This window comes from Lonchura striata, chromosome 5 (assembly GCF_050655825.1).
Source record: "Lonchura striata isolate lonStrDom1 chromosome 5, ASM5065582v1, whole genome shotgun sequence".
In the NCBI taxonomy this organism is placed as follows: Eukaryota; Metazoa; Chordata; class Aves; order Passeriformes; family Estrildidae; genus Lonchura; species Lonchura striata.
This window is the reverse complement of record NC_140707.1, coordinates 60,948,167-61,070,062: the sequence shown is the minus strand read 5'-3', so window position 1 is coordinate 61,070,062 and position 121,896 is coordinate 60,948,167. Positions and strand designations below refer to the sequence as shown.

Below are 121,896 nucleotides of genomic sequence, written 5' to 3'. Positions count from 1 at the left end.
CTTCTATTTGCATCTGTAATAGCAAAGAATTGCTACAATGAGCACATACTCAAGATACAGAAGATCCTCAGCAGAAGAGTGTATGTGTTACTTGATTTGGAATTCAAAACCATGTCTCCAATACACAAGGTGAAATATTCAATTTCTACATTTTTGTAGAACAGGTTTCACAGTTTCATTTTTGATCCTGAAAAGTTTTTTGTTTGTTTTTTTTTTTTTTGCTTTTTTTTTTTTTTTTTTTTTTTTTTTTTTTGGTGAAATGTCCATTAAACTTAACAAACTACTAGAAGATCAGAGTTTTGTTAATTGGCATTTTCCAGTAATTTGGCCAAAAGAAAAATACAATCTAAAAGTCTATAGGTTAGCTGGACATTCCCATTTTTCTATTTTAATTTATTCCTTTCCCACAGGAACTGATAGTATGCTAAAGAGTAATGGAGTTGGATCATATTTTCATATCTGTCATATTTCATCCAGATTGCTCCTATCTCCAAACAAGGATGGTGTTATTTTCAGAAATATTGATTTTAACCTTAGAAATAATTTGATTCTTTAATAGCTGGTTTAACTGTTGTTTTTGAGGAAATCTCACCAGAAATTGCTTTTGAGTATGTAAATACATTCTGCTTGGTGCTTCAGCTGGCCTATCTGACCACAAACCATGATGATAAGGCTTTAGCCAGGCCTATCATAGAGTCCCTTTCAAAACCAGCCACAAATGATGGGGATAAGTATGGTTTTATGGCCACAGGATAAGAGCTCTTAACCATGATTAACCTTTCTATGTAACTCTGACTCATTTTCAAGGCTTTTAGAATTGTGATGCCTTGGTTTCTCATATAGCCAGTCAGGAACACATATTTATTTGTTTTCTGTTATGTGTACTAACATGGAATAGAACTTTTCTGCTTGTAGCAGGAGATGGTATATTGAGCAAGGCTGGTCTAGGAGTGATAGTTCTCTGAGAGTTTGTCAGGACTGGGAGTTCGGGTGAACAGACCTAGTACCTTGCTAAGGTAAGGGTGAATAAAATGGTAATTTTACTACTCACCTGCTTAAGGAACCAAACTTGTTGCAGTTATATAATTACACACATTTTAATTTTAAACAGCATATTTTTCATTCTCAGTATAAAAAGTATATTGCATATTAATAGAAATATAATATTTTCATTCATTGAAGGTAAGTATCAGATGTAACTTCAAGAAGTTTTCCTGTATCTTCTTGTCATATTTTCCTTTTAAAACAGTGTAAAAATTTATATTTTGAATGGAAGACAAAAATAAACAGGGAAAGTTTAATAAAAACTTACTGCATGAAATTTTACCTTTAAAAAGAGTATTCAACAATTTGTATGTGTCTTAGTCTTTGTTATGGCTCTTTTGGCATTGTCATGTTGTTCCTTAGCCTCATGGTCTTTTATTAATGTTTTCTGTGTGTCAAAACTGGATAATTATTAGTAAAGATTGTCTGCCCCACAGGCACCTTACAATTTATCAGCAGACTATTATATAATTTGACCTCGTCCATAAAAGAGCATATTAAACACTATAAAAGGAAGAAAGTGTCCTGAGAGAGTAAAATTATCAGTCAGTAAATCTACTTAGTGTCTACTCTTGTATCATTTATTCTGCTGATATGTTTGTGTGTGCACAAATGTTTTCAGTGGTGCCCAGAGACAGGATGAGGAACAATGGCCATAAACTGAAACACAAGGAATTTCATATTAACAAGAGGAAGAATTTTTATACATTGAGGGTGGCTGAGCACTGGAACAAGTGCCCAGGGAGGTTGTGGAGTCTCCTTGTCCAGAGACATTCAGAACCCACCTTGGATGAGTTCCTGTGTGACCTGCTCTACTTGACCCTGCCTTGGCAAAGGGGTTGGGCTAGATATCTCTAGAGTTCCCTTCCAACTCCAAAGATTCTGTGGTTATATGTTTGTGTGTATTTCTAAACAGAAATACAGACCTTATCCATGTTATTGTAACATATTTCAATGCTCATCTAAATACTCTGAACAGTTCTGTAACAGAGTACATCATACTGCAGTGAAGAGTGACTGTAAATATGCACCAAAGATCACTGGAGAACCAAACATGAATTTAATTAAAAGGAGTTAATACTAAGGCTTTTCATCTGATAAGAAGCAGTATCAGTTGGGGACTTAGTAAGGTATATTTTGTAGTCACTGGGGCTTTGGCTTATCTTGCTTCTTCCTGTTTTTCTCAAACCACTGTGTGTGGGATATGTGTGCTGAAGATTGGAGCAGCTAAAAGCTACAGGCAACATTTCACTTTCTGTTACCCCAGCACAACTTTCTCATTTCCAAGAGGGTGCAGCCAGGTAAGTAAGCACAAAAATGCAAACAGCTGTTGAATCCTATCCCAGATGTGGGGCAACTTTCTTGGTGGTCAGAGTGATTTCTGCCTATGGAAAAGTTTTGAGATAAAATATTAAAAGAAAGAATGTTTGAGGCTCAGATTTATCATTCTCCATATGTACAAACTCTAGCTGTAAGAACTGATAGAAGTATTCCAGGGCAGAATTTATCCCTTCATCTTCTGTATGTCAGAGTTATTATTTTTGTAAACATGCTGAGTCTGCCTCTGATAAAAGGATGAAAGCTACTTCTTTCAAGATGGTAAGACTGGACCTTAACTGTTGTGATGACTGATGAAAATCCAGACCCAAATCAAAGGACAGGCATAATTAATACAGATGTTGCACTTTGCCTGGACTTGAACATGTTCACAAAGACATTGTCAGCCAATGGTGAGAATGTTCTCAGCTCCTCACTATTTGCTAATGACAAAACTACTATCTAAATTGAATGTTTGTTTCTATTTAAAGGTCAACATGACTACTAATTCTAAATTATGTAATTATGCTATGAAAGCAGAGTTAAGAAGCTGCTAACCTGCATCATATGGAGCCAACTGTGAACAAGCAATGCTGTTGTTTTGAAAGATTTCTGTTAAATGAGCATCAAGTGACTGTTACCATTGTGGTAATGTGATTGTGCTATTAACAGGATGTGGCACAGACAAAATCTATAAGAAAGACCCTGCACTTTTGAGGGATGTTAAATAACAAAATGACTGCTTGAAAATTACTTTGTGTCACTCATTTTTAGGAGCTCTCTTCTGCTCAGTCCAAAAGATGCAACTACATACATGAACAGCCTTTTGTCCCCTCTTCCCTATAGTCCTTGGAAAAGTGCTTCCTCCTTAAACTGGTGGCACTGGCTTCTGATGCAGATAAATTACTTCCAGAGCAGGCCCAAACATGCAGGCAACCATAAAATTACAGTTATTTTTTCACTACATTTTTCCAGACTAGATCATTGTGATTCATTTTTACCTCAGCTATTCTGAAAAGAGTGTTTCATGGATTAAAATTGTGTTGGTGTTGTTAGATACTGGGAACACATGAAGCAACAACACAGGCCTTGCCTTCCCTGGAAAAGGCTGGGTCAAATTGCCATCTTCCTGACATTTTGCTGTCATCTTTCCCTTGATCTGTGTGATGTAAAGCTAATCCTTCATGTTCCTGAACCGGTGATCCTGCTTCCCCCAGATTTAGTGAATTTAAGCTGTTGTGAGAAAAGCCCAGTTCAGTTTGACTCTGACGAGCCTTTGTCAACCGATTCCTCCCACTGCTGCTGCGCCGAGCAGCCTTACCACAGCTCTGTGTTTGAGGGGCTGTGTTCTGTGTTCTTCGTTTATAAATTCTGTTGGTGGAAACATCTCTGTAGCTGGACCCAGTAGGAGCCTGACACTCTCATTGTGACTAGCTGTTTATTGTGCAAGCTGCTGACTAACTTGCAGTAACTAAAATATAATTTTCCAAAATAGACACAGATGACAAACAGATAATCACTGCAGAGAGCCAATATAACTAAGAAGTACACTCAAGGCTCTTTTAGGTGTACTTCACAGGATCATTATAATCAGCAAACGGATCTTAAGTCAGGCTGTCACCTACTCAAAGCTATTCCTTATTTTCAAGGCTGTGTCTCATTGTACCACTTCAGATAAAGCAAAGGGGCTCCAGTCATGTGCTTTGGTACCACTCAGCTCTCAGATGGCATCCAATGACTGTTCTTTTCTCCAGACCCCAAACCCCTGTGACTTCTCCATCCTTTCTTCCCAGCTTCCACTCCAGTTGAGGAGCTGGATTACTTAGATGAGGGAGAGTGGACTTGCTTGACTGCTTCAGTCTGGGGTGAGGAACTACTACTTCCCCATTCTCAGATTTTCCTGCAGCCAGCTTGGCTTTTACATTGGTGTCCAACACTTACCAGTCTCTCAAATTGGCTACCCCACATGGCCTCATAGCCATTATTTCCTAACAGAGACAGCAGGAGGGCTTCAGGAAGACTGGGACAAAAATACCTAAGGATTTAAAAGCATTCAACTGATACACAATCAAGAAAAAGAAAGCAAACATCTTGACTTAACTGAAGAGGCAAAGATATCATGAAAGTATTCAGTTATCCTTGATGAGAATAAATAAGTAAATCCTTTGAGAATGGGACCCTGGGCGCTTAAGCAACAGTAAAATAAATTAAAACTGTGTCTGATAATCAAATACAATGCAGCTTCAGTGTAAGATTTCTTGACACCCTGAGAAGAATGTTTCTACTGAGGCCTCTGGTGTTCATCTAGCTCATTAAATAACTCACAATAGAAACATCTGCACACACCTTAAAATATATGTGTACATTTTCAAATGTATCTATGTTGAATTTGGATTTAAGAGTCTAGGGCAGATGTCTAAATTCTGGGTGCAGAGGTGTCACAGCTGAACAATGACCCAAACTTGACAGCACTCATGTAAGAGCTGCAGAGGCACCAGCCTGGACTGTGGGAGTCCTGAGTGCATAGCTGGCTCTGTGTCCCCATATCCAGCCTGGAATGTGACCATGGCGCTCTCAGTAAAGCCACTGAAAACCCCAGAGTGGACTTATAACCATGAGAAGATTTTCATGGTAGGCTTTTGAAGGGAACGGAGTTTTTTTGCCAATTATGGAATTAAAATAAATCCTAATAACTAGGGAAGAGAGATTATCTATAATCTATCTATTTATGCAAACATCAAGAACTGTTATGTCTCGTATAAAATGAAATGGTGCTTTTTGGCCAGCCATAATTGGAAGATGTGGTAAATTCTGTCACACAAATCATAGCACTAATATTAATCATTTAAAAACAAAGCAATAGCAGAAATCCTGACAACAATGTTGCTTGCAGATTTTCACATTTTGTAGGTTGGGTTTTTTTTTGCTTCAGTTTCATAGAGACTCCAATTATGAACTGCTTTCCACATGCAGTCTAAAAAAACTTTTGACATTAGGGCTGTCAGGGCAGCTGAAGGTGGTGTCAGAGCACTGGGCAACGAGTGCAGCAACGTGAGAGGCCGTGTGACACATCTTTTCAGAAAGGCACAGTATCTTCTTCACTACAACGTTTCCCTCTCAAATTAGACTGACTTGTTAACTCATCCTCCCTGGTATCTTTTCATTAATGCCTCAGCTTTTTAAGCTGTTTCTCTATTTCTCTCTCTGATCAGTCTGGAATTACATTTGTGCTTGGTACTTGTAAAGGAGAGAAAAGACTGAGGAAATATTCAGGTACAGGAGTATTTAGATATTTTATGTTGACCCAGAGCATGGAACATTCTCGATGGAAGGAAGGAAGGAAGGAAGGAAGGAAGGAAGGAAGGAAGGAAGGAAAGAAGGAAGGAAGGAACAGGGGGAGAGAGGGAGAGAAGGAAACAGATAGCGAGGGAAGAAGAAGGTCAAAAAGAGGAAAAAGAAAGAAGAGAAGAAAAAAGGAAGAGCACTCACCTTTTCTGTTGAATACAAGTTACATAGTAGAAAATAAAAACATTTTTGAAGATAATCTTTTTCATAAAATACTACAAAAAGCTAATTTTGAATCTCTTTAATCAGAAAGAGATGCTGCTACACAGACTGACCTTAGCAGAATTTCTCAAATTTAGCAATGAAACTGATAGATTTACATGATGCATATGCAGCAAGGCTCTTCATCTTCATGTCCTTGTGCTCATTATAAAGGCATGGAAGCAGAGCATGGTTTATAGAGTGATGATAAAATATACCATGGCACCTGGGCTCCCTGCAGAGCTCTGAGGATTTATCTATCTTTAGATGAGGCACTGTACAGGCATGGCTCACTCCCATCACTGCACCAGTGAACTTAAACCTAGACTTAAAAGGATCACTCATCTGGCAAGAAGAATAATTTAGTCTTTACCCATTCCAGAGTCCTCCCATGTCTGTATTTTAATAAAGGGCATCAGTTTACACAGTTATGCTGAACTGTGTTTTTTGGTTGTGTGATTTAAACTAGGTGCATTAGGATGTCTGATGGTCACTTTATCTCTGCAGAAGCCTTGCTGGAGTTGAGCAGAGCATGTCTGCTCTTTGTACTAATGCTCATGGAAGAAGACCTTGAGGGAAGGTACATGACTGAAGCGAAACTGTAAGCAGAGCAGTAAATCCATGACACTATTTAGTATTTTCTAAGCTTTATACTGATTTTCTAAGCTTTATACTTACAGCTTTATTTATATTTATGAGAAAACTAGAAATATAGAATTCTTTTCTGTTCTGTATTTACAATTGGACAAAAATGTATTTTAAATGGAAAATACTTTTTCAAGCCTGTGATTTAAAAATTACTTTATTAATGCAATGAAACTCATTCTTGTGATCATCCAGAAACTAACATGTCAGTTTTCTTTAAATAGGTGTAAAACTGATAAGAAGTGAACCTATTCTCTTTTATACAATGTGACTTTCAAAAGCCAATGGACAGATTATAGAAGGCCAGTTTTAATATATATACTAACTTTTGCAAACAGTTAATGGGATGGTCTGAAAGTATTAGTCAGTAGTAGTGTTTCAAGTGTGAACACAATGAAATTTTGTTTAGTCAGAAATTTATCTTCATCTGGCAAGATGTTTGAAACTCAGTAATCTTTAAGGTCCCTTCAAACTGAAACCATTTGATAATTCTCTGATCTGCTCATCAGATGGTAATGAAGGATTTTTTTTCAAATGGATTGAAACAAACTTTCTTGTTACAGCTTTTGAGAAACATATAACAGAAGAAAAATCTGGCTTTGAAAGTCTATGGATTGAAAGAGATGACAAAACACACACTTTGCTACCAGGATCCATAGTACATCATGCATAGTTAATATTAACATATCAAATATATCAAACCTTCCAGCATGACAGTACTTGTGCAACCAGAAAAGTTTTAGTAAAATTTTTAGGGAGTGAACAAAAACATGTGTTGGAACCTCCTGGGGTCAGACCCTCCCAAGTCATGGGCTGTAGAAATATCTATAACATGGTGCAGGGTTTAAATTAGATCTCCTGAGATCTTCAAGGACCCTAAAACAGTAAAGAATGTATCTATACTTGTAACTTTAGGTTAAAAAGAAGAAAAACAATTGGAGAAATCTTTCTTTAGGGGCCTGTCAAGATACATGTTATTTATAGTTCTAAAACAAGTTTCAGATCTATTTTGAAATATTTCCATAGGAACTCTTTTCTAATTGCAAGGCTAAAAATTGTAGTGATGGCTTCTGTGTGTTAAAGTGCACCTGTATCCTTTCTGGGTGGCTGGGAGTGCCATTCTCCCTCTGTGCTGTCACATCACATTCCACAGCACTACAATATCCAGGAATATTTCTCCCTTGGACAGTCCTTCCTGGTAGTACAAGGGAGCTGCCATTTCCACCTGAACAACATTGTGGGAGTCTTAGAGCCACTTCCTCACAGTTGGACTTCCATACCTATAAAACACATTTCTTTGTGGTCTCTTGCTCATGAAACAGAATGAAAGGAGAGTAAGTCAGGGTACTTTTTATTGTACAGAGCCTGACATCTGGCAGGCATCTGTATGGGGATTCTTATCAGGAAGGGTGGTGGTTAGCACATTTTAAAGGTATAGGACCTTTAATCTGCAAGAGACCTGGGGTCAGAGGGTATTAGGCATTATAAAATGGGTTGGTTTTTACCAGGAAACTAGAGGCCTTAGCAAGCAGAGGACAGCAAGAAGTCTGCTTACTTTTCTCCTGAAAATCTTATAGTTTTACATTAGGATGTCCCAATACTCTATTGCCACAGTCACAGTGGCTCAGGAGAACAGTGAAATTTTCCAGTTTAGTGTAATATTTCTGCATAACAGAAACACTGAATGAGAGAGCTGGTTTGCATTCTGGATTCCAAATTTGCATTCTGGATTCCAAATTTGAAAGAAAGCTGCTTTGCAGGTTATATTTGCTTGAGGACACTGGTTTCCCTTTGTGGGGAAACAGGGAAGATTATGTTTGAAGAGAGATGGCAGGGTCAGAAAAGTGAGCCACACATGCACATGATGGGTCTTGCACAGCCATTCTGTTGATTTTGCTACTGTACAACTACATAAGAGCAGAATATTAGTGCAAATGGGAGCTTCTGCTTCTGCTTATCGGGTGATGGCAGCTTCAGAGAAGTGAAAAATAAACCATACTCTACAATGATTAATAACCTTTAGGGGAAAATTGTGTCCTGTTCCTAATCCTGCTCATGGCTGGAGCAAAACTGCAATGCTATTTTGCATCATCTTGGGGAATTCTGGTATATGCTAAAAGCTTAAGGGATTGAAGACCAAAATGTTTACACCTGAAGCAAAAATGTTCTTGCATATACATGTCTCTGGCAGGTACAGTCAGGAGCGGTCATAAAAAGGATACCTGATGATGGCAAAATAAATATATGCTGTCTAAAAATTTAGGAACTGCTTCCTATAACTAGTATCACACTCCACTAACAAGCTCATTTTGACTGGGAGAAGCCAGTAGCAACATTAGCTATGACCTACTCCTTGCCCTTAAAGTCTACTAGTTAGATTAATTTAGCTTCAGGAAGATAAGTAGGTGCTTCTGCTTCTTTTTGTTTTCTTGCTGTGATGGACCCATGCTTCGCCAAGCAGCATTTATTCCAAATAATGGAATATCTCAGAGGTTAGGATGAGAGGGAAACATTTTGTCTGGAAGGGGTAACTAATCAACTCAAGACCTTTTCAGAGGAGACCAGGTATGTAGGCAACAAACACATTAATTCCAGTTTTTATTTTCCTCCTGAAGGTGAATTTCCAGAAGCAATAGCAGATGGCTGAGTTTTTTTCATTTTATGACCTGGGGTTGTCATTACTTGAAAAAACCCCATTGAATGCATTATAAGGTGGACACACCTTTGGGGTTTTATGTCTCAGCCAACCAGTGTTTGTAAGATGGTTATACCTTTTGTTCATGAAGACAGGAAATTAAATTTCAGTAGCAGCAGTTCACCTACAAAGCATCAAGTTCCTAGTCCATTGCAATACTCTTCTGCTACTGCTAGGATGGAAGCTGAGAAAATGAGTGGGGGAAATAAATTGGTGATCATATATTGGGCAGAAGCAAGTAGAGGTAAAGCTTTTAGATGAACAACCATGTATCTTTTGTAAGGAATGGAGCTGAAATGAATGTAAAAATATTACTGTAGACAGCTTGAAAAAATGGCAGTGTTAAATTCAGGACATACATTATTCCTGAGCTTGTTGATAAAGTGATGCTAAACCTTTAGTGTTTTACTGCAGGAATTTAGGGGTTCTGACTGTCAGGCAGTTATGTTAATTTTGGTGCAGGTCAGAATCTGGTGCCTCAGTCATAATCTTTGGGTGAAATGACTCAATAGTCACTAGAGTTTTAAAACCATGCTTTATGGCCTGAATTGTCTAGCTATATAGATCAGCCTTTAGAAAATTTTATATCTTTTGAATTCCTTTTCTAGATTAATTTTCTATTATTTTTTTCCCATTGTAAGGGGATGACTGGTTGTGAACAAATGGCCCTTTACCCCTTTATAAATGGAACAGATTGAGCTTCTGGAACCTTTTACTGTAAGACCTATTCTTTAAATACTTTAACCATTACTTCAGTTTTCACAGAATGCCTCCAACTTATCTAACTAAAATGAACCTAATTAGTCACCTAGCCCTGTCAATGGCTATTTCAAGAAACTATGTAAGATAACTAAATATAAGACCATCAAGCTGCAAAGGTTAAGAGAGGTTACAAGTTTCTACTGTACTTTGTGGGATTTTTGTGAGCTCCAAAAAAGAGTTGCAAAAGGAAAGTATTTTCTGAAAATGTGGTTATAAAAGTGGATTTTGTTTTCCTCATCCAGATGTCCACAATGAAAAATGATTTGTAAGACACAGCACTTATTAATTTGGCTTTGCAATTTCCTTGTAAATGCTACTCAGCCATCACAATCAAAGTCAAGAAAAAGACAAGTCCCAGAAAGGACTTGGGGTTGCAAGTTTGCAAATTTGCCTTGTCCTCAGAGAAGCCCAAATGAAAACCTAAGTGCAGGGGTAAAAGAAAATCCAATTCCTATCAACACAGAAGAATGTTCAGGTGCACTGCTGAGAATACAGAAGACTGACTTTGTGAGCAGCTGAACTACTGAAGCCTATTTTTCCATGAATTCATGTCGTCTGCACTCAGAAATTTTTTTCTAGCACTAGCTTCAATAAATCCAGTATACCATTGTAACTATGAAATAAATGGAATAGCATGAGCATGCATGCCCCCATAGACTCACTGGTTTTTGCCTTTTCCTTGACTGTCTGACTATTGCTCACAAAAGGTGTGGTCACTGGGTTGTGTCCATCTCTTCTTCAGTGGAAGCACTTATTTTTGTAGGTGTTTCCCCTAGCTATTAATCAACTTTCACAAAAATGGAAAGTTAAATATCCTTCAAATTTTATCTTTTCTATCACATTGGTTTGAATTTTTTATGAACTAAAGAAAGGTTACTGTGCAGGAAATGATAGAGAGGTTGGTCATCCTGGTCACATCTACATGAGAAAGCAGGCCTAAAAGGATTAATAAAGAAAGAATAATGCAAAGAAACCTAAAGCAAATGCCTTTAGCTTATTTCTTTCACTTTCTTTCATTTGATATTTCACCTTTACTTGAGTTTGAGGCTCAATCTTTTAAGATAATTGCAATTTTCAAGATGAACATGAAATTAAAATTTTTGTGTATGTTGACTGACAACTAGCGCTTTGTATAATTTTCATTAGAAACCACACTATTTCTTTGATTTTTTTAATAAAGAAATAAATCTAAGACTGTGAAATCCTTCTCTTACTTTCTTTTCTCATCAGTATTTTACCAGACAACAGTATTCACATCTATTAAAAGTGAAATAGTTTGTATTTTTAAATACTCTATAGAATGGAATTTCTAAAATTAACTACCAAAACATAGTATCTAAGCACTGAAGAAGATTAAGGAAGTGCTGTTCACAGTGGATTGAGAAAAGAAAAATAAGATCATTTGACCATTAGTACAGACTCTTTTGAGGAAGATAGGCCTTATATAATGTATTTTCATTGTTGCATTCATCAGAATTATCAAGCTTTCAACAAACAACTAGCAAAATTGGATCTGACTGTCTTGTTTTTTAGAGCACGTTTAACTTACAGCTTTAAAAAACAAATGAATAATGAAAATCATGATTGTGGGCAGATTCTTCCAAATTGTTTTAGCTACTCTTTATTACATCTCATTGCTCAGCTGCCTGAATCTGGATAGAAAGATCAAATACCCAGAGAATGGCACAGAAAAAGCCATCACAGGGAGAAGAGGACATCCAGTTGGACTGATGTAATCACCCAAATGCCTCTCCAGCTCAACTCTAATTGAGGTTGTCATGACTTGGCAGAGCAAAAGCAAATTTTGTTGATGAAATTTTCATCACTATTAAATGAGAAGATCAGTGTTATGTAAGATCACCAAGTGGGTAGCAGAAATGAGGAGGTTATGCTGTTATCTAAGCTCCTTATCTTGCATCTATAGAATTTAAAAATTCAGGCCCAGCTCCCTTCCTGGGGTCTTCTTTTACAGATCTCTTTCAAGACTGCACAGGAAACTGACTGGTTGAAACAGATGTTCGGTTTAACTCACAAAACGGCAGCAGATCCTGCTCAGCAGCTCCTGCCTTTTTGGAGGAGGATGGGGACACACTGGGGAGTCCAAAAGACTCTACCCCTCACTGAGTAGCAGGGTTTCTGGTATCATTTACTGCATAGATCAGCTGCAACTGAGGGCTGCAAAAAGGCAGCTTTGCTTTGTGGAAATGAAGAGATTTTTCATTTGTGTTGCTTTAAAGGCTGAATGGAAATGCTGAAATAGTCAGTTTAGGGGGGGGTCAAAGCACAGGTCTGGATCTTTAGCAAACTTAGGGTTCTTGAACAACTCTCTTTTTGTCCCTTGACATTTTTTAAAAATTTCCTTCTTTTCTCTTTGGTTTGGATGCAATTCTAATAAACAAGAATTAACTGCTAATTAGGAGCAATGGAATAGTATTTTTTTTTCCTTCTCCTTCACTCATGGATCTCCTGTAGAGTGTGACACCCTGACAAAAACTTCCTCCACAGCAGCATTAAGGAATTGTTTTCACTTCTGGAGTCTGTGAGTTTGGTAAAAGTCTCTTCCTTACCCTGAGGTCAGTGATGTCTGTAGTTTAATTTAAGGCATTAGAGAGAAACAATTAGTTTGCCTGGTGCCTAAACTGCTGCTGAATAAACAACCGCATAAGCTGAATCTTTAATAAACTACTCATAACTTTACTTATCTGGACTCTCAGTTGCCATCCAGATGCAAGAAATTACTTTACTTCATTTTAATTCTTGCCATTTTCTCAGTATTGTGCTACTTTAGGAGGCAAATAAATGCAGCAGGAAGATACCTATAGATGTGTTCAGCAGCTGGAGGGTTTATGATCTAACCTAAAAAATGCAAGTTGGTTTTCTTGTAGTAATTAATACCAGCAACATTTCCACTAAATGCTTCTGTGTGCTTCTTAGAGCTCTTCATGTCTCAGCAGTGGGTTGAAGCTCTGAGGGGCACAGTTTCACTCACCAGCCATGGGTTTTACTGAATGGGTTTGTAAACCTCAGAAAACACTCATAAAACTAAGTCCCAGGCTTCACAGCAACTCCTAATTTAAATTTTAAAGGAATCAACCTAACCCACATTCTTTACCAGATATAAAATTAATTTTACAGAAGCAGGAAGACCACAAGCCTTTTTGGTAGAAGGATTTTAAGCCTTGAACAATAGCTTAACACTCTTTTGTCCCAAATGCAAAGATTCCTGCCCTGTTGTAAACAGTATCATATGTATCTTTAGCTTAGTCTTAAGAAAAAATCAGCCCATGGCTGAAAAAATAATGGCCATTTTGGAGAAAATAAATACCTGATATTTTGGAGCAGACACTTGAGGCTTACATCAATAAATATTTTCTACTATGGACCACAAGGAGTTATCTGTTAAACTTAGAACTAATGAAAAAAATAGCAGAGGGAGAGATAATCCATATTGCCTTTCAACCAACACCAGGGATGTACTTGAGAATGTAGATGTTCCTGTAACTGTAAAAACACTGCATTCTGGTAAACAATCCAAATTCATTTCAACCACCTGAGGCCCAGGGGAAAAGTGATACAGTCTCTGTCAAGCCCACACTTGGTGTTATGTTTTGCAGTATTTCAGGAAGAGACGCAGTTCTTACTGTTATGCAGAAAAGAACATTTATTTTCACATAAGGTGAACTTTACACCATTACTCAACTTCGTAAAGTAGCAAAACCTACAGTACATGTCTTTTTCCTGAGCCACTATCCCAACTGCTGATGATAGATAATAACATTGTGATTTGTTTGGATTAAGACCAGTTTTAAAAAAAATAAAGGCACAGAATTGTCTGTATCATCTGCCATACAGATGCGGCTAACATTTTCCCACAAAAGCATACATAGGGTCTGAATAATCTGAGGATGAAGTTGAGAGAGATAATGGGAAAAAAAGATTAACAATGTGTATTCCAGAGGCTTCCAGCTGGACATGAAATGAAAATAATGACTGTTAGGATGTCAATCTGCTCTTTGATAAATCTCATAATTATTATCAGACCCATATCTGACAACAGCTGGCTATCAGAGAGGAATCAAGCTACTTTTAGCAGCTTACTTTGTCCTTTGTCTTCTTCACCTCAGGCTGATGGAAAAGTTTAATGCTATTTAGTTTGACCTTTCTTTTTCACAGGTCTTTTCTTTCATGAGTGTACTTGATGCAATAAGGAGACTGTTGGTTAAATTTTAAAATTGATATGGCTGGTTTCAAAGCCTTGAACATTACACATATACGACTAGAAAGTAGATTGGCTGTTTATTTCAGTCTAACCAAAAATTCAAAGTTCTAATAGGAAAAAAAAGTTAATTTCTTTTTGCTAATCCTGTTTTTCTGGAATATCTTCTTCAACTGAAAGAACTAAACTGGTCGTCACTGTCAAGTTAAGGAGTGTCAAAATTAAGTCCTTTCACAGGTTTTCCTGTTTTAAGTAAGCCATGTTAGCCAAACTGGTGATAATACGATAGCACACTGCTTGTCCCAGCTAGTTTCAGGCAGAGAATTTGAGCAAATGCAAGGGAATCTCAGTCTTAATTTCAGTGTAATGCAGTTTTTACCATTGTTCAGATTTTCTGAGTAAAAAAATCAATCACGGTGATCATTTGAATTTTAAAGCCATTTATATGTTCCTAGTCTCCAGGTCCCCTTGATTTTCAATTCACACATGCTGTATTGAAAAATATCTATGTAAGCTACTTTGGAATTTAGACAATTATAATCCCTTGAATGTAGAAACTCCCAACTCATGAAATTTTTCTTTCCCTCAAACTTGTACCAACATCTCTGCTTTCCACTAGACACAACTCAAATAGTTAAGATCCCTTATCAAGGAACTGTTCTTACACTTATGAGATTTAATAAACTACATAGAAAGTTCTGGTAAAAATATTTTAGGCTAAAAATCTTCTTCATTTCTAAAATTGCTATTGGATATGTTTTTGCAAAATCACATTTGATTCAATGAACATAAGCATAGAAGTTTGTTTGCCAGCTATTCATCCAAATAGGCATACCTTTTTGAGCATAAAACCAATTACACAGAACTGCAAGAAATTACAATGTAATTTACTGTTCATTAGGCTTTTTCTTTTTTAATTACCAGTGTTTTTATATGAGTAAACTGAGTCTTTGCTTGGCTGTTTCATTCACATGATCTCTCCCTTATTCTTTTTATCCTTCTGCTATGAGTCGATGGAAAACAGGAATCTCAAATTACTATCATTTTTTTTTCACTTAGTCGCAATCCATGTGGACTTCTATAATTATTTGATTGTCTTGTTCAAAACTTCACTTCCTCCTCTCTCAGTGAATACAGTCTTATAAAACTGGGTTCTGAAACTACTGCTGCATCTATCATTGCATCAGAGAAACCTGTATCTCAAAAGCCATTGGTGAGATGTTGTGAAGTTAGATGGGAATATAAAAAATTTAGGTGGAATATTATTCCTGCACAGAAAGTCAGAATATATACTTGAGGACTGCAGATTGTTCACTTACAGTGTCATCTAGCAGTTAATTTTCTTCCTGAGCTCTTTCTTGTCAATAGGTAATGTTTTGCTTCTGTGAGTGCTCCAGGTATAGGCTCAGAAAGAAGGTACTTCTTTCTGAAATGTAGCAAGCTGTTCCCAGGCTGCTCACAATCCAGGCTAAACTGGGCTCTATTGTACCAAAAACCATGACAAAAGAGCACATGTTTTCTTCCTGTTGAGATCTTGTAATTAATTCTATTATGATACCTGAGTAAGGACATAGAAAAGGTTGAAATGGGCCAACAGACTGTAAAGGGCTGTTGAAGTTTTGGAGGTGTGTTTGTGCCAGCAGAGGTCTTTTTCCTTCTTTCTCTTCATCTCCTTCAGATTCACCTTCCTTAGCACCCTTCCCATCTTTTCATGGAATCCTGATTGGTCTCTTTTCCCTTCCCCTTCTCACCCGTCACAGCTATGTACCTTTATGACTCTGCAAGCCTCCTCCCCAACATCCTTCACTGCTTACAGTTAATTGCTTTCCATCTCCTCCAGCATGAAAGTCCACCCTGCTCACCTCTTTGTCTCCATCCTTCAGCAACCTCTGACCACAGAGATGTAGAGATGGGACATTGTCGCTCCAGCAAAACCAACCTCCGGCTTAGAAGATGTGGAAAGTGAAAAAGAAACTGCTTCATGTTTAAAGCTTACACTGATAATGTGTTGTTTTGGTGCCTGTGCTTATTGCATCACAAAATGCTCAGTTTTATCCTGTTCAAAGTCTTTCTGGGCTCTAAATTCCATTGCATTCGGTGTTCCACACTTACACAGTAGTCACCTCTGAGAAAATCTGTGCATATACAAAGAAGAGGATATTCTGACAAAGATGTTCACTGGGTGAATGGTCTGCAGCAAAATGTTATTCACTGAGTTCAGAAAAAAATATGACAAGTGATAACTACAGGATGTTTCTTTTTTGACTTGAAAGATGTTAGTGGCTCAGCTAAGATTTGCCCAAATGCTTCATAGTTCTGGATTTAAAGTAAGGACCTTACACTTCTGGATAAACATTGAAAATCATGTTTTCTGAGGCATGTACTGTTACTAAAAAAATAGCTAAATACTAAAAAATACTATGTCAAAAAGATGGTTATTCCAAGACCTATTTAAAAAAATATTTTAAATATTCATATGTACAGAATAGTGGCAGAGAATCAAAAGCTAACAAAATTCAACTCAATCTGTAATGCAAACTAACACAAAAGGTGACTGAAATTTTCCAAAATTTGAAAATGTTCTGAGAGTGCAATTGGAATGACAAAGTATGAGATTAATTTTTGGAAAAATGACAACAAAAATTTGCTATTTTCAACTCAGCCACTCTGCAACTATACTTGTCTATTTAAAATTCCATTTAAAATACAAAAATACTTTAAAATTCAAACTTCTGTGATATTTTTAAGACCTCCTTACATCATTAAAAAAACCCAGCAAACATGCCAAACTGCTGTTTCTACCTATAAAACAAGAAATAAAGAAAAATACTAAACATTGCTAAATTATTCAACTAGTTATTAAACTAGTATTAAATTATTAAACTAGTATTAAATTCTTCCTTAAAATAAAACGCCACACAACTTATAATGAAACAAAACTGTAATTAAATTAAATTAAATTAATCAATAAGGAAGCTAATAAAGTTACCACGGTAAAGTTAAAAGTTGCCACTGTAAATAAAACTGCACTTTGCACTTTGTTTCATGTTTGTCATTATTTATCCAGGGATTTAGTAGTTTTGGGAGAAGTCTTAACTGGGATATAGAAGAGGGTGAATTATTAGAGGAAGATTACATTTCTAGAATGAATGAAAATTCCAAGAAGTAAGATTCACTTGAAGCATGGACAAGAAAAACATACAAACATATTGTCTGCAAAGACCACAGAATTTCAAGCCAGCCTGTAAATCTGAAATAAGAATTATTTCAAATGAATGCTGGAAAAATTGAATCAAGGAATTGGTTGTTGTCTGCATAATTCAAGCTTAAGAATCTTCTCAACTTTTTTCTTTATTCTCTTGCTTTCACACAAAGATATGCATATTCATCCTAGTTACAGAAAGGAGATTTTTAAACATCTTTGATGAGACAAAATCTAATAGGAAAAAAAAGTAATAAAATGACAAATGCCAAAATTGTCATGTAAGGACAGTTTTCCCTCTAAACCTTTGTGAATATAAATGTTAGAGCTGCAAGAAGACATACAGACCCATTTGTTATTAAAATTTAACTTCAGACTATTGTTATCAAACTTCTGGAGGTAAAGAAGACTCAAAAATTAGAATAAAAAGTGAAAGAAAATGGGTTAGAATCCAATGAAATATAAAATGAGCATTTCCTACAGAACTAGAAAATGCTGTAACACGTTTAAAACGAATTAATGAAGATCAGTAAAACAGGGATCCCTAATTTAGTGTATCAAAACAGAGAGCTTATACTTGTTTGTCTTTAAAGCTTTCTAAATATTGTGATGATGCAGTGAATTATTGCAGTTGTCCTCTTCAGTCCAAATGTGCATTAGAAGATCCTTTTTCCAGGAATATAACTGACAATGAATGTGGTCAAGACAGCATGACATAAGGAAGCTTTGAGTCAGTTTTTTATTAATAGGAAGAAAAGTTTCTTAGTGAGGGATGTTAACTATTTTGCTGGTGACTAGTGGCAAGCAGAGATGTTTGGCATTTCAGAACAGATAGTTGTGAGAGGAAGCAAAATTTCTCTAATACCTCAGAGCTTGGGAGTTTGTATATTCAAGCAGTTGTGATCTCATGAATTCTGAAGTAGCTGACACATAAAATTTTAAAGGTTCTTTGGTGTTAAAATGCACAGAAGGTGTTTAGTAGGACTTAAAAAGTAGAAAAGTAATTAAAGATCCTAAAGCTCACACTAACAATTTTGATAGGCATCTACCTGCATTTAGGTACCTAAGTGTCTCAGTTTCTCAAAAAATAGGTGCACATTGCAAAAATGTTTCAATCATTATATGCACACAGCCCTGGAATGAAAGAGCACCTGAACTAAACTTTAGGACCCTCTTTTTCCCAATCAGCTTGTGTCATGACAGGGACATGTTTGTATAAGGCAAGTTTGTGTGCTATAATTATCCTGAGAAAAGTGTGTACTTATTGACCCCTGAAGGCTATTCAGGAAACTTGGATAAGCATTGGAAATTTCTGTATCCATCTCCACTCCTAGACAGACAACTTCAGGGTCATTTACTAATAATTAATCAGGTCTTGTTGCCTTGTAAATGGTCGCTTGCTGGTCTTCTCCAAGGCTCTTTGACTCCAAATCCATACTGCAAAAGAATGGGCACTCCTTCAGAAGCAAAGAACACGGGCTGGAAAGCTTCAAACCTGATTTAAAACAGATGAACAAAAGAACCTGAGGTGGGTATTGCCACATTTGCCCGAGTGACAGACTTCCTGATTAACTGGTGTCATAATTTGCTTTCTTTTCACAAATATATCTGCACCTGAGGTGATGCACCATATCTTTTCCTCTATCTCTATTTTGAACCTTGTTGTTGAGCTCTGCTCTAACAGGAACGCCCTGCCCTGCATGTTGGCTGTGGTGGTGTGAGCAAACCATTTCCTGTTTGGATTAAAGATGATTCTTTTCAGCTGATGTAAGCAGTGTGAAGGGAAACATCCAGCAGCAAGTCTAGCACGGCTCCTTGCGGTATGGCTGCAATGGGCTGCTCTCTGCTTGCCAGTGCACACCAGGATGTCTTGAAACATGAGGAGCCATGCGTGCCTTGGCCCCCAGTGCAGCTAGAGGAGGTGGGACTGATGGCAGAGCAGATGACAATAGTGCATTCCAGTGTCCCACCTTCCATTAGCTTACTGCACAATATAGTCATGAACCTGTACCCTCTTCTGTGTGTGTGTCTCCATCTGGTCGTGCAGCTGATCTGTTGGAGCACTATTTAACTGTCCAGTTTTTACATGCAGATTTTACTTGGACAGCATAGATTTGCTTTGGCTAGTTTACATTCAAAAGAGCAGAAAACTGAGATTAAAAAACCAAGCCTTCCCCACCCCCCCAAAAAAAACCCACCAAAAAAAAAAAAAAACCCAAAAAAAAAAAAAAACAAAAACCTAACCCCAAACCTAATGAAAAGGAGAAGGAGAAATAATTGTCCTATCTATTCACTCAATCTTTGAGCCTCATGCATTTTTTTTCTGAACACAGATACCTCCTCCAGCACACCAGAATAACAGCTCTTGGGCCTAATGTTGCACAAGATAAATCAGTTTTGTTGAAACTCAAATGTTTGAACAGAAGGGATGTCTGAGATTACAGGCAGAAGCTGCTCTTCTGTCTCTTTAACAGTGTCTGAGAAACTAGACATAGGTGCAATAAGTATTTGTTAAATGAAATTGTGGCTTTTGAGGTTTCACAATGGGGACAGAATTCCACCAGAAAACAGATTGAACACCCAAGATATTCTTTCCTTAACTTGATTCTATTTTCATTGTCTACTCCACCGAGCTGATGCCACTTCTGTGAGGCTAAGGTTGGTCCATATAGTTTTACTTATGAAAACACATTATTAATTTTTAAGGTTTTCTGGCTTAGAGTTGATCAGCCACTGCTTAGTTTGTGCTAGAGCTGACTTCCTGTGCAAACATGTTTATGTACCTTACACAGCATATTTGTAGTTTCTCATATATCTTAGAATAAGAAGTTTCTGCAAAAATCTGTTGTAATTAAACAGTGGACAACACACTGTCAGGTAGAGACCCAGGTATATGAATAACACAAAAAAAGAAACCATGTTTCTTGAAGCATGACAGTAAGGGGGATGATTTGGGTGCTTTTCCCTTCTTTTTTCCCATCTGTTCTCAATTATAAGAAACTCCTCCCACTAGTTTAAAGCAAAAAAGTACACCCTGCAAAGCCTCTCAGCTCTGTACAATATGTGACATCTGTATGTAACAGATGGGCTTTCAGGTCTCTTCATCACTAGCTTTATTTCCCAGGATCTATGACTGCAGCACCTAAGAACCTATTCTTGATGTGAAAGCAAACTCAAAATAAAAGGGCCTCACACTTGCTGTGCCTTTCCCTGAGTGCACATGGTGGACAGTACAATGTCATCCACCATTAAAGTCTTTGTTTCCATCTTGCTATCAGGGAGAGAAAATTAATTTTCTTTTCAGCTACTGGAAGGAAATTGTTAGTGAAGGCTGATTTTTCTTCTCTGAATTTTTTTCTTTCTATCAATAAGGTCTGGAGAAATGTTTTTGTAGCCAAAGTAGTTGGGCCATACTTAGGGTCTGCTGCCTCAAATTGAAAAAGCACCATTATTCATTTCACACTGGGACTTGTGCAGATGAGAAGAAGATCCAACACCCTCACTCATGACAACGATTATCCTGTTATGAGTCAGAGTGACGAATTCTGTGCATTCTCCACACACGGGGACACCATAGTTGCCTACTCTCCCACAGGTCTTGCCTCTGTGTTGAGCCTGATGGAAAACAGAAATTACTTGACTGGACATAGTTTTCAAAGTAGTGAGTGCCTCAGAGCATCTTATGTAATTCTTGCATAGACAACTTTATCTGCCTTCAAGGGGGTTCATTCTCTAATGCATGTCTGTTCTGAATTTAGAAGCCAAGCAGCCCACCCTGAGCTTTGTTTTGACCTAAAAATGTAACCCAATAAACATTTTGGTCATCTCTTTGTCCATTTCTTTAAGTGACTAAAATATCTGATGGCTGTGATTTCCCTTTTCTCCTTCGTCTCATCTCTTCCACCCTTCTGCATTCTGGTTACTTCTTTTTCTGTGCCTAACTTGGGCCCTTCTCATTCCATGGCTTCTCAATTTCTAGTTGCTGTTCATATTTGGCTTTCTGCATTTACCATGCAAGAGCTTTTCCTGCAAGTGTCTATCCCATCAATGCATTTCCCTGCATTCTCACTGCCTTTTTCTCCACAGCAGCTAACATTAACCCATCCCTGAGTGACCAACAGATGTGTTGCTGCTGAGAGGAATATGCAGATGTGTTGCTTCTGCTGCTTCTTCTTGTCACACAGTCCCACAACACTGGCAGCCACTCAGTGGAAGGTGGGAAAGCTCAGGACTGTCCTACAAGCAGCTATGAATCATATCTGTGCAAGCAGGCAATTTATGCAGTAAGATGTGAAGAAAATTAAAATGAGGATGGGATGGGACCTTTCTTTTGAAACTTATGAAAAACAAGTATTTATCTAAATGTTATGTTTGTCTTGCTTGTTTTGTTTGTATTTGTAAGGTTTTGGTTTGGTTTTTTATTTTGTTTTGTTTTAACCTGCAAGCCACAGAAACTGGAGGAGACTTAAACTAGGGAGAGGAAGAAAAATGACAAACAGTGGCTGTGTAGCAGCCAATCAGAGAATGGGCCATTCAAATAATTTTAAAATTACATAGGCACAACTATTTAGCTCACAAGTTTACATAGTACATACAAGATGCTAACCTCAAACCTAGACAAAGGGCCTCTTTTCAGATCCTGGACTGATCTGGAGGTTTGGGCAGTGCTGTAGGAGTCCCACCTATAACACACATCTCTAATTCTTACGTGAGGAAAAGCACAGTGAATGCTGGCTTCACTATTATTCCTTGTGGTTTCTATATGCCATTCTACTCAACACTGATGGAACTATCAATAAATGGCTTCTTCCCACATTTGAATGAAAGCTAACATCTGGGATGGCTATTCTTTACTACTAGAAAAGTAAAAAAAAATAAATATTTGTCATCAGCAGTAGAGCTGACCTGGAGTTTTATCTCACACATAGCATTCATCAGAAAAACAGTCTTTCTAGAAAAAAAATTCAGGCCTACATTAACTATCATAAGATCTGTTATCGTCAATTGATTTGGCTTCTTTTCTCCTGACTCTACTTCTCATTTTACTTTTGAGTATTTTCAATTACGTTGTAATATCATATCCATGCTATAAATAAAATTTATATTATAAAAATTTCGTTTTTATCTATCCAAAATAACATAAAATAATTTTCTTTTATTTAACTCCAAAGACAATATTTTATTCAAAGTCTGAAATAATGTAATTTCCCATTTAATTCAGAGGCTAAAGTGTACTTAAAGTAATATGATAGCTGAGAAGAATTATAGCTTGTACAGCATCATTCTTCTTACCTGGACATTGCATCATAGCATGATGATACAGATTGTGAATATCAGTTTTTCTCTGAGATAAATGTTCCTTGTCCATGGAGTCACTGACTCATCATAGACTAAGTGAATTCTAAATCCCTGAGCTCTGGCTGGTTTCACAATCAAAGAATTTCTATTGTACAGCAATTGAAGCCTTACAGCTTTGCTCTGTCAATGAGCAGGGGAAAAAAGCTGGTGAGAGTTATGGAGCAGATGAGTAGCTGAAGTAATGGTTGCACAGAAGTATCATTCTTATTATGCATGATTGTTCTCCTACTTCTGGATATTTATAGGACAAGAAACTGGCCGTTTCATGTAAGACACCATAATAATGATGAACATAACTTCCCTAATAGAATATCTGCTTATCTGACCTTATTTCAGTAAATCTAGGGATTTTGTCAAATACATTATAATTAGCTTATTCCTTTCTTCTGTGAAATATGTGAATTGAGAGAATATTTTATACTTTTTTTAGGTTGTTACCCTAGACCATCATGTTGCCAATGGTACCAGTACTACAGATCTCAATTGGTCATGCTGAAGACTCAGTTATTCAGTTATCGTCCTTTAAGGTCTGTTCTAAAAAATCTTCAGTTTAGTAAAAAAAACAGTGAAGTGTTAATCGGAACTTCTAGTATTTTCCAAGCAGTGAGTGCAACTGGAGTCCAGGAAAATCAAAGGTAATGTGTTTGCCTACACTTTCTCTGTACTCATATTAGTGTCTTACTGGATTTCTTGTTTATTTGAGAATTCATGTTGGCAATTGTTTATTGAGGATCCAACTTCTTTCATTGTGACCTTACATTTGCACTTCAACCCTGAACATGCCTGGGAAAAGCACAGTGTGCACTGCCTTCCCTGAGCTTTTCAGTCAGATGTGCAAGTGGTATTATTTATGCTTCAACTTAACACGTATATACCACATTTAAAGTGAGAGAGTGTGGCAAGACTACAAGATTACGAATGGCTTTCATAGCTGACTCTTTCCCAGAGGGTTTGCTTGCACCTGTTTTTTACCACGAAGAGGACGTTAAACTTTTTGATATGTGACCAAGTTGCAAATGAAAGATCTTTATGATAAAAAGAGATATGATTGACTTAAAAAGGTCAAAATCTAATATTTTAGTCTGTCAGTTTATGGTGTGATAATTTCACAGAAACATCAAAGATACTGTGTGACCTCCCAGAACATATTTCTCACCTTGAGTGACTTGTGCCTCTCCTCAGATTTCATGGTCCATCAGCACACATTTCAGCTGTGTTCCTTTAATAATGGCAGAGCAGGTTGACAGAGCATTTATCTTCCTTGATACTTGACTTGCTGGGGTGCAGCTTTTACAGCCAGTGTTAGGGAATGGTGTGATACTCTGCCCATTGCCCTCAGGAAAGAGCCAGGAGAGCTTTAAAACAACACAGGATTCATTTTGAAACTTTTCCAAGAGATCAGTCAGCTGATGAATTGCTATACATTTGTGTAAACCAGCAGGCGGAACTTTTGAATTTCAGGAACCTGTTTTGAGACTGAAACCCAGCATGCTTTATTTCCAAGGGGCTTTATGTAGGACCTTATTTCATATCTATAAGGGGATCAGTGTCATTGACATCTCACCCAAGAAATCCTCCCTCATATACAAAAATAAATACTTTGGGAACTAGATAAAAAAATCTGTTATGAAGTGATGGGACTTGTGTAACCTAGGAAATTGAATGATTCCTCAATCAACCATGCTGCATTATGGTCTTCATATGATGGTTTCTTAAGCAGGTAGAGGGTGAGATGATTCTGTTGCTTATTTGATCTCCAGTAATTTAAGAGAAGAGCAGAAACATGTCTTCAAGCATCTCTGTGATAGAATGTTTCTCTTATGGAACCAGGCTTCTTTTCTCATCTTGTGGTTCTCAGTTTGTAAAACACTGTCTCCAAAACATGGGGACATGTCTTCAAACACATATTTGTAGGGTTACTAGGAGAGGCCCAAAAAGAGGATTTCAGTATTTGGGGAGTGTAGTTAGGAAAGGCACATGACAAGAGTATTCCTGGAGTTAGGCATGAAGAGCTTCACATACAACCATGAACGTGGCAGGTGATACGGGAGCATGTACCATGAAATCCAGAGCTCCCAGGAATTAGTGAGAGGACCAGGGAAAGAAGATAGCACAAAGTTTTTCTTAATCTCTTCACCAGCTCTTGGACCACACAAACCTCCACACACATTCTGCCTGGCTGTTCTCTTCTGGATATACCTGTGGTCTTACTGACACCTCTGGTGCAGTTCTGTTACTCCGCATTCTCTCTCACCCCCACTCATGAATATAGGAGCACAAAACAGATTCAAACTGAAATATACTGTAGGACAATGCACTCATCATTCCCCACCCCCACCAATTTCCTTTATTTTAAAATATATTAGAACACTAACAATAATTATGATGGATTTGCTCTCTGGTACTGTGTAAGGATCCTGATCCTGGAACAATCTGCACTTGGGGTGATTTATCAGTTTTTGGTCTAGGGAGGAAAAAAATAAATTTAAGATGAGATTTTGCAGCCATGTAATGCAATAATAGAAATTTGTCCAGTGATTATTCCAAGGTATGATACAACTTAGTTCTGGTATGCTAGGGAGCAGAAGAGAGGCCCAGCACAGAAAGAACTGAAGCATTTAAGCATGTGCAGTTGTATAGGATTTTTATAATGCTTTTACACAATGGGCAGAAATTTCTCCTAAAATAGTCATTCTAGTCTATTGGGTAATTAATATGCATATTGAAAAATTCTAAATATATATTTAATCAACTAGCTACATAAAATGCCTGGAGCTCTGAATACATATGAACCCAATAGACCAGAACAGCTGAAAAAAGCTTGCTCCAGGCTCTTGGGGTACATTCCATGGAGTTTGCTTTTAAAATAGTCTAGAATGGACTTGAAGAAGCTGGAAGACCTTTAAAGAAGGGTCCTTTATTCTCATGTCACAGATGTAATCTGAATTAATGTAGCAGAAGGAAATGTGAAGCTTTGCCTGTAAGGGCACTCTAATAATTAAGATAGCAGCCGAGGACCTGAATCCCTTAGGTGCTCTTCCAAGAAAGTACAGCTGTGAACCTTACATAGCCTGTTATCTGGAATTGTGCCTCATTTTCCCTTTTGGTAAAATGGAACAAACTACACTTAGCCTCTTCATGTACTTGTGGGGTGTGTTAAAGAGAAATATCCAAAGATACAACAGTGCAAGATAGGTTCTCAGGTCTCCCTGAAAACCAGGAAGAGGAGTCATTCTACATGCCCTTCATGCCCTTGAAAATCTCACCTTTATTGATGGCTATAATGCACTTTGAGACCTTTGGAGGAAAGGTATTATAGATGTGCTCAACTTCTGGGGAAGACAGAGTAAAAATTGACTAAAAGGTCAACTTCAGAAGCAAAGAAATATAATATAAGGATAACCTATGGCAAATACCCTGAAGGCTACACCTGGGAATGTGGGAGTATGAAGTCAAATCATGCCTTTAGATAATTCCGAGTTAAAGATGGCATTACATAAAGATAACAGCAGAGGAATTGTGACCTGTGGCATCTCGGGGCTCCAGAAACTGATCATTCATTCTTTAGTTAACCATCCATATGTAAAAAGCTTCTCTGACCATTCTAATGTGGATCGTCTCAATGAACAGCTACTCAGTGGTCATCTTTTCTTTTCTGTAAAAGGACACATTTCTATCCAATAGCCCCTACTGAGGGAAGAATGAAGACTTCTACAGTTTCAGCTATATGCTTATTTGCTCAGTACTCTCAGATTTCATTTCATGGACAAAATCCATCATCATTTCCCCAAACAATTCAGCTTATAAGCATTGCCTCTTAGATCTGCTCTTATGCATGCTGCAGTAAAGCTGTAGTAACACACTGGATCCTGTGGGAACTGTTTGGGACCTGAAGAGGCCCAAATTTACATTAGTACATTTATCTTTCTGTCACTCAACTTTGTTACTTACTTTCCATCACTCTTCAGTTGAATGATCTCAAGAAGTAGGTCTGAAAGCAGACTCTAAATTTTGGGCTAAAATAGAGTCTTATCCACAAGGAACAAAACAACAATTGCTAAAGGCACTTGAACTTGGATGTTGTAAAGAATATTAGTAATAATTCCAGGTGTTTTAAGGTATTAAGTTGAAATTAGCAAACCACATTATATTTATGACTCTTAAAAAGCTAAGCTTAACTGGAAAATAAAAATTGGGAAAGAGAAATTAATTTTTATTTTTTGTTTAGAAGAGAGTTCTTAAGTAAAAAGTATGAGATATAAAGAAAAAAACCCCAAAAGCCTCATTGTGATGTTCAGATTAAAAGAATTTTTGGGTTGCTGAAAACAAGAACTGAGTTTAGGGCAATTCTCCTTTTATTAACAAGATGAACTATGATAATTAAGTTTTGTAAAGTATGATTTACAGCCTTCTGGATATATTCTCACCACAAGATCCTTGTCTCATAGAAGCAGCAGTCTAAGTAACTAAAGAGGTCTAGAGGAGTTCATCATATAGCCATAATGTTCAGGATAATTAATATACTTGTTGAATTTTAAATTTTTTAACACAGTTGGTTTGTTAATCTATTTTCATATAGGATGATTGCCACATAAGCAATTACCACCTAGCACTTGCAGGTAGCAAAAAGAAATGGGTTCTCACATGGATTTGAATATACACAGTAGAAGTTATGTCACAGATTGAGTCAAGAAAATGATTACTTTCATTGGGGAAAGTGGAGCAGAAAAATAAGGTGAAGAATTTGATCTTCTCAGGGCAACATTTGTAATGGTGCATCAGGGTTCCTTCACAGAGAGCTTATGAAAAACTCATGTGTTTATGGAGGGATTTGTGGGAGGTAATCAGGAGTCAACTGATCAATCTACATTTATCTGGGTCTACGTGTTATCTGCAGTCTACGTGTTATCTGGGAAATTCTACAAAGAACCAGTCCAGAGTTATGTAACTGAACATGACTTCAAAGTTGGAAACAAGGTGCTTGACAATTTTCCTTTGTCATTGTGCAGAAACATCTGTATAAAGTATCAGTATAAAAATAACCTTAAAAGGCTGATGAAAAAAGGAGAGCAGCTTGGTTAGGTGAAACCTTATAGACAAGGACATGATGTTTACATCTAAAGTGATGTTGAGGAGAAAAGATAATTTGGTTTAAAGGATGGAGTTGACCTAGGTAGACCTCTAGGTGAGAGAGACAGTGTGAGCATGGTATTAACTCACATGTCAAAAGCTGGTACAAGGAGCTACCACTGAAGGAATGTTGGCTCCCTGGATAGAGAAAATTCTGAGTTTGGCATGGGACCTAGAGCAGTGTGTTACAGATAGGTTCTGAACAGGTTTCAGTTGTCAGGGGAACCACAGTCTACATACCTCAGTTTCCCTAGGCCTAGGGCAAAATAACTAATGCATACAATCAGAGACACTTTCTCTTCATATTGTTTGTTCAGCTGTGATAGAATGTGAAAGTTGGTAGAAGTTATTTTACATCACTGTGAAATCATATTCATTCAGCAAATTTGTTCAGTGAGGTTACAACTAATTCTGTAATTTCTGCAGTAAAATAATACTGGAAATATTTTTATTTTGTTTCATCTTGAATCAAGAGTGCTGATATTTATTTAAAAAATCAGTTAGTGAGAGATATAGATAATCTGAGGGTTTATAAAAAATATTGAGGGAAAATGAAAGCATGTTTTTATTGAGTTCAGGTGACCATATCAATTCAGATTGAAATCATTATCAGTCAATGGGAAAAAAACCCCAATAACAATACAAGATCAACCAAACAAAAGAAGCACACTTTTAAAGTCTAAGCCAAAACCAAATCTCAATCCCAACAATGAATTTAAGTAATTGAGCAAAGTCCAGGAAATGGGATTTTAGGATCCCTTCATCTTCAGCTGACATTGGTGAAGTAGGTGGAAAAATGAAATGGATGTCTGTAGAAAGTTTGGATTCTCAATTCAAGAGCTGAATTGAGAATGTTATGCATTTCTCTTGACTAGACACTATGAGGGAGGGTGAAGTGCTAGGGCAGAAAAGGGATTGAGAAGACAACCATTAACCTCGGCCTCATAAACCTGTCACTTTCTCCCTTATTCTCATTTGTTTATATTCCTGGAGTTTAAAAGTGGTCAAACGTTTTCATCTGATTGGAGGAAAAGGAAATTCACTCTTTGAACAAAACAGACAGCAGCAGTAAGTCCTGAGTATATTTCTGTGGCCACACTAAAAATGACTCCCTGAAAATGGGGGGTTGTAATGGGAGTGCTGACACAATCTGATTCCTAGCTATCACTTTGCAAGCTGTGCTGTTATATTAAGAAGAAAAGGTTGTGTCTTCAGTGGAAAACTGATGGAAGTTAGTAATGCTGGGTGAAAATATGCAGCTCATTTAAAGGAGGAGAAACTGTAACAAAGTAAATGAATCATGTTAAAAAGAAAGGAAAAAAAAAAAAAAAAAAAAAAAGGACACAGCCAGGCCAGAAATGAAAGACATATAAAATATAAAGGAAAGAGAATTTTTTTCTCCATTCAGCATATCCTGAGAACCTGATTGTCACCCAATTAGAGGCTGACTTAAGGTCTGATTAATCTGTCACAAGCAAAAGGGCCTGGCTCCAGTCACTAATCGGGGAGGTGTGAAAAGTGTGTGTGGGTCCCTTGAGGTTTCTTCAGCTTCTGTGTTTGCATGATCAGGTGTTCCTGCAGAGTCAGTTCCAGGACAACTGTCTTTTTGCAATTATTAGAGCTAATTGTAGATACAATACGAGCCAAGGACATTGGATCCTGCTTGCTGAATATGAGCTTGCCCTACAGTAAGAGCATAGCCTCTTCTGAATCCCTACTTCTTTCCTTTATAAAATTAGACATTGGAATAGGGGCAGCCAGCCCCATATGTTATGCAGTTGATTGCTTTTAAACAGGACCCCTGAGCCACTTTGAACAGCCTGGGTGATAAGTGTTTCTACAGCAGGCTATAAGGGAAAAAAGGAAAATTTTCCCCTTGAGCAGTGCATTGACTGCAAAGACACTCAGAAAAGGCTACTGCAACATGAGGCCTGCAGCAGCAGTCTGAGGGCTCAACACAGTGATGGCAGACCCAGGCAGCTTGTCTTCATCTGCTTCTCACCCACTTCCCCCATCTGTGGGGATGGAAGCCCTGGCAGCACAGACTCAGCAGGATCCAGCCATGTCTGCCTCACCTCTCTAGGGGCAAATTTTTGGATTTGGCTGCCTGAGGTACCTGCCTAGGGTAGCAAGACTTGTTATTGCAGCATTTCTCTAGGAGGATTTGATTTGGTTCCCTATGCATTGTCATCAAGCATTGCCTGATGCACCCTAAGGCATCCACATACGGCTGTCAGATGCAATGCCGCACCTACAGCAAACCTGTGTCTTTCTGAAGTGGCAGCTGAGGCTGGGCAGGAATGTTTTAGGGCATCTCAGATGACACCAAGTGCCTTTGCAATGCTCAGTGCCTCTAGAAGTGAGCCCTACACATCTATCTGTCTTTGTTGCTATGAGAAAAGCAGAGAGAAAATAGCAAAGCACAATCTGAATATACAGGAGATATAATATGATTTGGTGTCTTGAGATACATCACCTAACATTGATGGGTGCTGGGAGATAGAATTCGGAGCACCTGGAGAACTGCTGCTCTGCTAGGTGGTGTGATACTGACATGCTGAATATATTTTAAAATCATCATCTAATCATTTTGCATTTGCAACTTCCAGTTTTACTCTCCTGTGGCTACAGAGGTGGTTAAAAAATCCACATGGAGTGCAGTGTCTACTCTTGGAAGTCTTCCAGTTTAGATAGCATTGGCCTTATGTACCTACATCTCAGCATGCTTTCAAGGCTCTTCTGGGAGGATGAAATCCTCTAAATGCTGTTGCAGGCCTTCTGTTTATACCAGGTACTGTTATACCAAAGTCTAGCTACCTGCCATTGGGAAAGACAGGGATTCCTCCAGTCACCATTATCACTATGAGTAAATAGCTTACTGTCTGACATTTGAGGTGGGCTGCCTTTGTTTGTCTGTTTTTGCTTCTTTGTTTCATATGATCACAACATTTTCTTTCCAGACCAGGATGATCACATAGCTCTTAAATAAGGCCCAGTTGGATCTTCACCCACTCTCTCTCTGAAATATATGTATTGAAATATGTGAAGTACCAAGACTCTTTTGTATAGACTTATATTCAGATATGCATACATATATATGTGCATTTTTATACTCTCATATAAATACATATACATACATCTACCTATCCATATTTTTATACATGTATATAAATACATACAAATAGACAAGAAATCTACATTGTAGTACATACAGCTTTGATAGATAGTTGTATTATTATCATTATTATCTCATAATTATGGTTTTACTATTCCCAATAGAAGTATCATTCAGAATTCAAAAAAAAAGTTAAAATTGATTTTTTTTTACAAAGTATGATGAAAAAGATGGTATATGTTCAGTCAGCACCACATTACAGACTCCAGAATAAATTAATATGTGAGGCAAGTGGTTTCCATTTTAAGCATATGTGACCACAGGATTCTGTGATTCTATTCTGTGATTCTGTGATTGCCTGCATATAAATTAAAATCAAATGGATATTTCCTCAGATATTTCTGGCAACACTTTTTGGCCATTTATTTGAAAAAAAATAAAGCAAACTTGATGCTACAAATATGCAAGTGATTCCCACTTACAATGAAAATGTTGTAAAGAGCTAAATCAGAAATATTCAATTCTGAGAAAGAAATCTCAGGATTTACTGCTTCAAAACCACAGACTTCTAGCATGTAAACTAAAGAAGAATTTCCATGAACATGTACTAGCATTTATAAAAGTAGAAATATACTTCAAGAGGTGTAATTATATGAGACATTTTATCTTCTTGGGTGGCTGGCTTTTGAGCTGATTTTTTTTACCATTTTATGAGGTATAGGCATAATTGGCCTAACTATACTGTTTTTCAATCTACAGCCCTGTAAAAAAGGATGCTAGTCTAATTCCTTAATTAGGCCCACACCGTGGACCAAAACTCCATGGCCATGCTAGGACATGAGGAGCAGTGATCTCTCTGCCAGTTCCCTTATCTCTCCATCTCTAACCTGTAGGTATGGGAGGAGTACTCTATACATTTCTCTTCATCCTAGAGTGTGACAATAAAGGTGGTCTAGCAATAAGGAAACACCACTCCATTCCCCTCAGAGTCAGGAAAACAATCTGCTATTGGCAAAGGTGCATACCTGGATGGTGTTTTCCATTGGGGAAGAACAGTGCAATGCTTGGAATTAATTGCCTGGGGGTTTTATTCATTGCCTTCACAGGATCTGAGAAGTCAGTTAGACCCAGATACTTAGAGGAATTTGGAAACCTTATTTGCATTCAAATTGATAAGAATTAACTTCCTAATGCTCAGAATTAGCTTCCTAAAGAACAATATGAACATTCAGATCTTGAGGGTACAGATTCAGTCTTATTATGCCTTAATTGACCACTCTGTACATAATGAAGAAAAAGATTTCTCACTCCTTCAGTTTGGTGCAAAAAATGGATACAAGAAACAGCATTTTGAGATATTCCAGGTACACTGGCAGTATGAAACAATACTGACTATATTACTTCTAAAGATAGATGAGGCTAGGTTTTAAGGCACAAACTGTTCCTTTTGGTTCATTATCAGTCCATGGAAATCCATAGGAATATTTTTTTCTACTAGCAAGACAAAAGACATTATGATATGTTTTAATCAGTAGACTGCTAAATGTTTTCTTTACTGAACAGTGAATAATGAATTTATCATTGTTCCTGGCTGTTAAATATGGTGTCTCTTTTTCAAAATATCAGTGATCATAATGTAGTAGGGCTCCTGGGCCTGTTGACAATTTTACACTAACTTTGCATTATTTCCAAGCCTTTATCTCAAATTGGCATCATTTTATTGCATTGATAACTAGAAGTAGCAAATCAGAAATTAGAAAGAAAGAAAACTGACACTGATTGATGTCCAAGTCTTTCTCCTGATTCGCTGATTAAACTCATCAATCTACATGCAGAAGAGATGTCCAATGCAAATGGAACCAACCAGCCTTAACGAAGTTGTGTTGTCAGCATACTAACAGGAAAATGGGATCCTCATGGCAGATAGGGAAAACAAAACTAAACCAGAGACTGTCTGCTACAAATAACATTTATTTAAGAGATGGCAAATCACTATTTAAAACACGTTCTAAACATGACAGTAAATCTTGTTGCCTGTACGAGATTAGATTGTGGTATATAGATTGTGCAGGGGAAAAAAAAAAACAGGGTAGTTTGTGGGGGCCCCTGGGCTGTGAGAAAATGGTGCTCCTTTGAAACTCAGTAATCCTCCAGCTTGTTTGGAAAATGAACATTGGTGTCACTATCATAAGTATCCCAGTCTCTAGACACTGTAGTTTTCTGAGATTGCCCCTTTCTCTTCCTTGTCTACTTACACAGTAGTGCTGAAGTCTGTTTCTTTCAGAGATCATCAAATTGGAGCTGCCTCCTAATTTTTATTAAATAAAATATTTTTACAGGGATTTACATTGTTTCCATATACATCAAAATAATTTAGAGTACAAAGTAACTGAAGAAAATGTCTGCAAAGCATAAGTGTTAATCTGGAAAAAAAATTAAACTTTTGCAAACTTTTTGATAAATGGTGCAAACATATAAGTGCATGGAATACTTTTGCATCTAGGCATGGCTGAGCTGAAATAAGATCGAAACAAACAAATATGTAAGAATTTTATAAGAATCTACTGAAAATATTTGGCCAAGGGGTCAACTTGTTCCAGAGACAATAGGTAAAAGAACTGCCTCAAAATTATTTGACAAGAGATGGTTGGACAAAGATGGTTTTTTCTTATGAATTATTTGACTATTTTTGCCTTAATAGAAGACAGAAAGATTTGCCAGAAATATGTTATCTTTATACATTTTTATTTTCTGTAGTTACTGTTGCTAGTACAGTCACATTCTGTATAATTTCTTGCTAACTATGTGACTTCTGAAGCTCCCTGACCTAATTTTTCTTACGATCAATGAATTGTCAAGAATGAGATGAAGACTTAAACTGGTGATATAGTCTAGAAAAAAAGGAAAAGGAAAATAAAATGTGTTTAGGCTACTTCAGAATCTCCTTATTTAGAATGACTATTTTCAAAACCACCATGTTGGATCAATCAAGATTTCCAATCAAGCCACTGCTCAGAAACTATGTGTTACCTGAAAGGCTTTGTGATGTAATCACAGCCACAGGAACCTAAAAATTCAAGTATGAGATTAAAACAGGTACACTTTAAGTTGATGCTGGCAGTGAAGTGTCACCCTTCCTCAGAGTGCTCTTGGTGACTGCCAGTGGGCACTGATTTCTATTGGATGGAGACATGGATACAAATCTCAGTACCCAACAATGTCCCCTTCCTTGATTCTTTTATATGAAAAGCATATCTTTATAATTCCCCTCTTAATTTACATAAACTATGTTCCTTCAACTCATTTATTTAAATGAATGTAAAGGAAAAAAGAAATAGTGCTATAAATCAGTCCTTTTTTCATCTTAAGGCTCCCGACTCCAAACAATTTCTTAAAATAACTGTAAAGCCACAAAATATTTTAAGGGAATTTTCTGTCCTGCTGACATGAAATTAACACCACATATCAAATTTATTCTTTAAAATTTCCTGAAGAAGAAAGATTGTAAAAATACATGGAAATTAATAGATCTCTGACCAGACTAAGATGCAATAGGTTTAACTGGAACAAAGAGTAGTCAATAAAAATCTTATGAAATGTCTTCTAAACGAAAGCTTAAGGAAGTACTTAGAAAGATGGTGTGGTAGCTGTGGAATCTCCATCATTAGAGGACTTTAAGACCAGGATTAGACAAGCAAATATCAGTTGGTTTTGCCTTAGGGCCGAGGGATGGACTAAATGACCTCTTGAGGTCATTCTGGGCCTTGAGACTCTGTGAATGCAAACATGCATCCCCTCCTAACCACAACAGAATCCATCATCCCTCAACACCATTTCCTTTCAGTGTAATGCATTCCACCTTAACTTTGTCCTTTGTTTTCCTCTACTAAGAAAGTATGCTTTCAGATGACTGGTGTAATGCAATATCTTGTTGTAACACAATATTCATTAAGTGCTTTGTTAGGAATGAAGAAAATATGTAAAATGTTGAAGTTCATTAGGACATTACAAATTTCTATACATTTTTATTGCATGGTGGAGAAAATAGCTACAATTAACAAAGAAAAATGGAGTAATAGGTCTTCTTAATTATATTTACTTCCTTAGTAAATATGAAATCTATTCTTAGCTCTTGAAAGGTGTCTTTATCATGTAGTGTATGTATGTGTATGCACATGCATATGTATTTACATATATATTTTTATGTGTATCATTTTAAGGTTATATTACAAATAAGAAATGAATGTAGGAAATGGAATTTGTACCATACAACTGTGTCATTTTGATATTGATTGGGGTTTTTTTTCATGTTAGAGGATAGGACAAGAATCAGTAGAATTGAATGAAACCCTAATATGTGGAGCCTTACAAGAAATGTAGTCACTTTTCCAGGTTCTTGCTGGTTCTCCAGTCAAGACATAGGCCTAATCCAAGCTGAGCTTTCTCTTACATTGTTATATCTTTCTGTCACTACTTCCTATTTTTTCTCTCTTAGTTTACAAATATAGCTTTGTTTTTCTTACCTTAGGAAGTCCATTTATGATCTTGTTTTCTATTAATACCCTAGGTGTTACTTTTTCTTTTCTTTCTTTCTTTCTTTCTTTCTTTCTTTCTTTCTTTCTTTCTTTCTTTCTTTCTTTCTTTCTTTCTTTCTTTCTTTCTTTCTTTCTTTCTTTCTTTCTTTCTTTCTTTCTTTTTCCTTTGTTTCTCCTCTAAGATTTTTAAATAAATACTGCATATGTCTGGGATTTTCCTGTTCTCATTCTGACATTTGCTTTCACAGGAAAATCTTCCTCTCAGCAAAGATGTTAAGGATTCTTATTCAAAGTTAGATTTAAAAATCGTTTATATCATCAGCATAATCAATCCCACACTTAAAATCTTGTCTTCCTCCTCCTTTGTCAACTATTTTCTCACCTGTTTTTCTCTTTCCTCTAATCTTCCCTTTCATCTGTTCTCTGGTCCATTATTTCAGTTACTTTCATTTTATTATGGTGGTATCCTTATCTTTCTCTTCAACATCCTTCTTTTCCTCTAGACCACAGGTCTTGGTCACTTCATTCAATTAGACTGATGTACAAGGGGATGTAGCTATCACCTTGTGTTTATTTTTCTTGATAAACCTAAAGGAAATAAATTCTTTATTCTTTCTTCTTTTTGATCAAATTCATCACCATCTTGCATGTCACTCAGGGTAGTAACCTGGCTCCTCTCTGACAGATTCTTGGTCCTTGTATCCAAATACTGTCTACATAATTTGTCAGAGACACACCCTTTTTTAACCATTCACAGTTGAAACTAGTCTCAGCTTTCATGATATCTTATCCCAATTTCTACAGTAGGAGAAATTTCTATCCAAATTTCTAAAGTAAGAGTCTACAATTTGTTAAAATGTGGGTTTTTGTACCCAGAACTTAAACCATGATAACTTTACCTGCAAACTGTTTCTACATATTTAGCATCTCTCACTTGCTTTTAGTGGCATTTACCAATGTTTAGAAAGACTCCTTTTCAAATATTAATCATATGAAGTTAAACAACTTGAGGAAACAGCATGAAGGTGAGTCAGGGGAGGCTTATGATAGATATTAGGAAAAGGTGTTTTACCCAGAGGGTGCCTGAGCACTGGAACAGGCTCCCCACAGCACCAAGCCTGACAGAGTTTGGACAATGCTCTCAGCCATGTGGTGTGACTCTTGGGGCATCCTGCACAGGGTCAGGACATGGACTCAATGATCCTGGTGGGTCCCTTCCAATCCAGTTTAGTCTATGATTCTGTGACTGAAGCATACCACTACTCATGGTTCTTTGTTTTCTTGTATTCCCCTTACTTACAGAACAAATATCCTTATCTTTAACTTGTAAGTCTGCACAACATTTTACTCTTGTCTGTACAGTGCCTAGTACAACAGCAGCTTATGTTCATGATAAGAATCTTAAAGCTTGCTAGAGCTAATTCCCTTAAATTTTACTAGTTACCCAACTTTAAGAAAAATCAGAATTAGTCCTGCTGCATCTGTTTATATTTGTCTGGTTCAGAAATGTGGTTCATGGAGGTGAGAATGGACAGGCTTTCAATTGCTCAATTGTACCTTTAATCTTAAGGCACAGGTAGGAAAAATATCACTAACCCGTAATTTCCTAGAGTGAATCAGAAGAGCTACAGAATATTAAAATATTTGTAAAGAGAAATGTTTCTTTCTTCGAGTGTAACGTTCACCATTATAAAATGATTTTGAAGTATTCATTTTCAATGTAAAAACACTCAATAACCTTGAAAAAAAAAAATGCCCCCAACTCCAATGCTTTTGGAGAGGCTGAGAAGGTTAGTAAGTGATGACAAACTATTGAAAGCTGTTTGCCGTATTGCCGTACTTATAAATTCCTGCTTTGGCTTATCCCTCAAACATTTCATCAAAAAGTAGAATATTATAAGACTGTGACATCCATCAACTGTGGCTAAGCCAAGTTACAGCATTTTTGCTGTCTATTTAAGCCCACTGAAATAGGAATGGACAGTGCCTAGTAAGTGTCTGCCCGCTTTGCCCAAGGGCAAGCAACAAAGTTCATCAGGCTTGGGGGCCAGAAGGTTTGTCTGCCTGAGTCGCTCTGGTCTGACCTAACCCCTCACCTTGTGAAGTGGCCATGGAAGCCAAGGACTCCATTTTAGACATGGCTGAGCCATTAAATTTATGCTTTTCACAACCATAAGGCCTGTTTCTGGCACTGCACCTTCACTCAATGCAGCAGGGCTGTGATGCAAATACTCCTGTGTTTATATTGTAGGAAAAGTTATACTAATGAAACAGTACATTTAAATCCCATATTGTTCTCCACTCTACACCTGTGCCCAGAATCCCCATGCAGTTGTAAATAATATTTGTACAGGTTCCTCAACTACTAAATTTGTGTCTTTGCTAAACCCCAAATATTTGTCCAGTTCATGATCTCTGAAGGCTAAATATGTTTAAGAAGGAATCCAAATATTTACAGCATTGCTACCTTTTTTCTTCTAAATGGATAAAATACGCTGACATGTCTGTTCATTTCATCTGGAAAGAAATTAACTCCATTTCTAAAAACCATATCTTAATTAGAAAATTGGTCACCAGTTGGTTACCAAAATGAGTAGTGTGCCATGGGGCAGATGAGGTATTGCCCCTCTGCTCATTGATGTACAAAAAAAATAATACCTTTTTTCCTTTTTTTTCCCCTTAAGTGTTCTATTCCTGACTTATATATGGCTTTTCAGCTTTTTTAATTAACTGTACCATGTATGGATAATCTGAAATACCACCCTGTTTCAGACTTCCATGTATCCTTTGAACAAAATCTTACTTTACACTTTCTCTCCACTTTTATTCTTTAGGCTTTTCTCTTAATATTGATAATAATTTTTCAGAAAAAAATTTTTCTGACAGTGTATTGTTTCAACAGTCAGAATTAGATGAATACAAATGAAATCTATCAAGAAACAAAAATCAGAAATTCTTTTTCTTCTAATAGTCAATTTTGTTCCTTCAAGTTAGACCCCCACAAAAATTACAAAGGTACTGGTAATAAAAAAATACTTAAAAATCAAGTTTTAGAAATAATTTATGGAATACAAATTTTAGCTGGTCAAAACTTGAAGCCTAACATTGATGTGTGTGACAGATGTGTGAACAGTGATTCTGAGTTCTGAACTTTTGACAATGACTTGATTTTTTCTTCTGCATTTTCCCTCTTTGTATAATAAAAATGTCAATTACTATTATCAATTCTGCTTTAAGTATGAGAAGGACCATATAATATTTCTACAGGAGTTTTGGTAAGATAAAGTCACTGTATCAAGGTAATACATATAATGTATAATATTTACAAGAGAAAACATTAAAATATTTTGAACCTACATCTGAACTGCTGTAAACCAGGTGTTGTTATTACTAAGTTTTGTGAAACCAATCTAAGGAGAAAAATGCTTTATATGAATTCATTCAGAGGTGTGAAAGATAGATAGATGGTTTTGCTAGTGGTACATATGTAAATGTTTCTTCTTTCTTTTAAATTATTTATTTTTCCAGAAGCTTCTGAAAAAAGACAAGCTTTCAAAAAAAGTGCATTAAAAAAGTGAGACTCTGCTAATAATGTCTAAAGAAATAAAAATCTACTTCAGAGAAATTCAGTAGGCAGTCTGCATATTCTAATGATAGCAGTGTGAAATACAGATAGCACACAAGCGATGTAGCAAGGCCACACAGCACCTTGCAATTTAGAATTTGTCAACATTTTGCAGTTTCCCTTGTGACTCACCACTTGGTTGATGTTTCCCATTTATTGTTTACATAGGCTTAAGCTTTGGAACATCCATGAAAAACAGCCCATGTGAGCTTTAAATCAGTCACACATAATGAGAAATTTCAAATAATTCCAAGCAGTTAATTTAATATTTTATAAGAAAAATGCAACTTGAGTGGTGCAGTTACATTTGCAAGAAGATCAGGAAGGACAGCAATAGCAGGAACCCATACATTACTGCTGATATAGAGATAAACTGAAAAAATGTGAGATTGCGTATCTGAAGTCTGTAACTGCTGTGCTCATACTTAACGTGTAGGTTTCATTCATTAAATATATGTATAACATAAATATGCTAATCCTATGCCTCTGTCAGTCTGCAAAGAGGATAAGAGGGGTAGAAAACATAATTAAAAATTGTGTAGGTGTTTCTGTTAAAATAAACTTGCCAATAGTGTGAAATCTGAATTTCTAGCTTGCCTTATTTTAATTTTGTGCTGCCTGGACCCTAAGTATCAAAAGAAGGGATTTCCTTTACTTCCTCAAGCCAGTCAGAGTCCCATATTACGGTGAACACTGAAACTTTTCAGATAGAAGCCAAGATGCCACTGGACAAGAAATAGAAAGAACGTCAAGAAATTCCTATCTCTTTACATAATCTGATTTCTTTTTCCTTTTTGTGTGTGTGAAGCTGTGCAATTTCCAGTGACACATTAAACATGGCTCCACAATTGGTTGCTAAAGAGCAGTAACTTCTCTATTTACACTGTCAGAACATTAATCAAGAAATTGGAGTAGCCTGGGGTTTGGGTTCTTTCTTTTTTCTTCTTTTTTTTTTTTTTTTTTTTTTAATCATTGCTAAATATATCCAGAGTGCTCTAATAAAAATCTGGAAAAGGAAATTAAAATCTTAAGTAAGTCTGTCCACAGTGATTTTAGGACTTGATTGTGGATTTCATCCTGATGGTGTTGATTTTAGGGACTACTACATCAAAGCATGAATGGTTTAGCTGCAAGCTCATGTTTACTACTTCACACAACACACTTGTTTCCCCGAAAGCCAATTCTGATTCAAATCAATTTAATTAAGTAACAAAGCTGGTTGTCATGGTAACAACACTACTAATTTGTCATGGCAAATACTCTGTGAGATTGACCAGTTGCTAAGCAACAGCCAATGGTCTTGAGGACAGAAGATGACAAATTCTATCTGGTGCAGATGTTGTGATCCAGTCCTGAATTAGGTCTCTGTTCAGAGTGGATTCTCAAGAGAGCATCACCTGGATAGCTTAATAGCAACACAGGGAGTTGCATGCCACAACAAATTATATTGCTTTGTATTTTAAAAATGTGTTTGAGGGAAAAGATAGTAAAATAAAGTAATTTGATGCTCTGTGTCATCTTTTTTATTTTCCTGTTACAGAATATATGGTGATGATTCAATCTTACTGTACTTGGCTTTGCATATGCATATTTATATCTCTGAAACAGTCTTTTATTCATCTTTGTACAAATGATACATAAAATTTAGGCATGCAAGCAAGTGGAATGCAAAACAAGTGGATTATAGCTAAATCACCTCAACAAAATCTGTTTGGAGTAACGTGCATAATTCACTCACAACAATGGAAAACAATTTATTTTTAGTTTATTATTCTTTCTCTCCAGATAGCCTCCAACTTCACAGTTTAAATTTGATTTACTTTTATTCATGAGAGAAAATTCATTATTTCTCTCATAGGAAGTACTACAAATATTTCAGGCTGTTGGTATCTTCCTACCTGTACCTGCCTTTGACCTGAAATCAGACTAAGTGTAATGCAACATCATTTTGTAAATGCATGACTTCAATTTATCCTACTAGCTAGCATCTCTCAAATCCTTGTTTAACTGTCTCCTAATTTAAGAACCCATTTGAATTTAGGAATAATTTAAATATTGTGTGCAGTTCTATCATTAGGCCTAAATCTAAAACATATCTGTAAACTTAGTGATTTGTCTGCAAAATGAACCAAACTGACAAATGACAAGGAAAAATAGAGAAATTTGTAAGACTAAGAGGCTCCAAGACAAAAGTTGATTGATTTACAATTCATTGGAAAATATTGCATCAGAAATGCTTTGTGAAATGGGATTGGTTTTTCTAGGATTTTGCTTGCAAATCTAAAAAAAATTCTGACAGTTTTGAAATGCTTGGGTTTTAGGTTATTTTAGAAATTTTGTTTCTTTATGGAAGCTGACTTTTCAATTAGAAATAATTTGCCAAATTATAATCATAACAGAATGACAAGTGCTCTAATAGAACAAAGACTCAAGCATTGAAATCAAAACAAATCCTTCTAATTTTCTGAAGCAAGATAACTGAATGACCCAAAGTTCCCCTCCTTTACTCTATCATAATTTTCTTTTCTGTGAAATCACTCCTGCTGGCAGAAAGATTTTAAAATTCCTGAAAAACCTAATGGGGCAGATATTCCAGACTCCACACATTTCTAATATGGACAGTACAATAGTTTCTTAGTAGATTTATTACAATTGATTGTCCACAGGAAGATCAAACAAAAACTTTATATTATGCTCTATGATATTTAATTGTATTTATACAGCAACAACTTTGCAGTTTAAATAAAATAGTATCAGAACCAAAACAAATGTTTGTTTTATTAGTTTTACTGCAAATGCAATACTTGTGATAAAAATGAAATAAAAATGTGATTTTTCATTGAATTTGAAGTGGGTTAAAATTAACCAAATTAACAATTCACACAAATTTTGATTTTAAAAAAGTAAAATCAGCCTTTTAAAATTAAGTTTGTAAAGTTACTATATAAATAGAGAGAGAATCATACTCAACAATTTTGATTAAAAATGCATTCTTCTGCAGAAAATTAGCTACAATACTTCCTGCAGTATTGACAGAAAATATGAAAGCAGTATCCACATGCAACTTAAATGTCATCCAGTCATTATTTCAAACCACTTTTTAATGTAATTTTGTTTGGAGTGTCTGTGGCAAGGCTTTGGCAGTAGGGATTCTGCAGGGCACTGCCTCTGTGGGCAGAACTGGGGAAGGAAAAGTGGTGTTTTAATATTTGTCTTGTTTCTCACTAACAAAATCTATTTTAATTAAAAAAATTATATTAATTGTTCTCAAATTTAATCTGTTTTGCCAGTGACAGTAACTGGTAACAAGTCGTACTGTCTCAATCTCAACACATGAAGTTTCTTATCCTATTTTCTCCCCCACTCCTGCTAAGCAGAGGAAAGGAAGGAGTCACAGGTGTAAATGTGGCTGTTTGCCAGGTCTAACCCACCAGGTAAAGACAATCTAGCCAATGAAAAAAATTGCATATAGTGAGTGCACTGGCTATTGGAGCCAAGATTTAATGCTCAACAGCAGTACCTTCCAGTTTTCAAAGTCTGAAAATTATTTTAACATTTAAAAAATAGTAGACAACATGGTTTTTTTTTCTCTCCTCTTAAAGCTGCAGATAAAATCCTAATATTGTACAAGGAGAAAAAATAAACAGCTAAAGTCCTTTGAAATACAACTGTAAAGTGACAATATTACATACAAGAATATTCAGAAGACCTTACATGCATTTGCCTTTGAAACTCACAAGCAGTTACATATTTTTACTATTATTTTGATGAAGATGACAATTCAGAGATAATTTAAACTCTGCAGTGGAAGGAACAGAATGACCCTATCTCTTGCATAAGGCATGCTGGTAAGACAGAATGTTACCTTTTCAAAGCTTTTCATTTTTAAAACACCAAAAATTGGAGGAACCCTGAGATCCTTAAATAAATTAATTACCAACTTACTCCTTCTGGCCAGACATCTGAGAACTGATATTTGCTTTCTTTACTTCCTGATCATATGCTTTTCCATATCATATGAATCCTGGTAATTTCTAACTCCTTATGATGTTCCTTTTCAAAATTAGTTTCTTTTTCAGAAGGAAATTGTGATTTGCAGTTTTGACTGCTATATATGTAATATTGTGGTTTGAAAAGTTAAAATAAATCTTATTCTAGCAAGTCCAGATAGTTTTAATATCCAGGTTGTTCATCAGAACTGTCTTTCTCATTATTTACCATACAGGTTTTTTTTGTGTAAATCTTAACAAGACTAACTGTGTGTCATTTTGCACAGTGCTGCTCAGGTCATGACTTGACTCGGGACAGAAAAATGGAATCCAATAGGAAAAACCAAACAGAATATTTTTCATTAGAATTCTTTTTCAAAAGCTATCAAGTTAGAAAACTTTTAGTGAATTCTCTACCTGCAGTATTTTTTAAATCCCAAAGAAAGCAAATACCTTTTAGAAATCTTTGTCAATGAAACCATTAACTCAATCAAAAAGAGAAAGTTTATTTGATAATTTTTTCATTAAGCTATGTTGATTGACAGTGTGCCATTATTTTAATTCTTCATTGATTTAATCTCCCATAACCTTGACTTACTTGCTCTATGTCCATATTTGTCCTTAAGCAGTGGCACAAGAACCATTTTTTCCAGAACCTCAGATTTTTTCAGTCTTCCAAGATTAGTTCATCAGTCTGATATTCCTTTGAATCTTATATGGGTGAAGTATTTCATTATAGTTAAACTTTTTTTTTTTTTCTAAACTGTTATACTGCTCCTTTCCTTTTCTCTCATCGCTACTGTAAGAAAACCTGTTCTGTTGTTCTTGTGTTAAACAAGATCCTTCTTTCTAAGAACAGATGCAAAGTATACACTGGAGAATTCTTCCTTTCCTACAGTGTTACTGACATTTATATTGTCCCCATTTGGTAAACTTGGCCCAGAACTTACCCCCAGGACAAAATTGTTGGGAGTGGAGAGAAATGGAAAGTCTTGGGGGAGGAATTAAGAAGACTGCAACCATTTCATCACTTCTCACTCAGTACAAGGCACATATTGGGGGTTATACATCAGACTAAGACTTCCTGTTGTTACCTCTTCCTTTCTTTCACACATGGCAACTGTCCCTACACCAGTCTATCACCAGAAATCAATTTTACTTCTATTCAATAGTAACAGCAAGGCTAAATAATTTTTTCTGTTTAATGCTGACTTCCCTGATCTCAAAAATCACAAAACGTCTGAAAGTGACACACAGTTCAGAAAACTCTTCTATGTTTTTTTTCTTAATTGATCTGGCAGATAACAGCATTTGTTTCAAAAGGTTAAAATCTGTTCCTATAACTAATCTTTTCTCTAAAACCCCTTTTCTCTATCAAATGGCTGGTCCGGCCTCTGGCTGGCATTCTGTCTTCACAAATTTCTCTAAAAATCACCATCCTCCCACCTTTTGTTTCTCCGAGGATCCCTGGGAAGACTCCTATGAATCCATCACTGAAAATGGCAACCAGGGAAAGCAGCCATTTCCTCCAGTAGAAAACAGTTCTGCCACATTCTCTGAAAGTATATTCTCCTCCCAAGGCAAGCACAGAGCTCCCATAAGCACTAATGCACACACAGAGGTGAATATTCCCATTTGTGAGAGACCGTAATTGAATCACCATTAGCTTCAGCTTCTGGCATTGTTCAGAATGAGCCAAGTCCTATTGCTTCTCATTGCTAGAATGCAATAAACAAGAGTTAAACTCTTTAAAGGCAGCTTTGTTCTTCTGTCAGACACCTGCTGAACATTTGTTTAAAATATAACAACTACAAAGAGGTATTAGAATCTGGCAAAGACAAAGGCCCAAATTAACCTTAACTATAGAGTGTCTATCAATGCCTCTGTCTCAACTACTTCAAAATCTTTTTTTCAGGTGTCTATAGAAGCAGAATTGTTACTTCACTTTCAACTTTTTTCACAGATAGCAATCTTTCAAGAATATGCCATAGAGTAAGTGGTTGCTGCTTGTTTTTTGTTCTTTCTTTTTTATTCTATACAGAAAATAGAACCTTCCTAAGAAAACTTTACAGGCTTACACACACACACACATACACACACACACACACACACACACACACACAAATAAAGTACCTAAAAAAAAAAAAAAGCACTTTTATGAAAGCTATCCATCAAATGTCAAGGATAATAATCAATTTTTTGTCACAATGAACTGATAAAAGCTTTCAGTAATAATGTCATGGGGAAAAAAATTTGTGTTGGAACTCGTAACGCTCAGCCCTGATATCAAACGAATTCATAAAAGCTCAATACCACTGTAACCCTCGGAGGCATGACAAAACACAATTTCTCATCCACAGGATATGGAATAATTCCTTCTTTTTATTTTTTTTTTTCACAGAGGGAGAAGCAAAAGGAAAAAATCTGAATTTCAAAAAAAATATTACACGATCCTGCTTATGCAGGTGAACATTACCGATCATTTTGGTCGCCGATATCACAAACCGTTATGGTGATTTCTCTCACATCATGCAAATAGCTGCATAATGTCTACTCCTCTTGGAATGTAAAATCAAATCAGCATTCTAATGATACAAGCTCGTGATGAGCTTGGAAATAAATATGCAGAAGCGCATAAAAAAAAAAATCAAGGCAATCAAGGAGAGCCAGCGTCCTAGCTTGGACTATAAATCTTTGTCTGTTTCAATCGTAAAGCTGGCCGAATCAGTGTAAAATTCGAGCAGGGATGTCATCAATTTCTGTTAACCTCTCTATTCTTCTTTGTGTTGGTGGTGCAGTGATGGATTGGTTTTGTCACTTGTGCTCAGTTCACAGTATGTTAACATGGAAGGGTGCAGTCAGGTTATGAAGAAGGGTTATTACTGTCCCAGCTCTGACCTGGACTTACTATCTTTTCTAGTATCACAAAGCCTTACTGTCTTTGGGAGTGAGAAGCAGCATCCTTTGAGCTGCCTAATGCTAAACAGAGCAGCCACATTTTTTTCCTCCAGTTGCTGTGCTATAGTTCTTTCCAGATGCTTTACTTCAGCTTATAGGCCTATTGTCTTCTACCATTTTTTAATTAATAAACTAATGTAGGAGATGCTTATTAATCCAGCTAACAGTGCAGGCAGAAAAGTAATGAATTACTGGATTACATTAAGAGGAATCTATGATTTGCAAACAAAAAAGATTCATAATTTTACAATCTCTAAATAACAAAGCACTAGCAATAAAACAGAGGAAATAATATAAAGTTATTAGCATGTCTGAATGCAAAAATATCTCAAGGAGTGGACTAACAATTCTTCTTTCATGTTGGCTGGATCATGTGCTTGGTAAGGATATTTAAATTGCGCTACCTAATTTCAGCAGTGACTTTAACGAGTTAGGGTGTTCTTCAGATCTTGGTTTCTGCTTCTCTGCTGTATCAGTGCACCCACTGCAATCTCTACCGCACAGCACTCAGACACCTGGATCTACTTCAAAAACTCACAAGCTCAACTTTAAGAAACCTCAGGCTCTGTTAATGTCAATGGAACTGCTCAAGTGCTTAAGTTAAGCATGTTCCTAAATGCTTTGTTGGAAGATTGTAATAAATTCTAATTCAGAACCCAATGAAATCTTTAGGAGTCTTTATATTGACTTCAGTGGACATTGTATCAGGCTAATAGAGCTCAACACCTCACAGAACTGAGCTTTTAAATAGTTGGTTCATTTCACCACATAAGTGGTTGTTTTAGTGGTGGGTGAAGTGATCCCTATGTGTAGTATTTAATATAGTGTGTTTCAGCTTGTTAAGTTAGTAAAGTGCTTTGGGATCACTTGAGATGAAAGGTACAATACAAATGCAAGTTATTATTACACTGCCAGAAATACAATTTTTATTTTTTTTTTGTGAGTGAAAAATCACATTAAAATAAGTGCTTTAAAACAAAGGAAGCAGAACATTATTAAAAATCTGTATCTATTTGCTTCTATAAGGAAAAGCCAAATGGAACAAAATAATTCCTGCAATAGGTAATCTGGGTCCTGCAGAAAATCTGAACAATTGAGGGTCAATGGCATTTTGTAAGTGATGCTTTTGCTCTTGACAAATTGGACACAGGATATAGGAGTAAATCTGGTCACAAATGTCTGCCTCTTCTCAGAGCTGTGTTGGCTGCTCAAAAGCAATTAAGTGAAGTGGGTGCTCAAGTCCCATTGAATGTCCCAATTAACAATTAGCAAGACTTGTGCTCTTAAGGGTTTTTGGAGATCTTACACAATGGAGCAATGACAAAGTCACATGGAGGAGAATTTCTATATCCTTTCTATGAGAGCTATTTTTAATGTCATATAAAAAATCCTGAATTAAATATAGTAGAGAACCAATAAGAATCAATTGTTTTGTCATAGCTTATTTTACTATTCATCAAGTGCAGGAATGTAAAAGGAGCCTAACCAGACATCAGACTCAGCAATTTATCCAAAACCGAACTGATAGAAGTTTCCCAAGCATTTTTTCCATTAAAAATGTATTCCTACTGTCAACATTCTTAAGAGATCTTGGGGTAGCAAACCAGTGTATATAAACAACAAAACCAGAGGTAAATTTGCCATGATAAAGTTTCTCTGTGTGGTCAGTGTGGCTTGTTTTCCTCACAAGTTTGTTTATTCTTTTCTTCTCATGAATTTGAACAAAATGTTCAGTGGCAGCTACAGAGGCTCCAAAAAAAAAGGGGTCAAGAAAGAATCCCAAAGAAGTCATATTGACCTTACTAATAAATTCCACCTTGGAAAGACCTTCAAGAACCTCTGAAGCCAAGAGGGACTGTATATTTGCTCATGCTGTCCCTGTCCCATGAAAGGGAATTTTCTCTCCAGAAGGGAATGCATCTGCCCATCTACCAGCCCACATGTACCCTCACCCACTGAGTGCTGCCCTGTACACATGTAAAGAGAGCAAATGCAATCTGCCACAAAAAGGCCTTGTACTAGTCTCCAGAGACATGACTCCCATTAAATTAATTATTGTATTGCAAATATTTTTAGCAGGATGCCCATTTACTACTATATTTGCCTTAAAGGTTCAAGTTCTCTATTACATAATGATATACAAATTAAATGCAATTTCAAATTTAAACCTGTACAAGTGTCAGTTACCAAGTTACCCTGTTAATCCCATGAGGCTGCCCAGAGCACAGCTGGAAAGTGTGCTATTGTGCAGACATAGCATTCCTTACTCCAAGAAACTCTTATTGAAGGCATTATGGCTAATGCGTCTTATTTATTGTTGGTATTGCAGAGTCCAGTGAATTCAGGCATAAGACTTGGCCTGATACAATAGATACTGTGCAGAAATAAACAGGGTTGCATGGCTCTGCCAAATTTCAAGGAGAGATGAAACAATTTTTGTCTTCTAAACTGATCTTCAAATCAAAGAATCCTAGGCTGCTGCAACAGTATTCAGCATCTGGGAGCTCTCCTTCTGCAGGAGGAGCTAGCTTAGGTTTTCCTGGCTTCCATGAAATTTTGATTATTGTAACTGGCACTTTGTGTAATCAGTATAGATCAACCTCAGTCAAGTAGAAATATGTTCTATGCATGTTGCTAATAAGAAAATATAATTTAATCTAATTGTGAAAAATTAATTAGGAACATGGTCAAAATAATTTAAGGTCCGTAAGAATCTTTCTGAAAAATTTTCTGTATTTTTCTAAGGCTTTATTTAATTTCTAATGATGTTTGCACTGTTTTGGATGAAATCCTTGACATGTTGACAAGGAATTTTGCAATACCTAAACCAAGGGAGGTTTGTTGTTTCCAAAGGTATGATCCTGAGAAGTCTGCAGAGGGTCTGGATGTTTGTCTCAATAATTTATGAGCTTATCAGTAGACTATGGGACTTTGAGTTTTGGTCCCACATTCAGCTTAAAGAAGAAGTAATTTCAAAAGCAGGCTAATTAGCAAATTATGACTTTGCTATCTTGCTCAACAGTTATTTAAACCAACACTCCCCAAAAGAAGAAACAAAATGGAGTCACAAATATTAACATGCAAATTCAAACACAGATACACAGGATGTATAATGAGACAGAAAAAGTTTTTCCTAATAACACAGAGTGACTTTAAAATAGAGATTAATGCATGTTGAATGCATGTCCCTCACCCTTCAGTTTTCCTTTTTGGTTTAAAATTATTTTGACCTTGAGCCTATTCTGTAATCAAGGTGTTTGATAAGTCAAATCTTTCAGAAGTGTAAGGAAAAAGCACTTTTTAGAATGCTAAACTGGAAACACACAGGGTGCAGTTATTGCTTTAGAGAAATGTCATAGATGTCCTCTAACCTTTTTTTTTAGGAATGTATTTCTTGGATGATTTTTTTCAAGGACTCAGGTCAGGAAGAATCTACCCCAAGGGTAGTTGGAGGGAAGAAAAAAATAACAAGGCATGGTGGCACCTGGGGACCACAACATTGTTCACATCCTCTGTAATCATCAGTGCACTGCTCAGCTGCTTTGGTAATTTACATAATACCATCCTGACACGTTCACTTCAGCTATCCATCACCACTGGGATGGTGCTGCTGTTTTCTTGCTTTATTTTCTTTCTCCCTATCTGTCTTTCTCTGTGCCTTTCTTTCTCTCATTGTGTCTTATGTTTATCTGGCCAAGCAAAAAAGATTGATTTCACATTGTTTCTGCCCTCCTTGTTCAAGAAATATGATTTTGGCAAATGATGAGGCAGCCAGCACAGCTAATAAGAAAAATGCACATATAGAGATTTTATTCTCTACATTTTAATGAATAGCATCTTTAGGGGAACTGAGGAGGAGGAGGAGAAGAAGAACAATAATTTAATGGATATTGAAATGGGGGAGAGAGTCAGTTTAATAAAGCTAAATTTAAATTATATGATCGACTTTATTCACATGTAATCATGGCAAAATATGCAACATAGGACTGGACACTGAGCTTAAAATAAAAGCCTAAAGCTTTGTTTCTTGAGTTGCATTTTCTCAACAATTAACAAAGAAGTAATATTTCAATTTTCTAAATGTAATTTTTATTGTCATGTGACAGATTAATTTGCTGTCTGAAAACATAATTAATTCCTGCAGTCCTACCTACTGAGCTCCAACTACAGGCTTGTTCTCCCCAGCATTTTAGCTCTGCACCCCTTTGACTTTAATGGTGTTGTTCCTGATCACTGTAACGGATATTGACAGCTATGCCCCTGTGTGCATCCTTGTCTATCACCCCTGTGTATGCCACAGTCACCTTCCCACAGGAAAGGAAAGCTCTAAGACACAGGGAAGGACCACTGAAATGGGCATGTGGACAACCTGTTTATTGTTACTTTCTATAGCTTATTGGGGTGAAGTTTTCATTCCCTCAACCACTCATTCCTGGCAGTGAAAACCCAAAGTAACTTGGCTACCAGGACTTCCCACTACATGAAGCTAAAAACCAACTTTTAAGGCAACTGGTACTTGGTACAGGAAAGGATAAAAGGCACTTGTATTGGTGTCCCTCAATGAGCATCAGAAATGATTCCTTGTCTCTGTATACTGATGTTCCTAATGAATAGTTACAGGGCAAAAAAACCTTTGTGGAAATAAAAGTATGATGGTATTTAAAACCCATGCCACCAGCCCCCAAAAAGACAGTTTCATTCACTTAGAATTTCTGAACCCATCCCATATAATAATAATAATAATAATAATAATAATAATAATAATAATAATAATAATATCTATCTGTACAAAGGCATGAATAGCCCTGTTCTCATACTGTGTTTTCATTATTAATGTAGGTATTTCTCAGCTTAGTACCTCAAGTTAAGTGGGAAGAACCTGAGATGCAGACTTTTATATATGGAAACTTTGGATTCAATCCCTGTTGTGTTGAAATACTGGGACAATTAAGACAGCTGCATATATATTGAAGGAGAGGTGGGGACTTAGAGAGAAAGCTGACAACCTCAGGCAGATCTCCATAGTTTGCATTCATATACACTACATTATTTAAGCAACTGTATTAATTTGGTAATAACACTCTGGAAGAGTTGATCCTCTGTAAGGTCAGGGTCTTCTGCAGCTAGAGACTTTGCATAAACTTATGGATTGTCTTCATCAAATCCATGGTATGAATGGATTTCTAAAATCCAGTATGCAAAGTAAAAGAAAAATATTTTTAATGAGCAAATCCTTTCACCTCTGAAAACTTCACATTCAAAATAAAAGAAGCCCTTATTATAGACTGCAATCACATTTATTAAGACTGTAGTTTCATTTCATACCAGAATCTCTCCTAAAGGTTCTTTATACTCTTTGATTCTTATTTCATAATTTTTTTTTCTGATAAAATTACAGGATATTTTGAAGACTTCTCAGAGTTCAGGTTTCAATTAAATCCTGTCTCCTTATATATCAACTTTGTATGATAGAAACAAATTCAAGGTACTGTCCTGCAAACACTGATACAATGAGATAACTCAAGAGAGCACTTGAATATTCTCAAGTATAGGCTCCACTAGAAAAATTTAGCCTTGGCAAAATCAATTTATTTCATGTGTATTAACACTGCTTTATGCTAGGGCTGAGTTTTTGTTTTGTTCTGAGGGTGTTTTTTTTTCTTTTTTTAGTGGAAGAAGGACTTCATTTTGACACCAAAAAAATGTCATCCAAACTACCTTGTTTAGAAAAACCAGTCTTTGTCCGTGCAGAGCAAATGCATAGAACATCGAAGTACCTCAGTACGTTGGCAAAATGGAAGAATATAGGAAGATTCTTCTGAGATCTCACAGAAAGACTGGAGAGCACTGATCTTATTAACCTCTAAGGACCTTGGAACAAGATTTTACAGCAACTAGCCCACACTCTGAGACAACAACAGAGAGCATGATCCTTTAACCTCTGCAATATTAATATTCTGTTGTTATCTGATGAGCTCTAGCATTTCTTTAACAAAGTGGACAAAGACGGCATAATGAGATATGATCTTAGATTTGGTATTCTGATCTGTTCATGATAATGCTAAAGTTACAGAATTATAGGTGAAACTTTAGGAAACTTAGATATTTCTTTTTATTCATGCTACAACTTACTCTTTCATGCACATGAGACTCAGGCACCTCTTTAACAAAACTAAAAATCTTTCAGTCTTTTAATGTGATAATTTTTAAACTAGACCTGTTTTACAGGATTTTTAATGGGAATAAATAGGTATGAAACAGGAGAATGCCATGTTCTTACTTGGCTTTCCTGACACCGGGCTGGAGATGTTTCTTTCCAGTACAGTTCACATTAATGTGGCTGTCATCATTGCTCCTGGAATAGCTTATGAGGGGCTCAGTTCAGGCAACAATTTATGTTGTTGCAGAGACTACAGCCAGCACAGTTAAAGGAGACCTCGTGAGATCTGGGGCCCTAAATCTTCAGCCACTTGACACTAGTGAACAGCATCAACTCTGTTTCCATTTTCCACAAGAAGAAAAAAAAAACATAGATTGCTTTTAATTTCCTTTTTTTTTTTTTAAAGGTTGGGGGAAAGCTATGTTGGCAACTGATACCAGAGTGACCTCTCTGTGACTGACAGAAGGTTCATCACTGCGTGCTATATCTGTCACCTCAGTAATGTATGTAGGCTCAGCTGCCCAGTGATCTCAAAGTGAATTCCCATCCCTGACTTGTACGTTGTAACCTGTGGGTGGATTGCATGTAAAGCAGCTTCACTGGTGAGCTATGCAGATGTTGACAAGGTGTGGGAAATGAATATGAAAGAGGATTAAGTTTTTCCAAATTCTATATTTAACAATAGTGCTTGACTGACCATTCTGTGAAAGCTACACAGATATGATGAAGAAGTCCTTTGTTCCAGATGAGGTTATGCAAAGAACACATTTCTAGTGGGAACCTTTTCTGGGTCTGGATACCAAGGTTTCAGGTGCCTTCAGTGTCTTAAATATAATACAACAGCTAAAATTATATGAAAATGCCTGTAATTCCCAGATGATTTCACAGACCCAATAAATTACTTTACTAGCTCTTTTAACTTTCATGGTCTAATTTTGTATAGACTATATTATTTTTTAATAAATTTACAAAACCCAGAAAAATCCATGTGGAATTTTTATCTGTAGAGTTCTCACGAAACAACTAATAATGTGCTTTTGTCAGCTGAAAGTTGGAGTGGTTCCTATGTATTTCCAGTCGATTAAAGCACACAGATAGTGAATTCCCAAAGAAAAACATAAATCACAGGAGAATTTGGTACTCTTTCCTTCTGCATCCACAAAGCTACAGGTAATGAGGCAAATGAGCTGCAGATTTACTGAGACTTCATGCCCATATATTAAAAACAAGCAATAAACAAACAAACAAACAAAAAAATCTCAGCTCAATTCAATTATACAGTTACTTTGTTTGGTCTGGATTTTATGATACAAATTGAATTAAGATGAAGACACAAAGAGTCCATTTTTGTCTTTTAGGGAGGAATCTTTCTAACTTTCTACTGTGAAAAAGAAAACCATTAGATTCTGACAAAGTGAGGAGGAAGAAAACACTTCAAAATGATCATGTTAGACACTGAATCCAAGAGATAAAATATTACATCTCATAAACATGTTACACATGCATTTAGAAATGAGCCCCTGGAATTACAGAACAATAAAAGTTATAGAAAAAAATAATATTAGTTTTGAAAAATAATAACTAAAGTTCCTACTATGTTTAAGAAAAAACTGTTTACATTCTTATTAAAGCACTTAAACAGGATGAAATTATTTGCTCTCCTTGAGTGCCAGGAGCGTTATTTTAGGTCTAGGTCTACCAGCCATACTCCTGCCTGCTCTCTCATTTATCTAAGCACAATTACTTCTGCAAGTGACTGGATCACTTGGTGAGATTGTGATCTTAACTGAGCATATGTAGTCTTCAAAGACAAAAATAGGTAACCATCCAGCTCTCCTGGATAGTCAACATTTCTGCGTTTGAAAATATCTCCCTCACTGTCCATTCAGAGGCAGGTAGCCAATGCATTGCCTGGGACTAAAACCACACCATAGATAGACTCACACCTCATTACAATTTGATGTGGCCAGCATTGCTTAATTAAGTACATAATCAAGCACTCATGTCTGCTCCTCCCACTTGCATCTCTTCTTATCACTTTGTAATTTTCTTATCCCTGCCAACAAAGGGAGAAACAGCAGCACATAAACATCCACCCCCTCTTTCATCAGCCCTGCATTGTGATGGGTGTTTGTGTAATTGTTGTAGAAATTTTGTAAGCGTGTATGGAGGACACCTTGAAATGTTGTTTAAAAAGAAACTTCCTTGGAGGTCAATAGAGTCCTTCCACGACTGATTGAAAGATCACTTCTCCTATTTTTTACCAGGTTGCTTCAATATTTCCAGTAGATCTTTAGAGATGAATGATGAACTTTTGGATGCTGGAGTCAAGCGTCTGGTTTTAGCTGCACTCTGACTTTCTGGTGACCTTAAGGAGGACACAGAGTCTTCCCAAAGATGAGAGAAAAACTAAACCCACATAAAACCCCACAAACTACTCCCCAAACAAATAAACAAACAAACCAAAAAACACCCCCATTTTGTCTGATCAGTCATTCAGGTGTTTGAGCTTGCTGCTCCTGTGCTCACCTGCCCATCCATCCTACACTGCAGGGCTATAGTCCTGTATGGGAAGGACCTGGGGAAACTTGCTGGATCAGCACTGGGAAGGTGTCACAGGACAGCATGACAGAATATGCAAAGGTTGCCTCAGGCCAAAAAAGCCAAGCCAACCTTGTTCCCAGCTGCCCATGCTGCAGGTAGGAATGTAGCTGGGGGAAGGCAAGCTCAAGCTATCTTTCCTACTGTTATCAGCATTCCCATAAAGCCAGTGCGACCCTAAACATGGGCTTCTGTGCAAACTCTTGGGATGCAAGGTGAACTTGGACTCCAACATTGCTCTGCGCCTGTGCTTAGACTATAACAAAAATTTAATTTCCACACCTCAGAGCTCTACGTAGTGATGATAACAATCCTTTATTTCTCCCACTCTTTGCCTGTAATTATCTACTTAGCATTCAAAACTTTTGTCTCTTCCCACGTTTTCCAGAGCCTAGCACAATTTGAAACTGATCACAGGCAGGATCTCTGGACACTACTCTAATGCAAATAATGCTAATGATAAGAGCAATGCCCCAGGGGTGTTGCAAAGCTATCCTAATATCCAAACCTGATTGTAATTTTATTTAGACTTTATATTACTGACTAAGAGCATTTATCTTCTTGCCATGTGCGGGCATGCAGTTAGCTCACATTGCTTATGGGTTTCCAAGATAATGTAATGCAAACAAATCATATATCGTCTGAAAATGAGTCAGGCCCACATTTCAACTTGATTTGATTTACCGTCACCTGTGTTGCAACGACTGCTAGTCTGTTGAAATAATGAAAGAAAGAGAATAAAGGCTTTTCAGGCCAGTGTGGGAAAGTACCTGTTATATAAGCATCTTTGAAACACAGAGGGGATAAAAAGTTAGTTAGAAGTCTTAGAGAAGTGGCAATTAAAAAAGCAATGCCCCTTCTGGAAAGGGACTATACCTGCTTTTGTGGATGCCAGGGTGAATTCATTTGACAAAAATTGCTTGACTTTTGTCTCGTAGTCAGTCTCAAGACTGACTCAGATGTGTAGAAAAAAGTGAAATCCCTCATACTCAGCTCATACCTCATATCAGGTTCAAAGTAGTCTTTACTGATGTATAGTACAAAACTACAGTAACCTCCAAATCCCTACCTGTGTCAGTGTTTCTCAGCAGTTATAAATGAGGGCTAAATTTAAAAGAATTATCCAAATCCTTGTCACCAGCCCTCTCATCTTTCTGGGATGGTCAGGATTTGATCCAGGCTGTAATACTAAGGAAGTTGGATAACTTTCTGTACAGAGGCATTTTGTGACCTCAGGTTAGGAGAGATGGTTTTTCAGGATGGAAAATAAATATCTATTTTCTCAACTAACTGCCTTGGCAAAATGCTGCCTTCCCACCCCTTCACACACACATTCCCCCCCTCCCATCTCAGCTGTGCCACCACTCCCTCCATGTTTCTGTTTTGTGTTTTGCTGACTGGACCTGGAACTGAAAGCTGTGTCTACTGGCACTCTGTTTTGCTGGGTGTTTTTGCTGTGGATACACTCTGAACTGCTGGAATACCTGCTGCTCTTGAGCACAGATAACAAGGTAATGTAAGAAAAGATTTCAAAGGAGACACACAGACATGTTGTCTCATACCTTTTCTGCTCCTCATTATTTAAAGTCTGAGAGAGAGATGTGGGGGGAAAAAAGAGCTCTTCACAGGTCCCACGGGGCTGCAAAGACATCAGCTTGTGAATATTTCACAAGTGTATCTTTGTCCTGTAACACTGCTCTATAGTTACCTGCAGTTCAAAAGTAAGGACAACAAGGAATGCTGTATATTTCATTATTGTGCCAGGCATGGGAGCTTAAAATTTGCTTTTGCAAAATCCAGTGGATTTTTCTGTTGAGGGGTTAACATTTCTGTGACAATGAGATCCATTTTAAACCTAAATATAAAATCAATTTATGCTCTCAGTATGCTGCATCTTGTCCACATCTGGTGAATTTCTAACCTGTCAGCTATGGTGGAAAGTTGAAGACTTTGTTTTCAACTGCTTCTGTATAGCAAACGGCAAGGTTCCTTTGTCTAGCTCTATTTTGTAGTCCCACTTTCAGCATATATGAATTGATTGTGCTCATCATAATGTTAGCTATCAAAAAAATCTCAAATATGCAGATCCATTGCAAATTGTGCTACAGTTGTATATTTAATATTTTTTTAATGGGATGGCCCAAGACACTGTTTAGAATATGATTGCTGTGGTGATCATGGTTGAGTAATCTACAAATTTTTGGGAAGTCTTGCTTATTTCTGTTAACAGGGGTGTATTTTCCATCTCAGTTCCCTTCTCTTTTTCTTTGAACCCCCTGTACATCCCAGAAGGATTAGCCTTCCTCTGTTCATCTGACTCCAAAGTCATCAATTAATTCTGATAGTGAAAAATTCACAAAAATTGGGGTTTTTTATACTTGTCCTCATGAAAGAGAAAGGAACACAGGAAGAAACATACACAGGAAAAACTACGATAATGAGCAGATGCAAAATACAAGCTGCTTTTACCCATCTTGACTAGCAAACAAAGCAAAACAGCATCGGCATGCCTTGGAGTGCTTTGTAAGATAGAAGTTGTTAAAGACCTTGTGTTTTCAGTTAGCTGATTCTGTAATAATAACTGTTGGTACTGGCAGCCTTGCATCATTGTTCTTAGCAAGGAAAAGCAATTTGGCCTGTTGTTTCCAGAAACAGTTTTCTCTTATAAAAACAATATAGTTGTCTAACCTAAATATAAACACATATGATGGCAATAATTTTACATATATTACAGACTGTTACATGGTCTCTACCAATTGTCAGTGCTAACAAATAACTTCTACATGGCTGCTCTGCTCATTTATTACCAGAGTAAAAGACGCCATGCCTTCTGTTGGCTCTCTGTGCTCTCTGCAGCAAAGTATGGCTTTTGAGAGGCACTAACTTGTCTCCATAGGCTTGAATGCATGGTTGCTTTCCTGCAATCTGGCTGCCTGCAGCTCAGTGATTTCAGGGAGAGCATAATGAGTGTGCAAAAGCTTGGAATAAACTATGCACCAAAAAAGGAGAATCTTTCTCATCTGGGCCCTGACAGTAATGTCCCCTTTGGTCTCTATTAAGTTTCTTTATTTTCCGGTCTTGATTCACTGTCTGTGGCATAAGGATGATAATTTTTGATTTTGTCACAAATAAGACATTGATAACAAATTTGGCCCAGTTCTGGGCCCCTCAGTTGAGGAAGGACATTGAGGTACTGGAAGGAGTCCAGAGAAGGGTAGCAAAACTGGTGAATGGTCTAGAGGGTAATTCATATGAGGAGCAACTGAGGGAGCTGGAGGTGTTTACCCAGAGAAGAGAAGTATCAGAGGTGACTTTATCATTCTCTACATCTACCTGAAATGAGATTGTACCCAGTTGGAGGTTGGTCTTTTCTCCCCGGCAACAATTTATAGGGCAAGAGGAAACGGCCTCAAGCTGCCCCAGGGGAGGTCCAGGTTGGACATTAGGAGGAATTTCTTCACTGAAGGGTGGTTAAACATTGGAATGGACTACCCAGGAAAGTGGTGGAGTCACAGTCCCTGGAGGTGTTTAAGAAAACTGTAGACATGATACTTAGTGCCATGGTTTTGTTTACATGGCGGTGTTTGATCAAGGTTTGGACTCAATGATCTCAGAAGTCTTTTCCAGCCTTGATTCTGTGATTCTGTAGTGTGAGAGTTGTATATTTATCCAAGTTAGTTGTCAGATGGAGGCTGGTAACCTCTAGATCAGCAGATTATTTGGACAGTTATATCCTACCATCTTGTTTTGTAAAGACTACTTGTGCACAAGGACCTCCGATTTTCTTCTGATAAAGCAGCAGGGTGGTAAATACTCTGATGACCATTTAGCATACATAGCATCAGTTAGAAGTGACTGAGTTGGAAGGAATATTCTTTCTTCTACTCTTCATTCCTGTCTGCCCTACACCATGCTGCATGGTCACTATGGGCCACAGGTGCTGGCTGTGTCTTGGAAAGAGAAGTAGAAAATGCTTTATAGCCTTTTCCAGTGAAATCTCTGGAATCAGAATGTAGCCCATGAAGAAGAAATCATGGTCTTTAGCTTGCAGCAGATTTATTAGTTTGATTGCCTGAGACAGAGCAGAAATTCATACATTTTTACAGAAGGGAGTTGTATAAATCCTAGTGCAGTAGGATGAAAAAGAGAAGCTGTATTAGGGTTAGAGAATAGATACTATACAAACGCTGTGACTCTTAGCTCCTGGCATCTCCTGGTCCTTTCAAATCTGGTCAGAGCAGAATAGAATTAAACATTATCCCATCTTTGCCCTGCTGAGGTTCTGAATCTGTTTCTGAGTGTGGCTACAGTTGCAGTGTACATTTGTGTGGTCACAGCTTGCTGGCCACTTCAGGAGGCACAACACATCTGGCCCCTTACCAGGTTGATTCTATCTAATAAAATAATGTCAAAAGACTCATTTCTGATGTCACCTCTGCATTTCAGGAGGAAAATGAAGTCCCTGAGATGAACGGGGATCTGATGACATCTGCACTGATCCAGCACTGCAATTTTGTATGGTAGCTGGAGTCATGTCGTTAATGTGACCACAGGAGATGAGCCGTGTGCTGATGATGATCAAAGTGTTCCCAATGCATTGGGCTGCTTTTGTACAAATGCACTGGAGGCCATTAATCATCATAATGGAATATAATGGGATCCTGAACACAGTTACTTAGAGAGGTGAGTGAGTGCTCATGTGCTTAGGCCTCCAAGAAAGAGTAAGAAGACATTGTTCTAGTAAAATTGACAGGAAGGAGTAAGAAATTGCTCCAAAGTATGCTCATGCACCTCAGTCACACTGTTTGATCCTCTCCTCCTCCTTCCCACAGCCAACTTTTCCTCAGGTCTCTTTCATGCATGTTTGTAAAAGCAAATCATAGAATGTCGTACATGTACCAAAAATAACAAAACTTCAACTCAGTTACTGCAATATGAAGAGTGTTGTACTTTCCCTATGGTTTCCACTTAGATTACTAATGTTAAAATTAGCAATTAAAGAAGAATTCCCAAATTGTAACTAAAACAGGGTTACTGCATTCTGGATTAAATCATGAGACTGTGCTGAGGGTGTGAGAGAAATACATTACAAATTCTTTAAGATACCTCATTTACATACCACAGACCAGCAAGGCATGGTAGGAGTTAACATGACATTAATGCTACAGAAGAGATAAGAATTGACTATTTAATAGTTTCTGTTTAATTCTAGGCCACATAGACAAATGCTTCTGTAAATTATCTAGAGAGCTGTTAGGGAAGGAAAGATATTAATTGTTCTGATGCAAAGTGGGAGGGACATGTAAGAAAGGGAAAATGAAAGAGGAGTTCAGAAAGCCACAGTTGTAAGTATCTGGTTGATCTGAGCATTACTTTAAATGCTTCAGAATTGAAAAATCATACTTTATTGGTTAAAACAGGTTTGGGAGTGCTTTCGATTTTTTTTTGGGGGGGAAAGAAGCATTAGTCTTTTATTATTAACTTTTGTATTATTCTACTCTTGGTACATTGGTTCCTTAAAGAGTGTTGAATTGATTGGCCGAGCTCTAAGTTTTGAGGGTTTGTAGTTTGGTTTTTTCTTCCTTTTTTCCCACCTCTTATTCTTCTTTTAACATATTTTTCTTTTTTTTTCTTCCTCTTTTTTTTTTCTCTTTTCTTTTTTTCCTCTTTTTTTTTTCTCTTTTTTTCCTTCTGTCTTATATGATAGATTTGATCAATTAAGGGATTTTGAGAGCACCTATTAAAAAGTATCTTAATATTATTTAGCTTTTGTTTATACCACTTTAAGAAAATAAAGTTTTTTATTTGCAGTCAATACTTTATTTGAGAATTTGAGTCTCTGTCTTCCAAATTATACTGGGCTCAGTCCTTATCGCTGCAAAGAGATAACTCCATGTTTAAAAAAAGTTAGCTCCATGCTTATATGAGATAAATGTGTCTCTGCCTTATAATGGAAAAGATTTGACACAACATCAGTGATTTAGGTCAGAAGAGATCCACAAGATCATACAACTTATACAATTTATCTTGCATTCTTAGAGAACTATTTCTAAATAAATAAATAGATAAATAAAACCTTGATGTTTTCTTCAAACTAATTTTAGATGTTATAGAAACACTAAGGAATTTCCCATCACTGACAAAATATTTGTCATCACCAACATAATCTTATCCTCTTTGATTCTTAACAACTGTTTTAGTGGGGAGAAAGTCTCTTAACCCCTATTAAAAAACTCTCACTTCTGTGCATTTTATAAATATGAGTCATTTTCCATCACATCTTAAAACAGGCAGAGGTCTTTGAGCAAATATGGCCAAAAGTATGATGCTATGTATGTTAGCAGCATTGGTAACTGCTCTGTGTGCTATGCTCCGTTCTATTCAGGGATCACTATGAAGAAGGGCTAGAAATAGGGGAAAACTGAAAGGAGTTCAAATGTTGAATTGTGTCAGAATAAAGATGAAGACTGAATTAGTTTAGTGAAATGCATTGCAGAGAGTACCAGACCATAACTTCCTATGATTTTAGGATTAAAGTGTACAGGCTGTTCTGGAGTTCTGCTGCCCTTTTCATTCCCATTCTTAATCTGGAGGAACTAGGGAAAGGAGGAGGGAGAAGCAGTTTCTCCAACAATACATAAACAAATCATGCAGAATAATAATATAGGCTCTTCTCAGATGCATCAGTCTGCTTCCTTTGATTCTGATAGTCCTATTTGTAATGTTGCCATTGCTGTGTGATTTATTTAGGGGCTTTGTGTTCACAATTGAGCTGTGCAGCATAAGGCTTGTTATGATCTACACTAAGGGATATGGTTCAGTAGCTCTGAATAGTGTAACCCTATGGAATCTGGAGGCAATGTAACTTACATTTCTTCTGAAGAAGTATATTACAACTTGATTTGATTTTTACCTGATATTTCACCTATTAAAATGAGACATTTGAAAGGGGAGAATTTGCAGCTGCTGGCTTCTCGGAAAAGATCAACTGTTTCTGTAATTATTACAGAAGATAACAATTTAAAATAATGAAACACCCATAACATGTTTTAAGGAAGCAGCTTGTTGCTATAATTAGAACTAGAACCAAATTGCTCTGATGACAAACACCATTTATTGAACTCCATCAATAGAGAAGCTTCAGCAAGCAAATAACACAAGTGGGAAAATATCAGCAAGTATATGACATAGAAAAATTAGGCTGATGAGAAAATGTTACAGTTGAGCTTCTTGAGGTTCACCCTCTCCAAACATAGAGAGACAGAGCAGCAGGCTGGTGAGCTGAGACAGGCTGGTCTGTGTGGCAGAGAACACTGACCAAGGAGTCCTGACAGATTTCAGTTTTCAGAACGGGCTTGAGGACAACCCTCAGGAGTTTGTAACATGTCTTTTACACTGTGCTGCCAACACAAAGTGAAAATTCATCTCCCATCTCTCAGTGTCGTTCCTTATTGTTTCAGTTTGTCCCAGAGACTGACGACAACTGGCCAGCCCTCCCTGCTGATATTTCTTCCAACATTTGCTCTTGTGTGCATCTGCAAACATTGGCTGTTTACCATGTGGAAGCCTCATGTGTGGATCTGTGTCTTGGCCCAGATTTGGCCTTTTGTTTCTGATGATTTTGAGCTGTTGATTGATTATTTATCAAATCTTTATTTCAATTATCAGTTTGCAAATGTTTTTTACAGAACCTTCAGGTCTCAGTCTGGTTTGTTTTTCCTTGGGCTTTGCTTTCTGTACTGTGTTTTGTTCTAGGAGACATGAGAGAACTGTGACTTCTCTGCTGTTCTAATCTGCAAAATCTGGCAACTAATCTTCACAGGACAAGACATATATAAACAGAGGTGAAATAAAGTTTAGACATATGACATTGACGGAGCTGTGTCACTGACTAAGAGTTACTGGACTAAAAGAAGTCCTCAGCAATTTCTGGAGGAGAAAAACTATATGAAAAAGTAAAGAACCAAAACATAAACATGTTTATGTTTTCACCTTGAATATTGTGAGCAATTTTGGTCACCGAAATATAAGAAACACATTAAACTACTGGAGAATATCCAAAGGAGGGCAATAAAGAGGGTGAAGGGCCTTGAGGGGAGGCAGTATGAGGAGTGGCTGAGGTCACTTGGTCTGTTCAGCCTACAGGAGATAAAGCTGAGGGACCTCTTTGCGATCTACCACTTCCTTCTGAGGGGAAGAGGAGGGACAAGCACTCATCTCTTTGGGGTGATCAGTGACAGGACCTGAGGGAATGACCTGAAGTTGTGTCAGCAGTGATTTAGGTTGGATGTTAGAAAAAGGTTCTTTACCCAGAGGGTGGTTGGTCTCTAGAACAGGCTCTGCAATCTTCTGTGATTCTGATTCTATGTTCATAGTGTTTCTATGCTTTCTTTTCTGATAATTAGGAACAAACTCCCTGTTTTAGGATGATGATAGAGCTTTAGCATTTTATTCTGGAGTGTATTAGACCATATTGCAATGGGAAGGCTGAGGAACTTCTCCCTTCTCACATGCCATGGAAGACCTAGGCAGTAGTTAGTCAGAGTAGGAGTAGTCAGAGCAGGACCTTGGTCCCTTAGCCTCTCCCTCCTTCTGATAAACCTACTCTGATAGGGTAGATCTAACCTTTAGCTGTGAGAGAATACGTGGAGAGACAGGGAAAATTCATTCATCAGTAATGAAAATGTGCTCCAGTATATTATACTGATGGCTTGGCGGAAAGGAATTGCTTAATTGTAAATTTGAATTACCAGAAGGATTTTATTTATTAATTCCTTTGTGTGATTTAAAAATAGTTTTGAGCCTCATGTCTACTGTAGCCAATACAGAGAGTTCATTATTGGTAAGCATTTGCTTGTATTTACAAGAGCATACGTGCACTACTACTAGTACAGAAGAAAAAGTCTTGATTTGGTTATAACAGATTACTTCTGTCATGCTTTTGCTTTTTTGACCATATTTTCCAGATACAAATAGAGATCTTGAAAACTTAAAAAGTTCTGACATAAAATTTTTAATGAAAGTGTTGCATATTTTTTGTACTTTTTTTGCTGTAAGTTTTAGTTTCTCCTTGGTATCTTTGGCAGCTGGTATATTGGGACCCTGTTCAAAATAAAGTGACATCATTCCTGCTGGGTGACAGTGTTGCTGAATCCAAGGAGACAAGTGAAGACTGAAAACCCATGATCACTGGGAAAAAGCAAGGTGCTTAAACTACAGGACAGAACAAATATATTGCAACACCTTACAAGAAAACAAACTAAGCAAGTGTAAAAGTTATCTCTGAAAGAGTTTTCAAGCTTCCTGGAGTGCAGGATAATAATTGATCATATGATAAAGTTATCAGACTTCCATTGTCTTTCATACTAAACTTTTTTGATGTAAAGTAATAACTGTACCTTAGTTCCTCCTACTCCATCCAAATGTTCACACACTAAATGGCCCTTGTCCTCATGATATCAGAATGCCTCTTACACACTAATGAATTGTATCCATAAGATCTCCAGTGAGGGCACGGGAATATTAGCCCCATTTCTACAAATGGGAAAAAAGGTAAAATGATACACTTCTCTGAGTGTATCTCAAAGGAATAACAAAAACTTCTGAATTAGGCTTCACACCTTGATGGAAGCTCAGAAGAGAGCGCTGTCACAACCATTTCTTTAAAGGACAAATGGCCCTCATTGTGCATAGGGTAGAAATTACTTTCTTGAGGTTATACTGAAAATCTGTGACTGAAGACAGAATTGAACCAAGGTCCCTTGGGTACTGTGTTCAGTGAAGTTTTCTTTCCTTTTATAATTTCTATGTAACGGTTATTTAGTTAATAACATTATTTTCTCTTTTCTTTCCCGTTGTTGTTTCTATTTTTGAATGCATTTCATGCTCCAGGTTCACTGTAGCTCAAGAAAGTCTAACATACATTTATGAAGCCAGGCAATATATAATGATCCTGGAGACAATATTGTTGTCCGTGATGTATGAAGCAGAAAAAAGAGAGTTTGATTTTCATAAGCTCTAATGACCCTCCTGGGCAGTTGGAAATGTACATTGTTTGAGATAATCAGACAAACTGATGCCATTATGAAAAGATGTATTGTTTCTATTTTATGTTTTCACAAGCATTTTGTCTAATTATTGCTGACATTTCCAACCATATTGTGAAGTTTTTCAGGAGGAAAAGAATGAGTTTATCTCCATTAAAAATGAAAACAAACTGATGCTAATTGTTTTTATAAACTGAGAACACTAAAATAAAATAAAATGCATTAGAGCAATTAGGAAGAATTACAGCAAATTCTTTCTTGCCTACATTTTCCTTGTAAAAACAAAACCAGAAAAAAGGGAAGAAAAAAATACTAAAAATTGCCATCCATGAGTCTGTTGTTCTTAAAAAACACTCTGAATGTTTTTCATTAAGTTATCTAGCACAGGAAATCTGCTACTGTTTAACCTTTTCATATTCCTGGTGATGAAACATGTTTAAATACTGAAATATGAATGCAGACAGATGATGCACAATCACTTAAGTTTTAACTACTATCCCTATTCCTAGTTAATTTCATATAAATATATAGACAGTTGACATAGATAGAGATATAGATTATATCTATCTTCTTGTGGGCTAAAATTCTATACAGATTTTATCAGCACTGAAGCACCGTGCTTTGTTTATAGTGGATGCAATTGGAAGCCAGCAGTATTTTCCAAGTGGTATATAATGATCCTTTTCTGAGGCAAAAGATGACTTAATACTTATTGGCTAATCAGCATATTATTGGTTAATTCCATAGAGTTGGTAAATATGTTGAGAGCTTGCTTGCAATGGTGTTATGACAGGGAAGAACATTGTTCTGATTTGTATTACTTGGAGATGAATTTCTGTGCCCCAGAGGACACCCACCTTCCCTCCAGTGCTGGCAGGTGAGCTGCAGTCCTTGCATCACACCAGTCTCCAGTGAAATGTGAGAAAATGTGTTGCTATCACTACCTTAGAAAGGCACCTTCTGCTAATGTGGCTTCAAAAACAAACAAGTAAATAATCACAGGCTGACCTGCTCTGAAGTTGTCAAAGACATGAAATGGTGTCCTCAGATATTTCTGGTAGTTTGTGCAGTCTGATCCCTAATCATCTCTGGAGATCAGATTTTCTTCTGAAAGTACGATTTCCAAATAATGAATTTCCTAGGTTTTCTAATTTTATTTTTTTTTTTTTAGCACCAAATTTGCTAGCACTATTTGATACAAGTGCAATGTGCTGCCTGCTCAAAAGCAAATAGCACCATTGTGACTGGAGGAGATCTGCTGAAATGTCTATTGGAGCTAACCACTGCTCTTGATGTTAGCTGTAACACTGTAGGTCTCCTTCAAAAAAGCCTCTGAGCTTTTTTTATCCAAAATATTTTCTTCATTCTGTATTCAAATGCAGCAACAGGAAAAGGACATAATATGTGTGCCTCAGTGCTGTCCTGTATACTCATAAATCATATGAAATTTCTGTACATCTGGGTTACACAGGATACACCACACTGAGAAGTAGCTAACACAACTGAAAAGATGCTAGTCTGATTAAACCCAAAATCCAGTTGTTTCTGTTTGTTTGGGGTTTTGCTTGTTTGGTTGATTGGTTTTTTGGTTTTTGGTTTTTTTCCACAGGAAAAAAAAACCTGATATTTAATTTTCTAGTAGGAAAAATGGAAACAAAGTAGTGTAATTTTAATTGCGCTTATTGATGTTGGCATCAACCCAAGTTATTTCAGAGGCTTTTAACAACTGTAGTTCCTGTTCTTGGACAGTCTGTCAGGTTCCTCTATCTAGTGGCCATAGAAGTGAATTCCATTAGAAGTCTTGATAGATAAGTATTCCAAGATATAACTGGATTGGAATACTTCAAGTTGAATTTTTTTCATTAGAGAAAAAAGATTTCATGTTATCATTTTTTTGTAGAAATTGTGGAAAAAATATTCCACAAAATGTTCAATATCATGAATTATTTTCTTGATTTATGACCAAATTATATGCAAATCCACTGCCTTAAGACTTGAGATATATATTTATGGGGGTTTTCATCACCTGAATAGTAAAACACTAAAAATGGGGATTGATTACTGAGCATGTTACTGTTTTGGTTTTTTATTTCCTGTATACTTCCAGAATTATATTAAAAAAACCCCAAACCTAGAGTTGGAAAAGAAAAGCAGCAGAATGTAAAATTACAAAAGTAGAAGGCTAATATTTTGTTCCATGTTTTTGTTTTCTGCCTCAGGAAATGCAGTGTGTATGAAGCATAGTTTACAAAAAAAAAAAAAAAAAAGATTGTTGCTTTGAAGACAACATACAACACAATTTTTGTAAATATAATATTTATAGGATCTTGCAATTAATTTACAAAAATTTTACATCAAAAATGTATGCTGATGACTTTACTCTTTAGGGACAACAATTGTCTCCTCAGTCATGTTTTCATACACTAAAGGCAATTATTGTTGCTTCTAGCTGTAATAAAAAAATAACTGAAACAGATAGAAGTGTCTTGGTTGAAATTGAGCTGAAACTCCCACTGTGGAAATAATCAGAAAATTAAAAGCTCTGCAATCTTGCAAATAACATTGCAACTTAATATTATTGGAACATAACATTATTATCTCTTTTTATAGGGAAAACAAACATAAATATATTTTCAAACAACACTGATGCTATGGTTTTGCTATTTTGGCTAACAGAGAAGGGGAGAAAAAACAGTGAAAAACAATAACTCTTTCCAGTTGCATGTCAAACTACCAACTGGGAATGTGTGAAAAATGATCGACTGTGGTAGGATTATATTTCTGCTACTGTTAGGTCATCATCTTCATCCAACTCAGTGTTCAAACACCCAAGAGACACGGTTCATCTTTCTGTCTCATGGGCTCTAAACTAAATTTTAGTCATGTGTAGGTGACTTACTCTCCTACTAGGTACTGTTAGTTTCCCAATCTGAACAGTACAGTTGAAAACTCAAAACAGGGAAAGCACCAAATAATTTTTATATGCCACTTTGTTTTAGTGTTCATAATCTCATTCCAGTGTCCATGTGGCAGGCAGGGACAGCTTCCACTAGCCCAGGTTGCTCAGAGTCCCATCCGGGCTGGCCTTCAACACTTCCAGCATTGGGACATTCACAGCTTCTCTGGGAAACTTGTACTGGTGCCTTACCACTCTCAAAGTGAGGGATTTCTTTCTTATGTCTAACCTAAATCTACTCTCTTTGAGTTGAAAGGCATTTCCTCTTGTCCTATCACTGCATGACCTTGTGAAAAGTTCATAATGATAATCTTGTATGACTGATGAGCCTCTGTCTATGCTTTACTCTAAAGTAAAGAGAATTTTGTATCACCAATTCCTTTCTTTCTTAAGAATAGATCTACTTTTGGGTCTATTTCTGCATTGATGCACACTAAAATGCCTCATCAACCACAATGGGCAGACTCCTGATCTCCTGGGTACCTGAAAGAGAAAAGTCATAGAACATCTTCAGATCTGCACAGCTGCCATACTTAGTAACTGCTCAAAAATCTGGGAGGAAGTTACACCCCTTTATGATGGTGCTGCACAACAAATTTGAGATTTGAGCCCAAAAGAAAAATTATGCAGGCCGTGGCCTTTGTTGCTGTCATTTAAAACTTAATTCAGACTTATCCTAAAAATTAATGACAAATGTAATTTGTTATACCTGCTGTGGTAAATAGTTTTAAAAGAAATAACAAATCACCTTCTTTTCAGAAACATACACACTTTAGGAAAATAATTACAGGAACAAGTCTGGAAGATGACAGGGACCAAACTGAAGCTCCAGCTGACCCTCAAATAAAAGTCCTTTTGCTGCAATATTTCCTGTGTAGTGCAGTAAAAGCACCTCAAGATCCACACTGAGTTATTTCAAAGGATGATCCAAATGTGTGGATGTTCCCACGTGAGTAAAGTAACATTTAAGATCTCTCAGATTCAAAGAGACGTCTGAAAAGATTTTGTCTTTACCCTCTCTAACCCAAACACACAGATGCCTACACATCCACAAGAAGACGTACACAGATAAATATGCACACACATTTTATTTTAGTTTTAGAGGTTATTTTAAAGGATTCCACTAAAAACGAATCAGAACAGAACCTATGCAGGTAAGATTAGGAAAGAAATAATAAGCTAGGTGGGTATGATATTAAGCTACACCACTTAGAGACTACACCAAAACGTATGCTGGGGTAATGGCAGTCAGATCATCTCAAGGAGTTACCTCCCTCAGATGGAAGTTACCAACCTTCAGCTGAAACACAGTACTTGGCTGCACACAGACTTCCATTTTGCAGTTCCTGGTGGCTGGGTGTACTTTATCTCTGGGAGGGAAAAGTGTGTCCATGTGTTTATCTTATGTCAGTTACAAGGTGCCATATCTAGCACAAGGGTGGTAATTGCTGACCTGGTTTTTCATGATCAGAGGGACATCTTCCAAGAATTGGAATTGTATAGAAATATCTCCTACATTCACTGCTTCTTGTCCTTAGAGAAACATCTTCATTTTCTGAAATATATTTTGGGGGAAATTAAGGGAAAATGTGTCTAACAATGAAAACACTGAATTTCTAAGAATTTCTAATACTCAGGGAGGTATCTTGCATGAGGAGATTTTAAACAAAAATCAGCAGTGCAAATTTACACCTACTGCTTCTGGAGTGGGAGGATCTGGATTTGAGAGGAATTTAAGAATGTAGGTGAAAGAAAATAGGCACATGGAGTGCAGCTGAGACACCAAAGACAGAGTGAGGAACAGAAAATCAGGTGCAAGTAATGAATGATAGAAATATAGTCCTGTCACCTTTGTCTGGACATCAACATTTTTGAAGGATGTCCAAACTTACTCTTAAAGCAAAGTCAGTTTGGGAAAGGAAAGGACTATCTTCTAGTCCAGGTTTAATTTCCCAGTAACTGGCAATACCTACAGGCATCACTATCTAAAATCTGACAGCATCTAGCATCTAAATATGATAGATAAGAGCCTGGCAGACAGGCAGGGGACTCCCTCCCTCTGTTTATTCATGTGAAATTGGGAGGAGAGAAAAACCTCTACAGGATTTCTTTCAGCTCCACCCCTGTCAAAAGCTGAAACTAATGAGCTGGAAATAGGAAATGTGCAAAATAACTGACACTTCCCTATCTGAACTGCATTCCTTAAGAGTTGTTTTTTTTATTACTAGATAAATGCTTTGACATGTGTATTTATGTGAAGACTGAATGTGATTTAGATACCAACTACCTGCTGAGCTAAGAATATTTGCCTTGTACTTAAACCAATATGTTTATTTAAGGGCTCTTTAAGTTTTAAAATGCCCTTGGCTTCCAGCTCCACAAATGGGTAACCTTTGTATGTGGAATGCATTGTGCACTCCATTTGTTATTAATATAAAGTAATATTTTCCTTTTGCTCTGCTTGATTCTTTTCTTTAAGAGTCCTTCTGCTGTAGCAGACTCATGTGAAAATATGAATATACATGTTTGGAAAAGAATAGAAAAGGCTTATTCTCAGAGCTTCTGCTCAGAGATGATGTCCACCAATCTCGCCTAAATAGCAAACAAAGGGTCTTTGTTGCTCTTCCAGCGAAATATTTTGAGAGGTAGGACAATTCTTTTGTTCTGTGTTTTTGTGCAGAGCACAATGAGGCTAGAAGTTGTGGATGTTGCTTTGATATAAAGAATAAATTGCAATGTCAGTGTGTAGACAAAGCAATTTAATCCAATATTTTTATTTAAAAAGGCCTCATAACTGAGCTCTGTATTTTCATATGAGAACTCCTTGACCATCTACTCCTTAGTTATTCATGTTTAATACAGGTAAGCCTTTGCTCAACTAAGGCACTTCGCAAAATCAGTGGAAAATTTGTGTAAAAATATACAGCCTTGGCTTCAAATACTATTATTTTTACATAAAAAAAATAAAGTACTATTTTCAGATCTTCTGATTCGAAAATGTTTGGAAAGCTGCCAGCAGTAAGAAGGCATGACCTTGATTGGAAATTTCCAGCCAAAATCAAGCCACCTTTTTCAAGAAAATTCATTTTGTAAATAAAACCATCAATGCTGAAAGCAGTACCACTGACACATGTGCTTGAAGGATTTCATTTGATGTTTAAAAGAGGCCAGCAATCTGCAATGCAAAGTTTTGAAGGCAATTACTCTTTTTAATTTGAGCCCACATTCAATTAAGTGGATCGGAATTGCTCACATCCTTTCAGCCAATTAGTCACAGGCTTAAGTTTTTGTTTTGTTTATGCTTCTTCCTCTATCCTACCTACCCCCCTCATCATTCCCCCCACCAAGAAAAATCCGTAGGCTTCCTAATGAACACAACCCAAACTGTCAAGTTGCTGGGCATTAAGGTTTTGGACAGGAAGCTCTAAGAACCAGACCCACAACAAAACAGGTGCACCCCTTGGAAAACACACAAAACAGTGTCTTGGAAAAGACACTGCACTTGGATTTGGGATGCATTCATGTGGGCAAACCATGTCCCAGCCTGGGGGTGAGGAAAAGCAGTGTGGCAGCAAGCAGGATCTTCCTTCTGCTGAGGACACAGCAGCATTCACAGCTGAGCTGAATCACGTTGAAAAGGGGCTGTCAAGTGGTGTGTGTGCTGTAATTAACCTTTTCCAGGTTTCCTTCCCATCTTTTAACCAAGCCTCCTCACAGGCTATTATGCCCTACAGCCCATAATGATTTAAAGCTGTGATGATGGAGCACTGACCTCTCCACTTGGCTTGGATCTGACCCATAATATTATGAATAGAGGAGATCTGAACATTTGCTAATATTTTTATACCTTCATGAGAAGTAAAAAAAAAAAAATTCTCTTTTGTCTGTTACATATTTCTACTACAATGAATGTTAAATGATATTTATTGGGGTGGGGGTGGGTTTCCAAGGTTAATTTAAAATATTATGCTTAGTATAATAGTTCCTTGAAACTGTTCCCTGGTGGAAAAATAATGAAAATTAACTGCAAAGAGCTGCAAGTGCAACTTCTGAGTGAAGGATTAATTTATACTATTCCTCTCCTTGTGATAGTTTCAAATATTTGTATAATAGAATTTGTTGCCTTGTCTAGAGATATAAATTTTAAATTTAGCTATAGCAGTATCCCTGAATCAGAGCCTTAAGGCTTTATGTACTGAGTGCACAGAAACAGCATAATTCTGAGTAGGACAGTAGTTAGAGATACCCATTGTAAAGCAAATATCGCACCAATATCTGAATCCATAATCTGATTAAAGAGATTATTTTCAAAGAATTCATATAGAGGGATTAAAAAAATTGGATGGGATGGGAGTCAATTTTAGGCCTTTTTCCTTCTTAAATTTTATAAAGGAAAGTATAAATCCTGCATGACATAGCAAGGTCCGTAAGTACAGATGTCATTGTAAACTGCTAATTCCATTGAGACAGAATACAGGGTAAGCTGAACTGCCTCACTTTCTTGGACCTAATTGTTGAGAAAGCTCAGAGAATTAAAAAACTTAGAGTGTGCACAAAAAGTACACTATAAAAAAGTAATTCAAAGTGAACAGAAATGTTAATCTGTCCATTTGAGTTTAACTGGTTTTATATTGTAATAGATGATAATATTTGAGTAAAAAAACCAGAATTTGTTATTATGGTCTTGAAATTCAAACAAACATTTCGCCAAAGCCATTGCTGCTTTGTATAATAAGCCATAGTATTTTTTTGGTAACAATTCCTTTCTCCTAAGCCTTTTCTTTAAGGCTTGTTCTGAAAAACACTGCCATAATCACCTTACTTCACTTCTAAAATCCCTTCCCTGGCTCCTTTTACCACTACATCAAATAAAACTACTAGTTCTCTTCCTGAGCTTGAGCACACACTGAACTCCACATGTGTGAATAATCACACACACAGAGCCATTCCCATCCACATGGTTTTGCACGTCTGGAGTGTGAGCTATTCATTAGCTCCTGACCTCACTTCATGGCTCACCCTGAACTATTCCCCAGCCTTCCTTTTGGTTCCTCATGTGCAGGCTGTCCACCCAGAATTAGCTGCTAAAAGAATCCCTGTTATAAAATTCTTTCTTTGAACCCACTCCTAACACAATCCCCATCTGAAACTGCCAGTTAATAATGTCTAAATAAATGGCCAGGAGGAATTTGGGGATGAAGACTTAGTTCCACTTAATTTACCAGGGCATCCACATCACTGTCACAAAGATTTTCTTGGTCTTACTGTCTTGCTGTGCATGTGTGCTTTAATTCCTCCACTCTCCCCACCCCCTCAGTATTACTGCTTTTCTTATTAATTGTTTTTACACTTGTTATATCTAGATGCATTCAGTATGGCTGAAATTGATTAGGTCCTTTCATGTCTTTCCCTTTCCCTGATGGAATTAATCATAAATAGCTATTTCAGAGAATATTTTCTCTAAGAAATGCACATGTCTAAGGATAACTTTGTGGCTTTTAATAAAGGACATTGCTGTGAGCTGTTAAGGCTTCATGAAATCAGGAGAGCTGACAGCAAAGTCCTTTGTTTTATTGCAAATATCTAAGACCACATAACTGATATATGGCTGGCTTCACATATGGCTTGTCTTTCTTGCCAAGTCTACTGGAAGACAAGAAGACTGATCCAAGAGTTATTTTTTGCATGTGCTTGGAAGTCCTGATTGCAGATTCCTCCTACAGTAAGGGGACACTATTTCAGTATCAGTTTTATCTCATTATGTGGAGCTTTTATATCATTAACCCTGTATGCTGTGGCACACTTTAAAACAGTAATAATGGTAAGAGAGAGAAAAAAAAAAACCTCAGTCAAACTGTCAAAAGTACTTATTCTGTTTTTAATGTTACAGGCAAAGCTTCCATTCAATAAAAAGGGGCTGAGATTCCACTACAGTCCCTGAAGGGCAGTTAAAAATGACAACTTAGCTTGATAATGCTCTTTTTAAACTGGATGTGTTACAACCTTCTGTGCTATGCCTTCCCCCTTGGCTTCAGGAGTGCCTCTTCTGGGTCAGCCCAGTGGGGAAACACCAGGGGATGAGGAAGGTGTGATGGACATTAAGTCCCACCTACATCTGACAGTTTAGGGATGGGAGTACTGCTTACATTGTGCTAAGAAAAGCTTTTCTGTATTATCTGCAGTGCAATAGCTGTTCACTGCTTTTCCCTGTCTGTACTGTATGATGTTAATTTGGGAAACAAAGCAGTTCTGTTTTGGGTTTTGCTTCAGGATTTTCTTAGTTTCATTTTCATTTTTGTTATACTGCACCACACACCTGCATTGTTGAGTGCCTTTTGTTAATATAATCTTTGTAGCAATTGCTTTTAGGCTGTCTTGCTAAAGTGTAAGGTGTGAGAAAGAAAAATAAAGATCTGTGAGCCAACAAATAACACAGAAATGTAAAAAAAAATAAAAGAAAAAAGAAAAAGGGAAATAGTCAAATAATAATAACTTATTTCTTTCAGTCAGACTCCAATTTACTGCATTTGCATACTTTCTTCTGTATGAATATGAGACAGGCTGAGAAAGACTGAAATACTTGGTTAGATTTCTCAAAAGTTTTTCATTGGCTGCTGGACATTTCACTAATGTGAGCTCCTTAGCCAGACTTTAAAGTCATTTGAGCATCAGTTACATCCCATATTCCTAATACACGTGAATGCATACAATATCCATTTTTTGTCTCCTTTCGCTTATGAAAGAGAGGTTTGTCTTACAACACAGAGGATTACTCCTGGTTCCCAGAAGTTTTCTACTCCAGTTACTGTGGTCCTGAAGACATGGAAAAAATTGCAACTCTGAAAACTGTACAGGGGTAATTTGCTATTATTGGTTTTGTACTAAAACAGGATAAGAAAACTCTCAGAAATGCATGACTGCTATTAATAATGTTTGCCCATCTGGGGATGGACAGCGTCAAAACCTTTTATGACCATGTATTTGAAGTGACACATAATTCAGGTTTTTCCTTTCATTAACACTGCTGTGCCACAGACAAGGCTCCTGCAATGCAATCCAGAGACTTCATTCCTGTGACCAGTGCAAAAGACCACAATATCAGTGGCAGAGCTGGAAGCAGAAGTCTAGAGACCAAAATACCTGTCATCAAATTTAAGCACAGAATTATAAAAGAGAATAGGGATTTATTTTATTTTATTATTTTTAATAGAGAAAATTATAAGAGATAAGAGACACAGAAAAAGAAATGGAGAAATAGTGAAGCTGACACTAAACACTATCACATGTGAGCAAGAGCAGCAGGAAACACAGAAGACACTTAATGTCAACTGCTGTGGAAAAAGAAAACTACAGTCACTCTCAAAGAGGAGAATGTACAGTTATACTTGGCAACTGCTGTGAGAATTGCTAATATGTGTAGCTGGCTGAGTCAAGAATGAACCATCTTGTTGGCACCTTTTCTGTCAGGGTAGGCAACAGAAGCCAATATAAAATGGATTAAGGGTACTTAAAATACAAAAAAATCCTAAACCAACAAGGACCACAAAAAACCCCACAACAATCTTTTTTAAAAAAAATACACAGAAACAGTAATTCAGAGACACATTAATTGAAATTTCTCATTTAATGATGGGTGTCTCAGTGGAAGAAGACTGGAGAACAGAGATTCTTGACTGAGCAGCCCAGCAGACACAAAGCCAGAGAAGTGCTCTGTCAGACAGGATACCTGGATCCCTGCCGTCACCTCCTCATTTTGGGGAAGGAATTGATAGCTTCCTTGCCAGCATTTAAATGAAAACAGCTCTATCCAGAATATGTTTTGCCTATTGGCTGCTTAGGAAAGACCTTTTTGAGATTACCTTGTCTATGGTCTATTAATTGTTATTATTTCTACACAATCAGATTCAGGATTTTTTTCCTTTGGTTGAAAATGTGGTAATGGAATTCACAATAAAATGAGGCTTCTAGGATAGAAGGTAAAAGGCTGTGTACTGGAAAAAATCCCTACAATTTTTTACTACCTCACCAGAAGAGTTTGGTGCAAAGAGCTTACATTAAATAAGGACAGTTGGTTAGTACTAATTATGTTCTTAAAGGAATTTTGGCTTGATCCTATCTTCCACTCATTCCCCCTCCCCAAATGTCAGTTATGACTGTATTTTTGGAGAATGATGCTTATTTTGTTTGATTAGACTTTGAATAAGTAAATTGATATTACATCATTGTTGATTTTTTCCCCTTTTTAATTTGAATGCCTTATAAAGTATTACATGTTATAGTTCATTAGGTTCTCATTGATTGGACACTTATTAGCTTCCCAAGCCTGTTCCATTGTTCTGCTGCTGCGCTTTAACCATTTGGTATTCGGCACTCTGCATAATGAATAAATTACAATCGAGAGAACGGTCATCACCATATGGGGGTAATTTGTACTTTGACAGAAGGACAGGGCTCCTGGACTGGTCCTAAAGGGAAGCTCTGCAATCTTCGAAAATCCCTCTAATTTTTCCAATTATTTACTTTCAAAAGGCCTTTTCCATCCCCAGTGTATGCAGATAGGAGCTTTGAATAGCAGCAAGCTGGGGATCAGACATAAAAGTTCTAATTTTAATTGCAGAGCTTTTTCGATGCAGATGAGACAGTATATACACTGATTAACACCTTAATGGCTGAGAATACTTGTAGGCACTATGGCCTCTTGGAATCCTATGATTGTGTGGGCTATTTTCAACCTTGGGTGGTTTGAATTTCTTGCATACAGTCAGAAAGTTTGGGGAACAAATTTTGGAAATCTAAATTTAACCTTGGTACTGACATGTAGTTGCTATCTGGTCACACATTTTTCCAATGTGTCTTCTTGAGAAAAGAATAATGTAATCTTTAAAATCATTGATTTATCTTGTTCTTAATACAGAGAAAATATGTACTCTATTCCACTTAGTTATATCATAAAGTTCTTTCTATAGATAAAAATCCCGGCCTTCATAAAAGCACAGAAAACTATGGTCAAACTTGGAATTCATAGTCTGGTCCTAGGAAAGGTCACACACAGTCAGTTTAAGCAGGCATTTTTCTTTCATTTATCCTCCACCCACTTGGTCAAGGCCTTTGAAGTTGCTGTGTTCAATCCTGACTGGACCTGAGTTCTAAACCATTGTATTTAGAAAGGGGATTTAGCAATATTTTGAATAAAGTGTTTCTCACAATAATTTCTATACTTTTTCATAATATTTTTTCTTAATCAAAGTGTCTTCATTTTGTGTAGTTCTGACACTATCTTCCTAGTTAACATACTGAGGATAAAAATAAATAGTGAGCAAAAATATCTGAGCTACTACATATCTAGCAAATTTTCACACCAGCTCCTTCATGACATCAGAGACATATATTTTAGAGGAAAGTCTCCTATACCTTTTGGATGATCTCATCTTCTCATCTAATGTACTTGGCATGCTAAAGATAGCCTTCTGCTTTTCTTTACATTTTTCTTCCAGCTTGGAAGTGGGTCCCAAGTTCCTTCTCACTTGGTGGTATCCCAGACGGTTTCACATGCAGTCACCCTTACCGCCTGTGATGACAAACTAGGCTCTTTTCTAAACACAAAACTGGTAAAATTTGAACTCCAGACTTTGCTTTAGGTTTGCATCTTATCTAATTTTGACTGTGGAGTCTCAACACAGAAGGAGAAAATGTCTCTGAAAAGTGAAATCACCCATTCAACCTTTAAGTTCCTTGGAACTTGTTCAGATCCAAGGGAGAATACTTGTGCAACAATCTTATTTCTTTTTCCCTTTAGCACTACCGAGCCCACCAGCAACAAGAAATTGGCAAAGTAAGTCTGCATGAGCAATTCCTTTAGCTCCTCATATAAGCAAGAAGAAATTCTCAGAAATTAAGAATTGAAGTGTTTAATTGCCATCTTTTAAACATGGGATAATCCAGATTGACCCCAAGTGTTAATACCACTGGAGCATGATCAGAGAGAGCAAATCAAGCAACCCATATTCATATCCATAAGCTCTGGGTGTAATCCACTGCATAGTAAAACAGAATCCATTCAAGATTGACATAAATGACAGCAGGGGAGAAAAGGAATACAAACTTACAGCCAGACTGGCCACTCTCCAGGCATTTAGTAACTGATGTTCTGCAGCTAATACCTTATTTACTACCCTTTGGTTATTGGCAAACATTGATGAGTACTTGTATTTCATGGTTCTGACTGAATTCTCTTCCCAGGTAAACAATAATCTTTAAAAATCACAGTAAACAGGAGAAAAGACAGAGGACAATATGGCAGGCGTGGAGTCCTATAGGAGTGTTCTGGATCCAAATTCTTTGTAAGTCACTCTTCCAAAGACCTCTTTTTTTGCTGGCTGATGCAATTAAGGGCCAGGTCTGTAGTTGCCCACCCTCAGTAAATGCTGTGGGTATTGAAGTTACAGTCTGTAATGGAGCAGTGAATCTATACTGGAGGCTGTAGACAGGCACTGGGAATTGCTCATCAACCTTCTGGTCAGATACTAAGGGTGACCAGCATACAGAGGAACACAGCCACAGTTTCCTTGGAAATCATTGAGATTTTTACCCACATTCAGAGCTGCAGATCTAATTTTTTAGTCTAGGTTAAAGAAAGTATAGGTGTGCTCTTTCTATTTTTAACACTGGAGCCATTTTAGTCAAAAATGGAGGGAAAGTGAAGAATTCTATATTCTCTATAAGTATTGTTCAAGGAAAAAGAGACTTGGTGTATCTGTATTGATACCCTTTTTTATAACTTTTTAGAGATCTGTTTTTCATAATGTGTTCTTTGACATTCTTTATCTGTCTCTGTGGAGTTCAAAGCTTTCCTGAACCCTATTTACTAGGGCAAGAGAAATATAAGCCCTACAGCTGTTGCCTTTTTCCACTCATTGGGTTAAATTTGAATTCAAAGTGCAAATCCCATGCAGTGCGTTGAGGTGATGAAATGTGAAATTCTATTGAATTAAAATGTAAAATTGTCTCATTTCTGGGCACCTTGTGGTAGGTACTAGTATGAGGTTACCAAAGGAATAAGGAGGTACAGTGTGATTTATACAAGAGAAGATCAGAGGGTGTGAATTACAAAGGCGTTCTGAATAAATTAAAAGATGGAGTATAAGAACTGAATTTGGGAGACAGGTCGCCCACATTGAACAGATCTCCCCCATACAAGCCTTATCTTATACTTTAAGACTCCTATGCCACTGTCTACATTAATATAGTCTTTACAGAAATAATAGAAATTTAAAATTAAATTAATATGCCTATCTCTAATATTTAGAAATAACAATAAGGGAAACTGAGCCTTTTTTCAGATTCTTTCAGTTGCTTGCTGCTGGAGAGTTCTTAATAACTGTAAGTATTGGTTAGAAAGATGACAGATTTTTAAAAAAGATCTGTCAACAAAGGAAATATCTAATTCCTTAGGAATTATATCAAAATCTCTTTTGATTCTTGAGTCCTTTCATCTTAATATTCTGCTTTATTTATATGGTCTTGCAGATATTGATTATTTATCAGTCACCACTCTCTCCTCTCAGTTACTAAGAACATTACAATCAAGAGCAACATAAGACAGTACTTGTTTAAAATTACTCCACTCCCACACCACAACTGTCTTTAGACTGTATTTTAAATTTAAACCAAAAAATAAAGTAATACTAAGCTTTATTTTAATTTTTATCTCAAGAAATGGTTGATATTACCCTTTCCTGCTATAAGGAATACCTGTGAGTTACTGAAAAACATCTGAAGGACAACACAGTCATTGCTCACAGCCAGCACAGCTTCATGAGGAAAGTCCTGCTTGTCAAACCTAATTTCCTTTTATGACAAGGTAACCCACCTGTCTGATCAACAGAAGCCAGTAGATATAATATTTTTAGATTTCAGTAAAGCTTTCGATACTGTCTATGACAAGATCCTTCTAGACAAAATGTCCATCCCACAGCTGGATAATCATGTTACACATCAGCTGAGCAAGTGGCCCACAAGTCAGGTACAAAGGGTTACAGTGAATGGGGTGACATCAAACTCGGGACCTGTCACTCCTGGGGTTCCACAGGGCTCCATCCTCAGCCCTGTGCTCTTCAATATCTTCGTAAATGACCTGGATGCAGAACTTAAAGGTGCACTAATTTTCCAGATGATACAATATTTTGATGAATCTAGAAACTGCTTAACCCAAGCAACATTGTTTGTCATGAAGAAAAAAATCTGTGTTGTGTCAGGACAGGTTCCAACTGTAGCATTTGAAGAGGTCATGTTACAGTAAAAGGAAAAGTATCAGGCTTTAGTGCAACACAGAATATCCTGGACAAGCTAGTAATTAAACTGTTAATGGAGTGTCCTGTTTTACCAAAATGAAACATAGCATCTAATCTGCAAATTTTGAGTGAACTATTAATTATGACATGAGTATGAGCACACAAATATAACTGATAGACATGCAGTGGTTTTCACTGAAAATGCTTTTAGATTCACTTGGTGCAATATACTCAGATCAGACAAGACAATGAAAATCATGACCTACTCTGCTGAAGCAGCCCACTTCTTCTCTTACAGATTATGTAGCATTTTGTCAAAGATTGTTATAAATTCAAGCATTCCTCCAAGACAGAGACCTGGCTTTTTCAAAGGCTGGGTTGCATTAACTGAAGCCCTCACAAGTACCTCTTCTGTAGCAAACTCTACATGTTAGGGTCAGGGGTGAGCTCTTATTTGAGTAGGAGGGAAATTGTTAATGAAATTTTGCTCAGTGAGCTGTGTCATCCTTTATTCTTGCTGTGCTCCAGGCAGGTCCATACTGTCAAATATCAGAAGAGGCTGGAAATGAGTGACACATGTCTTCAAGACCAGAAATGACAGTGACCTTCCAGCTCCTTTTTGTGAAGGAGCAGGGGCGTTGTGCATAGCTATTGAGGAAAGAAATGAACACTGACATTTTCATAATGTTCTGTTTGGTTCTTTGCTTCTTCCTATGGCAGTGGTTCAAACACTATTCTTAGGTTTTTTTCTAGCACAAATTCACAGCAGGCCCTTCCAGGACACAAAACCAGATTTATGTTGGAGTGAGTGAGGGCAGGAATCACCTGGTCACCTCCATGATTTGGATTGCTACATATGCTGCACACTTAATTGGAAGAAATGTTTCTCATATCCTGATGAAGGGAAAAATAAGTCACCTTTTTAGCACTGTCTTTGAGACCAGACAGTATCACAATTTATAGCTCTGAGTTTTTTTTCCTTTGCTTTCACAATTTCATCTTTTCCATGTGACAGTTTAATTTGTAAGTACTAAACTTATTTGTGCACAATATTAAACATATGGAAATCATAAGACATTTAATGGAAGATCCAGACATTGCAAATTAGTAGGTATAGGAGAAGGAAAGTAACGTGCATGTATCATGGCTTATTTACATAGACAGAAGGACAGAAGAGATTGAATTTTCCCTCACTTTAGTCCCACAGATCAGCATGGTTTGCAAAACACCTGCAGAAGTTCAAGAAGACAGGTAGAACAGTCTAGGAAGAATTTTCAGACTGAGCCTGATGCATAAAGACAAAGAATAAATTCTATCTTAAGGTACATAAAGGACTAAATGAGAAGAAGTAGTCCTGATTTGAAAGCCTTGCTTGAGCACAGGCAGGAATTGTTGATTTGCACAGCAGCCCCAGTCAGGTTAATAGAATCATGGAATGGTTTTGTTTGAAAGAGACCTTAAAGATCATCTCATTCCAATGGCTTCCACTAGACCAGCTTGCTCAAAGCCCCATCCAAATTCCTTGAACACTCCTAGGGATGGGTCATTCACAACTTTTCTGAAAAACCTGTCCCATTGCCTCATCATCTTTATGGTAAAGAATTTTTTCCTTACACCTAGTCTGGACCTACTCTCTTTCAGTTGAAGCCATCCCCCCTTGTCCTATCATGACACACTCTCATGAAAAGTCCATGTCCAGCTCTTGTAACCTGGAAAGTGGTATAAGATTTTCCCAGAGCCTACTCTTCTCCAGGATGAACAATCCAAATTTTCTCAGACTTTTCCTTACAGGAGAGGTGCTCCATCCCTCTAATCTCTGGATTTGTCTGATCTCTGGACTTGCTCCACAGGTCCACAGGTCCTTCTTATGTTGAAGACACAGAACTGCAGGTGTGGTCTCATCAGAGCAAAGTAGAAGGACAGAATCTCTTCCCTTGTCCTGCTTGCCACACTGCTTGGGATGCAGACCAGGATACAGTTGGATTTCTGGGTTACAAACACATATTGCTGGGTCATGTGTAGCTTCTTGTCAACCAAGCTATTTTTTTTTCACTTGCATTTAGAACAGGTGCAAGCATTTCTGTTATGTGTGAACTTGACTACAGTTACCCTTGCTGTGATTACATTACAAATGAGGCTTGATGCTGCATCTAGAGAAGTCCTAGAAGTTGAAAAACAGAGCAGAACTTAGCAACCCATCTGAGAATCCACAAATTTAAAAAATTAGCCAGAGAGGATAAAGCAGCCATACCCATTTCTCTCATTATAGTATCTCTGGCAGCAGATCTGAAATCAGCTTACTAAACAGTTAAACCTTTTTTCCCTTGACAGTCCCTACGGAGTATCCCCTTAGTGTACAGGAGGGCAGGACAGAATGCTGGAAGTTTTGCACTGGTGTCTGTGTTGCTTGCAAGTGTATTGTGGACAAAATGTGCTCTGACATATCCTGTCTGGCAGGGCTGGAGACAACCAAAGTGTTCGCAACAACTCATCCCCTTGGAGAAGAAAAGCAAGTCTTCTAGGGCATTAAATGTTCCAGAAAGTACTTGTCAGAGAAGCTTCCATGGAGATTGTGACTGTCCATGATTGTCCTTTGAACAGAAAAGGAGGAAGAGCTGGAGACAGCAGCGTCACAAGGAGGAGTGGTAAAGGAACATTGCCAGGACTAAAAATCTGGTATTATGCTGGTAAACCCTGCCTCAGGGTGTCACTTTGCACTGTGCTCACCTCTGTAGTGGCTTGGCTGTGCAGAGGGTGTACAAACAGTGCCCAGGCTGGGGTACTCTTATGGGGCAACCTCTATGAACAACCTAACATGGATATAAATACAGCCAGGGTGAGCACTCTAGCACATAACTTTCTGAATAGTGCAGGATTCTGCTACATGACAACACTTCTGTGCCAGTGAATAACATAGTGAATGCTGCAGTGCTTCTGCTGACTGCAAAGAGACTGCTCTTTGGCATCATGTTTTCCAAGGAAATACTTGAGGTTGGAACTTGTGTTTCCCCATAGTTTGCCAGAAACCAGACATAACAGCTTTTCAGTGCTTTAAATCAGGGATGTGTGAGATGAAAATGGGATTCTGGTCACCTAGGGGCCCACAACAGAGAGCAAAGAAGTTTGACATATCAAAGAGCTCTGTTCTCAGAGCAATAAAGAAGCATGTGGGCTGTCTACTTGGTCTTGTTGAATTTTGGATATTGTGTATTTTATTGTTGCAAAAACACAAGACATCAAATGTCTTTGTTTGCTGTAAATAAAAGAAAATATTATTGTCTCATTTATATTTGACCAATAAAGTGCCAAAACTATCATATAATACATTATTTTATAACAATATCTACCTTACTAATTGCACAAGTGATGGATACATAGAGAACTTGGAAGAGGCCAATGTGTGTTAGTTTCTCAGGAATGCAAAAACCATTTTACTACCTCCTTTTACTCAGATTTCAATGACCCTGGAAAATTCTCTATCTTCTTCTGGAAAGCAAATCCTTTCCTGAAAGTATTGCATCCAGCAGCCACAGGATAAAATCCTGTACCAGTGTGATAGGAGCTCCTGTACCAGGAGTGGAACACCTGAGATTCAGTCTTGAGAATCAGCACTAAGTACTACAATTATGTACTAGAATAGATTTATGCAGATTTTTGGGGTGATTTTTTGCTCCAATTAACACTTGTGTGTCTGATGTAGAAAGACCTCTGGTGACTAATCTTTTTTATGAGATTTGGATGTTTTAAGCTTTTAATAAGAATGTATTTATTTTGTGGGATTGCTTGTTTACAAACAATGTCCCATTTCTACTTCAAGACGAAAAAAATTTGTAGTTCTACAATAACTAAAATTAGGATGTATTGCAGCAAAATTATATAAAATATGCACCAGCAAAAGTGTTTAATTCATTCTAAAAATAAAAGAAAAGTTTTGCTTCCAAAAGATCTCTTGGAAACTTTTATTTTTAATAAGCTGATATTTGGGGGGTTAGAGCAAAATGCAAATTTAGACTTTCAAATGCAAATTTTATACAAATAACATCTTTTTTAAAACTATATTTAGATTCTGTTGATTTGTTCTTTGGTATTTGGCAAGATTGTAAGCAGAACCTCTGTTAGACATGACTAGGGGGAGGTTGTAACATAAATAAAATATTAACCTAATTAAATTGCGTATTTTTAAAAGTCGATAAACCCTGTGAGGTTGTACATGTGAGTGCTGAACAGATCCAAAATTCCAAAGATGGAGCTGGTGCTAAGATTGCCCAAAAGGTCATCTTTTAATGCATCAAACATACCTGGTTCTTTAGCAAGTTATCAAGACCTAGTCAAGAATACATTAAATTTTATTTTAGTGAAAGGAGCGGAAATGAATAATTTTAAACAGACTCTGCCATTCTTACTTACACTTTATACCTGCTGCACCACTTAAGAGTCGATGTGTTCCTTAACCATGATGTGGTATTTCAGATAGTTTGCTCGGCCCAGTAGCACTTGAGAACAGCAGAGAAGCAGGTCTATTTCCCAGCCAGCTGGGCTCTCATATATTCAAATTGGTATGTCTGTCTGCCTGTGTAGCATGCTTTCATTTCCCAAAGCCACTGTACAAAGGTATAGTTGGTATCCTTGGAAGAAATCAGTGTTTGTTGCTTTAATTTTTGTTGGGAAGCTGGCATTCTGTCATTTCAGCTCATCATATTATTATGCATGTAATAATGTGACATGCTTAACTGCTAGCTTCAAGCTGAACATTTAATGTGGGATACACCTACAGTGTTTTCATTTCAGATAGCTGCAATCAGACCTCAGAGCAGCTTTCTCATCTGGAAAGATAAAGTCCATGGCATTCACTTTTTTGACATGAACAGATTTGTTTTAACATGTTCAGAATATATAAAAATGTGAATGATAGAAGTCCAGCCCACCTCGGGGTGGGTTAAAATAAAATACCATTATAGATTTTCACATACGTATGAGCTGGTGTGTTTTTGTGTGCTTGAATGTGTGTGTTTATGTGAAAGAGATAAAAATAAATTTAACTATCATAAAGTATGTTACTGAGTTAATTTGCAACTGTAAATCTATGAGCAGTGTATATATTAAGATGTACTGAGATTCCAGGCTGTAGATATGTCAAAGAATCTAACAGTCTTGGAATGGAAAAAAAAAAATTAAAAACATGCCTCACACAAAACCTAGTTTTTCCACTTTCTTTTTTTCTTTGTAATTAGCTTGTACTAAATTCCAAGTATGTTCAGTAATCTGCTGATCAGAATTTTTTTTTAGTACACTGAAAAAAAACATGAGTGTTTATTACATTAATATTTGCTATGTGGTGATAATGAGAAAGTTAATCTTAAAACATCTTACAAGTTGGGTTCTGGTGAACACAGACTTACATGCTGATTTTCCATAACTCTGGAGCTGCTGCTTCACTGAATCATTGAGAAATCTCTGCAAAAGTTCCAGGGCCAGAACACAACAAAAAGCATCCATGGGCACAGGTGTGTGTAATCTTACAGTGAGTCAAATTAATTTAGGGCTATTTAAATCAAAAGCTGATTCCTGTCTAGGTTTGTGTTTGCAGCTTGGATAAGTATCTGCAGCTGGCTATATTGCTTCATGGAGGAGTGCTATGAGAGAAGAATAAAGGCATCAAAATATTAGCAAAGCCCTGTAGTAGGAAACAAGAGGCACTGTACAAGTCTATCTATGATTTTGCAGTCACTGTTGTCTATCTAATGCTGCAATGCCCGTCACAGTCTGTGAAAGATACACAGTCTCTCATGCTTAGTTTCTGTTCAAATAGGTATTTACAGGCTTGGGTAATTTTCTGAAGTGGGTGTGATATTTTCTCCAAACTCTTGCTCCTGTCCAGATAGGACTCTGAAGTGCACATACACCCTCTCAGCCTTTCTTTTCTGGAAATGCTTTAGAGATGAAGATAACCATGTTCACTCCTTCACCATAGGATCTTTCTTTGTTAACACTGGCTTTTACATTCAGAGCAATGCTAATTGAGAGACCCTATTGCAAGATTTTAGCTGAATCTATAATCCAAAAAAGGGTGAGAAGGAAAAAGCACAGACTACTACACCGACTGCAGTGCAGGACTGCTGAAACTGTCTTTCTTTTGATAGCAAAGAGACTCAAGAATGGCTAAAATTATATGGCTCCTGTAGCCTTTCCTGGTAATCATCCAAAGAGAAGGATAATCAGTAAATTCTGTATGGAGTAACATTGTTTGTATTTGCCTTTTTTGTCAGTCACTTGTGTTTGGTTACATCTATCTGACATTCCAAGCACTGGTTTAAAAGTTTACCTGAGCAAATATATGACAGCTTATTTAAAAATATATGTCGATTATAATCCCTCCATTTCTATTTCTTAAGTCAGTTTCTTCCTTTCCCCAACAATCATGTTAGATTTGATTAATCTAGGTTGAACAGTAGAATAATTCTGCTAGTTCTTTTAAGTAAAATAGTTCCTATACTAATGAGATCCTGTCCAGTTCAACTGAAAAAAATACTTTCTGGTTTTTTTGGGGTTTTTTTTTGAGAGAGAAAGAGAGAGAACTGTCCTTTCTCCTGTTACTGAGTGCCAGCAGTGAGATGATTTTTAACTTTTTTTTTCTTAGACTTGAATTTTGCTCATCTGTGGTAGGCTATGTTTTCTCATTGTAGAAGCTTTTTCCTGGTAAAATCATTCCCTTCACTAATGAGATCCATCCTGATATGACAGGAAGACAGCTCTTAAAACACCCACCGTTTTCTCCCATTCATTTGAATAGCAGCAAGGGGACATCTTTTAAAGTAATTTTTATCAGCGAGATTGGGCTGAATCTCATTAATAAAGAAATTATTTTACTCAAAAGAGCCTTCACAGTTGAGCTATAACCCAGATTAGTGAGATCTAGCCTGATTATAACTTTAAAAGACATTGTACTTCTGCCATTCAAAGCACTCAAGTGTACTGTAGACACTGTCCATTCAGTAGAGGGGCAGGTATGAAATGTGAGGAAGGTGCCTGGAGGTGTTTTTCTCATCATTTCAATGTACCTTGAGCACAGAAAGTCAATTCTTGCTTTTGAAGCTTGGTTACATATTAAATACTATATGTATTTTTATTTTGAAGAGCATAAGGGGCTCAGATAAGGGTAAGTGTGCCAGAACACTGCTGACTTCACCAGACACTTACACTAGCCCTAGTCAAGTAACCACTTCTCTCTGATTTTGTCTCACAAAAAATACAGAACAAACACATTGCTTGTCAAAGGTTGGTCTCTGAGCAAGAGCATCTGACATTTTGTTTTAGAATGCATTTGGCTTTTTTTATTTTGGCAGGAAAATAGGAAATAATTGATAAGTGAGAAAGAAAAAAGCCCCTTAGCCATAACTCATGGTGAATTGCTGAATATATTAGTGGAATAAACAGTTTGGGTACAGTACAGTGCTGGAACTGGAGATAAAAAAGTTGTCTTTTATTTCACAGGTTAAAAATAAGTGGTCACCATAGTTCCCTTTGCAGATCAAAAACAGTCTTTTGCAAGTAGATAAAGATTCTTTCCTAAAGTGACTTTTCAATTAAGTCTTCATTTTTGGATACTATTTTTGTCTTTTTTTTTTCCCTCAATAAGACAGTCAGAAGAGAGAAGGCACAGGGAAAAACACGTATTTTTAATATTTTGTTTGAAATAATAAATTGTTACTTGGATTTGATAAAATATGGAATGAAGATCTATGCATTATTTTATTTTTAAAAAATTCCTTCTTTACTGAAAAAACAGCTTCCATGGCAGGTAAATTTCTGGGAACTGCTGTTCCTCAGGAAACTAAAAAGTTGATTGTTTCTGAACACAAGACCTTCATCACCAAAACCAGCCAGCTGGGCTGCACTATTTCACTACCTTTGGCAACATAAAACCAGGGAAACCAGCAGAAACCTGGGAAAAGTTAAGCATGCTGCTTTTGGGTACAGTTGCCTATTTGGACAATAAGGATAACTCCAAAAGCAATTTCACCAAAGCTGGATGCATGCTGCAGGCAGTGCAAATACCTCACATTGAAAGGCAATAATTTACAGGGAAACTCAAAGATGCATTTCAGATAAATTGTAGAAGACTGAACTATGTAAGGTACGAAATAAAATGCAAGTGTAAAAAGAAAACATTTAAATTGGACCTATATGAGTAGTTTATTCTTGGCACTTTTGTATCAAGAGCGGAGGTTTGCAATAAAGAGACCCATTTTGTTTCCATAACACCATAACTATGATTTTCTGACATTTTGAATGAACTACCTCATTTTCAGATATTGCTTTCAAAAGATGTCTGAAGACAGAGGTGAAAAACTCAATACCAGCTTTTCCCAGGACCAATAGTTCTCTCTGTATGGGTCCCCTGGTTTTAGTTTCCCAGGGTCTTTCCCAAGAAAGAAGTAAGGCTTTATTTACTTTTGACCCTTTGCTTGCAACATTTGCTTACCTCAGCAGAAAGTTCATATGAATTCATACCATCCCAAACTGCATTTTGCCCCTGTCCACTCTTTGCACAAGTACAAATAGCTGAAGCTGAGAGCAGGGTAAGAGTGGAGTGAACCACTGTGAAGAAAGGAGCACAGAAAACTGCTACTGAATTAGACTGAACAGTTTCCTATTCCAAACTGGTGATGTTTCTGTGAGATAGGATGGGAAATCCTGAATATTAATGAATAGTAGCAAACCACTGAACACTCGTCCTCAGTAGAACACTAGATAAGTCATCCCACTACTGGACAGTAGCCTAAATCTTCTAATTAGACTATTGAAAGACAGATACAAAGGGAAGGGAGATCCTAGCACCTTGCTGGTAAGGGATTGCCCGGGTGCCAGGAAACCTCTGTTTCATGCAGAACTCATTAAATTAGCATTTAAATCTCTATAACTCAGGACAGGGAATGTTGAACATGCTTGGCAACACCCAGCTTGCAGAAGCCAAGCAATCATAACAAAACCTCCCAATGTACCAAGGTGTGGTAAATAACACCAACAAGAAGTATCAAAAAGAAGCGGTGATATGCGTTTTTTCCATTCATTAGGCTACTGAAGTGTGAAACAGTTGGATGGAATGGAATAGGTTAAGAAGGCCCTACAAATACTAAAGCACAACATACCTTAAGGAAAGACAACTTTTATCTTCACACAACCATTGTTCAAGCAAAGCCCTGAACAATATTTTGAAAATATCATATTCATAGATACACTTTCCACCTTGAGATACAGCTGCTGTTCAAAACTCAGTGTGAACTAGGATGGCTAGAAGACCAGCTGCCTGGGAAACATAACTGTAGGGCCTAACAGGAAAGGGCCAGAAAGGAAGGAGGGAGTTGATCAGAATGGACTTCAGGTGTGTTAGGTGGCAATTGAGTTTCAATTAGTAAAAAATTGGAGGAAACTTAAGGAAATCTCTGTAGTTCAAATCAGCCTCATTTGAATAAATGTAGGCAGTGGGTAGCTCTAGTGTGTGTATAAAATCAGGCCTAGGTTTGGAGTAAGTCAGTGAATGGCTTAGCACTTGTGTACCCATACTTCTACCAACGTGTGTGCTCCAAAGCCTACAGTGTTCCATACCCTATGGAGAATGTGGAGTCTTTGCAGGGATTTCCATGATTTCGTACTCCCTCTAGGAGAGTGAATCTCTCTTTGTTTTGCTATATTTAGCACATCCTCCCCTTTTGCCCTCAAGTCTTAACTATGGTTGAAAGTCTGAAAGTCTTTAATGAGCTCATAAAATCTGAAAAATACAATATGGTCTAGATGGCTCAGGTTATTGCTGTTAGAAGCTTTCATTTCTTAGGTGGAGATCTCTGTTCCGGATAGAGGAAGCACCCCAGAGTAGTAACCTGGTCCTTCCTGCATACAACTGCAGACAGCCATATTCTTTGCCAGAGCGACCAGGAGCATCTGCAAAGGCCTCTGGCAGTTATGAAACAGAGTGTGTTTGACTGAAGGTTGCATAGCACCTCCTTGCTTTATCAGCTCCTACCTTCAGCCCACACTAAACTCACTCACGCATTAAAAATTGAAGTGTAATATTCTGCTCCCTGATCTTAGACTGCAATATCTTTGTTCAATTCTCAGTCATTGCTGGAACATGCCAAGCAATGAAATGTCAGTCTTTGAAATGCAGTTCTTAGGAGAACTTTTTTTTCTTACAAAGTATATTTAACTTTATCTCATAATAATATTTAATGATGTCCCATTTAGTATTGCTCTTATTTTGCTTCTATCAGTCTTCGTTATGAATGCCATGTTGCACCTCAACCCTTCTGCCTCTGAAACTCATGTCAATGCCAATATGTGGGTATTACTAAATACAGAGAATGCATAAGAATCTATTCAGCCAGCACTCCTCCACTTTCTCTGAATTCATTGTGTCACCTCCGCCTCCAGTGGCCTGTCTTGAAGAGCCCCAAGGTAATTCTTGAATGCATGGCACTGCTGCCCCCAGGCTCCTTCTGATGCTGTTGTGCAATGTACCCATTCTTTTGTGCATAAGAGGGAGAATATTTGTAAGCCAAGCAAGAAGAAAATGCCTGATGTTTTCACGAGTGTATGAACATTTCACACAGAGGGAAGGTTCATCCCTGCTTTTTAAAGTGGAAATTTTCACATCTGAGCTATATAGGTATTATGTTCTGAACTGCTGCTGGTGTTAATTGGGGTTGGGGAAGACTTAAAGGCCAGGCTTGGGTGAGTATTGTAAAAGATTGGACATTAAACTGAAATCTGAATGCTTTTCTGCATAAAATTTTAACAGACACAAATACTATGTCCCTTTGCCCTGCCCAAGCCCCAAAATCCCACAGGGTATTTTCATTCCCACCTACGTACTTCTCAGCCTGCCAGTGTCACAGTGGATGATACAGATCTTCTATCAGCGACACAGAAAATGAATGCAGGAAATGTTAAAAAGGATTTAATTCCTTGCCTGCTATACCCATCACAGTTTTCTATTTTTTTTTAAATGCAACTAATGCCAACCATAAATAATGACACATAAAAAGAAAATAGGATTAGAATAGGTGACATCATTCCCAGAAAAGGAATGACTGGGGATGGTTTCTCAACCTGCCAAAAAATCTATCAGCCTTCTCCCCACTTGTGAGGTCTGTGGGCAGTGACCACTGTTTGACAGCTAGTGCAAGTTGTCTCTGACAAGTTCACTGAGCCATTAAGATTTTGATAATTTTTAGGGTCCCTTCCAACCCTAACCATCCTGTAACCTTCTGATTCTGTAATTATTTCTAGAAGGAAATAGTAGGACACAATCAGGAAGGAACCATATACTTCCCAATGCTTTACCTATCCCCTATGAAAAATAAAAATAGTTTGACAAAGCTGTAGGGTAATTTTCTACATTCCTTAGGCCCAGTCTTGAGTCAGAGCTTTTTAAATAGCTTTATGGTTTGAGTTTTCATCATAGATGGAGATGTTACACTGGTTAACAATTAGCTTACTCTGTTTTCCACCAGTGTTTACCTCAGACCATGATCAAGTGACTGAACACATGAATTCCTTTCCCTTTCTCATTTATTGTAGGTAAGTTTTGCTTGTAGTTTTAAAATAAAGCTGATTTTTAATTTATTTGAAAGGAACTAAAAATCCCTGTTTTTTACAATCTTGATAAAAACAATGATTAACAACTGCATGATTAATGGACATTAAAAAGCTCATTTAGGGTCTAATGGAAGTTAACAGGCCTTTTTTTATTAATGTTTCTAATTGATTCTTGATTTAAGTGGTAGCCATTTTTTTAAGTGGCCTGTTATTGAAATGTACTACTGGTAAAAAAAATGGACATTAAATCTTTGGGAAATTTTCATGTATAAATCTATGCTTGATCTGTACAATTATTCTGTTATTGATTTATAATGTCAGAGGTGGGAAATCTGCAAAAGATAAAGAACAAAGAAAATGTCCCAAGTTACATTTTCTTTGTACATTTTCCTGGATTCCACTCACCATCAGAATTGAAGGCTTTTCTCAAATATTTGTTTAATAATGCAGATGTCATGTCAAGTCACAGGATATTTGTTCTAACATTTGAATGTATGTTGAAATTTTGCAGATACAAGACATTTAGCCAAATTAATTGCCCTACCATGTACTTTTTGACTTATGATGTTCTCAAACTTGTATGTAAAGGACCTTTTATGGGTAAGATGCTCCACAGAACAATCCTCATAAAGAAGCTTCAAGGCAGATGAAGACAACAGCATTAATTCAGTTCTATATGCTATAAATAATACAAATTAGAGATACATGCTTTTCACAGTTTTGATCTGGACCTAAACTTCTATGCAGGTTACCTGAGATACATGAATATCTAATATTTTCTATCTGCTTAATCAGTTATAATTCAGCATAAAAAATTACAGTGTGCTTCTATTCACATTGCCCTGAAAGTTATTAATATTTACTGTGTTTGTTTCCGTAGTAATTTGCTCAGTTAAACAAGATCGTTACACTGGCCCAGACCCCCAAATCTTAAACTGCTGTAAATAATATCACTGGGTTTCAGTGAGCTCCTCTGACTTGTGCTGGTGAAGTTCAAGACTACATTGAGGCATTCATTAACATTACTGACATATGGAAGAAAAAGATTTTTCTGTAATGAACACTGCAGTGATTTTAGAGAAATAGAAAAGGACATGGGACTATTAAAAGTAATTTAAAAGAGTTTTTACAGGTAGCAAGGAACACACAGACAATTCTCATGTGCTTACAGCTATCAGTATGAGGAATAGACATCTTATGGTTTCCCAAATGTATGGCTTGAATGACACAGCATGGAAAGGGACCATGCTACAGCATATTTTTACTTGAAAGTCATGTTTCGCTGTGCAAATTTCTCTGAGAAAGGTCTGGTTTATCTTGATTCAGTCCAAAGGATATGGTAGTCAATTTACTAACAGTAATGTCAATGATACCAACCCCAACAATTCAGTAATCTTAAAGTGTAATCACACTAGATGATATATTTTACAGATTATTTAGTTTTTTCATTGAGAAACGCGTCAAAGAAGCACTGGAATTGTGATTCTGACTGTGGAGTAGGCAGACTGAGAGGTAATGGGGAATAAATATAGGACCCCCTCAAATGTTGTGGCTACTTCCAGTGTGTAACTGACATCAGCATATGATAATTAATTGGGAGGAGCTGTAAACAGCACAGATAACACAGATACTATGAGATAAGTGTAAAGCCCTGGGGCAGAGCAGGAAGTGTTTCCTTGGGATTCAGAGAGCTCACTGAGAGGTGGGGTGGAGGAAGGGAAGAAAACATCTTGAGGGAGTCAGTCTGTAAATATGAAAACTGGATGGAGAAGAAAAAGAAAGAAGAAAGAATATGTGTAATAAATAGAAAGGAAACAGATGTGGCAGGACGCAAAAAGGCTTGAAAACCTCAAGTGTTAGACCTGAATCAAAGAAAGGAATATACTTTCTGAATAAGAAAGCTTTAAAGTAAGATAGTGAAGGAGAGGAGTGTAAACTACTGAGAACAGTCAAATTCCACCTTCTTCCTTTCCTATGACTTTCTTCTTTGCTGGTGTAATGAGAGCTCTCCCTCCAGGCATTTCAGTATCCTCTACCACTGTTGGTGTGACCATGTTACAACTAGGAGCAATATGCCTCATCCATGCTACTCACCATGCCATGAAGTGAAAACACACTGAGTTTCTCTTCTGATCTGGAAGGCATTCCATCTGCATGGTGCCCTTTCCTTAAAGAAAAACATTTGGGGGAGTAAAATGTGTTTTGAGATGCTTATAATAAAATAAACATGCTTGCACATGCAGAACATTGTGCCCATGGATAAAAAAATTTTAAACCAGCTGTACATCTCAAAGTGTCTAGCACACATATTCTTGTTCTTAATAATTTTATTTTGTACTGGATAAAGATAGGATGAAAAGAGGAATTAAATATCTTACCTAAAGCTTGCAGGATCACTGGCTGTTGGATATAAACTCCATTTTCCTTTTTTGACCATGAGTTCATATAACTGACATGTTCCTTGTATGTGATATAATAAGGTGAAATCTTGTTTCCTCTTAGAGATTTATGTGTGATATCATGGCAATGACAAGCATGAATGAGATGCCAATGTTTGGCACTCTTTGGTGAGCAGTGCAAACATTACAGTGAGAGGTGTCCAGCAGCGTTAAAAAGTAACCCAATCAGGACAAGTCCATGTCTGACTCAACATCAACTTGATAGAATTGCTGCTTTTGGCAGTTAATGTTGACAATTAGTACAGTGCCCTTATGTATGTGAGGAACTTGAGTTCCTTTAGTGGACACTGAGTACAAAAGCTACAGAAACAGCTGCTGGGCACATAAATGTCTTGTTGGACGGATATGAATATATTTAGAAAGATAGTTATGTGTAGCTGGCCTTAATCCCTTGCCTTAAGTGTCTTCTGATGGTCAGAGATAGCAGTGAACTGAATAAAGGGAAGCACTTTTGACTGGCTAGTGTACATCAGGTCCCACACACATACTGACTGAATTCACGTTACTTGTCACTTGATACAGTTATGAGATGTGAATGATTTTCAGTCACTTCAGTGAAGGCTGTATCTGAAACCTGGTCTCAAAGCCGCAAGGCAATTGTATTACATACCTGTCAACTAACAAGACTTGCCAAAATGAATCTACTCTTATGAACACATGACCATTATTGCTGTTCACACTGTGTAACACTATACACTGTGACAAAAGTAAAAAGCAGGAGGATTATTAGGCTAGACAGTCACTTACTAAATATATTTATTGTGGATAAATTAATATTCCTATTCAAACAAAAAATTGAGCTTTTGATAAAATTTATAATATTGAGAAATGTGATAAGGGCAATTTAGTAAAACGTGACCTTTTCCTCTTGTAAGGAAGAAGAAAATATTTACATTTCCTGCCTGAGCAAAAATTTTTATGCTAAAGATTACTAAATATTCCACATACCAAGTTCAAGTAGAAGCAATGGAATTCAGCTGGCAGCTAGACCACACAGGGCAAATTTCTTTACATTGTTATAGAGCACTTAATCATTCATCAGATGAAAATAATAACCTACTTAACAGTTAACAAAGCCCAGCCATGGTCACACAGGGGGTTGTGCAGTGTGCTGCATGCATTTTCTAGGTTTGCATGAGAAATATGGGTCGGTGAATTGGTAGAGCTGACAAGTTGTTCACTGAAAAAGAATTGAAACAGCTCCTTGAAATGGAATTCGGAAATGTACTTTCTAATTCGAAACTCCCACAGGAGAGGGGAGATTCTAAGGGTATAGAAGAAATAGAAGTTATATTGTCAGGTCTAGAAAAGTGACTGTCTTACAGGTGTCTTCAATGACCAAGGACTAAAGAACTGTCAAAGATTCCATCTATCTGAGTAAGAGCTAATGAAATAGAGATGGAGACCAGGGTCTTGCACAATGTCAGTTGATCATATTTCCAAGAGTTTACTGAGGAGAAAAATGCAAAATAACTTAGAATGCCGCAGACAGAATACTAACCCTAATGTTTTAAGATGCATACTACAAATTAACGCCATAGTAGGCACAGTGCTAATTTATTTGCAAAATACTGATTTATTTAAGGATATTTTTTTGTATATATTTTATTAATAGGAAGACATAGGCACCCTCAATCACAAAAACTACAGTAAAAAAGAATGTTACAACTCATTGAGTTTACTAGCCTTTCTACTTCTCTTTTAAAGCCTTATTGTGTGCAACAACTAATATAAACATTTATCCTTCTTCAAGAACAAAGTAAAAAAAAAAATCCAGTCATTACTATTGGAAAAATAGATTCTAAATAGTTATTAATAGGTTTGTTTTAAAGGCATCTGTTTTGAATGATAACTTCAAAAAATAACTGCTACTGCTTGGTCCTCAGGAGAAAGCAATGCTTTCTGTGTTAAGAGTGTCTGGTGATTAGGTCAGAAATTATAAAGCTTATAAACTTATTAGGGATTTACACATGTGCAAAAGCTGGAGTGATCTTTGAGTAACCAGTTAAGGATGTAATTTGAGACACGTAGTAAATGGATACTTTTGATGATATCAGGATTTCGAATTTCCTTCCATTCTGTCAGAGAAAATATTACCATTTGTCCTGATTTGTCTCCTATTTTATAGGAAAATTGTTTATGCTGGATAAACTGGGACTATCCCATCTTTCATACTTCAGTGTCCATCACACTGAGATCCTGTTTTCAGAAATATACTGAAGTGGTAACTCTGACTTATTAAATCCTCTTCATTCTTGTACACATCATGTCACCTGATTGGTTTCTGAAGATTTTTGTAGCATTTAGGTCTTTTTGTGATACGGGCTGGGTAAATTTCTAAGAAGAGAGTTCTCTTTTTTGAGATCTTTCCAGTCTAACACTCCTGCAATCCATTTCCTTACTTAAAGATGGTGAAAAAAATGTATCTGCATGGTACAGATGAGCAAGCTTCCCAGATTTTTAAGATACTTATTCATTGTATATAAATAAGTGCCTAATCACTGTTGTAATAAAAGTTCTGCATATGAATCTAATCTATCAAGTAAATACGGAAAATTCCCATTTTATCTTCCAGAGGTCATTTATCATATTGGTTTTGAGCTGGAGGCAGGAGAGGATGAAAATGGGTTTACAATTAACTACTGTTTACCACAGATTTTTTTTCTCCTCATCTTTATAAATATTTCAGTGACTTCTTTTTGTCCCTTTTCATTTGCACCTCTTGAGGACTATATTAGGCTTAGAAAATTTGTGTGGCAAATCAGATTTAAAACTTTTATAAATAGACATCTTGAAAACTTCCAAATTTCACTGTCTATATATTGCATTAGACAGGTCTGTATAGGGGGAGAGAAAAAGAATAAAATTTATACATTATTTAAGAACATGAAATTATTTTAAATTGATCCAGTCAACAAGGAAAGCAGACATTTTTCTCAAGGTATTTATCACACAAATATTGCAGATTACTCTTACTTCTACAGGCAGTTTCTCTTAATCAGTGTAGTATCAATATAGTACCCTTTTTGGTGACACAAAAGTCACTCTACTTTATTTTAATAAATTTTATTTCCAAAGAAAAATCATACGTGTACTTTCTTTCTCCATATATTCATAATCTCTATGAGGAAGGCTTTCACTTAGTGCATTTTATTTTAATTTCACATTTGCTAATAACATGCTTTTCAGAAAAAGCAGGTGCTTTTACAGCATCATACAAGTGGTATGTTTTGAAGGAGCAATATGTAGCTTGTTGCCCTTTGATGTAAATTTGTGAGGAAGATAGATTATAACATCAAGTTGTTTCTCCGTGCATAATAAACTGCAGAGGACAAAGTTCACGGCTGAGAATTGTATGGGATACAAGTGACTACCTTCACTACAATCAATTATTAGGATGATTATATTGTGTCTGGAGAATACGATGCTAATGACTAGCTAACGCTCAGAACACACACTCTTGACTTGAAAACCAATGACAGTTAAACGAAGCAAGGGGAAGGGCCTATATGTTGAGCTAGCAACTCTCTGGTGTTGCTAATAAATAATTAAAAATAACAGTCTTTATATGTGGCTTGACAGTATACATATCCTTTAAGTGTATCCTGCTTTGTAAGGAGCTTGGCACCATGACAGCCCAGGAAAGCATCCTACAGCATCCTGGGCAGACACAGCGTCAGGAGGCAGGGAGCGAATCAGCCTCACGGTCAGGAGGGCCCAGGCAGGATTAGCTGTGTACTTACTGCTCACCTTCTACTCCCCCGTCTTGCAAACAAATAAATAATTGACACCCATTACCTCTTTTAGGGGGTTTGCTCACATGCTTTCTATATTCACATCAAAGCCGAGATCAGTGTCAGAGAAGCAGCCACATTTAGCTGAGTCTCTCAGAGACTACTGATTAATTAGTTTTGCATTTTGGAAGTGCATCCAAAGATGTTCTAAAATAGTGTTTGTTTTTGCCTTTGCCAAAACTTGTTTAGGAGCACTCTGGAGGATGACGGTGATGTACTCAAGATGGCTGTGAAAGAAAAGGGCAATCAATTCAGGTGTGCATGTGCCAGCATTTTTTTTCCCCTTATGAAGTTTCTGCACCGTTTTTCAGAGTGACTAAATGAAACATACACTGGTATTAATAGAAAGTGAAGGATGGAGTGGGAATAGAAACTCTGACATTCCCCTTAACTGAACCAGTGTAAAATGAAAGGTACACCAAGGGTAAAAATGCAGATCTTAAAAAAATATAAAAAATAAAACAAACCTGACACAGATAAGGGAGATGCAGAGACTGTAAATCCTGCATAAAATATTGCCTTTTGAAAGCATTTAATCCCTGTTTCTTACATTGACTTTTTTTTCCTTCATAAAGTGTGGTAATATGATGTATGAGGGGATACTTGGTTATGGCAAATACTGCCTACAAAAGTGTGTTCATACTGTTATTTGCCTTTCTGTCTCTGTCTATATCAACTCCACATGCTGCTCTGGTGGCCTGCTTTGTACTTAATATAACTTGTCAAAACACATCTATCAGATATATGAAAAGGCAAACCTGGGTGGCCAGACTAGTCCAAGCCTGGCGTGGATTGCATTTTACCAAGACCACAGAAATCTCTTCTCCTCCATGAGATTAAGATGAAAAGCAGAGTTCATTGTTGTGCAACCAGATTTTAAAATAATTACACACACGTTAGTGCATTAGTAGGCCACTTGTGTTTATTTGAATCCCACATGATGCACTTTTATGTGGATTTTAAGTGATTTTTAAAACTGTCAGTACAAAAAAAAAAAAAAAGAAGTTAAAAGTGATGTTACCACTTGTTTTAAACTGTCTTTGTTTGTCTTTTTTTTGTTGTTGTTTTTTTTTAATCCTTTTCTGTATTTGCTTCTGCATAGTAAGCTGCTACCATCCCAGCACCTTATCTGTTTCCAGGAAAGAGGGCATGTGGCTCCCTTTGGCTGTTGACTGAAAGGCATCTATATCTTCTTTGAACCACGACAGTGTAAGAACTGAAAATCCTTACATCTGTGATATGCTCCGTGTTCACCCTCTGGTTTCCTGGGAGCTCATGGTAAGTGCTATATAAAGAAACACGCCCCTGGATACAGACTGAAACTCACTTGTTGATCCATAGATATTTGCTTCTGCTCTCATCACCCTTTCACAATGAATGTCTATTGCTTTGAAATATATAATTTTTTTAAATTGTTGTTGCAGCATATTCAGTGTGATTTTTTTAGATGTCCTCCTCAAATTTCAAGACTAAAGTCCTTCTAGAAAAATATTTTAAAAACTATATTTTAAAAAAATATTTTAAATGGCAGCTTACTTTGCAACCTATTTATGCTTGCCTACCAAGTGCATAAGTGAAACAATTTATTTGAAACATGATTTAAAAAAAAAAGTTTGCTAGAATTTCTCAAAGGAGTCCCATTGAATTTGTGGACTGAAAATCAACATGGGACCAACTCATGCTATAAAGTTGTTGCATCATGGGATCTCCTTAGAAGTGCAAAATTTCCAAAAGAATGACCATGAAAATATACTAACATCTTTTTATCGTGGTTTTTGGCAGTTTTTACACTTGTATTCAAAGAAATCACTGAAGATGACTGTTCCAGAATGGCTAGAATTCTTTGGGTTTAGCTTTTACTAAGTGTCTATACGTTATTTCTTTGTCTGGAGAGTGAAAAGCCTTGAAAAACACAATTTGCATAACAAAGAGAACCCTTACCTGCCAGGTGGGTTATACTGATTTGCTGTCAGGGAGCACAGCACTCTGTGCTCATCGGTGCTTGGGAATAACTGCACATCCTGCTGTCTCACTGGGTGGCTTCAGGAGCTGACTGAGAATTTAGGGACTATCATTTAAAGCTCTGTAATTGTGTAAGGGGGAGAAGAGGAAATTGGAGGCATACTGCCAATACCTTTAAAGCCTTTACGCTAACCCTGCTGGAGGACAGCAGTGTGAATAAGCTGCATGTCATTACATGACACCAAAAATAGGAAAACACTCAGAGGTAACTTGTCTAAGCTTAGTGGAGACATGATAAAGTAGAGCTTTTCTGGCTGTATTGGCACTGAAAGAGTCAGCAGCAATCAACTTTCTTCTAATAACCAAATGTGCTGAACATGAGCTAGTTATTGCAAACACAATTATTCGGTAATTGGATAAGCCTAAAATATCTTGGATACATCCTTGATCCAAGAGCTGGCAGCTTATTGATTATATCATTGTTTGGCAAAGAGGCATGCAGGCTGCAGGACTCACAAGATACATACCCAGAGCAGACTGCTGGACCCACTATCATGGAATTGGCTCCAAGTTACTGATTCGGCTACATTGTTGGGGAACTGGCACAAAGCCTGCTAGAAGTAGACACAAAACACTTTAAAGATCTAAATATTAAAGATCTAAACACTAAACAAGAGCTGTGTAACAGCATCCTTGTAAGTCTTGCCTGCCCAGGAGCATGTAACAGCCCAGGATGTCAAGGGGAAAGCACTGCAGGATAGGGCACTGCTGGTGCAATTAATTTTGTCAAAAATCAGCATTATGATCAACTTGATATCTAAATCAAAATGTATATTAAGTGAAAAAAATGCAACCAATCATTAAAAAAAACCAACCCCCTCCCCCCAAAAAAAACAACAACAACAAAAAAAAAAAACAACAACAACAACAAAAAAAAACCCCACAAAAAAACAAACCCAAAGCCAGACTTCTGTTTTCCATTCCAGGGCAAAGAAAACATATTATAAAAACATAGGTAGAGGCAAAACCTGAAGCTGACAAAAATCAGAAGTAAGGTAAGGAAGTTGTTGATATGTAGATCTTTTCAGACCAGAGTAACACCAAACACTACCCCTTTTAAGAAATTGTGCTGCTAAAGGTGAACAATGATTACATAGATTAAAAACATTGGATTAGGAATTTATTATTATAGCTGACTGTCAAATTAGGCAGATGTGAACAGGTGTGTATGAGGTAGCTCTTAAAAATTCAGTTTTAGTAAAAGAAAAAATATATCAAAGTATCTCTTCCAGATTTATTTTTCTAAATTATCTCTTCCAGATTTGAGGCTATTTAATTACAATATTTTGATTGTATAAGGTGGTTGACAATATTTTAAGTCCTACTTTTGTAAGAACCACAAAATAGTCCATGAACAAGCTCAATTTGGATAAAAATTCAAACGCCTAGGAAAAGTTTATCTAATATAGACAGCACTGAGTGTCTTTCATATGCCTTTATTTATTTTAGGCTCAGACCTCAATTATGATGTGTGAACACAGCAAATGGGTCTCCTTGCCAGGCAAAGGATAGTCCCTGATGTGAGTAAGGTTGGCAGGATCAGAATTTTACCATGATGGCTTAAAACTGATAATAGCACAACTTTGTCTGTCTGCTGGAGTGATTCAGGCCTATCATGCTGTGGCTTCAATAAAGGTTTCTAAGCTTTAATCACTGTCTTCGAGGCTGTAGTCTCTGACTTATTTGAAACAGCTGAACTTCCCCTGAGTGACTTGTCTGGTTACATTTGTGGTACCTGACCTAGTTTGCAGCACTTCCCTTGGTACCACCTCGTCATATGATGTCCCATGAAAGCACTCAGAATCGGAACTCACTCCCAATAAAGGCCAATAATTAAATAAAAATAAAAACACATTTGACATCCCACAACAAAGGGAAATCTCAGTGGCTTTTGCATGTGCTTGCCTGCTGAATCAGACAGTATTTCCTATCCCCACAGAGCTGCAGGATGATGGATCACCAAAATGACAAAAATAAGAATAGAATTTTGCACTGTATTCTTTCTCTTCTCTTGAATCTCGGAGAACATCAGATATGTTAATTAATTCTCTCTGCTTTCCTGAGGTTGTCTGTTAGACCCGTTTAACAGGTGGGTAAACCAATGCTAAAAAGTGTTCTGACTTGCCTTCTCTGAACTCTACACCCACTTTGGGTCAAGATGCTCCAGCACTCGAGGCTTTATTTAGAACAACCCCATCATTTCTTTAATGGTAGGTAATTTCATTTCCTTTAGGATGAATCTTATATCCACTCTATTTGCAATTTAAATGTGAGAGATGAATGAGCTCATGTTAAAGCTCGGATTGAGTTTAAGGAGTGTAAGAACATGAAATCTAGTCCTGAAGAAGAGCTTGTGTACTTGGAAGCACTATTGTTTTTTGAATTGCTCCCTCCACTTTTTATGTTAATAACCAGCTCATTCACACATTACTTCTCCCTGCAGACCTATCTCTTTGAGCTCAATGCATCCAGGTTTTCAGCCACTTAGCACAAGACTAGGTCACATTCAAAGAGGAAAGTTTATTGCCATATTTATGCATACAGAAAAATAATTTCCAGTTCCAATTGCGAATGCTGACTTGGACACTTAAATCTTTAACCTGTGGGCTTGTATTGCAGTATGAAAAAATAGTCCTGTGAAGGTGAGTTTTCTAAACTTCCACCTGTACCTGACATGATAACTACTATGACCCCAAATTATGTCTGCTGATTGCAACCTTGTGGCACATATGAGTAGAAATTACCCTAAGCTTTCCCAGCTTCACAGACTTCCCTATAGTGAGGCCATTCTACTAATCAGGGGATAATACAGTAGTTGCTGCCCACAGACTGGGAGCTGCAATCAATGGCACACATGATTTCAAAAGCCATCTCCCAGCAGCTTTCTCACCAGTCCCCAATGTATGGGGATAAGTCGCATCTCCTTAATCAAACAAATTAGTGAGGTAGATAAAGGAGATTTTATTTCTTTTCAGAGCCAGAATTTTGAGGACATTGGCACTTCCATTCTCCTTCTGTTGTCTTTTTGGCTCATTTTCATGTGCCCAGTGTTAGCTGATGGCAGCCGCCAGTTTCAGCTGACAGCCTCCTGGACAGTGCCTAGGACAGCTTCCACAAAGAGGAAAGGGGGAAGGGGAAAAGCTTGCATACTGCTGCTTTACCCTTCCTCATCCCTCTGGGATTGGTTCCTGTTCTACTGCAGACCTGAGAGGCTGCCTTTTCACTCAGTTGATTTAATTTAATTAGCCTCTGTGAAGCAGAGGCTTAGAGTTGCTAACCCAAAGCTTGCAAGAATCCAGTTGACAAAATGCAAGGCGCAAAATCAAAAGCTAATTTTTTGAAAAGTTAGCTTGTGAACCAGTGTGAAATACATGGTAAAGATCAAAAAGTCTTAGATATTTGTCAAAAATATCAGTCTTGAAAGACACAGTAATATAGCTTAATTCTGAAGAGCATTAGCAGGCCCACAATAAAGAATTAAGTCTTCTTTCTGATGCTTCAGTAAGATTTTCAGATATGTGGTTTTGTAATTCAACAAAATACTTCACAGTATGTACAAAAATAATAATAAAAATATTCCTCGACCCATTTTCTTAAGCTTTATTCCCTATATCTTTAGGTGTGTGAAAAAAAATATTTTTTTTTCCTGATTATGAAGTAGCTGCTGTTGTACTTTAAAGTTTCTCCTATTTTGAAAGAAATTATATTATCTATGATTATTTATTTCTTATTTAAATCTATCACTCTTTGACTGTATTCATCATGTTCTCTGGAATCTGATTTTAATTGTTTGAATCTGATTTGGTTATAAGTTTGTGGAGGTTTGTGGCCTGGCTGGTCATTTAAAAAACAGTAGGAGCTAAACTCATGACCTCTTTGACTGACCTTCCTTCTCCTTTAGCAGATGCCAAATACTGGCAGAAAATAGCATTTTTACCTGCACCTTGACAAGGTTTTTGAAACTGTATCTATAATGATGTATTCTACAGAGCCTTACAAAGTCCAACTCCTGGCCCTACAGCCCAAGACTTACACCATGAGCCTGAGAGTGTTGTCCAAATGCTTCTTGAACTCTGTCAGGCTTGGGGCTGTGGCCATTGCCACAGCCAGGGGAGACAACATTCAAGGTGAGGATGGTCCAATGCAGAGCACAGCAGGACAATCATCTACCTTGACTGGCTGGTGATGCTGTGCCTCAAAAATTCCTTATCTCTAACTTCACTAAGGATGAAAGATTTTTGGTTCCTCTGATATGTCTACTTTGCAGGTCCAAATGAGCTTTCTTCAGCAGAAAAAACACACTCTGAAAAATGTTTGTCTTTCATTATGCAGTCATTTTCATGTTATATTTTACAGTATGACATAGTAAATGGAGTGCAGTGACTCTTCGGTAGCCCAAAAGCATGATCAAGAAAAACACAATTTACCAAGTATTAATATAAACTCTTTATCTATATATATATATATATATTTAAAATACACTTCTCAGAAATTCTGGAAGCAGAATGATCTGGTTTTTGTACAGTGATTACATTTCACACTAATTGATTATCTTTTTCTGTCACACTCTTCATTGCAGAACCTATTGTACTCCATCTCCTAACTCTGCATGTGGAATTGATTGTAAAAGTAACAGGTTAAACCAGTTGCATAGCAAACCTGTCTGTGTCTCAGAAGCTGCTGCACTCAATGTCTTTGTCTTTCACTTAGCTGAATTATGCAGTGGTCAACTCTCCTCCATACAGTGGGTTTTGCAAGACTGCTGAATGGCTGTTTTCAGTGTAGTCTCATTTAGCAGATATTCCCATGTGGCTTCCATACATCCCCATGCTAATACTGTTCTCTGTGTAAACACATGGATTGAATTACTTAATGCCCTTTTGATCTAAACATAAAAAACCCAAAAACAAACACAACAAAAAACCAAACTAATAAGCAGTCACATTTCTTTTCAAGCTACTGGGCAACAGCACAATTCCCCTCTTCTGACTTCTTCACCTGTGTCACTTTGCAATCCTAGTTACATTCTGAATCTCTGTTTTCTCTTGCACTGGCTCTTCCCTTATGTGTTTGTGAGTGTGTGTGTGTGCATATGCATTTTTCCCCTTTCTCTACTTTTTTGGCCTCAGAACCTCCCCTAAGTCTGCAACTACTGCTTAAACATGGTTCATCAGCACTTGCCTGCTTGCTCCTGCTGGGTGGAAAAGCATTGAAACTTTGGGAAGGATGGTCAGTCTCTTTGCCAGCCTGTTTTTTTGAGGCAAATTACCCACTGGTGTAAATAGCTGAGCTTCTATGAATCTATTTTACTTAAGCTGAGGATCTAGGCCTTTGATTTACTTTTCTCAGCTGTAGCCATACTGGCTTGTTCAATTACTTTTATAACTGTGCCATTCAATTCCATCTGAGCACTACTATGGCACTGTGATTTAGCTTAGACCCTACTTAACAGAGAATTTATTGTCTCAGTAGATAAATGATGACTGTATACTGTTTCTCCTAATAACCTGAATACTACTGATAACATAATGTACAGCATGTTTGATGCAGAAGGGTCCCAGGTGCTTTATAACACAGTATATGAACTATATAAAAAGATAACTTTGCTCCCTGCTGAAATGCAGCCATCTCTGCTGTGAACCAGGCATAACCACACTGCAGAACAGTTTGGGATGCAACGTGGTGTCCAATTGAAACTGCAAGGGGAATTTTATGTAAGTAGAATATAATTACCCAAGCTGGATTTCAGCCAGGACTCAGGGAACACCCTGGATCTTGGAGGAACTGCCAATGGAAGATGGAGATGTTACTACAGTCATACATGCTCTTGTTTCTTGATCAATTCCAAGTGGATAACTTGTTGTCTTTTAATTTCCTCTTCGATGCTTATCTTTTTTTTTATCAGCTGCTCTTTCTGTAGCCCTATTATGTGTCATGTTCTGATTTCTCTCTTCTTACTTTTCCTCTCCTACATTTCACACATGCCAGTATTTCCTCCCCCCACCTTCTTTCATCCAAAGCATCCAAGCAAAAAGAACAAAAATAACTGTTTACATAATTTTGTTGAATAAAAAGTTTCCTATATGAGGGTAATACATTTCACTGCATTTGTACGTACAGAATTTACACAATCAAAAATAGCTAAAACATGGATGTTTGTTTTTTCTCCTGATACTTAAACAGATTTAAACAAATTTGGTTAGATCCTGGTGCTAATAATGCCAAGGCTGGTTGTGGGCTTGACCCCTGAATGGTTCATTCACTTAAGAATTGGATTTAATATTCCTTTTGGGTCCCTTCCAACTCAGGATATTCTGTGATCCTCTGAAATTCCAACACACACCCACACCCACACCTCCACACATACCCACAAAGGATTATGCTGTTGAGGAACAGAGAGATTTCCTAAACTGAGTGTCTGGACAAAAACCCTGTTCACGTAGTACCCCCCAAAACTCCTTAAAGCTTACACTAAAATCAATATCAAAACTCTTCGACCAGAAATGGGTTTGCTCCCAGAAAGCCATGAGATACTGAGGGACTTGAGCAGTGCTGAGGTGAATGTTGGTAGCATAAAAACGAACACTTTTTTCTCAACTCCCTTTATAAACCAGCTCTCCACTGGCTGCTGAGCTGCCACACACATGTCCATAGCAGAGACAGCTTGGCACCACATCCTGGTGCAGCTGCCCTTGGGCAAGCCTTTCTCTCCAAAACAACTCACCGGATGTCAGGGGCTATTTCAGTGTCTGCTTCACCTGTGCTCAGCTGGTCAACATTTCACTGGGGGGCTTTGACCAACCTGAGAGATGTGGAATAGTCCTCCCACTGCTCTGGGCTGGGAGACAGTGTCTTGAGTCTGGTCAAAACATCTGGGAGTGCTGCTTGTTTCCTCAAAAGGTCTTTGCTTTGCATGCAGCAAAATTTTGGTCAAATGAAGAATCTGCTCCCATCTCTTCAGCTATGAAACATTTAAACTGCCTGAGCCTTGTCTCTCCCTCTCACTCTGTCATGCTCACCTTCTCTCACTCTATTCTTCATTCAGCTAAGCAAAATCAAATGTCAAAATTCACAAAACAATGCTGTGTGAAAAGCGATATTTTTTTTCTGACTTTGTTGAAATATTGCCTCACTTTCTGTGTGAAATGTTCCACTCAGCTCCACTCTGTAATCAATGGCTGATGAAATATCAAGGCTCAATTAATTATTATGGTGCCTAGCAGCACTGCTGAAGTTGGTGGGTGGAGAACTCATTCTTTTTAATTTTGCAATCAGGTCTATCCTGCCACTTGAGTTCTCAGGACAGGATATCAACATATACTTTATGGGGAGTTTCATTTGAACTTCACATATCAGGAAGCATGCTTTTCCATTTTGAAACACTGCAAAAGTAAATGTTTATTTGTTTTACTGTGAATGCCATAATCTTTTTTTCTCTGACCTGTACACTCAGATCACTTTGAAATGTTAGTGTTATTCTTTCTTTCACTGAATTTATTTTGTTTCTCAGATGGTTTTCTGTGCACAGGATGATTCCCTAGTAAACTGACATCTAACTATGCAACTGTGTGAATGAGGGGGATGGTGGTTACAAGAGTTGTAGTGTTTCAGAATGAAAAAAGAGAAAAATCCCTGTCAGTCTGTCCTCTTTCTTTCTTGAAGCAAGAAAGTATCAGCACTTTCTTGGTAGCTTGAAATTTTGCAGATGTTCATTTTTGTGTATTTAATTGGATGCATTGTCAGTGACATGAACTTTTGCTGAGGGAAACTAAAAATACTTGAATAATAAATAGAAAGGGAGTGTATTAATTATGTGTTATTCACTGGAAAGTGTTGAATTTATTATAATGGACATCATTGTCATTGGGGTTATTGCTGTTGTGATAGGTTTGTTGAGACACATCACTCAAAAACCCAGAGGAGCTGACTGTGCTATGCGCTGGTGGAACCTAAAATAAGAATCTGGGCACTGCTTGCAAAGATCTTACATGCCAGGGGAAGAGCTGGTAGTGCAATATTTTTTTTATCTAAAATATTTAATTTGTGATTTAATTCCTTTTGTTTTCTCCCAGATGAATTATAGATCATTTAAAAAGTCTAGGATGACTCTAAATTCCATTGAAGTCTATGCAAAAGAACACCTAGGACCGATTTATTCCTTCTCATGTGCAAGCCTATAGCTCACGTGTAACAGAATCACTTTGTGCAGCACTGAAATGCAGCCACTTCTTGTGCATAATATAGCAACTTTTTCAAAAATAAAAATAATGAGCTTGACTATTTAATGGCAGAAAACAAAGAAGACTATCTCATCAAGGTTCTTGGCAGAATGTGAGCAGATTTGGCCTCATGCAATTATTGTCTTCTTTTGGGTTTGCTGAGGATACTGGCGTAATATCTCTGCTTTTTCCATCTGATTTCAAGTGACCGCAACTGTTCAGGGCTTTGGTTTTCTCTGATCTAAATGATTTCAGCTCAAGCACCAGAGTGTCCCCAAGCACCATGCTGGGAGGCTGGCTCCACACTGACTCAGAGGGAGCATTCCCATCTATCTGACTCACCAGCACTCAAGTGCACTGCCAGCAATCCAGATATTAAACTGATCCTCCATCAGCATGGGGAGGGGAAGGGAAGAGAACAGATTCATTTTTTAAAATGAAATACTGATGGTACTGAGTGCATCAATTGGATCATTTTGCCATATGTAATAGACCAAACAAAACAACTTAAATGGCCAAGTTATTTAAGTTTGCAAAGCAGATGCTGTGCAAGCTTCTGCCTTTTTTTTTCACAGGGTTGTTTATTACATATTGCATCCAGACAAATTCATCGGCCCTTCGATGGGACTTCACAAGCAAGGCTTGTGAACTTAATTTTCCCTTCTCTGTCTCTAGCTAGACTGTGTGAAATGTTTTTAAAGAGAAGGTTTGTAGAGTTTATCTTTTATTAGATCAACTGATATGGTTGGTTAAAAAACAAGCTTTAAGACACACAGACTCTTCTTTGGGTTTGAAACCATATTAAGGAAAAAATGATAAAGAGTATGCTAGATAACATATTATTGTTTGGGGTTTTTTTACATGTTGATTATATAAGATTTTCTCCAATCTAGCAAATAATGCATTTTCAGTAGATCTGTCACTAGTGTTGGAGGATGTAAGCTTTTATTGTCTTCCCCAAAAAAATCAGATTACAGTTTGCTTTTTCTCACATAGATTCTGAAAACCAGTACTAATGATGAAAATTCTGGAAACAATGGAGTTTAAAAAAATTCAGGTGAATAAAGAAATTTCATTTCAGTAATTTTGACAATTTTGAATTTTCTAACAGCTTTCGCTCTAGTAAAATTAATTCCATAGCAGAAATTTATTTTTAAGAATTATAACTCCGCTGTCAAAAAACTTTTGACTAGAAACAGCTGACAAGATTGACTGCTTCCCTTTTTGGTTTCATGGAGTTACATTCTCAGATGGGGAAATGGTTTTCCAGGAACCCCTGAGGAGTGCTAGCATGACAGTTTAACTCTGAATTCAGTTTTAAGAACTTTTAGAAGGAAATTGCATTACAGGGCTGTTCCTGCCTTGATGATCAAGGATTATGTGGCTAGGCTTTTTTTCAGTGGGGGGAAAGTCAATCCTATTTTTGCAAAAGAAAACATTTAGGGAATGTATAGGAAAATTATATTAGCAGGGGAATTGACAATCCTGAATTTCATGACTGTAAGGGTATAGTCATGATTTAGAAAAATGCCTTGCATAAATTGGAGGGGTTTCCTCAAACTTCACTCTTTTCCATCCCCTTTCCCCTCCCTGGCTGTAGGGTTCCTCTAGATGAGCAGTGTTTATTTTATACTTTTCTTTGGCTAAAGTGAAAGACGATTGTGTTTTTTGGATGGAAATTCATGTGTTTTCTATTATTCTACATGTTTAATTTAACTCATGGATAGAAGCCAAATAACTGTACATGGGTACATTATAAAGCAATCACTTTCCAAGATCTTGAGCTCCAAGGCACATGTAGGTGAGGTGCCAGAGAAATAATACTTTCATTTTTTGTTAATTCAGTTTAAATTTTTCTATATATTAAAAGCTGTTTTAACATAAAATTTACTTTGTAGCAGCTCCAGAATGTAAATCTTTATATATAAGTGATCAATGTATAATAATGGAATTCCAAGTCACAGCAGGACAAAAACACCACTGGAAAAATTATTACTTTAATGAAATACGTTAGTAGAAGCAAAAAGTATTATTAGGGCACATACAAAGGAAATTCCAGTAGCCAGTGAAGATAGTGTGAGTCTGACCATTTTCACATGTAAAGAAAAGATACAAACTTGATTGCACATTAAGAGGAACAATGTGGAAATTTGAGAAAGGGTGCTTAGTTTTTTAACAATAGATATTAAACACATGTATGGTTTTGTGCTAAATCTTATTACTGGAGATTACTTAGATTGTTTAAACTTCCTTTGGGGAAAAAAATTGCATAGGAAAAAAATGAAAATATTTGAGTTCTTAATACCTCAGTGTACATTGGAGAACCATCCTTCTTTCTGTAATAATACATGAAGTGCATTGCACTAGATTGCATTTTTAATGCTTCAAGAACATTACTTTGCAATGAATGTGCTTCAGAAAAACAGTTTTGCTGTGTATTTTATTGGCTGAGTTAACACAACAAATACTATAAATCCAGTAATTACTAATTGCCTCCTCCATTATAATGTAAGAAATGAATCATAAACCTTTTATTACTTTAACGATGGACTACAGGAAGGATTAATCTTCCAGTGAAGCATTTTTCATATTTACCTGGTTCCTTCTGTTATACTGTACTCGTTTTCTCTTCCCAGTCTTCCTTCCTATTTGATGCTCTGTAGTGGCCCCTACTGGGAAAGACATGACCGAGACCTAGCAGCTGCCTTGGCATCTGTTGATGGATCTGTTTAGCTGTTGGTGGTTTAGCAATTACCCCTTGGTGGGGAGAGGAAACGAAATTAGAAGGCAATTCTAGGCAACCTTTTCCCATCCACTGCACTAGTTGTGGCATGCACACTTCTGCTAACTCTGTAATGCACCATCTTAGGGTGCCTGAAAGTTTATATAAGGATGAACATGACAAAGGGAAACTGAGGACCATGAAGTATCACATGAATGAACACTATTACCAGTCAAATATTAATGCAGAGTTTGTGTTGAGACACTGACATAACTTAGTTATTCACGTGGATTAATTTTCTCACCATAAAGTAAGATTTGTTTTTAAATCTGGAGATTGCTCTTGACTTTGAGATGTTTACAACAGAGTTCTGAATGACTTTTTCTTATCTCATACCATTACCATTATAATTAACATCCTCATCATTATATTTTTGTATTATGATATCATTGCAAAGCTCTACCTGAGATTGGACCCTTGCTGGTAGGAAATGCACATAAAGTGGCAGCTCCTAGTCCAGAAAGTTATGGGTGTAGGGGAGAGGGAAGAAGTGGTTTACTTTTCTGTTACACCAGTGGCTGAATGAGGCAGAGGGCTAAGCTCTTGTCTAGTTACAAGGCCTGTCTGTTTTGTGCTGTCTCCTTACAAGCCCAGACACCTCTATGAAACTTTTGCCATTACTCACTCTGTGCACAGGATGCTATCCAACATACACAGTCCAAATGGTCCTCTTCAGCAGAAAAAATTACTTGTGAGGATTTTATCTCTTTCAAAACTAGGCTCACTTGTAAGAGTAATAGGTCACTTGAGGCAAAGGACTATGTTTTGAGGGAGGGATAAATCTTGTGCACCTTAAGGCCTCCTTCTTTCTTTCTACCATGGTAACACAGCTTTAACCCTGTAATGCCTTGTACATACCAAGATAAGAACAGGTGGTGTAATGGTCTGAAGCGTAAGTGGGACTTTTTCTTCATGCTCACTTTTCATCTCTATTGATCAGTGAAAAATCACAAACAACTCTCCTGAAACTGGTTGGTTTGCAACATTTTACAACTAAAAGTTGACACAGCATCTCTAGTAAAGGACCCAGTTCTGGAAACAGAAAATGCTATGAGAAGTAAATAGAAAACTCCAAGAAAGCAAAGGTTAAAAGCTTGAGTTCCCTTAAGAGAACTGACTTTGGAATGTATTTTTCCCTCACTGTAAATACAAAAAAGGTGTAATAAACCAGATTAGTTTGAACATCTATTGTGACATCTATTGTCAACATATGATGAGGCTAGAAGACATAGAAAACACCACCAAGAACTGCCACCATGCATGCTGCTCTGGAGACTTTACAGTCCAAATACATTTCTGGAAATTTCTTCATATAGGATCCATATTTTCCTCTCTGGAAAATTTGTATTTATATCCTTTCTGGATATAAATGCTCTATGCACATAACTAAACACATGAGTTTATTAAAAAGACTGAGTTCTTGAAGCCAGATGAGGTGCAACAGGAATAGCCATGCATCATGAAGCTGAGTAGGAGGATAGGGTTACAACATGAACAGTGTTCAGCAACAACAACAAGGAAAAAGTCCTCCAGAAAGCTCAGTTTACTGCTTCCATTGTTGCACCGTACCTGTGTTTGAAGCTGCACATGTAAATAGAGCAAATATTTTCATCCCTAGTGACCTTTTTTAGTCTGCAAGGGTGTCCCCATTTTCCCCCTTGAAATATCAATGCCAACTTCTACTTTCTTTTGGATGTCATACTATTTCACATCACTTGATATAATGATAGATAATATGAGATAATATGATCAGAGCAGCTGTATTATTTGCATTATAGAGTGAATCACCAGTATGAAGATGTTTTGATTTAAACTCAAACCCTATTCCCTTTTTTATTTCAGTGACTGAGCTTAAGTGGACAGCTTAATTTTTCTTTATATGTATTTATAGCTGAAAAGTCAAACAACAGAATGCATCAGTAGAAATATTCCTCGTCAGCATCCAGCAACAATATGTTAGATTACACACTCAGAAAAAATTAATTTTGTGCTAAATATTTTATCTTATATTGGACGTTTGTGCTGGCAGCAGGGGTGTGCAAGGTTTTTGCCTCCATGAGAAGAGGCTGGGGTTGCCCTCTGCTGAAGAGCTGGTTGCAGCAGCCCCATCACAGGACACAGGTACACCCATCAGCCAAATTGGTGCTCTGGGAAAGCACAGAGTGTGCAGGGGCAGAAAGTGTGGCACGGAGGGAGGAAGAGCAGGGAACAAAAAGAGTGATAATAAGCAGGGGGAACACCAAGGTCAGGAGGAGGAGGAAAAGAACAAAGATGAGGTACTCTATAGTGGAGCAGATCAACACACTGCAGCCTGCGGAGAGGACTATGGCAGAGCAGCTGTGTGTTTCCTGAAGGAGCTGTGACCTGTGGAAAAGTATGCACCTTGGAGCAAGGGGAAGGAGCATTGACAGAAACCTTTACATTGCCTTGCCCTTTGACTGTTTTCCAGTTCCTTTCTAATTTTAAGATCTTAGAATAATATAGAACATTTGTTTTTCAAGATTCAAAGCAGTATAATTGCATGTAGAAACAGAGTGACATTCATTTTGAGAGAAGTTAAGTGATATAGCCCTCGGAGTGACATGACTGGAGACAGACCGTGGGGCTCCTAATGCTTCTTTGTTAGTTTTATGCTCCAGGTTAAGTCCTCTTTGACACTGAAATGCTTCAAAGCTCCTAACTGTCACATATCTTTTTGCTGTTTTTCCAAATCCTATTGCTGAATGCATTTTTCCTACTTTTGGTCATTTCACATTTAGCCTCTGTGAACCCTGGATCACAGGAGTCATTGCTTTGTATTTTACTTTGTCTGTGATAGCACAGACAAAGTAAAGTACAGTTCTCCACAAATTCTAGCATTCAGAAATGACAAATCAGTCTGCTGCATAGCCATGAGAACGAGTGTAACTGGAAAGACAGAAGGGAAGCAAAAAGCTTCTTACTTGCTGCAGGAATTCTGATCTCACAAGATATCATTTTACAGGCTTTTTTTCCATACCACAAATGTCTGCAATATTTCCTAAAGAAGAATTTCACTTCCCTCAAACTGAAATTTTCACTTGACTCTGGAAAGCAGCACTCTTTTTGTTTTTAAATTGTATATTCTAAGGAAATAAAATGCAAAAAGGCTTAAGCTCCAATGTTGTTGGCTAAGGAAATTGAGGAGAGAAAAGAAATATATTAAACACTAAGTTAATCCCTAGTTCAAATTAAAAGAAATCTCTGGATAATCTAGATGTTCTGCCTGATCTCTAAAGTGCAGTGTTAGCTACAATGACAGTTCTTTAAAGAAGCTTTATATAAGTCACTCATCTTCCCCATCACAACATCTTGCAACAGTCCCTAACAGTTGACTGACCATTTATTTCAGACTTTCATTTCTTAAGTAAATACTAGCTGATGTAGAAGAGTTTGAATAAATGTAAGGAAATAGATATATTTATGTATATTTTTTATATATTACAGAAGCACAGAATATTCTGAATTGGAAGGAACCCACAAGGACTGGCTCCAATTCCTAGTCCTGTACAGGACATCCCTGAGAGTCACATCATGATAAAAAAGCCACATGTGAGCAAGCAACAACCAATGTAAATTTTATGCATGTCTATCTAAGGTTATAATAACAGCTCCAGCACTTTCTCAGGGTAACGGTTCAAGAAAGAAACAGAGATAAAGTACTATTTCCTGTCATAGCTACAAAAAAAGAAAGAAAAGAAAGAAAAAAGAGAAGAGAAGAGAAGAGAAGAAGAGAAGAGAAGAGAAGAGAAGAGAAGAGAAGAGAAGAGAAGAGAAGAGAAGAGAAGAGAAGAGAAGAGAAGAGAAAAGAAAAAAAAGAAAAGAAAAGAAAAGAAAAGAAAAGAAAAGAAAAGAAAAGAAAAGAAAAGAAAAGAAAAGAAAAGAAAAGAAAAGAAAAGAAAAGAAAAGAAAAGAAAAGTTATTGTTAATTAAAAGATTTTTGCCTTAGAATCAAAGAGGCAGTGGATGAAAAAATCTGCAGAAATTATCTAAGGCTGCCTCAACCTTAGCATTTATTATTCAACACCTCACTCATTGCCCTGATTATAAATATTTAATCACTCAACAACTGTAAGTGCTTGTGTCTTCCTGGAGGACCTGCAAGCATTAGTAAATAAAGGGATGGGGGGAACAGGGAGGAGGGGGACTAGAAAGGCAGAGAGCCTAAAAGATGTGTAGAGATTATGCAGGGACAAGTGAAAAGGTGTGAAGGACGCCACTGAATTGGGCCTTTGTAATCAGGTTGCACGAACACCTGAACGCTAATCCATTTTGTTTCTATTCACTGGACTTCAAAGCCATATTTTCTTTATTGCATGGCAGTCTCTGACAGAGGGTGCCCTTGGAGAACAGGCAGAAAATGTTCTTAATGAAAGCAGAGCCCCGAGCAGTGAGAGGTGCCATCCCTGTACCCTCCTTTGTCTGTCACAAAAAAAGCAGGCAAGCTTGGCAGGCTTTTGGGCCTATCAATAATGCATGAGAAGAATTACATCCACCCTGATGCCAGGAGAAGGGAACGGCAGAGGAGAGGGTTGTGTTACACCACCCTGAAAGTGCGTTCACTTCCTATCCATCCTCCCTCTCCATACAGAGCACGTGCTTCTGGACTACAGGTCCGTGATGTATGGCTTACATGCTCTCTGGAGGCATGGAGTCACTTTCTGTACCTGTAAGGGTTATGTTGGTTTCCATCACTGCTGCTGAGGTGCTTGGAGTATGCTGCTTCAGCCTGAAATCCTGTCAGATTACTTGTAAGACTTAGTTATGGGTAGGGGTAAACCTTAAAACATTAGTGGGGGGGGGGAACCATCTTTGCTTCTCCATACTTGGCAGTCTGGAGGGTCTCCAGTTCCCCAGTTTAATTGCTTTTTCTTTGGTGGCTTTTTTTTCTTCTTGCAAAGCACTGGAAAGACAAATAAACACCTTAAGAGGCCCAAGTTTTGAATATATTTTCATGTAAGAATGAGAAACTTCCAAACTCTCAACACATTCAAAGGTACAGCATAAAATTAAGGACACACACTGCAAATTATAATTATTTTATAACTTTTCTCCTGTAAGAAGAGCTGCACCCTTGAGGGCTTATTTCTTTTAGACATTATTGTGTACTTTTCATAATTTCTTGTATAAACATCTCCTCTACAAGCACAGCCACCACTTATTTGACAAAGTGCTCTGAGGTCTGTATTTTCTTCTCCGACATTTCAGGATACAGTGTGGGCATTATACAGTTTGTCCTAGACAGCTGTGGGGCAGATTTTCCAAGAGATTTTCCCTAAAGCACAGATGAGAGTTAACTTTCAGGGTTTGCTCACCTTGGTTTGGTTAAAGGACTACTCCAGAAACCTGCAGAAATGCTTCAGCCTGTTGGTCTGAAGGTGAGGATTTGGTGTCAATGGCGATCCAAGATATCTTGTGTCTTAGGGTGACTGGGAAGGGCTGAGCAAGCAGTTAAGTTTAGAGCATCACCCTTATAAAATATTCATTGAAAAAGTGAACTAACTGGGCAAGCAATGGGTGGAATTGAGAATTTAATTGTTCCCTGTGTAGGTAAAAGGATTGAACAAGGCATACTGTTCCTGGTGGAATTATCTGGCATGCAGCCTCACCATCCTGATTCCAACAGCTCTACTGCACAGATCAGTCTGCTCCTTCATGTTAGAACTGCTGAGATATTTGCTACAATGAAGCCCAATAACTAAGCAAAAGTCTCAGGGGAGCAAGATAAGTTTGAGGCTTCCAAATACAAATGTTTGTACTCTACATTCTAGTGCAGGTGGACGCTGTCCAGAATGTCCAGAAGTTGTGAGTGGACATTAGGATATTAGGACAAGACCAAGGCAGCAGACATGGAAAAACAAGTAAGATGCTAAGGCAGCAAAGAACAAAAAATCCACAAACTTCACTTTAATTAATGAAATTAATTAATTCTTTTAGCAGGATCTGCATTTTTGTGACTTCACTGTGAGGGACATGCAACGAGAGTTCTGAGATATTATTTTGAAGGGACTAGTATTATCTTCTTCAACATAGATAAATAGGAGAGTCCTAAAATTAGGCTGTATCAGCAAGTTGGAATCTTCATCTCAAAGTGGAAGACCCACTTCAAATTCGCATTTGAAATATACACTGCAAAAGAAAGACTGTCCATAAAATAATAGGGTCTCCCTCTTAAACCGTCTGCTTCCTTTACAATGGTTATTTTGCATAAATGCATTTTGATAGACTAACAGTAAATGGAAATCTATAGCTACTATGGAACTCAGTTATGGTGGTGAGTGTCCGAATCTGAACTGGAGCTTGTGGTGATTGTAGGTAATCTTTCAATTATAGCACTCAAAATCCTTCTCTATGCTACAAAACACTGAAAGGCTGGCTTGCTCGGCCTCTGTTTTCACAGAAACACCCAGGGATGGGAGCCTATTGCCAGACTTGAGAGCAGCATGGATATGACACAATTCCCTTTGCTTATGGCTCTCCAGACCTCACAGCATTCCTGAGAGATTCAGATATTCTGTGTGTCCTTTATCACTTCAGGCACTGTTACCTGCTTAGAAAGCTAACCCACAACCTGTAAATCTTGTTGCAATAATGAAGGTTGGCACTGCCTGTTGGCGCCTCCTCCTCCTCCTCCTCCTCCTCCTTCTCTCTTTCTCCTTCTCTCTGTGCCTGGGGTTGGCCACAGCCGGAGCTAAGAGCATGCTTGTGCTGTGGTGCCAAGCAGCCTCAGGCTTCTGCCAAGCAACTGCCTGTTTTGTTTTTGGCTGCTGTGTGTAAAATGGCAGATCTAATGAGACATTGTGGAGCAGCTGGTTTTGGCTGTTCCTCTGGCACAACTAATTATAGCCACAAGTTGGGGTGTGAACCATTTGTACCTCAAAGACCGTTTTCACCCAGGTGAACTCCTTTGAAAATTCCTTAGTGGGAGAAATTTCCAGATCCCAGCTCCAGTACTTCACTTGTGCCAGACTCTTTGTCCTCCCATCCCACTGCATTTTCCTTCTTGGATACATCAGAGATCCAGAGCCCCACCAGTGCTTAAGCAAGTAACTGAGTCTGAGTGAGAGCCTTTTGTAAAGGCCCTCCCAAGCTCTTCAGGGATGGAGGCTCAGAGGGACAGATATTCCCCCTCTGCCTTCTGCATAATGTGGATCCCAAAATGTCAGCTGAGGGATCACCCCACCCATGCTGCATGAAGGTGTGAGTGGTGCCTGCTCTCTAAAAAAGAAATAAGCTATAGATATACTTATGAAAGGCTGTAGCTTTGAGTGAGAATATACAATTGACTCTAAGGGGTCTGTTTTTCCCTTGGTTTTTGCACATGAGTAATACTAATGGAACTTAATATGGACATTGAGGGGAAGCTTATTTTGCTTGGAATGAATAACCATCAAACTTTTTTTATATGCCTATCTTCAAGCTGCAGTCACATACCCAACACCTTGAACTGAACTGAAAAAAATATCATAATTGGTATAATTCTTAGTGCTTATTCCACTTGTCTTTGCTTTGCTCTCTCTTGTTTGTTTTTTTTTTTCAGAAATAAAGATGACTTGTGCAATGCAGTTTTGATAAGGATTAAATAAAAAAAAAAAGCCACATTTACTGTATTTTTCTTAGTAAGATCAGTGCACAATGTGTCATCTTTCTCTCTTCTCCTTGGAGAGATAAAAAGTGACTCATTGCCTTGCTTTACTTTAATATTTTAGGTATATGAAAAGACAGAGACAGTAACAAGAGACTCAGTGAACAGGAATATTTATGCTGGAGGTGGGGGAAGAAGGTTTGGAATTATACATAAAGAGGAGAAGTTGAAGTGAAATAATGTTGTGGAGAATAAGCATGCTTGCTTTTGATGGAGGAGGTAGAGACAAGTGCATTTCTGTTTACTTAATTAGCATGTGGAATACTTTGGAATAAGTTATATGCATTTTGATCCCATATGAGTTATTATAATAGCTTGCCAACATAAAAACATTTGAAAATGCCAAACAGTGTAGTGAATCTTTAAAAAAGCCTGTTTGCAATCAATGGTTGTTTTATGTTCCTATTAGAGAATAGAATGATATATGGCTCTGCTGCGTGATATACTACACCCCAGTTTACTGAATTTATCAGAGAAACAAACAAGACCACAATGACTCACAAGTGCTGGGGGTAGTGGAGACCTGTGTGGGCTCCCAATAGTTTAGCTAATCCTTCATAGCATATTGTATGCTGAAACACACTATCATCTTTTAACTCCCTACTTCTAAGTCATTACATAATAACCCTTTTAACATACATTATTGAAAAATCTCTGCTATGGGCCATCATTTTAGTGAATTTCATTAAATCCCCATGATGGAAACTAAGGTATTATAACACGTGCACTTGTATTGCAAAGGTCCTGCTGTAGCTGAGACTTGGATTCCTTATTATGTTCAAACAAACTGTCCTGAGAAAATAATTTAGTGAGAAATGAACTTAGAGAACTAAAAGCATTTAGATCTGAACAAATTACTGAGCAAAATTGCCTTGCCATGAAATATTAGACTCATTGTCAAAGATGTTTAGTCTACTCCGGGTGTTTGATCTATAAGGGCTCTATTCAAAGCTAATTTCCTTTTCCATGGTTTTGGCCACAGAGACTCCATGAGGCTTCTACAACTTGGCTCTTAGAGATCCCTCAGCTTGGTTTTAGAGCCAAATGTTTCTGGGCACTCGTCCGGAGGAGCTTTGGCTCAAGGCTTTGGCAAAAGCCACCGACTAGAGCTGAGCAAAAAAGTTGTCATGCCTACCTTCGTGCCCTTATATAGGGGAGCCATTGACTGATAACATCAACTCTGCTCTGTCCCTTGTCCCAGAGGGGAACAGTGATATCACAGAGAGCAGAGTCCTCCCAGGCAGGCTGACAGCACCATTAGGACATGCACAAATGACTTCCTTATGCTTGTCTGTACTCTGCTAGAAATATTGGAGGGGGCTCTGGCACATGGATTTGTCACAACTTGCTATGGATCTACTTGTATCTACAAATTGACTGGCATGCTAACAGATGGTCTTTCTTCTGTGCATTTATCTTGCTTAAATATGGCACTGTCCCTGATGCTGAATGGCTGCTGGCTTCCACCCCAGAGGTGGCTGCATTTCAGTGTCAGATGAGGGAATAAAATGCTCTAGGACCCTTAGGGAGAGAAGAAGAACGGTACAAAAATCATGTGTTCCTCATACAGTACTTGCACAATTTCTGGATGCTTTTAAAGTTGATTTTCTGGTAGACCCTTATACTTCTGGGATGGTACATGTTCGTATGCTGTGGTCTGGAACCCCTATGCATCAAAACAAGGAACAAATATGACTTCAAAAGAGATCCCAGGCAGAGGCAGAAAAGAAATGACATTCTTTCTCTAAGGTGACCTCTACCAAGTTGTACTAACAAGGCTAATGCATATGGTGACAGTACAAAACTGAACTTTTTTTCTGAGAATAAATAAATTACTTTGCTGAAACTTATCATAACACTAATCTCTGGGCCTCAAAGTCCCAGAGATGCAGCAGGAGTTCCCACTGCCTAGTAGGCACAGACAGGTGGCCCTTTCTACTGAAATGTGGAAATGTACAATTCCCTCCCAAGAAAAGCTGTTGTCAGACAAGTGGCACCACATCCTCCTTTTGCGTTTTATGTCTTCCCGCTTCTCCTACATGTGAAGAATCATTTTAGCTTTCTGGTGCACCATGCCTCTCAAAACACTTGCCACACCAATTTGGTTGAACTGCCCACAGCTCTTTGTCTTGGGCAATGCACCACAGCTAATTCTGCAAGAAACCCTAGCCCATGGTCCCTGAACAGCCTGTAGGTTGGGGCAGCACTGCTTGAGGAGCCCAATTCCTGTCTCCTCTGACCTTGTGCAGAGACTGTCTGCTTCTTAATCCAGGTGCATCCCCATGTGCAAAGCTCCTGGGTTCCAAGACTGTGAGCAGCTTGTCACTTGATATGTCTGATTACCATAGTCGTACTAGACTTTACATAACACCTCTACATACATGTTGACACCTCACATGATAGTCAGAGAATTTCACAGACACCCTTTGCAATGTAATGTGGCACCAAATTCATCAAAGCTGGCTCAGGGAAACATAAATCATATTTCCAAACCAACTCGGGGCATTTGAGCTGCATGATCTCCCTACAGGATAGCCAATTTCCAGATGCTACTGACCTTCCTTTCAGTTTTTCCATCCTAGTTTTTCTATGACTGAGCAAATCCTTAGAGAAGACAGGCCCCCTGCATGCATATGTTCTAAATCAGCTTACCAGATGTAGAGGTTTCAGCCCTTCTGGATGTTTAGGCCAGATGCATCAGGTTCATCACCTCAAAGGAGACTTTGAGTGTCAAAACCACCCATGCATGTTTGCTCCATCATTCTTCTACGAAAACAATTCTGCAAGTCATACTTAATATAAATAAAGGATATTGTCCTTTCTTCAGCTGTCATCCTTCTTTCAGTCTGTCCTGAAAGGATACTACACAGTCTTAAGCTATTGGTTTCAGTTTTATTTTCTATTTACAAAGTACTTTATCAACTCTGTGAAGGATTGCAGTTTACATATGCATATTCTTAAATATTAACCATGTTTAACTTTTCCCTTCTGTCTTCTAATAATTCATTTATCTGTTGCTCCAGATGATATACTTTCTTACCAATTTTCCAGGACCAAAACCAATAATTCCATTAGTGTGGAAGACCACAGTTATGTAAGAAAAGACTATAACTTCATTACATGAGATTCTATGAAATTATTTTTTGTGCCTTTGGTGCACCTTTGACATGGT

At 37.3% G+C, this 121,896-nt stretch overlaps 1 long non-coding RNA gene across 5 annotated transcripts; it reads left to right on the top strand.

Annotated features, from left to right (window-relative positions):
- Positions 1–2,070: 2,070 nt before the first annotated feature.
- Positions 2,071–120,602, top strand: LOC146767402 (uncharacterized). Of its 5 annotated transcripts, none has more exons than XR_014955760.1 (5): positions 2,071–2,345; positions 23,216–56,409; positions 59,345–59,581; positions 98,228–99,316; positions 114,527–120,602. It is a non-coding gene; the product is annotated as an uncharacterized LOC146767402 (long non-coding RNA). The 5 variants fall into 5 exon arrangements; XR_014955762.1 differs by lacking the exon at positions 114,527–120,602 and having other exon boundaries at positions 98,228–98,293; positions 99,178–113,880; XR_014955761.1 differs by lacking the exon at positions 114,527–120,602 and having other exon boundaries at positions 98,228–98,293; positions 99,141–113,880.
- Positions 120,603–121,896: the final 1,294 nt, after the last annotated feature.